Genomic DNA, 144,179 nt, shown 5'->3' with positions numbered 1-144,179 from the left:
CCGCACCTCCCCAGTTAAGGGATAAAAAGAAAAGCTCTCTTTTTCACTCTACTATTTGAAATGAAAGTACTTGAGAAAAAGTTATCTTCATACTAATTTAATTTCTTTTTCAAGCCTTAGAAAATAATTATCTAGTCATATGAACTTGCATTTAACTAAACTTACTAAACTTGCATTTTTTCCATTAGAAAAAATGTAAAGCGATATGTAAAATAAAATTTGGGAAAAGGGCGGTTTTATTTGGACCATTACGCCCATAAAAATTTTGTAACGTGACTATGATTCTCATATCTCTCAAGTTTTTCATGCACCATCCTATATTTGTGTGAATTTAACCATTTTTAGATAACCCTCATTTGGATCTTAACCACGTAAGCTGTAATTTTCTTTGCGTCTCGTTGTCCGTTGGATTCGAATAAAGCTTATTTACTAATTTTTAAAAAAGTTGCCTTATAATTCAGATGTGGACAGGACTGTTATAAAATATTGACATAAAACTTGATTCATGATTATATTATTTCCATAGACTGCACGAAATTTAAACAGCCTCATTTCATTTAACTCGTCCATGATGCCATCAAAATTGCTATAATATTACAATAAAATAGAGAAATCGTTTGTAAGGATGAAATGGAGAAAGAAAATGTGTAAATTAATGTTTTAGACTTTGGGAGGGGACATAAATTGTAAGAACAGACGCCTACTTTTGGGTACATCTCACAATGCACACCAAAAATGATTCTTTCTTGATCAACATTTATATTCGAAGAAAATATTGAAAATATTTGAAAAGAAACAGGAATTAAATTAAATTAAATTCATTATTAGATCATTAAATTAAATTCAATAGATCTAGATTTAGGTAAATTTCACTGTGACGTCACCGAAATTAATCGTTTCAAGAATGACTTTCCAATTTAAAGGAAACGTTGGAAAACTTCTAAAGATGAAATGAGAAAGTAATATATGCAAATTAAAAAATAGTTTGAGCCTTTTTGGCCCCACCGATTGAAAAATAGAAAAGTACCTATTTTTCTGCACACCTTTCCATGATGTTGAATTGAATCTTTTCATAAATACCAGCCAGATACTGAGAAAAATAGGAGAAAAAAATTGCCAGGTTGAAATGGGAGGTAAGCTAACACAAACCGATCATTTTAGACAATTTAGATTGATTAATTGATTTGGATTGATTAAAAGAAAACAAAACTCAATTGCTTCATTACATTTCGCAGTGAAGTCATCGAATTTTCTCATTTGAGATAATTATTTAAAATTCACCGATTATTAATTTTCGTCACGAGTTATTAATATTTATTATATTAATACTACAAAATTTGCTTGCAAATGATGGAGCCTAAGAAGAGTTGTTTTCGGTTCAACATTGTGAAAAGAATATTAAAATAAAAAAAATAAAATGAATAGTAGTAAAGATGTTAAAAGTGTAAAAAAGAATTTTTTCGTTACGTTCTAATTAATTGAATCTTTAATTAATTTTTGTTCTTTGAAAAGCTAACAATATGCTTTCTCATGTTTTATTTAAAAAGTGCGAAAATTCAGTCGAATTCTGTTTTGTTTATAAGGAGATGTGGAACATATTTACATACATAACCACAATATCACTTACTTATATAAAGATAGTAACTTTATTATGTATCAAAGTGTTCTATCTAGTTAAACTGATTAATTCCTATTCCCAAAATAAACGCTTCACAGGGCATTTCCAATGTATGGATTTTAATTATCAGTTATAAGAAGCTAGAGGCATAACTTCATCACAAAGAAAGTTAAAATTTTTCATGTACGATCATAATTCCTACATTTTATTTAGTAAAAATGATATGCATCAGAAATTTTTTACACTTTAATCTGTTGGCATAGTGTCGGGCACAGGGTTGAAGTAAACGAGCTTTAATGTTTCTTCTTCTTTTTTTTTAAATTTCATATTCTTTTGATAAGTAATATAAGATATTGAAAAAAATATGCAAATGATTTTATTTCAAGCGACAAATGTTGCTAAAGAATAAATTAGCGTGGAACTTAACTTGAACTATAGAGCTATAATAAAAATTCAAATTAAATAAAATTAGGTCTAAAAGTTAATAAGTTATTTTTTAAATTGAAAATGCCAGCAAGATTTTCTTTTTAACGTGCGAAACATTTAATAAAGAATGCCGAATTAATAAGTTAACAAAAAAGTGATTTTAATAAATAGCAAAATTATAATTATTATTGAAAATATAATTAAAAACTGACAAAAAATTTAAATTAAAAATTACTTTAAAAAATTCTAATCGAATAAGTGAGTCGATATAATGAACAATAAGCATATGATGTTTTGAGTACAACAATAATAAAAGAAGTGGTGCAATTGACAGACGAAAATTAATAAATTTTTAAATCCGATGTAAGATGAAAAATTTCTGTCAATCACGAATGACATGAACTCGTTTCTTCTCTTAATCAGAGTCACAATCGTACTTTTATGGGTCAAGAAACTCGGACATTCGCGAAACGAGTTCATGAGATGCTGAAGTTCAAGGCAAAGTCTTTGTTGTTTATACTGAAGAGAAGTTGTAAGCAAAATGCTAGAAATGGTTCAAAAACATTATTTTGAAATTTTTTAATGAAAATCTCAGGTAAGTGTTATCTTTGTTTTATTACACACTTTTAAATTGATTTGTTTTGTGAAGATAAAATTTTGAAATCTATTTTTTTGCTCACTTTTTGATGTACTAGACTTTTTAAATTCTGCTTATCTGTATGTTCTCGATGGCAATGCATTTTTTTTTATTTCCAGAATTTAATTAGCAGTTAATTGCTAAACTTAATTAAACTTCATTTTCTTAGTGTGACTTAACATGGCAATGAATGTGATAAAAAAAGTAACTGTTTTTTAGATTATATAATGTTTGTAATAATGAGCAGTTGATTGCAAAAAATAATAAAAGATTAAAAAGTAGAATATTAGAAAAAAAAAATATTTTTTAGAATCTTATAAAAGTGCGTTTTAGACAACCGTTTTTATTAAGTTTACTTTATTTCTACTACTGTCGATATTCCCATATGTTGTTGACTATTTTATTGTCCATATGTTCTGTCATCAAATTTCATCGAAAAAAGTGAATAATTACTTTTAATTGCATAGGCAGTTCATAGAATTCTTTTAGGGCAAATGGTATTTCCTAGGAGTAATGTATTATCTAAGATTCTTCGATTAAACTTTAGTTGCTTCATGCACGCATATATTTAACAAATACTTAAAATAAAAAATTCCACTAGCATATTAATAAAAATGTGCTTATAAAAACTATTTCGATTAAATTTGATGGAATATGGCATTTGCTTTAAAACTGCATTTCTCTCTTCACTGTTTCTCTAAGAACTGTTTTCAAGGACTTCTGTTATCACTGTTGTCACTGTTTCTCTAAGGCTTCTTTTATCGTTTCATGTTATAAAAAATTAGTTTTCTGCTTATTTTTTTATTATTAACATTTAATACGATTAGTTTAGTTAGATAATATAAGTTTTTATTTAATAAGATTCATGCAGTTTCTTTTTTAGTAATAATAATAATAATTATATATATATATATATAATTATTATTATTACTATATTATTATAGATGGATCGACGAAATTAAGTATTTCCATATAAAAAATGCTAAGGTGCGGGGCACAGAAATTTCTTTTATTACTTATCATTCATTGACAACAATCGAATGTAAATAAAAGTCACACGAAGGATTCAGATTCTTCATTGGACGCTTTTTTTTAAAGTTGCATTTAATTAAATTTAGCTTAGTTTATTAATATAGATACAGAATATTAGAAATTTCCAAGAGAGAACTCGCCATCACACAAAACTCTATTCTTACAAAGGAAAGAATACGTAAAAAAAAATCAAGATCATAGAAATAAGCGTCAAAATTTAGTCGAGTGCGAAAATAAATAAACTTTAGCCACATGAAAAATCACTGTGATTTGGCTATGGAAATTGATGTTCATATATTCCATAACTATTATAATACAAAAGTATTTTTTGCATTATCTTAAAATTAAAAAAAAAACTCTTTAATGATATCAATTTCATTACCGCACAATTTATTTTATTTTTAATAAATATTAACAAATTTATCAATTACTCGATCATATTTAATTATGATTATTAATAATTAATTAATTGAAACTAATTATTAATAAAATTAATGATTAATAAATCATGGAAGAGTTAATTTAAATTAAATTAACTTTTCTATGATCTATTAATCCTTAATTTCTGAATGGGAATCCTTAATTTTCAAATTCACGGGATGAAAACATTCAGTCCAGTTCAGAATGAAAACATTCAGTCAGTTTGCTAAGGTTAAATTTAATATTTAAAACAATGATTTTTTTGGATATTAACTTTGAAGTAAAATTTTTACTTCCATTTTTATTTTGTAGCATATAGACTTTTCAATTTGCTTCCACAATACACTGATTCAGTTAAAGTCACGTCTTTCAATTGTATCAAAGAAAAAAGTGAAATTAAAAAAAAAAAGTTGCATTCCATATTAATCGTTTAATAAAAAAAAGTCAAAAGTTCAAAAAAAAAAAAAAATCAATAAACTAGACAAATAAGCTAGTCTCCAAAGACAGCTAATGTAGATTATCATTGGAATGGTTTGTCAATCGAAATAGAAAATTTCTAAATTGTATTAATCTTTTTTTCCTTCTTACGAGCACTTCATATTGCGTTAATATAGACAAAAGTCACGTAGTGATAATTCTCGACGTTTTAATGTTGCTGTAAAATATTGGCTGGTTACTGTTACGCAGCGTTCACACGAGGCCAACAATTGCGCGCATTAGAAAGTCACGCCTACTTTAAGAAGATCGCGTGAATGCAATTGGACAATGACAAATAGTTGTCCCGATGAGACAACCATTTTCCATTGTGCCTTTGGGGGTCACGTGATGTTCCTGAGTCAGGCGTGACCTTCTATTGCACGCAATAGGTGGCCTCGTATGAACGCTGCTTTATGAGATACTGTAATCTACAATCCTTAACCTTATCCATTTTCTCATTGCAGCTTTCTGGGAGATGCTACTTCTGAAGATTCTAAGTGCTTTGCTGTTGGCTGTCGGATGCTGCCTCGCCGCCACTTTTCCACCCCCTAGGCACGACCTGATCCCTCCACCACATCAGCCCATCCCCCACAACACGATGCACGCCCTGTATTTCGACGCCACCAGGCAGGCCTACGTCCAGCACGCCTTCGCCGTCATGAAGGTGATGAGGGCAGAATGGCGGAAGGCCCTGCAGAAGATGGTCATGTTGCCTCTGACTCACGGATAGTGCGCTATCAGTTTCTACAAGTTGGTGGGCTGGTATCGAATTAGAGGTCCAACTTTCTTTAAAAACGCGGTCACGACGGCCCAAAATTGCTCACAAAACGTTTCTATATCAAAGCTTTTCAGAATCAGAGAAGCGAATTGAGCATTATTAGCATTTTTCTACTGACTGTTATTCCAAGCTATAAATTTGCTACAAGTTTGCTTAGGTGCTTCGAGGAATTGTTTTAAAAGTTTTGAAAGAAAGAACTTTTCTTTTTTAAAAATGCCACGAAGTCGTTTCAAAAAATGAAATATAGGACAACCGCAAATTTCTCAGAAAGATGATTGGTGTTCTGAGAGTGCTGGTCACAGCATTTGTCTTCTTTAAATATTTCCGTGAAAATTGACAATGCATCTGACATTGGTTTTCACCTAATAGCTGTCCAGATAAAAGAAATTTCTTTCACTTTCTCACAAAGAAGGATGATAAAGAAAAATAGATGAAAGTATTTGGACAGTTTACCTATAGGGTCGGAGTGAACGACCTCTGCTGATTCCTGAAAGTCGATGGTGTTGAGAGAGCGGGACAGTGATAACTATGAGAACAGCGTGCGAATTGTAAATAACTAATGGGCATGCTTAGTTGTTTACAAAATCAGGAAATATAAATAAAAGAATTACAGATATATTACCATTTGATCACTGACCCGGACAATTTAGCTCGAATTACAGTACCAAATGGCCAAGAAAATTAAGGGAAATCCTCTGAGTACTCGAAAGCTTCCAAATAGTCCTTATAAGGTTAAAGGCTTCAGATAAAATAATCCTATTTTAATTATAAAAGAATATTTCTTATAAAAGAACAAACAACAATATTAAAAAAATATCTAGAGAAATAAAAAAAAAAATGTCTATATTATTTCATTTCTGAGACTTGTTTGTTTCCCTGTTACAGTTGATCACATTTCTCTTCATAAAAGCAGATTCAACCAATACATTGTTGTTAACGAAACAACTTGACCTTTGAAACCACGCTATTAATATAGGAACATCTGTGTCTGCTCTGTAGAATGAGAGACAGCTAGAAGGTGACTTTCTTTGGTGATCCGTTTATTGTGCAACGGAACAGATAGTTACCTGCTTCCACGGGTGCAGTACCTGTGAAGCAGTTTCATTTGATTCGCGGCGATCACGCAAGAAATTGAGAACGATGTTGCAAATTGTTGTTCCTTATGACAGGAACTGGTGATCCAGTCTGAATGTCACCAAGTGAAACTTATTGGAATAGTCAGTTGTCTTCTGACTGATCACGGCGCAGCACCTGTGAAGCAGTTTTCGCACGAGATCGCAAAAGAAATTGTCCACATTGTTGCAAATTGTTGTTCATTATGACAGGAATTGATTATCCAATCTGAATGGCACCAAGTGAAACGTATTGGAACAGTCAATTGTCTCCTGATTCCAACGACCAAAGCTCTAGTGATTCATGTGCAATTTATAGATTAACTCATTATATTGTATTTATTATAAATAAATAGTTTAATTAATTGTGCTTATTGTAGGGATGAAATTTGAATTCAAGACCTTGCAAGGAAAGAAATTCAATATGATATTATGACAAAAATAAATAAATAAATAACACCTTACTTGGTTATTCGAGATTTCGAATCATCACATTAGAAGTAATTCTATCTCATATTTTATTGGTGATAGAACGTCTGATAAAATATAAATGGTTCAGTTCTATGAGAAAAGGTTCGATGCGATCATCGTACTCACTCCTGTGATTTCAAGTATGCCTGAATTCTAAAGAGTTAAGCAGCGTTCATATGGGGGGGGGGGCAACTATTGTGCGCCATGGAAGCTTCCACCTACTTCAGAGAAATCACGTAACCCCAATGGGACAATGGAGAAATCACGTGACCCCAATGGGACAATGACAGATGTTTCATATGGACAACTATTTGCTATTGTCTCATTATGGTCACGTGATCTTTCTGAGGTAGGCGTGGTCTTCTATTGAGCGCAATAGTTGGCCTCGTGTGAACTCTGCTTTACTCAAACATGCTTGCTCAGTAAAAATTATACAAATGATTCACAGAAAGTTTAAATCATTACATCTCTTAATTTTGAACTTTTTTTGTTCATTTAAAATATTTGTATAAATTAAAATAGTGTATAAACATTGAAAACATGCAAATGTAATTTCAGTTCTCTAGCATATTAGAACGGGAGTGAAAAATCGATTACAAAACTCCACCTTTACAACCACGAAATAAATGTGTAAAAAGAAATTTTTATTTTAAAAAAAGCGAGTCTATTCACGAATTCCAAAGTGTCTAATGGATGCACAATAATATTTCTGTGGTTTTTGTTTATTTGCTTTAGTTTAACGTACCTTTGAAATCATAAAACATCTTCAGAATGAATACAGGAATTCAACATTATAGTAAACACTGTTATTGAACTCATTAACTGCGTCATGTATGTTCTTAATCATAAACACACATTTTTAGCTCAGAAATAATTTAGAAATGAATTTACTTTAAGGATGTAATTGCTCTGTATCAGAACTAGATATTTGTGACAAATTTTGGACACATTTGTCCGAGGTTAGATTATTTGTCTGTCCATCAAAGTGAATATGAACAAAATAATTCAAAGATGCAATGTGGATGAAATTTGGACTACGTCTTCATCATCAGGATCATAGATATGTACTAAATTTTAGACCCATCACTCAAAAGGTTGCCTGCCCTTCGATCTGTCATTATAGAAATAACTTTTTCTTTTATCCTTGACTTTCGAAACCACTTTAATTGAATGACATTTTGAAATGCTTTTGAATTTTTTTCTATTAAAAGAAAAAGATTTATAGTATTAAAAATCATTGTGACTAAGTATGTATATTACGTATCTTCTCTGAAATAACTAGGCCAATTTCACCAAATTTTGGCGCATTTATTATTTACAGAAAAGAGAAAATATTGTTGATATTTCAAAGCTTAAAAATCAATTAAGTATTCAATAAAAATTTTTTAAAAATTCACCTTTTTTACATAGTAGATTCAAGGCATACACAGTAGATGCCCGGTAGTCTGCTACAGCGAAATACACTCCTCTATTTTGGGCTCAATAGTTAGTTTCTAAATCTTTACGAATAGAAACATTTCACCGAACGAAAAGATACTTGAAATGACGCTTTTACTTCTGAAAAAATTTACGGTCTATATTTTTATACAATTTCTCGACCTTATTAATCATATTTAACTAAATATTCTTGATACACTATTCTTGGATTAAAAAAAAAAAACCTGGCCAATTAGGAAGTTTGAATATCACTATTTTAGACGATTTTAAACAATTTCAAAATGATATCTTGAAAAAAAAAAAAAGATAATTTAATCAATGGACTTTGTTAATGGAATGTACAACTCTGCCATTGTTTGATTGCCGGTGATGAAATAGGATGCTTCATAATTCTGTCTGTGTTGATTGCAGAAAAGTGGAACTTTTTGAATTGCGATTATTGTGCAAGAATAATTTATTAAATACGACTGCTAGAAATTGCTTAAGGATTCACTCATCATAATTTCTCTGAATTATATTCATTGACTGAAGTAACATAAAGAATGATTCTTTGTGTCATTTAGAGAGGAAGGAATTCTCTGATTGGAAGTATATGCCAGTTTGTGATAGTTTAGAAATAGCTGTTCGACCGCTCTGAGAAAGGACATCTTGTGCCTTTTCCTTCTGTGTACTTGACTTTAAAATTTGTCCTATAAATTTAGAAGAATCTTACATATTTTCCGATTCTAATGTATATATTTTAACGTTGAGTTAAGTGTTATCCTGGTTTCTCTAAAATTAGTTTAAGGTGTTTTTATTACCGTTTCGCCTATTTTATAGATAATTTTTTTTAAATAATTCTTAGTATCTTATTCTTATTATTAGAAGTATTGAAATAATTAAAAAATTCGACCTCCGGATTTTGTCAAATTTCCACGTTTCAATCAGCCGCTGGTAAAAAAAAAAAAAAAAAAAAAAAGCAAAATAAATAAATAAATAATATAAAATAAACGTTTATACCAATTTCAGAATCAGATTACTAAAAAATTCTATGAATTAATAAGTTGAAATTCGTTGCATCAAAACTAGAAACTCCGAATAAATATGCTTTTTTGGTCCGTGTCCGTCCATTTTGTAAACTCAAAAATGCACTGAGATCAAAAATGCACATTTGGCATCCCTGAAATTGTGGATTTTTTTCAGTCTTTACTTCAAAATTGCAAAATTGTGAAGAAAATCTGTTCGATGGTGAATCTATTTGTCTGAAAATGCGAAAGCGATAGTAAGATAGAAGAATGGAACTTGAAAGATAGTTGTGGCGCCAAATTTATAGATATCAGACTTGTGAATCAATTCTCAAAGGACTGACTGTTTGAAGGAGACCCACCAATGAAGCATAACTCTTCCAGAAGGAGTCCAGAGATTGGCTTAAAATGATGAAATTCAAAGCTTCATAATACTTTCAGTTTTAATCGTAGAAAATCAGAGCTTTATTTTTCGCATAATATGTTGATGCATCGAAAATATACTATTAAAAATGACTAATAAGGCTGACTGTATAAAAATGTAAACCACAATTTTTCAGCGATAATTTTTTTTTATTGATTCAAACAACTTAAAAAATAATTATAGCATTTAGAGCACTTTTCCACTTGGAGATATTTGCTCTAAATGCTATAATTATTTTTTAAATGGTTTAAAATTAGTTATTGGGAAACGGATTAGAGTATCATCAATGTATTCTTCTCAACATACTCTCTGTATATCAATTAATATACACTGCGTAAAAAAAAAATAGAAGAACACTTGATTTTGTAACAATAACCAAAAAATATTTTATTTTTACTAAAATTTTTTATTAGAAACATTTAACAAATATTTCAAAAATACAATTTTAACATCAGAATTATGATGTTCAAACATAAAATATTAATGGCAAAAAAATAGTTTCTCTTTTTTGAAACTTTGTAAAAAAAGTAGAAGGACAGCATTATAATGAATGAAAAAATAGTGACTTTAATAAGGAATGGTCTTCCCATTGGCCTTTATAACTTCAAATATTCTGTTTGGAAGTGAATTGTATAGAGTTTGAATTTCTAATAACACTGTATTTTAATATGATAATAATGCAAAGAGAAATGGAATAAAGAGGTATTTTCATTAAAATTTTAAATTCTGATCAATGAAATCGAGAAAAAAGAGTATGAAATTGCGTTTTACGGAATGAATACCTAGATTACCTTTTCAATTTTTGAGGGTCGTTTCTGATGTGTAAAAATCAATGCAAATGTTGAACTACCTGATAGGGCAGGACTCAACAAAATGTGAAATGAGAAGGTTGCTTTTTAATAGAGTTTCTCTGTTAGGAATGACACGTACTTCCGCAATTTTTATTGATTTCGGAAGGGGTGTACTGCAGCGCCCATTTTCGAACGTGACCTTGCACACCATTTCTACCGCCCATGCATATTTTCAGCCAAGAATATGGAATTCAAGATGTCAGACAACGCCTGCTTTTGTCACGGAAGAGTTACTGTTTAACAATGGGACGAGTTGTGTGTTGCAAAGTCAAATGACGCAGATATCTCCATGCAGTCCAACTCTTTGTCTTATCATCAAAAGATGTTGTTTTCGTAAAAGTACAATGGAAGTTGAAAATGTCAAAAGTTAACCTAAAATTAGGTTTTTGTTTGTTTTAATCTTTTTTAACAAGCAAATTACCATCATTCACCGAGAAAAAGTACTATTTTATGCCTTTGGTATTTTGTTCAGTGTAAATGTCCTATATAGATATTGCTCGCTAATTGTATATCTCAAGAAATGAAGTTTTATGACATTATTCATATTTAGTAATATTTGATGTACATTCTGTATTTAGATACAAGTCTAAAACTCCTCTTCTTTACTTTATAACGACATACTGATACAATTTTGCATCAATAAGTAATTCATGTAAAATGTATTCTTGAACTGAGAGCTTTATATACTATTTCAAATGATGCAGATAACTATCATGCTGCTCAACAACTTACCAATTTAAAAAAAATCAAATTATTCTTGATTTGAAGAAAAATTCGTAATTTCAGTGACTTTAACAAGCAAAATATTATGTAGAACTATAATGTCTATTTAAAATACCTCGAAAAAGATTTGCATTGCATAATAATGAGCAGGCAACGATTTGAAATTTTACAATATTTAGCTAAATGTCTTTTTAAAAGAATGAGAGATGATTTTTGTTTAATTTCTTTTAACGCTAACATAAAATTATTATAAAAATTTCAGAACAATTGTTCAAAAATTGAGTCTTTGTGTCGAACCTTCAAAAAACTCGGAAGTAACAAATTTCATGAATGGAGTATGGGCTTTCTTTCTAAATATCATAATTTTTTTTTTGTGTGTGTGTGCAAAGGAAACGATAATTGCTTTGGATTTATAAAAAGTGAACGTCATTAGAAAATGTACATGTCAGTGCCATCATTTGTAACAGAATGCCCTATCATACCCCCGTATCCGTATCATTCTGGTCACTGAATTTTGTTAAATACCAAAATATCTACAGTAGGAAAAACAAAAATAACAGTGTACAGAATTTACAAATATATAAGAAATGATAATAAAATGAAACCGTTTACAAAGATTTTCCACTTTGAAAAATTACTTGGGAATAATAATATGCAGAAAGGTATTATGAATGAAAAACAATAACAACAACAACAAAAAAAACAAACAAACAAACATGAATTCTGTGTTTACTTGTTATCATGATCAAGAAGATGAGGGTGCAGTTATAAAAATATAATAAAAGTAATTCGGTTAATGGTAATAAAGGAAATATCTATTTGAAAGATATTTATGAATGCAAATGTATATGAAGAAACTGTGGTGCTCCCTCCCCCTTAGTCTTCGTGGGTGTGACACTTGATGTTGGAAGCTGTGGAGGCTGATAGCTGGAGGTTCAAAGCTAATAAAAGATCTCTATTTTCACTGATAAATTTAATTATCCTATGAATTATCCTATTAAAAGCACACCAATGGATTTTTGAAATTAGACTTGATTTTACAAAAATATGGTGGAAGGTATGCTCTTATTATAATTATTGCATAATGATATGACAGACCATAATTAAATGGAAACTCTGGAATAAAAATTCTTTTTGCTGCTCTTCTACTAAAATCAATCCACTTAAAGGTAATTTTAAGAAACTAAACATTTGCACTTTCAAAACAGTTGATTTTTTTTAAATATTAGTCTAATAAAATAGGGGACACTTCATTGATCATAGAAATGTATAATTTGAATAGTTTCAAGTATCGAAAGTTTATAAATTATGTTTTAACAGCAGATCCAACAGAAATTACTATGAAAAAAAGATAGTCCCCCCCCCTCTTTTATGGAACATATTTTCTACTAATGATACGCGTAGAAAAAACTCTCTTCATTACGATTATATAAAATATATAACAATATAACTTTATATAACAATATTTCTAAATATTATGCACCCGTTAAACCTATTTATATCTTTTTCCATACAATAGTATTAATTTATAGACACTTTTTATCGTGCAAAATATCATATATTTTTTTGGATTTTCAAGATACATGGCATTTATCAGTTCTTTTAGAATTTTTATTATTAGCTTATTTAAATGAAAATAAATTCACAGTAATTATCAAATCTGTGCTCATGCAGTAAGCTAGTTTTGGAGTGATTTCAGTTGAAATTATTATTTTTTTCTGGGATTTGAGTTTATGAACTAGAAAATTATTGCATATTCAAATTGCCATTAAAAACACATACTAAAAGGAACAAATATTTTTCAAGTGTTTTATAATTAAAATAAATCATTAGTTCTATATATCCTAAATTTACTGCCGAAGAGGTTCACTTTATTTAGAACTGAAGTTTCGACGATTTTCGTTGTCGAGTTTAATTTGGTTTAGTTATATCAGCACCCCTTTTTAAAGCAACACTAAGGCTTTTTTGGGAAGGATCTCGTCATTTTGAACCCTGGTCAGATGACAAGGAGGACATCTGAGCTGGCACCTTCTCTCCAAACTTCCACACAACATTAGTACGAGGACGTTTGGCCTCGTCGGATGCTCCTTTTGTCATTGGTTGTAGAAGATACTCTCAAATATAGTTACCTAGTATACAAAATAGAGTAGTAAGCAACGGCAACGTCGTGATGTTTCAGAGCTCCACGTTGTGACAATGTGGTCACGATCATATAATCTGGAATAGTAAATTGTAATTTGTAAGTTTAGCGAAAGATTCAAATGAATTGGAACTAGTTTAGACGAGCACATAAAGCTCTAACATCGTGAAATTTGGTATAATTGTTAAATTAATACTTTTATGATATAATTATTAATATAAAATAATATTTTGATTATTTATGGGGAAAGGGAACTTTAATGAAATGACATTGCAACTGCCTTTTACTTTGAGGACTGAATTGACTATTTTAATTAGTCATTTTTGAAAAAATCCAGACATTTCGCGTGTGTAGCTCATCGCAGCTATCCAAGGCCGAAACAGGAATAATTTTGACAGATTTTAATCTTCAGATTGATAACAGAGTTCGTAAATTCTCAGTATTTTTACAAACCTAAAATTAACGTAAGAATTGTCAGTTGCAGCTCTAGGTCTCTTTCTAGAGCTGGACACAGCAGGATCATAGCATTTGTAGTAATTCGTTACGGATTTGGGGTAATTTTTCGAAGAAATTAACAGGTGTTCTTTTAATAAATTTCGAGGTTTAATTTGTAGGTCATCATGAAGTATTTTCCTTCTTATGTACCAGGGTGCATTAACAATCTTCCTCAGATGTTTATTTTGGAAAACTTGCAACTTCTTAATGTTTTGGAAGTCCCCCTCCCCCCAAATTTGGGAGTTATACATCAACTCTGGTCTTAAAATAGCTTTGTAGAGCAGAAGTTTGAGCCTAATCGAGAGCTTACTCCATGGAGCAATTAAGCTGTTGAGTTTAACACACATAATCGTAGCTTTGGTAAGGGCCGCTTTAATATGACTATTAAAGCTTAATTTAGTGTCTAAAACCTCACCTAGGTATTTGTACTCATTTACAAAGGGGACGGGCTGGTCGAAAATAAAGTAGTAAGTTGCTCTTTAAAAATTGGAAAAGACGGGAGGGGGGGGGGGAGGTAGGAGAAAATCCCTTCCTCCGAATTGCGGACTGTATTTGGATTGATATTTAATGATTTCGGCGAAAAGTTCAAGTTACATGAGTTAGAATATAAAGCCACTGTGAAAACGTTGTTGCAGATTTTGACTGTATAAATGAAAGCGCCTTTTGAACTTGAAATAGAAATTCTGGAAATGAGGGCTGAGATTCTATTGGAAGTGAAACTGCTCGATAATGAAGAAATTTCATCACACCATAACTGATTTAGGCTCTTGAAATGTATTGACTATATACTCAATAAAGAATGAATCAAAGCATAGTACAGAAGAAATGCATTTATTCCTTTGCTAATAAGAGGTACGAATAATGCGAAACCTATTTTTTTTTCTATCAGAAAAGAATTCAGCGAATCGATATATTTCTTGCGACCGATACGTTTTGCTATGAAACCTGAACCATTAATATTTGCTATTTTGAATTTCTCGACTTCTATCGTGAAATAAATAGATTGTTTATTCAATAGAGTTGTTCCGCTCTTCTGATATCTGCCATTTTTATGCGTTGCATAACCAGAAATGACACGATCCCTCACCCCAGTCTTCAGGATGTCACATTCTACTGACCACAGCAAGAATCTTCTTTGGACTTGTTCTTTTGACATCCGACGCAGACCAGTGGGTGTCCCGCGATGCGCACCGGCCACTCTGTACTGGAAGTTGGGCGATATCGACTTCAAATTGAAGTATAAAAATCTTGGGGTCAATAACTGCAGCACGCGATTTCATTTCGCGCCATCTGGCTTTGCTGGAAGCTTTCTACAGGTGAGTAAAATGTCTTGTTTACTAACGCTGGGGCAGTGAGGACTGCAGAAACAGCCAATGCATTTTATTTAATCACTTTTTGTCTGAAACTCGCATGGATGTACTGATGTTATGAAATCTAACTACTGACGTCTTCGGCCCAGCTTTTATTTCAGAATGGAAACATCAAAATGCGATCTTTGAATCTCTAGTGTTTAATTATCATCATTTCGCAACAAGTGGATAACTTTCATGCTCTCGGAGCAGTTCCTCTATTTCAGTTTCAGATATGAGTATACCATGCTGCAAAGCATTTCTCTTTTACATCGATTTTAAAATAAGATCGAGCATTTTTTTTTCTAACTGCCCGTATGCTTAACAACAAAATACAGCCGAAATAATTATAACAGCATAGCATTATTTTTCTGCTTAAACAATGCAATTTTGATTTCTCTTAGAGACTCATTTCTAATGTACAAAAGCTTTGGAGAAACGATGCTAATTCGATTGTTTTTAAATCAAATTTCACCGCATCTCTTGGTTTTTTGAATCTTGTAATTTTTTGAAACTATTATTTTTAAAAATTTAAATTTAAATTATTTTATTAATTATGTATTAAGTATCAAAACTGATAAATATTAAAAATAAAGCTTTATTGTAGTTTTTTAATGTAAAAATTGTTATTTTTGCTTGATACATTTATTTTTAGGTTCAGATTAGATTGTTGAATAAATCGAATTTTCATTCTTGTTTTGTCAATTTCGAATGAACCAAATTCGGCTACACTCAAATTTTAAATCCTGAAATTTCATACATCCTGATGATAGATACATATTACTTGCACTTAAGAAACTAAAGATCACATTTGAAAATTATTCTCAAAGTTTGATTTGTAAAATATTGTCGTTGCACTTTTGAAAATTATTCTCAAAGTTTGATCTGTAAAATATTGTGGCTGCACAATGTGAAAAGTTGCCTCATTTATACTGTTGTGAATGTGGAATAATAAATTTCAGATAAATGTTTTGATATCTCACAGCAATGGCACATCAGTTTGTAAATATTTTGATAGTAATATTAACTTGTGCATTTTTTATAATCGCAGCGTGTATGATAGGTACATGTAAATTAATAATGCGATTTCTGCGGATCCACCTGCCAAATGATTAGGTCAATTGCACTATAATATAGATGACGAAACCCGGATTTGTATACATAGAAAACAACTCGGTCGAAAAATCAAATTTGGTTATATTTTGTTCATCAGATTTTTAAAAACAATCTTATGCTATTTTATGACCACCATGTACTTTTAGAAAAGCAGAAAATGTTGGAAATTGAAACATCAGCAATCTTATTTTTTTATTTATTTGGGATGATTTAATTAATCACAAATACAAATATAAAAATAGGAATTAAATATTTTAAAAAGAACACACTTTGATGTCTTTTATTTCATAACAGACGTTGAGTTCGTCTAGTCATGCTAACCGACAAGTTCTGTCAATTTTGTTCTTATTTTGTCCTTTTTCGAGGGATGCAGAAAAATATTTATAACCTTTCAAAAAATATTAGAAATACCTCCGTTAAATCTAAATTCATATACCAATAAAACAGTTGTTTTGCAAGTACATATTTTTGAAGATTATGTCAATGTAACAAATCCAAAGTTATGTGAATTTAGAATCGTAATAATAAATGAATAGGTAATTATAAAGCTTTTACAAAAGCAGTTTTAGAAAATAAATAGAAATTTAAAATTATAAATTAACTGGTATCATTTTTGATACCTATAAATTATTGCTTGAAATAAAGAAGTTAGCATTGCAGAAGTTTCTGCAGATTCATAACTCATTTATGTAAGACCTTTTGAAGCTATTTCTATATTCTTCAATTAAAAAGAGTCGTCGGATTGCAGGGATGAATAACAAAACGTAAAGCCAGCCAACTTTTCATGATTAATACTTCTATAAATTTTGTTCCAAATGATACCTCAGACTTATAGTTACTACTAACTAATCTTAAAATAGCTAAAAAATGAGTTTACACTTAATATATTTTTATATGCTTCATTTCCGCGATGATTGCAATGATGGAATTTTATCAAGAAATACTTGTGTCACATAATTTTATTTCAAACACTTTCATTTCATGAATAGCACATTATTCTCATAGATAATATACTATTTAACTTAATTGATAATTAAGTTAAATAGTAACATAAACATAGATAATGTACTAATAGTTAATCAATTAATTTAATCAAATTTTAGATTCACACGAGCTGGGTAAACCTGGAAGTGAATTTCTATAATATCTATAAAAATCAATCAAAAACTAAAAAAGAAAATAACTAAAATAAAATGAATTCTATATTTTAGCTCACTGATAAAAATCCGCTTTGACCGCATTTATCTAAAAGTACATTTTAACCATTTGCACTCGGATGGTGCCTCTCACTCACCATTCAAAATAGTGCATCATTTTGACGTTTTATTTATCCATTTTTCAATTTTGATTGTTAAAAACGACTACAGAATGGTAAGAAGATGTAGATTAATTTTTCAAAGAAATTCAACCTTAAACAAAAACATATTTTTATTTTTCGGAAAAATAATAAGCCTTTTTATTAGGCGAATAGTTATGCATCGTATTACTTTTCTGAGAGTAAAGGGTTAATTTTAGATATGCAATGCGGGGCAAAAATTAATGGATTCGCATTGGAAACGAAATGCTGTTTCATAACATTTTTTTTTTCAGATTTAGTTGGAGATACTTACCATGCCAGCTGTTTCTGGGATCTGCTTGGTGCTTTTTGTTTTTCTGGTGTCATGCACTGCGGTTGAGCTGCAACAGAGGCACGCGGACGCTGAGGCACCACGGAAGCTCGGTCTCGAAGAAGTTGTTCTCTTCCTCATAGGTATGGTTGGCTACGTTTCTCTGATTGCACAGAAATGGAGAGATTTGATAAAAAAAAAAAAAAAAAAAAAAAAAAAAATTGCAGAAATTGAAATTAGATCCCCTTACTCAGCTTTAACTGTCGTTTTTCTTTGTCCATAATTAATTATCTAATTTTCAAACGAACAAGGAATTTATAATTTATTTATTTTGAGTATCCAGCCTAATTTGGTGGAAGGGTTGGCTGGATAATAAAAAATCCAGATAGGCCGGAGTTCTATGAACTCATTTCTTAGCCTACCAATACCAGAAGACAAAGTTTTTATACCAAAATTCATTGTTATAATGCGTATTTTCTCACTTCTTATTGAGTACTGAGCCCTTCATTTATCTCAATGTGAGAGTAGCCACGGCCCTGTGAATCATAGAAGCAATTGCAGGCAACGTGTGGAGTTAAAATAGAAGTCTCTGCACTGGTAGTTTTTATTATGCACTACATGTTTCAAGAATTTATTAGAGAAAATGTAAATTAAAGGATATAAACTGTTCACATTTTAACATAAATTCTGTAATGCCTTACTTAAATGCAGGAAACATAAACAAAACGTGAACGTAAATCGTAGGTTTAATTTCAAGAAAATTGAATCAATCCGATTTTATTTTTTACAGATAAATTACAGATATGAAAAGGTAACCCTACATAAGCATAAGAGTTCCTTCTTCCATACTACCTTCCTGCATAAGAGTCAAAACTTATAGTTTTTTACTTTTGTGGCTGCTAAGTCCTTAATAGATCCTCAATGTTTCTGCATTTTAGCTTCCTGCATTTTAGTTCTTAGCAGATGCCCGCTTCCAACGCCTTTCTTTCTCATTTAATTATGATAAAAGAAAATTAGGCCGGATAGTACGGAAGCCAGATAGTCGCGAGTGTACTGTACATGTAATGATGTGGTGCCCATTTAAACTAGTTGATTTTAGACTGAATATTAAGGCTGATAATTTAGCATCAGTAAACCCTTGCGAGCATGTAATTGCTCCTACTTCTCTCTTCCGTCGAAGTTATTCTGCCTTTTTTTTCTGGAGGGGGAGGGAGGTTCTTAAAATCAAATTATCAGCGAGACCCATGCATTATACCATAGAAATAGTTTATTGATGTGAACGTGTTTATAGTGCATTTTAATGCGCATTGTTTGTAATCACGATAATTGATACAAAAATATCATTACATTTTAAGGGATTCTTGAAAAGATCACCTGTAAATAAATACAATTTCAAATAGAATAAATACAAATTTCTGTTTTGAATTTCGCCAACGTTTCAGCTCTTATTACTCAGCTGTAAATTCATGTATTTTTATGAAACTCATCTTAAAGGATTTTAACTGCTCTTTTAGAGTATGTGTTTACTTTGCGTAAGGATGTACCCCCCCCCCAATTTTTTTATTTGGAATTTTCATGATTTTGATAATGTTTCATGATACCCATGGGTACTTCTATCACCCTCTTTTGTTTGTTAGAATTGATCAAACTCACCCTGTAGAGTGTTTGGCATGTATAAACCAATTCTTTGAAATGGTTTCCCTGAAATTTATTGATTATCATTTTAAAGGTAATTTTCAAACTTTTTTTAACCTAATTTTTACACAAACAATGTGTTTCAACATAAACTGAGCATTCTTCCGCAGATGTCTATGACAAATCCCATTTATTGATACTTTATTCAATGTTGTAAGTCTTGCCTTATTTGAGAAAGAAATGTATAGGAGTCAGATGGTATCACATGTTTGACATGAAATCCAAATCAGGCTGCTGAATGGAGTAGACCATTTCTTTCTAATCATTGATTGAGGCAAGCTGTAACAATCATTTTCATTAATTTCTGCATAGAGACATTAAAAAGCTCGGAGCAATTTATCAAATTCAAGTTTCCTCAAAATTGACTTTGCTCTTTTGGAGTTAAAAGTCAAATTGGACTTTTGAAGTTTCACGGGCGGAGGAATATTTAACTGTTGTTTCTGAATAACATGTTAACAGAAAAAGCTAAAAAGAGGAAGAAACTAATGAAGGTGAGAACTCATTTTTTAAAATTCTCTCCAGGAGTAAGTTATATTGTGATTTTGTTGGGTATTTATTTGTGAAGATCTTTCAAAGAAAATATTTCGTAAAATAAAGACTTGGACATAAACTCCATTAGAAGAGCAGACGGAAATTTTATTAGCGCTTACCAAAATTAAAGCATTAAAAACAGAATCTCTTTCATCGAATTACTTTTCCCCCTAATTCTAACGAATTAGGACTTTAAACACACTTGATTCTTTTATCCAACACACGATAATGATGCTTGCATAAATTTCAAAGAACTTGCTTTTTAATTAACATTATCGATAGAATGGTCTTTGCAGTTGTTCTCATATTATTAAGTTTTTCAATTTATTTCATAAAATATTTCGATAGTCTCAGTATTATTTCTACTTTTAACTAGGGCTGGGTGTAGCGTCAGCATTGGGCTTAGCTCTCATGATTGGACCCATGTTTGCCATCTTCTACTCATCGATCAATGGACTGCCGTTCGACGGAATCAATGGCAACACGGTCACCACGACTGCTGGGGGCTCAAGAACTCTGGAGAAGCTGACTGAAGGCCTCAAATTATTGGATGAAGCTCTTCAAAAATATCTCCCACCTTGATGGCGCATGAGGTGATTGAAGATTTTTTCACCCTAATTCTCCGTTAATGAAAAGGTCTCGTAGATAGGAAATACAATAGATCTTCAAATCATAATCTCTTTCAATCGATAAATTGCCAATTCATAAAACTTAAAATGCAATAATCAAAAACGAAAATTGAGCTTTTCTAACCGACATTTCGTATTATTATTATTATTATTTTGCCGCTATCCAAGATGGCGTCCTTTTGGCGAGTATTTTAACAGTTGGCGAATGTTTCGCAATCTTTGGGACAAGATTGCGAATAATAATCGATTGAATAATTACTATCTCAATAAAATGATCGAAACTAAAGGGGTATTAAGTTCTCTATTATGTACCTTAGACCCTTTATATCTCATTAATAAATACTGATTTTAATTTAATACAGATTTGGGCTCAGATTAATTAATATGCGTAAAGATTTTGCTACAGATGCTCTTGTCTAGGTATTCCTCATTGATTTATCTGGACGGTATGTATTTTAGTAAATTAGATTTTCTTGACATACCCTATAAATGTTTCAAAGCGCGATTGCAAATATTGAAGTTCCTGGCATTAATTTAGCACAAAAATATTAATTTGACCTGATAAAATAAATTCTATCCTTTAAACACATCTTTATTCATAGTTCGGCACCATTATACAGAAGAAATCAAACAGTGCTAAAATCAGGCACTACAGGTTAAGCAAGAGCTTATAAGTGTTTTTTATATTAGATTTTATAAAAAAAATTTTTAAAACACGATATAAGTTTTCTAAAAAGTAAAAAATATATTTGAATTCATTTCTATTTTTTAACGATTAATCCCGTCTTTCCATAATATTTATAATGATATCCTTATAATATATATTATGGAATGTTGATATAATTCTTTCCCTCGAATTTACTGATATTTGGTACTTACGCGTGTGGAATCAAAATTTAATTATCTGAATCGATTACCTGATAATCAAATTCTGAAACTGCTAAAAAGGGCGTTGTTACTGAGAAAATATTAATGTCAAAGCTTGAAAACTCTCATTTGTTTTCGTAGAGTAACTGAAGTAACTAAAATAAATTGGCATGAAAGCTTAAGAATTATAGCTCTGAAGGAATAATTTGTAAGTAAAACTTTAGTTATAATTTTATTATGGGAAAATTAGTATTCTAGCAGTATTTTTTTTTTTTTTTGTATTTTATTGTAGTTTATCGACTAAGTTTTACTGAATATTCCGTTCCCACACTCTTCATGTTTCATCACATATATTTCGATTTAAAAAGATAGCAAGTAATTAGAATTGCACACTTTTTTTCTTTAACCTTGAAACTCACATGCATGATTACAACGATGCAAATGACACAAGACAATTCCTGCGTCGTCTAAATGCGGCTGGTAGACAAGAAACCTTGGGAAAAATCGCTACTTGAAAGTGAACTGTGAAATGGTGATCGCAGTTACGCATTCTCTCTGAGGATATGCTCCCAGCATGATATCTGAACATATTCAAAGAAATAATGACCGCAGGCTTCAGCGGCGGTATTGTAAAACGTAAATGTCCATTGCGCTTCTCAGCTGGGCGGGCGTGTTACTCAGTTTCAACATGTTCTGGAATTGTCCAGGCATTGCAATTAGCCTAACAAAGCAATTAGTAGTACTTTCTATCTCCGCATGCCGTTTTCACAAAAGAGACTTTTGTTTCTAACGGATGTTCCAGAACATGAAGTGCAGTCGGCAAAAGTATTCTGTTTTTTTTTTCTACCTTCTTCAGAGTAAAGTTGTTCTGTGTTTTTGCTTTTCCATGCGAACATTTCGTTGCTTTCGCAGATGTTTCACCACCAGGGAATCGTACAATGTAAACATCATATTACGACAGTGAAAATGAAAGGAGATATGCTTATGAGCTGAATTTGCAGACAGTAGGACTCAAGCAAAACTCGAAGTGATTACTTATTTTCTCCAACGGCCTGGATTAATCCTTGTTTAAGAATAGAAGAAATTCAAGAATAGCAAAATACAACAAATATAAATGCAATTCAAAAAAACGTTTTATCACTGTATTAAGATGTGATAAATAACTTTATCGCGTAGATGAACCGTGTGTTAACTAAAGTCAAAGATAATACTCGTTAATCTTAAATCGAGACTTTATTCAAGGAACTAAACCTTACATCTGTTTTTATCCACGAGACGAAATGACTCGAATCTTCCAGATTTAGAAATATACTGAAATTATAAGAACATTCTAGAACAAACGAGAAATAAAAGAAAGTAAATCAATAACAAAACAATCTTTAGGAAATTTGCCAGCAGTTAGATACCCAATTGCAAATTGTCGCTTCCAGTTCATAGCATTCTACCACTGAGCCATTCCACGCCAAGTTGAAACAAGTTTAGTTACAATATTTTATTTAAAAGTCAACGAAATTTGCATATCCATGGAAATCAAAATCAAAATTGCAAAAGCGTGAGGCGCATATATAAAAGGGTCATCTTAATGTTTGATGTATTCTTGCTTTTAATAAAAGTCGTCATTTGCTACTGAGGCCTGTTAACTGTTTTACACCATATACCCACTGCAGGTGAACCCCTTGACTTTATGGACTTAGTGGAGGAAGTTACAATATGTTAAATAATTTATTAATAATATACATAAGATATGATACAAAAAGTTGCTCTTAAAATAACGTACACATCAGAGCAGTGATTTGTAATCAACAGTGATATTATGTCATTTCTTAATCAGCATTCGAAAAACCGTATAAAACCTTAATTACTTTTAAGACAATTGTTTCAGTACACATCTCTTAATGTTGGCAGCAAAATTTAAAAATACCGCTCTGTCGAATCGCCAAGTCTCAGCCGGGAATCGAGTTCTCTTACGCTGAAGCTGCTATGCCTTCGCAAATAATTTTACCATGTTATAATTTTCATCCCTATTTTTAAAAATTATATGATATTTCATCTTTAAGAAAATAATCTCCTAATATTTTTTATCCTTAAGAATAGATATTCTAATTCATGCATCATATATCTTGTATTCTTCTAGAATGCGAAATATTTCTAGTTCACATTACTAATCTTTTTATCCTAAAAATAAATATTTCAATTTTTATTTTATTTTAATATAATTAGTTTCACACTTTTGTTTATTTTTCATTAAAAATATGGATGTAAAACGCAACCATAAAATCATAAGTTCCTTATAGAAATACTCTAAATAAATTTCTATTTCAAACACATTTATAATATAATTTAATTTCTGACGAATGTCCCGAATTTTTTTCCCATGTTATCTCGTGTCTTCATTTCTTAACATGTTCTTGGATTTCCCAGATTTTTTTTTTATTTTCTAGTTTTTATACTTTTTGATCTTTAATACATTTCATATTCAATTTCCTGTAAAATCTGTTTTTAACTATGTTAATATATATTGTTATATATATATATATAACTATGTTAATATATTAAGGGATAATTAACAGCTTCAAAATTATTAAAATGTTCTGTTGTTATTGGAAAGCAATAACCGTGCAGAATTTTAAGTTCTAATGTATGGAGAACAGAGTGAAAATCGATTACGAAATTCGATCCTCAGAAACATGAAACATGCGAAGTTCACTTAAAGCATTTAAGAATAAAAATGAAATTTGAACTTCAAAAATGAGCGCTAAAGAAGTCAGAAATTCTGCAGGTGGTCTCACCGATCGAAAGACATTTTCAGTTCTATAAGGCAATTTCATTTAGTAATGTGTTAGGTAGGTAGGTAGTAATGTGTTATGTTAGGTAGGTGTAATGTTAGGTAGTAATGTGTTAGTGAACAATTAGACAGGCATTACTAAAGGTAAGTTTGTGCAAGAAAATTGCTGCCTCATATAAGATGACAGAGCCAGCTCATTTGAATAAGTTTTGGTGTCTTTCATAATGAAAACGAGATAAAAAAAAGTTTTGTACTTCTTTATTTGATACTTCGAATAATTCTCTTTATATTAGACTGTGAATACTGAATTATCTTTTTTTTATTTTTCAGATCATTGCTGAATACAGTGGACATGTGTTCGATGGATTTTAATCATTTTCCAAATCATAGCAGTTTTCATGCTGTCCATAATTTACATTTCTGAATTTATTTATTTTCCTTGTATCATATAACAGTATTTCATATGCTAAAGAAGATAAAAAAAACTCATAAAGCATTTCATGAGTATTTTTTTTTCAAAATTGTAATGTTTCTTTTTATTTGGAATCATGACACCAGACTATGCTTACACATACATTATAAAAAAATTATTACCAGAACATTATTTTTTATAATTGACAAGGGACCATAGTAGGATTTTGTGTTTCTGTGGTGAACTAAAATCTTTTCAAAGTAATAACCAAAGAAAATCAGCCAGCCAATATCTGCTTTCCTCTTAGGATTTTGACACCCATCTCACTCCAAAAACTTTTTACAGATGGGAAAAATTGCGCCAAACTTTTCTCAAACTTCTCAACGGTTGATTTCTTTTGCGCCAATAAATCAACCGTTCTTATCATTCACCAAATATATCTATCTGGAACGACAATTTGTCATCAATACAATTTTATCTTCTTACTTTTATTCGAAGTATACAAGGAGAAAGTATGTACTATAAGCATCGAAAAATTCAAACTCTGAGGTCGCTATGAATATTGATACTACAAACATCTCTGAATCCGAAAAATCATTTATGGAATGATCGTTTGTGAATACGATGGCTCGAAAACCCCTTGAGTTAGACTGATAAAATTTGGCAGTTGGTTTTTATTCTAAATTCTTAGATTTTCACAGATCTATTTTCAGAGTCCATACACAACTAGTTTTTCTGTTTAGTTGACAGTGTACAAGTGAACATGATAAACTACACATAACATGATAAGATAAAATTTGGTACATTGATAGATAAAATTTGGTACATTGATATAATATTTTGAGTGCAAATCCATCAAACAGCTGACCGTCTGTGCTTTCGCAAGCATGCAATTTAAAAACTTTGAAAACTAAAAAATTAATTTCCATCATAATAAGCTTAGCAAGACATGATCAATACTTATAATTGAAAACCTCATAAAAATCATATATCAATTTTTTCTTCATATTTTAATGATTAATACCTTTAAATGGAAGCTTTAGAATGTGAAAATCTACAAAGAAAAATAAATAGATAAATAATACAATAAAAAAAAACGTGAATATGAATTTGGCTTTAAAAATGTTAAGAAATAGAAGCTTTAATCAGAGGCAGCTTAATAGCATTCAGAAATGAATGAATTGGGAGGTGAATATTTCTCCCGACTTAGAAAGTACTGAATGCGCACCGTTCAATTTTCATGTCAGCACCTATTTCACATTTAAAGATGACAGCATTTACAGTTCAATAATTTAAAAATAACATCATAATAATAAAATGCATAATGGTAAAATAACAGCCTTTACAGTTCAATCATTTAAACAATGTAGATCCAGCATTCAGTCAAAAAAAACGAGAGGGCTGATTTCCATTTACATGTACACTGTTACCCATTCCCCACGAACGCGTCACCTACAACTCGGGATTCATTCACCTCTGGTATCCCACAGCATCCCTCACCTTGAACTTCGCTCCTTCTCTTCATTTCGTCGACACCTCCTGAAAAGCAAATATCGCAGGCGAATTTATGGTTGTTTCAAAAAAGGAGAAAGATGTGGTTTAGGGGCTCAAATACGAAGTGTTGTTCAATGGTTAATAAATGAAAACAAAGCTCATGCAGCTTTAATTATAACTGCGCTTTTTTGAAAACGAATGAAGACTACTTTGGCTTTACCAAGTAGTTGATACTTATGCCTTTTCTATCTTGAAATCCTGATCACAAAAACGAAGTAAAACAGAAATAGTGAACGTTCAAAGTAATTCAAGAGTTTTATCATTCGCTATGAGCTATTTCATTACGAAGAAATTCATCGCCTATGCACTGCTCAAATAAAAACTATTAAATATAAATTTAATAAAAGCAGTTTTTTTATAATTTGATTTAAGAACTAAAGCATAAAAAATTTAAATTTCAATTACTTTTTATTTCCTAGTTGTTAATTAATAATTCATTTCTACATGCGAGTTTGTGCATATTGACACTCTACACATCAGACCATTTAACCTATAGTGATTAAACTCGGCACATATACACTTTGGAAGGATGTGCACCTCGAAACAATTTTTTGGATTAATTTTAATTCATTAGAAAGTAAGCAAACCTTTGGCGTTTCCCCGCGATTGCTTTCTGAAATACTAGAGCACAAAGATGATTTTTATTTCATCTTAAAATTAAGAAAGAAAAATCTTTTCTCTGTCACCAGTTTGTTTGCTTCCTAATTTTCTTCTACTCGTAATATATATATATCTAGATCTATATATTATATATATTTATAATATGTATTTATAATATCTATTATCTATATATATAATATACATATCTATATAACATATATAGATATGTCTTATAATATAATATCTGTATCTACATAATATATATCTACTTTAAAAATATTTTAAGCTTATTTTTAAACAATATATATTTTATTATTGGTCTCAGATCGTTTCCATTGTAGCTACTCATTTTCAATCTCGGCTTTTTCCCTCGTTGATGATAAAAATATCAAGATTTATCTTTTTTTCCTATATTGACCAGATTCCAGCATAAGGTAATTAATGTTTTCAACAAATTTTCAGAAACTGCGCTGTAATTAGAATTAAGATTTAATTACATCTACAGCAAACAATAGTGAAGTTCTCTAAAAAGTGCGTCTCTTTTTAATTACTGCTGCTCTTTCTTGAATTTCCTGTCATTTAATTAAATGTATAAAGATATAGCGAGAAAATGAGAGGAAAGGCCATGGTGTAATGAGGAGAAGCTTCTAAAACAATACAGTACACTCCCGAGTATCCGGCCTAATGTGGCGGAAGGGCAGACCGGATATCAAAAAAGCCAGATAGGCCGGAGTTCTTTGAACTCATTTCTTTGCCCACCAATAAACAGAAGACTAAGTTTTTCTATCAAAACTCATTGTTATAATACATATTTTCTCAGTTTTTATTGAGTACTGAGCCCTCCCTTCATTTCAAGCCACACAGAATGTGAACGCAGCCCAATGAATCATAAAAGCAGTTGCCGGTAACGTGTTCAGTAAAGATCGAAGACTTTGTACTGGTAGTTTATATATATTTATATACTACACAGCACATTTCAAGATGTTAATAGAGAAAAAGTAAGTTAAAGGATATAAACTGTTCACATTTTAATTTAAATTCTTTAATTTTTACTGTGGTATACTTAAAAAAGCATTAACACACCTCAAGAACAATTTACGAATATTTGACGTTCTATGTAACTATAATCAAGAACAGTGGTAACAACCGACACGTCGTCGTTACACACCGACGAAACAATGAACGACGAGCAGAACGCTGCTCTTTTCCTTTCACAACTTGTATTTTTCACACGATACGTAGGAGGATCGTAGCAAACGCCCACTTCCAATGCCTTGACAATACTGCCAAAGAAACGCCTTGCCTTCTTCATTTATTGCGATGAAAGAAAATTAGGTTGGATAGTCGCGAACCGGATACTCAAAAGTGTACTGTATCAAAATATAAAACTAAAAATATTTTGTTGATGTAGCCATTAAGGCATAGTTGCACAACATATTTAACTGAAATTTTCAGTAGCCATACATTTTGCTGGTTGTAGTTATAAATATTATTAAATAATTTTTTTATGAAATTTACTACTGTTCATAATCGCAACTTTATTAAATTAATTAGTTCAATGATAATTAACTTATGAAAACATTGTCAATAGAACGCAGTCATAGAAAGCACGGAAATATATTAAATGTCAGAATTTAAACTTTAAAATTAAATGTGAAAAAGAAAATATCTGACATTTCATCGATGGAATCCCAAGAAACATGAAAAAGTTGGGTTCATGAGCGAAATGACAATCTCTGTCGATACCGGCTTGGTAACAGCGACAAAATGCTAACCACAAATTCGATTTTCAGCAATTTTTTGCAGTTGAAAATTTTGGATTCATGTCGGATTATATTCTGTTTGTTATTAATGATGCTTATAAATCAGTTTTAGACTTTTTAATAAAGTATAAATAAAATAACTGAAATCTGAGTGCTGGAAAATTATCCTGAACTCGATTAATGATTAAAATTAGAAATTAGAGATTTATTAAATAACTGGTTTAAAGAATCAGGGCGAAAATTTTAGATGCAAATGAGTTCAATCCATTTTGAAAGTTGCTTAATTGATACAGATATATATTTATTATCATTCCTAGTAATATTAATATCGGAATATATTCTATTTTGCTTTAGTTTAACTGAGAAATGAGATAATATAAATCTGAAGCCATTTCTTTTGGAATCATCGACTGATAAATGTTATCCTTTTTATCCTTTATCCTTAAAAAAAGTACCTTTCTGCTTACTATAGTATTTACAATTCTATCAAATTTATTGTAACGATAGATTAAGTTGAAGCATTTAAAAGTGTTTTCTCATCAAAAATGACCCAAAATAAATAGAAAGTAATTAAGGTTAAAAATTAAAATGCGATAAAATAAATCAACTCATTGGTATTTTAGTTCTGAAAATGTTACGATAGCAATATCATCGAAAATAAACAAGTATACAATAATCCAAAATTCTAGCTTGTCAAAAAATAAGTGGAAAATTGATCAGGAATTTCATTTTTAAGAATTAAATGAAACCAAATAAAAATATTCGAAAATTTTTCCTGAGAAATGGAGCACTCACTCTTTTCGATTCTGCTAATTCAAGAGTACCCGAAAGAATCATTGACCGCAACAGTTTCAATTTTACTTGCCAAATGAGAAATAGAACATTTGCAGTGTCGGTTCTTCCCACTTTATTGATTCTTTTTTTTAATTCCAGGAGCTTTAGCGAACTTGTCGAGTGGCCATTCACTCGCTAGCCCGCATTCTCCCTTTCCCAACCTCCGGGTGGTCGCGCCGAAACTAGTTCGAAAACGCTGTTCTCCCAGCGAATCTGAACGTCTGTAACTAGTGCGTGTGCTAATGGTAAAAGCGAAATGTTTAAGACAATAATTCTTTTCTGTTCACTTTTGCACGGATGGCTGATAGACGAAGAAAAAGAAATTAAAAGTAAATCTTTATCAGGATACGTATACGACTAATTGTTTTCACCTTTTTTTTAAACCCTCTGAGCTGCCCACTGAGCCATCGGTTGAGCTTCTATACGGAGAACTCAGGTTGAGAATCTTCTCCCAACTTCAGCTTTCTTGTTTACTTTTTCATTTAATGCCCTCCACGGGCACTTATGGAAGTGCAATGAATTCTTCGTGCAGGATTCAAACTCACTCACTGGCAATAATATGTCTTAAAGTGGACTAGTTAATAGTTAGCCTAACGCTATAAAAATTGTGATTGATTTCGGATAGTAATCATTCTATACTAGGGGGCTTTGTTAAGAATTAACGGCAATTAAAAATTTTAATAAATATTTTAGGTAACTTAATAGCCAAATAAGGTAAAATATTTTTAAGCTTCAAATTTTGATAGCCATATAACTCATTTTATTTTAGAAGCCTTACACTATTCCATTCATTAAATTATGTATTTATCTAATTTTCTGTCATATCTCCTTAAATTGGAGATTTAATTTAAAACGGGTTATTAAACTTTTATTTACCGCAATTTTTTTACTGAAGCTAAATACTTATAAAAATATGAGTACTGAAAAGAGAATCGTTTAGCATTAAAGTTTTATGCGTATTAAAAAAATATATTTTTATATTTTATAAAATAAATCAAATGATTACTCTAAAAGTTTTTCTGAATTATAATAACATTCAGTTTTCGGTTTTAATTTCAAAAAGATTTAAGAGGTAAATAATAATATTTTATATTTGTTTCATTTCAATAAATTGAATTCTGATAAAATATATATATTGTAAAAAAAATTAGTTTTTTTAAAACTGAAAAATATACGGCAAAAACAATAGGTATTATTAAAATGATATTAATTTCAATTTCATGTTGTTATAAAAATCTTTTTTGCATTTTAATATTTTAAAAAATTATCATGGAAAAACGCAAAAATTTCATTAAATTTTTAATTAATTAAAATTTTAAAAAATCGCACCACAATATATATTTTTGTCTTTCAAAGTATATATACACCAAATCTGATAGCTACAGATCAAACGGTCTACCTATAGAATGCTAAAACTCAGATACTCACACGCATCCATCTTTATTATAAGTAATAATGAAGATTTCGAAACACTGGAGGCTCTTTGTCATTGTGTTAAATAAAAGAAAATATATTCCGGATAAAGTGTGCGCAACAGTTCAGATTTAATGAAATACCCGTTCACAATTGCAAAACAAATCACCTTAATGAATAGGATTGGGAGACACTCTATCAATTTAATACTTTGTATCAAGTACCCAGAACTGGTATAAGCTAAGAGTATCAGGTATTTGATATCAGGTTTTGGACTGCAGCAAATAATCTCACTCGTTTCGTTCAGCTGATACTATATCAATTTGATACTATTCAAAATATCAGGTCGATAATGTTCCCCGTCATGCCTCGGTGATGCTATCAGCATGCATGATGCCTTTTCTTCAACTATGTAAATTTCACCCCAACTACCTTTTTACCTTATGTAAAGCCCCGTTCCGGATATGAACGTACCTTTACGGATATGAACGTAAATCTGCCATCTGACCCACTATAGGACCACCCCATCTGCGGATGTCGATCAAGAGCTTCCCGCAAAGTCGTTAAGATTAACAGTCATCATAGAACCCCGGAAAACCACAAGAGAGGGGAAAGAGGGCAAAATGTATCTTTCTCAAGACGCGCATGGGACATCGGAACTCGACTTAACGGTGTATATGCCTCCAAACAATTGGCGCCATCTCCTATATTAACTCTATTAACAAAGCTTTTCCTTTTCACTACTGTTCTTCGGTGGAATCGAGTGAATTCACTCCAACTTGAAACTCGCCGATTCTCTTTATTTCTGAGATAGCAAACATAGATTTTTCTTATCTCTTAGGAGTAATTCATTTATTGGACAATTTAATTTATGCGTCCTTTAATTTCAGTTGGGATTTCTCTTTCTAGTAATCAGAAATTGGTCGGCTATAAGATGGCAGGAAAAATAAAACTCAGTTTTTCCTTCAATAAAACAACTTCTAAACAATATCTAAATTGCATGCTTTATATTTATCAAGGAATAGAGAGTATAAATGAGCATTATATGAAACAATGATTAATTTATAAATAAAAAATCTCTACTAATAACAATTGAATGTTATTCGATTCCTTATTATTAAAGATCTGTTGCGTTTTTATTTTTTTAAATTTTTTTACAGTAAATCTTTGGACTCGGAACTACTTAATTTGGCAATGCAAGGCTCGAGACAATTTTTTTTTTTTGAAATGTTGACTAAAAATTAAATGAAGTTATTTCTATTATACAATCTGGAAATATTTTGTCCCACAAAAAAGATCTTTGCACCATTTTAAAATTAAGAGATTTAATCCTTCCAATATTACCATTTAATCGTAATTTTTTCACGTGATTTTAATAAAGTCTTATTATTGGCCCAAATATTTTGTACATTGCGAATGATCGAAGATTTGGCATATCTGTATATTTCTTTTTTAATGCATGTTAGAGTGACAGTTAGAGACTAAGTGTTTAGAATTTTTTTTTTTTTTCGTTTCAGCGGATGGGAAAAAAGATTAAGCTATTTATTACATACATAGATATCAAAAATTTCAGACGGTTAAATAACAATAATTTATTAAATGATAGGAAGTGGTATTAAGTCTAAGAACGTGGTAATATTTTGTCCCAACAACAATGTCGTAATATTTGTCGTAACAACTGATATTTTTAAAAAATCTGCCCTCTGATCTACATACAAAATAATTTTTGCGTTAATTTTTTTTTTAAATAATCATTTGACACTGAATTGACGTCGATTATAGAAAAAATTAACAAAACCTACCGCAAGAAAGAAAGGGGGGGGGGACCATGCTGAAAGAGAAATCTGAAGATGGTGATTTTGATTCTTTTCATTAAGAAATGGAGGTTGTGGAGATGGACAAGATGGCAGATTTACAGAATGAAATGGATAAATTTATAGAATGATCAGAATGTGTATAGGGCCACTAAAATAACGCATATGAAATTTCCGTTATTTTGTTAGATAACCATGAATATCAAGTTATGTGTAAGAGATCTAATAAAAATACAACACAGACAGATACACACAGATACCTCTCGAACCAGTTGATCGTAAAGCAGCTAGTCAAGTAATCCTATCTTGTCAAGTAACCTCAATTCACAATCAAAAGATGATTGAACGGCGCATTCAGTTTGAACGACTACAACTCCGATGAATGATAGGTATTACCGTTGTTTTGTGCAATATTGACTCGAAAAGGGGAAAGGCAGAGTATTGGCCCACATCCCTCTATTGGCGAGGGACTCGTAATTTGTGTCACGACGTTAATGACCTAATTTCATATGCTAAGCAAATGAAGGATTGAATAGTTCGAAAAGACCTTTTGAGTGCAAAAATCGTTCAGTTCTAGGGACGGATCTTCGAGAGGTTGGAATGCAGGAAGAAGGCATCGGTCGTGAACTCATTGCACTCTTGAGACAATATCTCTCGTTGATGAGATGCCGCTTCCGTCGACCCACTGACATGTCGAAAGTGGTACGACGCCCGTAATTCCCTACACCGGCGGGTAGGGAATTTGCAGCGACGGAGAATTGAATGAAAACGCCCGATACAGTTGGGACTACTTGAGATGAAGAACGTTTTTTTTCCATATGTTTTGTTAATAAACGGTTAATTGTTCTGTCATTTACCACAAGGCCTCTCTAATGCTTTAGCATTTGCTACAAGTACTTGTAACGAAAGCTGCAGTTATCGCATAGCAAATCAATTAGGTGTTATCCAAATAGATTCTAGGAGATATCACACCGAAAGCAAAAAATCCCTGTCAGCAGCCTCACCCCCGCCACTTTTCACACATCAGATTCATTACCAAATAATAATTCTTCATAAAATAAAAATGATCAAAATAAAACCAAAGATGTTAAAGCGCCAATTAAAATGTCACCTATCCCATATTTTTTTTGTATATATATATATGTGTGTGTGTGTGTTTTATTTGTATACATTAAGTTTATGAAAACATTTACGAAAAAAATCTGAAGCTTATATGCAAATTACTAAAAATTCGTCATTTTTATTAAACGATCAATATATCAAGTGTCGCCTCTGCTTATCTACCCTCCATTTTAAGAGAAACAATTAAAAAAAAAACTACTACTTCACTGTACGTTATTTTTAGGGGAAAAAAATACTGCATTTCATGTTTTTTTCCAGAAACAAATTATCAACATGTTAGGATTTCTTAATGAAGACTTTCTATCTAAGGCATCTTAATATAAAAATTTGATGATCGCAGCATTCCCTATTAAAATGATATCTAAGGACGCATTTATATTAGTCAGCATTCAGAATTAATAAAAAATTACATTTTGATAATTAGTATCTTTAATAAATAATTAGTGTTATATTTTTAAAAAGAGTTATATTTCTACGATCAATACATATTTGTAGAAGCAATGTGTTATTCAACACAAAATATTTACTGAAAATAATGAATTTTATTAAAATTTTAAAACATGCCTTGAATTTTTGTATTAGGATTTAAATTATATTTCTTTATTTTCTTAATTTGAATAGACATGTATTTTATGCTTTCGAAAGAATTTATTTCTATTTTTTGCGAATTAATGGCAATAACATTAGGTTCAAAATTTGAAATAAAAAAGTTATCATTTCTCTTAAAGTATTTTTACTTTAAAGAAAAATGGTACAGATGTAATAGTTATCGAAACTTCAGGTTGTTTAATAAATGGTCTTTAACCCTGTCGACGTATCAAAATTTTTTAGCTGTAAATCAGAACGTTTTTTTGATTTTCTCTCCAGACTTATGTCCCTTTTTAAAATTTTAAGGGGTCGGTCGACTCTATTAAGCATTTTTGTGAATTATTTACTGAGAGTTATGAAATTTTTTTTTGCATATGCATTAAAATATAAATACGTCAAATTTCTTTAAAAAAACTTTTTAAAATGAATATTCTTAAAAAATTAAAATATATATAATTTTTTAAAATTACAAAATATTCCAGGCAACTCAATTTTTTATTTTTTTGCTATTCTTTTTCCTTATTACTAAATATAAATTTATTTGGATTATGATTTTGTAATTCCAACAAGTGGTAATTTTTTAAAAATAATTTTATGCCCACTTACTGAATTTTCATAAGAATTTTTTTGTTTTTCTAAACTAAAATTGACTTTTAACTAGCTAAAAAAAAAAAAAAAAAAAAAAAAAAAAAAAACTCGAACCATAAAATGCATAGTTTATTTTCTTTTAACGTTTGTCCGAAATCTTTATTATCTGTCCCATTTAATTTCTTAGAAAATTAAAACACCTAGAACATCTCAAAGGTATTTAAATCTAATTACAATATCATTTTGAGAAAAGTAATAAAAATGTGCTTTTTAAATTTTGGCCTTTAAAATATTTATTTTATAGAACAAAACATTTTGTAACACTATTTTAGTCGAATATAAAAAATATATTTTGGTGAGGAAATGATAAAAATAAAATTTTATGTTTCTGCCCATATTTGCTTATTTCAAAATCCACTGTCCCCTTAAAGGAACTGTTTATCTTCTTCTGTTGAGCATCGTAATACCTAAACATTATTTCTAGATTAATTATGTTTTCTTTTAAAATGAATTGCCTCTAAATTTGCTTACTTTATAGAGCGGTTTGTTTTTCCATAGAGAGCATGTCTCTAAAATAATAGTACGGAACAGCATTTGTGTGCTATAACTTGATCTCAACGAACACTTCCTTTTGCTGGTTATGGCTAATCAATCAGTCAGTGTGCTCTATGCTTACTGTGTAACTATGATTTAATTAAATAGAATTGAAATGACATTTTCGTTTGCAGTGTGGGTGTTAAAAGTTAGTTCACACTAAACTGATACTACTGATAGGGTGGACGATCCACTGGCCGCTAAAGACGAATAAGCTAAAAGCGTAAACATAATTTCCATTCGTTTTTACTTCTTGTACAGGAAGAATAGAGAAAGTATTGTAATTGGCAAAAAATTCGAAATCCAGATTTTGACGAATCTCCATATTTTACACTTCCCTGAGTTCGAAAAATATATTTTTTGAAAATGTTTGTCTGTTCATCTATGGCAAAGATAACTAAAAATCTGAGCTAAATGAATCAAATTTGGTAAATGGTTTTTACGCTAAATTTATGAATTTACATCAAATTTTGAACGAAATCCATTTAGTGGAAGTATATCTGCTCAACTGTCCGAACATAAGTTATTACGACAATTACAAAACAAAGAAAGCTAAAAGGATAAAATTTAGGACCTAGATATAATAACTAAAGAGTCAATACTTATCGAATGAGGAACCAAATCCGTCAATAAATGGATGGTTTTTGCCAGTTTGTACTTTCATAAGCATGTAAGTTTGATAAAACTCAAAAAGGCAATGATTTCTTTAGATTAATTGTAATATATGAATTTGTGAATACAATTGTAGCAATATGTCAATCGGTTGAAATAAACGCATCTAAAACAGAAATTAGGATTTTGGACACTGCTAACCGCATGCCAGGAATGAATCGTTAAAAAGAATTCTCCATGTATCACACGATAAATACTGTAAAAGTGTTAAATTCACACCAAAGATGAACATTACGCAACCACCAAGGTTATGGAAGGCATTCTCGGCCTCCCCCAATATTTTATGCAGGGGAGAGGGACACCACTTTTTAAAAGAATATGAGAGAAAGTTTTGGGGAATCCTTTTCGCTGATTTTTTATCTAATGAAAGGGTTTTGTGTCGAATCATTCAATTTTTCTTCAAAGATGTCATAGTCACTTAAACCAAATACTTTCATATTTCATAATGTAAGATCCCTTAAATTATTGAGAATAATATCGCAATATTTTTTCTAAATCAGTGTAAAAATTCTAAATGAAGTAAACTATAATTGACAATTAAATATTTAAGTGAAAATCCCTTCATTACTTTTTGCTTGGTTTGAAAGTTGAAGGAAATCCACGCTAAGTTGCAATTCAAGTGAAGAGGGGGCACCTCAAGAATTTTTTGAGCAATAGTATAGTTTCACAACCATTCTTATTTATTGCGAATGATGCCATTAAAAACTGATATACAGGTTTACCCATTAAAAGTAAGAAAAGTGATATTTTAGTATTTTGATGTTCTTCAATATCTATTTCTATATTTGTAAACTTTTAAACACATTTTTTTCACTCCTTTTATTACCACAATAAAGTATCATTAAACGTTATTAAATATGTCATTTTTCCTATCTATAAAATGCAATTTAATTTTATTTATTATTTAGCATTATTATTTCTATCATTGTAATCTCGCCAAATGTCACTGAATAGTTGTTGTTATATAGCATCTTGCAAAAATGTTTATTTCATTTTACTTTCAACTAACAGAAATTATGTTAGAATATATAAAGAAGATACCATTCAGTTCTGGAGTTTTATAATTCAAAAACAATGTGAAAATTTCTCTTAATAGCCCACTGATTATAATAAAATTAAAAATGCCTCACTAAAATGCTTCATTAAAAATGCTTTGAAATTTTGTGATGTATGAACTCAATTTTATTTCCTCATAATATTGTTTTCTCAATATCGAAAAAGTTAGTTACATTGACGACGTCCCGTTTAAAAGCAACACTCGGGCTATTTTAGGATGGACTTCGTCATTTTGATCAGCGGTGAGATGTCGAGGACGACACCTGAGTTGGCAACCCCCTCTCCCCATCTTTCGCACCACAGCAGCTGGAGCACATTTGGCCCCGACGGATCTAACATGCACCAGATCCGCTTACAGATCCGTTCTTCGGTGGCATCGGGTCTCGAACCTGAAACCCTCCGGTTCCGAAGCTGAGATCTTACCACCAGGCCACAGCAGCTCACTTCACCTAATGTGCCGATTTTCATCAAATCCGTGTAAAGAAAATCTATCCGAGACAAATGGATAGAATAAATATAAAGCTACAAGGATAAGATTTTATAAAAACCGTCTGGGGGGGGGGGTTGGCCATTTATCGGTCTATACTTTCCCACACGCACAAGCATGACTAAAAAAAATAATGAATTAATAATGAAATGAAATTTAGTACCCAATTTTAGTATCAAAAGATATTATTAAATTTTAAAACAAATCCATGAAAAAGTTGATTGTCTGTTGGTCTGTACTTAGGAAAACATGCAAACGCGATAACTCAAAAGCGCAAAGATAAATAAATTTTGGCATATGATCTAGTTATTAACACTACAATTTTGTGCCAAATTGTAATTCAAAACAATAGAAAAAAGTAGTCAAAATGCAAATTTGTTTCCTTTTCTCTACTATGAAACAATCTACCATACTTGGCGCAGCATGGCCAAATCTGGCCCTTGCGCCAAAAAATTCCAAACTAACTAACAACTATGAAACAAAAGAATACTCATGTGCGAGTCTCTGAAAACATGGAGGTTAAGTGAAAAACGCAAAGAAATTTGCATACAAATCGCCGTTGGACTCATTCAGAGTTGAAAGAATAACAAAAACTGAGTGTAGCTGGAGAGAACGTCAGTTTTTATGCTAAAAATAGCAATACAGATTTATTCATAAACTTAGCATCATCAATAAATAATTTATAATTAATGAATAAATAATAATTGAGTTTAATGAATATGAAATATGAGTTATTATTACTTTCAACTCTGATAATCCTAAAAATAATGCCGGTATATAAAAAAAATGTTAACTAAGAAACATTATGGCACATCGGATACGAAAACAGTACAATAAAGTTTTCAAAATAAACAGATCAATTCATATCTAAATACATTCAAAACATTTTAAAATAAGAAACTCTTTTAAGTAATTTCCTGTACCGTACAGCGTTAAAGATTTCGAGTAAAATACGAGAATTCACTGAGGATACAAGATGCGGAAATATTTAACAAACGAAAAATACCAACATAATGATTTAGAAATACTAATATTTTTTTTCAATAATTTGCAGTTCTGAATTGAAATAAGTTCGAAATTTAGATTAACGTATTAAATAGAACCATTGCTACCATGGATCATCTGATAATAATTAAATACGAAAGCCCATCATTTAATTTCCTGCTTGAAATTTTAGCTTCGTGAGGAAATTGTGTAAATGAATTCTCTGGAATTTAGAGAAAAATTTAATTGCATATTTAGCTATATAAAGCAAACACAAAACAAAATACAATTCAGAAGCTTCTGGGGCGCTTCCATTGCACTAGCAGCAGCGTAAGCACTCCCTTACTTCAGTGCCTAATGATTAAGAACCACATGTATTCTCTCTCTTGCAGGCTGAACAGTTGAATCGGCCTAAATTCTATCAATGTATGCAGCTCGACTCATTCGTTTAGATGGAAAATGAATCATGTTTATATATAATATTTCTTCTAAGAAGCGATAATCACCAAAGACTGTACATTCTTTTTGCCTTTCATAGTTTATTTTTCTAATTTAGTTCTGAGTTCAGTCTTGTATATCAGCAATCTATTACATCCTGAAAGGTTTCAAATACATTCATATCAAATTTTATGAAATTTTATTAAATTGATTTTGAGATATCATGTTTTCCGTGAACCAATCACAGTGAAATATTCATTTTTCAAAGAACGCATTTCGATATTGTATTTGTAAATTAGCTCATTCAAATGTATCAGAAACAAATCAAGTTTTCACGCCTCTTTAACAGAAATGCCAGCAGTAAGCAAACTATGGTTGAGTAGATACAGAGTTAATATAAGCATATCAAATATTATTTAGGAGACTTTTACGATAAAAATGAAATAAATCAACTCATTTCCGGTTAAAAAATACCACTGTTTCAGATTTCATTTTTTTTTTTTGTTATGTGTAACTGAAATTACCGTGTTTATAGTTCCATCTTACATATATTAAAAACAAAGTCTGTTTCAGAACCTACGAAGTTTGGACTTTATTTTCAGATCATAAAAAAAAAAAAAAAAAAAAAAAGTAAAAATTTTATAGAAAAAGCAATTTTACAATCTAATCGGATATCTTAATAAAAGACGTTAAATACGTCCATGGCGAGCCGGATATATTAGTTTTTTTTTAACAAAAATTCTGTTCTGCTACACTTTTTTGAAAGGCATTCACGAACGAGCTATTCTTTTAATTAATTGAACCCATCTGATCGCGCTTGTGCCGAAAGAGATTCGGCTCGTTTTTACCTTTCCATTCGAAAATCCCCACCTGTTGCTGACCTATATTTCGGGTTTCACTCCCTCTCGGCAAGAGCGAGCATCCGCCTCCTTCTTCGGGGCGAGGAGGCATTTCTACCCAAAAATTCATCCGGGTGAACTCGCGGTTCAGGGGTCAAGTGTGTCAGCCGGAATTTGGGGCCACACCACCCTTCTGTCTTGCGTAGGGTAATTAGCCGCGGATATATAACCGGCGAGGCAATGGAGGAAAGCATTACTTTCCACGGCCTCGGCTCTCTCTCGATTTGGGAACTCGCTCCTCGTCTCAGGTGAGAACTCTTCATTTGCTTACTTGTGAAAAATATTTGTTCATTCGCTTATTTTTGGATTCCATCTGCGTATCATAAACACGCATGTTTTAACAGGTTATTCAATAAGATTGCCTTCATTGAATTTTAGAAGATATTCATTACAGGGCTCTTCGCATTTTTCACGTGATCTTAAATTTTAGGATTGCATGGGGAGATACGAATAGGGCGTCACTTAAGGAGATAGTGGACTCTATGAGAGCATATGTATTCAAATTTTTTATGCGTATGTATTCAAATATAAACACATCAAATTTCTTAAAAAAATATTTTAAAACGAAATATATTATTTTTTAAATATTTAAAAGATGTATAAATTTTAAAAATTTCAAAATACTCCAGGCGACTTCATTTTTAATTTTTTGTGTTATTTTTTTTCTTCTTATTACCCAATGCAAATTTATTTGAAACAAAACTATATATGATTTTGTAATTCCAATAAAATACTAATTTTTTAGAAATATTTTTATGCGCACTGACTGAATTTTCAAAGGAATTTTATGTTTTCCTGAACTAAAGTTGAGTTTTTACTAGCTAAAAATACTCGAAACAAAATGTATACACTATTTTCTTTTAATATTTGACCAAAATCTTTATTATCAATTGAATTTAATTTTTTTAAAACTTAAGACACCTGGGACATTTTAAAGCTATTTAAATCTAATTACAATATCATTTTGGGAAAAGTCATTAAGATGTACTTTTTTCCCTCTTAATTCTTCGAATATTTGCTTTATTGAACAATACATTTTATAATATTATTTTAGTTGAATATAAACATATATTTTGGTGAAACATATATTTATAATGAAACGATAAATTGCACGTTTTCATTCATTTTTGCTTATTTTGCCATTTAACTTTTTTTTCCGGCAAATTATTGGATGAAAGTTATAAAAACCTGAATTTAAGGATTTATAACTCAAAATATAATTTACAAACTCTTTTAAACTAAATATAATTTTTAAATTAAAAAACTTAAAATAATTTAAAAGAGCTTAATTTTATATTTTTAAGAATTTTGTGTTCTTTAAAACTGATATTGCCTCTTAACAATAGGAAATAAAATCTATAATGGTTGCATAGATTTATTTTAGTATATAATAAAAATCCTAATTTTGAAAGAATGCATAAAATTTATTTTCCTAAATCATGATGCTTAAAGTTATTCAAGCACATTTAAATCTGAAAAAATCTATCGATTTATTCAAAGATATTAAATTTGGAGAAAGCCCTTTAGAGATGGAGATGCCCTTTATTTAGGGATAATAAATTCAGTAAAATTTAAAGAATCAGATCTTTAACTCTTTCTCTAGAAATAAAGTTACTATGATCATTTTTTAATCGTCATATTGGAAAAACCGAATTTAATCGTAAGAGTTTCGATCAAAATTTAAATCCATTTTAAAGAAATATGCTCATAATTTATTTTTGGAAATTATATTTTCTATTTGAAATGGTAATACTCCGATTAAAGAGACAATTCTGAAAATAATAAAGCATTTTAGGTATAAGTGAGAATAATTTGATATTTTACTTTTCTAAAAACCATACATTTAGTAAATAAACAACTGTCAAAATTTTAATTAGATATTTAGAAAAGATATGATTGATTGATTAGAGCAGTATTTAAGTCTCATCAAAAGAGGCAGGAATTTCGTATATACCCAAAGAGTATGTCTCCATCTTCAGAACAAGTCATTTGCATTGATGAAGATGAAGTTACCCTCAAGCATAATTTATTTACATTGAAAATTAATTAGATAGTCATTTATTCTAGGCGATTAAATCAGGGATTTTTAAAACGAATATTCAATAGATAATTCAATAGAATTTGAACTTACATATGTAATAACATTTCATTCTTCACTGAAGTGTAAGGAGTGAATTTAATATTTATAACTTTTACTCTCTTCAATGCTTTAAATTAAGAAGTTTATGTAGTTTAGTTAAAAGCTTATGGAACACCTCGATTTTAATTTTTGTCTTTTGATAAGATACTAATAACAATGATGAATCAAATAATGTCTTTATTGATTACTACGCCTTTAGAAACATCTGCATTGCTGGGGAAATTGGTTATGTTTAATTACAGTTAAATATATTTTCATGCTCATTAATTCACCGTGAAACATTATAGCCATGATATTTTAATTGTACTGCATATGTTTTCGTTACTGTCTGCAGGATCCTTTCTACTGGAAATGTGTCACATGACGTCATAGCACTATTAGAAACACAAATGTATTATTTATGTGCTTCTAAATTTCGCTGATTTGTAATTAAATTTTTTCTCTCTCTTTAAATTATATATATATTAAATAGAATTCATGTTCTTTAGTCTTCAGCAATGATAGAAAAATACATGACAAAATATTTGAAGAAACAATGAAAAAAACTTGAATTTCAGGGCAAAAATGTAATCTATTTTTGGGGAAAAAAAGTAAAGTAGTTAAAATTCGGAGAAATTCACACGATTAAAATTCAAAATATTGTTCAATATACTTATTATTTCATTTAGATATGAATTTAAAGACAGCCCTTCAAAGTCCGACATATCAGTAAATTGGATATAAGATAGTTTTAACATTCGACTTTTAATCACAAATATTTTTTACAGGAAAAAAATCGTATTTTTTAATGAAAAAAATTTAATATATTTTCATTTAAAATTGTACAATATTATAAATTATAAGAACATTAGTTCATTTCCACTGTATTTAATTATTTAGCAATTTATCTGAAAAATTTCGTTTTTAATTCAAAAAATACGAAAAATCTTGTCATTAAAAATAAAATAAAGTAAATTTAATAAATACGGTTTATGAAATATGAAAAACAAATTTTCGGCAATGCGATAAAAAAAATCCTTTATTCTTGTTGTTTGCTACTTTTTATTATTCACTATTATTAATATCATCGAGTCATGTGATCAATTATTTTATTAATTCACTACCAGGTGGCGCCGCTCTCTTGGAGGCAAACTTTGAAAATTGATTGAATAACCGATAATTAAGTTTAGAAAGCATTAACACAGTGTACTGTCATCAGGAGTGTTTGCTAAGGAAAAATTAATAAAAAAATTCAATTTTTTCAAGCAAGATTGATAAAAAAAAGTGGATAAAAATTAATTTTTGTTTGGCTCAATAATATAGACAATACTCAAAGGCGGTTCGTTAACTGATAAAGAAACAATGCTACAAAAAGTATAAAAAAATGTTAAGATTCATTATCAAGCTTCTTGTATTTTAGAAATTTTAAATCAGTGACTTTTAGTACCTCACTTTATCTTTCTGTTCTGAGTTGACGCAGGAGCATTTATTTAAAAACATCTCAAAAGAAATCTTTTTATTGAGAAATTTCCCCTTATTTTAATAATATAGTAAAAATAAAGAAAACAATGCGTAGTGAGAAGAAATGTTTTAAGAAAATAGACAAAAATTATTTCGCAGAATGGAAAAAGAAAAAAAAGTTTCTTTAAGTTTAAAGTTAGATTGTTCAGCTTTGCACTCATAATCTCGCAACCACCACATTTTTTTTCGATTTCTACAAGCTTACGGCAAATTTTCCGCGGCATTCAGAGATGCACTTGAGAAATCGTTCTAAGTGCTGTATTGACAGAGCTTAGATCTCTGTATTACTGTAACTATAATAACTATAACAAGTTTTCCAAGCAAAACTCTGAATACATAATATGACAAAAAAGTTATTTTTATCTATAATTCTACAAAATAATTAAAATTTCTGTAAAGAAGCGTGGATAAATGTTACCTCGCCGTATTTCACCCTACTATAAAATAAATACATTTAAAAAATAGTTTCAGGTTGTATTGCATTCCCAATGGAGCAGCCGCCACTACTGCAATTTAATTCCTCAACTTTAGAGGCCTTCCATTTATATAAGCACAAAATAATAAATTATTCGTTCTGTATACAAATCTAAACTTCTGAAAAGATTTTCAACACATTTTAATTACAAATGCTAAATTTTATTAATCATTAAAAACTATGCTACCATATATTCAGAAGATCGGTATCAATAATTTTTCCATTTTTTGTTGCAGATTAACCTTTCACCATGAGAAGTTTCCTCTGCCTAGCCACTGTGCTCGTCGTCGTTGCCTATGCCAGCGCATCGCCGCAACCAGCAGATTCGATGAGGACCGAAGTGAGCGGCCGTCACAACGATGTCGCTGCAGCTCGGCTTAATTTTGGGACGGCCATCAGCCTTATCGTCCCCATCGCTCTGGGAGTGGCTCTCGTCGCTGCGGTTGCGCCCCTCTTCACCAGCCTGTTCGCCGCCCCCATTCCCTTCGGGGCTACCGTCGGCTATGCCCGAAAGAGCAAATCTCTCTTCTCAGGGATCACCCAAGAGAACGTAATGAATGTCCTGGACGGCGTCACCAAGGCTATCGAAGCGTATGCCTCGCTCGACGCAGACACTGCAAAACCTAAACTCTGAGGGAACTGTGTTTATTTAAATTTCATCCATTTACTTGTTTATTACATTTCACTCGTTTGAGCGAGCTGGCTTCGCTCAAACATTTCAAGAAAACCTCATTCTGAAAGCAAATCTAACATCTAGTAGTGTGTCTTCTCTTGTCACGTTTCTTTAAAATCCTATGTGTTGCTTCGTGATATCTTATGTGTTTGTTTTGTTTAATTTATTTCTAAATAAACTTCTTCCATCCTATTTATAAAAATTGGTTTTTGATATTTCATAGCAATATTTTTACATATTCAAAAAGAAAAAAACTTATTATAGGAAATTTATTCGCAAATGTTTCGTTTTCTCCACTATCTAATTAATTATCCGATCTCTAATTGTTCTCTCTATTATTTCTTTACAGAGCAGATGTCATTTTTGTACTGAATTATAATGTCTATGAGTGATTTAATTTTATAACTTAAAAAATGCTATAATTTGCCGCAATAACCAGACTCATGCACCAAACTATAATTAAAATATTACTATGATATATCCGACTAAATAATTTTAAAGAGGGTATTTACATAATTTTAGAATGATTTCGATAAGTTATTTTAAAAAGCAATTGTTATGCAATAAAAATTCTTGGCAAAATCTTATTATTTGAAATGACAATATTATTTGTTACTTTTAAATTTATTCTTCTTTCAAATGTACACAAGATGTGAATTGAAGGATGGGATATTTTGCACTTTCCGAAAAGAAATATTATTATTATATAAGTACAAAAAAAAACTATAAAATAAATGTTAGTAATATTTATGAGTGGAAAATGAGCAAGTTCCCAGTCAGAAAGGGATAAATCGAAATTTAGTACTTGAAAAGATGAAACCAAATTGTAAAAATAAGAAAATTGAATATCCTTTCTTCCACTGGAAATTTACAAAATAAATAAAATAAAGTAAAAGTAAACGATCGGTGAGAAAATGGAAAAACACTTCACTGATGAAGGTCTTTATTCGTCCATAAATTATTAAAATTAATTTGATCTTAAATATAATTAAGAAGGATTATTTAGAATTTAATCACTTGCACAGAATTAAGAAAATGTAGATCTTAATAATTTTATATCATTTATTACAATTCTTTGTGTTTTATCTAATTGTATCTAGGTAATGGACAATCAAGATATTTGGGCGCATATTATTGAAGATTGCACTTAACGCATATTGTAATGCCCAAGAAGTAAATAGGAAAAATTTCTTCTTAGATACTGGAAAAGAAAATTTTGTAATAATATTTAGCTTTGTTTAACCCTTTAAAGGGCCATTTTTTTCTAGTCATATTATGTTAAAATATTTTTAGGCTTGAAATTAGAATAAGAAAAGGGATTCAATTAGCTTGTTAGATAAATTTAATTTGATTAATTAATTAATTTGGTTAATAATTAAGTAACAAATTAAGACACATCATTTTGTCTGAGATAAAGAACTGAAGTTTCTAAGTTTCTGATTTACTAAAAAAATTTGTCAGAACTTATGCTAACCTACATAATTTCATACAAAGATTGATAAATTTGGTGGGAAGCATACTTCCCATGGCCCTAGAAAGGGTTAAAAAACTATTTTGAAAAAAAAAAAATATTGATGCAAGATATCAGACTAGGTTCGGAAGCGAATTTTACAAAAACTGATACATAAACCTTTTTTTTATTGTACCAGATAGCTAAAACATACTTGAAAGGACACTGTTAGAAGAAAAAAATACACTTTTCGTTTTTGTAAAAACTGCTTATTTAATGAAAATTTAAAGTAAATTAAAAAATAATGGAAACATTAAATTTTTATTTCACCTATATATAGCTGAAACTACATAAAGTGTGACAAGTCCTAAGATAAAAATTATTTTAAGAAATAAAATTTTTTAGGAGCATTTGAAGTTACCGTTAATGATTTTTTTGTCAAAATTTGTCTTTGTTCTGAACTTAAAGTGTCTGTAAAGCATGTATAAATGAAACTACCTTAAAATTCGCCGTCTATCACACCCTCAAAGGTATTGGATACCAAACTTCTTAAAATTTTATTAAATTAATTTCGAGATATGTTTTCTGTGAATCAGTCGCAGTTAAATATTCATTCCTCAGAAATGCGTTTAGATATTGCACTTTAAAATTGGTTTCTAAAAAGCGCGGGAAACAGATATAATTTTCTCGCTTTTTTAACAGAAATGCCAAAAATAAGCAAATTATGGGTGAGTAGGTAGAGAGTTAATATAAAAACATATCGAATATTATTTTGGAGAATTTCATAGTAAAACTAAAATAAATCACACATTTTCGGTTACAAATACCACTGTTTCCGATTTCATTTTTATTTATTGGGTAGTATTGAAATTACTATATATATATATAGTTCTATCTTACGTATATTTTTTTAAAAAAAGGTCTGTTTTAGAATCTAAGAAGTTTAAATTTTATTTTCAGATCATAAAAAAATTTTAAATTTTTTTGGAAGAAGCATTTTTACAACCTAGTCGGATATCTTAAGTTTCCCATTTGTTTTAACTTTTAAAGCTTTGGATATCAATTCGATAAATAGTTTCTTTCAAGAATAAACAACTAAAATGAACTCACTAGCAATTTAAAACTTTCTATGTATTGTCTAAACCGACCAAGAATTTTATGCGAAAGTATTTTAAGAAATTTTAAAAGAATGGAAAAAAACTGAATTCATTTCGATCGAGACTTTTAAGGGAGTACACATTATTTGTGCGCAGAATAAAATCCAACAACAACAAAAGAAGAAAAAAAAATTGAATATGCCAGGAAAATGTTACTCATGTGCAAGACAGGAAAAATATGCTTGGAGGCAATGTCCAAATGCCTCGTTTCACTTTAAGAGTAGTGCCACTAGACAGTATCGGACCTCTGGCAAATGTTTGCAGTGAGTTAGATAGGCTATAGCATACAACACTAAGACTAATTATAAAAATAATTCAACTTTTCAAACGCTTAATACTCGATATTATACAGTGAGTTGATTTTAAAGAATCTAATAATTTGAAAGAAGCACAAGCATAATTCAATATGTGTTTGAATTTTTATTTGACATCATTTAAAACTGTGGGGTAGTGATATTTTAATTGCTTTTTAATATAGTAAAAATATTTTATAATCAATTTGGAATTGTTTGTTTCGAGTATTTATTTTTACAGAAGTTTTGTATATGATATCGAAATCCCATGTTCTTGTGATAGAGCATTGGTAGATAGAGTATCCTCTCTTGCTCCATGGAATTTCTCATAAAGTCTTTTGTAAATTTTAACCAGTTAACCATTCCAACCTCTTCGGAAAATGCGTATCCAAATTGTCATAAGCACACACACACACACACACACACACACACACACACACACACACACACACACACACACACACACACACACACACACACACACACACACACACACACACACACACACACACACACACACACACACACACACACACACACACACACACACACACACACACAATTTATTATAAATATAATAATTAAACAATTATTAAATAAATATAATAATTATAATATAATAACTCTTCATGACTTATGCGTCATAACCCGTGCGTCAAACATGATAAACGCGTCATAATACATTTATAACGAGTATACTCTTCAAAAAACCGTTAACTGGTCAATTTTGAAAATAGGCACTTGATATTGCCTTGATAAGTGAAATTGTTAGTAGAATTAAAGCAATAAACTCTTCAGGACACAAATTAGTTTTTATAGTTAATAGATCTACAATACCCAAGAAGCCCAATCTATAACACCCAAATTCCATACCCAAGAATCTTTCTTTATAAATAAGCTATAATACCTTGGATTGGAGCTTCCTTAATCCATGGGCACTGGCGCCCTATCACTTTGTAGTTACGTGACTGATTTTTATCGTAACTGTAACAATATATTTATTACAACATAATATATTTATTACATATATATATTTATCGCAACATAATAGATTTATTACCACATAATATATTTATCACATAGATTTATTACCACATAATATATTTATTACGTAGATTTATAACTATATAATATATTTATTACATGGATTTATTTCTACATAATATATTTATTACACAGATATATTTATTGCAACATATCTTATTTAATATAAATTTATTATAACATTGAAAAGCAGAGCGATACATTGCATTTACAAATAATTTTGATGAATGTCTCCCCACCCCCTACCCCGCATATACATACAAAACACACTTTTAGTAGAATCACTGGAAAGATAGCTCTTTGGACAAGTCCGCGTAAATTTCGTTTCTTTGAGAATATTTTTATCTAAATTTCAGTTGAAAAAAAGTTCTGATAAATTATTAATCAATAACAAATTTTGTGAAAATTTCAGCAAATGTTGTTAACTGCAGCCTTCGTCGATATATTTATATATCGAAACTCAGTTATAATATAAATATAATATATTTCTATTATAATCAAACCTAATAAGGTAGCTAATAGAATGCCAAAAAACATTCTTGTTGTTGAATATTTAGAGAAGTTGAATGTTGAATTATAATTTTAGAAAGAGAATTTTAACTAATTTAATATTTATAATTTTGTTTCCTCTTACACCATCGATATTACTTAAACAACTTACTTATTGATATTATTTAAGTTCAAACAAGGCATTTGTAAACTAGGATTCTTCAATTGAAAATTAATGGTGATGTAGCAATCGAACTAACACCGAATAAAGTTTTAAAATCTCATTTTTATTAGTATATTTATTAGTGGAATATTTTAATTATTTTCTGTCTTATATTTTAAATTTAAAATTCGTTGTATAAAAATTATAGAATTTGAAATCAATTTTTCTTAAATTTTCTTACTTATAGGGGGCATCACTCGGCTTAAATGAAAATTTAATTAAATTTATAAAATATTAAATAGTATATTATCATCAAGAGTACATGATGCAGAAAATTCCACAATTCTAGACATGAGTGGATGAAAAATCGATTATATAATTCTTTCTTTGATTACATGAATTAAGCCGACTGAAATAGAAATTGAGTAAATATTGCGCAGGTTGGTTAATGTCTTTTTTATTAGACGTGTGCCTTCACTGGGCATAGTTTTTTAGTTTGATTACAGCATATGAAACTTCAGATACAATTATTCGAACAGTTTTTAATTATTTAAACTTTTTTAAACTCAGAGAAACAAATATATACACCAGGAAAATATTTTTGCATTTTTTTTACAATCTGCTTTAAAAGCTGTTATTGTTTCTCTCGAGAAGCAGAAAATAAATACTTAATCATTATATTTGCTTATTATGAAGATTGGTGTTTTTATTTTTAATGAATTAAAAAATATTTTAATTATATTTTCCAATAGTTTTGTTTCACAAAAAAAAAAAAAAAAAAAAAGCACGAGCTTAACGATGCTCATATAAAGAGCACGCGCATGAGAAAAATTGGCTCTTATCAACGTGTTGCCATCAAATTGATAGAAGCTCAAATTAAAAGATTAAGTTCATTCTTGCTACAGAATAAACTTAGAAGTACACTTTTCAACACGTGTCTGAATGAAATGAAATAAATAAGAAAAGTGATATTTTCTAAAGGAATAAATACAAGAAAAGGTTTTCTGTGATCATTTAAAATATTTGTATAATTAATTTAGTCATTCGTTTTTATTTGAGGCCAACAATTTAATATATATAAAATATATCCGCTCTCATCAGGCTCCAACAGCCTATTTCTGAAACTTCAGTAATAGGTACATACATTTAATTCAAAAATAGCTTAAAATGACTGTTTGCGTTGGAAATGGCATTTTTCGGACGCATAGTACAATTAAATAAATAACTCTTTTAATTCAAGATATTTTTCTTCCCAAACCAGTTTTTATTTTCATTTTATGTCATCTAGGAGCTGAGATATAACTAATAAAAAAATTGCTGTTTGCTTCCTATGACCAGAAATTTCTGCATAATGCAGCTTTCAGCATATTTTTTCTTTACCATTTTTACTTTCTGGCGTACTCAGTATAGAGAAAATATAGTAATAGTCAAAAATTTCAAAACTCGAGATTTTGACTAATTTCCATGTTTTAGACTTCCTTGAAAAAAACAGAACATTTTTTGGGAAATATCTGTCTGTTTGTCTATGACAAAGACAACTCAAAAACGATTTGAGCTAGATGACTGAAATTTGGTTTTCGGTCTTCACACCAAATTTAGAGATTTCTATCAAATTTTGAGTAAAATCTGTTCAGAGGAACTCCGTCTATCCGTCTGTTCGTACATGATAACTACGAAACGAAGAGAGCTAGACAGATAGGATTCGATAATATACAAATTTAACATCTATAGTTAGACACCTTCCAAATTTTGAGCCAAATCCAACTACTGGTTGATAGTCTTTCGGTCTGTACTTTCAGAAATAAGTAAACGCGATAATTCCAAAACGCAATGACTTAAGCATGTCAAATTTGGCATGAGAATGTGTGACTACAAGTGTAGTTTTGTGTCCAATTTTTATTTCAATCGGTTGAGATAAACGTGTCTAAAGCCCAAATTCGACTTTTGGATATTATTAACGGATGCCAGGGACTAATCACCCAAATAATTCGCCAAGTATCACACGATAGATTCAATAAAAATGCTAAATTCACGTCAAAAGTTAATATTTCGTAACTCTTGTATTCCAGTGCCGTATAAGGTATTCCCTAGAATAACAAATGTATCAGAAAGTATGCGAGAAAGTTTAGGGGAGACCGGGTTTTGAGGTTCTAACTTAAGACCGCTGGTTCTTAAGTTAGTTCAGTTATAAATAATACTTTTATGACGTTACTAGTGTCCACCAAAACTTTTTGAACTACTTTCTTAGTTTCTGTATATTAATATGCAACATATTTACTTTTTCACGCATATGTTCACATTATAATTTTTATTTAGATTTTATGTAAATTTTCTTTCGAAAATTAGAAAAATGTCAAAAAAGGGACTAGGAGAAGGAAAGGGATCTTATTAGATAATTTCTTCGACTATTTACAAAACTAATAAAAAAACTGAAATTCGTTGCAATCCTGATGGCTTTAAAAGTGTACAATCTGAAGCCATTGCGGTGTTTTGTCACTGAACTAGACATTTTTTGCATGGGAAATGTCCCACAGCAGCCAAAAGCTGGTGAACATATTAACAAAGAAAGGCACAAAGTAAAACTTTATATGGAAAAGGACTTGACTTCTCAAAATTTCTTAAAGCCAATATACATGAAACTTTGCGATCAAAATTTGCTAAAAAATTTCCAACATAAAATGACATAAGATACCAATTATTTAGCTATATTTGCGTTGAACTTTAAAGCAACGTTAATCTTTATTGGGATGGACGTTATAATTTTGAACTGTGGTCAGATGACAAAAGTGATATCTGAGCTGGCACCCCATTTTCCAAACTACCTCACCCCACAAAAATTTGGCTATAACGATTTAGCGCATGTAGACCCACTTGCATGGCAATTCTTCAGTGGGACCGGGTATCGAATCTAAAATCCTCCGTTCATGAAACTGATATCTAAATAGAACTTCCCCGCAGAACGTCACTGAAAGCTTTAAGGTTTTTTTACTCTGAAATATATTTTCAAAACAACATTTCGTTGAACTTTTTTTACGTTCAATGGAGGTGAGGTTGGTATATGGTGCATACTAAATAATTTGCTAACGAATATTGGCAGTAATAGACAGGACAAGCCATTTTTTTAAAAATTAGAAACGTATACGCAGTTTAAAAAGACACTCATTTCTTTCTACAAATGTTCACATGACAAAAATACGAGCTCAGTTAAAGAAAAAAATGCTCGATATATGAAGAAAAAGTGGTTTAACTTATAAGTGAGAAGAATTTTAGACAACTTTTTAAGGAGGAAATACTTTTTTATAATAACTGCAAACTTTAAATGCATTTTTTTCAAAATTATTTTTTTGAAATACGTGATCAGCCTTTAACATAATATTTTTAATAACAATTAAATACTAATTAAACGTTTGTATTGAAATTTTCAGGAAATATTATACTATTTTTAATAAAATGAATTAAATATTTCAATACACATATTTATATTAGAAAATAGTTGGGAAATCTAAAAAAACCCCTCTATATTGTGACTTACAAACCTGCATAATATATTTGTTTTTCAGTCAATCTTAGTCCATTTTGAAAATAACTATGTTATTTGACTAATGTGTAAAGGAAATTATAATTACCCCATTAGAATTTTGTACAGAATGTTAACTATTTTGGTAAAATTTTGTTAAAATTTACTTCAGATTAGCCAATTAAAAAAAATAGGATATTTTCAGAAATTTATTTTTTAGATTTATCTTTTTCCTTGTACTATTTAATTAGAAAATATCAATCAAAACTTTTAAGAAGGCTATCCTTAAATCGTAATCTTAAATGAAATAAATAATTATATTTTATGTAGTTTGAATCAATAAATGTTCTGATGAATTAAGCATTTTAAAATTTTATATGAATCCCCAGTTTGTGTGTCATATTTAATAAAATATTCTTAAGGCCTTAGTATTTTAAATAAAAAAAATTTCACTTTTTTGCAACCAAAACCGATTGAATTACGAAGCTTGAATATTCTATAAAAACGTGCGATTTTAGATATCTCCGTCGACTGTCTTGAAGAAAATAGGCCAATGAATGCCTGGACTTTCCCCAAAGCTGATTTGATTAAAGCTGAAATTGTTAATTGTCAAATAATGATATTCAAAACTTTATAACTCGGTCAGGTTTGATCGCAGAAGGCTGAAATATTAAATTGTCAAGAATATTTTACTACATATCATAGGATCGAAGTAATGTGTAAAATGTAGTTTTCATAATTATCTTCAAAAGTACATTCATTGTCTGAAATAAAATATTATTTACTTCATTTAAATCTTTTTGAAAAGAAAATTGAAAACTGAATTATGTGATGAATCAGATAATTTTTTTTATTGAATGCTTCTTTGAGATATTATGAAGAAACATTTTGTAGTACACATAACACTTCAATGCGGAGGGATTCGATTTTCTATAGTGATATAATTAAAAAACTATATTTGGCTTCAGTAAAAAAAAAAAAAAAAAAGGCTTTTGTATTTGTGAAGTTTTTCATTTCCGCTTAAATCTCATGTCCAAATTCAAATTTTAAGGGAGTTGACGGAAAATTATGGAGATACATAATGCAACGAACATAATATCGTAAGGCTTCTATAGTACTAGTTATATGTAGGTTTCTATAGTACGACTATCAAAATTTCAGACTTTAAAATATGTTGCTGAAGAAACTATTAAGATACAAAGTTAATAAAACATTTAAAGTATTTAATTGAAAATTTTAGCGAACATTTATCCAGCTAGTCGCAATCGGCGGCTATTGAAAATAAAGTAAAGAACAGAATCACAAAACAGTCATAAAATATTTATTTTAAATAAATGGTATGTCATTAAAAAAAAACTGACGCTATTAATAAGACGAATTTTGCATATTTTGAGGTATGAGAATTCCCGTCTTCATTCTGATTCAACGAATTCCAAAACGGTTTTTGCACTCAATTTTGAATACAATAAAACAAAAATGTTTTTTTAGACAAATGAATAGTTTCTCTTCTCTCTTTTCAGACTTTAATATAAGCAATAGAATAGATCAAAAATTAAAAGTTGCACCGTGTAATCACACTAGGTGTTAAAAGTTACTTATTAACAAGCATATCGTTGCTAAATCTTTTTCAAAATTTTTGCATTTTATTCCCGCAAAAGATTCAAATTTTCATTTATTATAAAAAAAACTTTTAAAAGAAGTTTTATCTTCAGAGTTTCAGCTTCTATTGTTTCTATTTATTTTGGTTTTTAAAGAGTGGAAATGAACTAAAATGTGTTGCGTCGATTACAAAGTTTCGCACTCGCACTTTTTAGTTGAATGCTTCTCAGCAGTTTGATGTCTGTTTGATGAGCTTTCAATTAAAGGAATCCATTTTTATGCCTTTCATCTAATTTTAAAGAGTTTTATTGTCTTTAAATTTATAAAATTTGTATTTATTCACTTATTGATCAGTTTTAGTTTAATTATATTAACGTCCCGTTTTAAAGCAATATTATTCTTATGGATTAGATAAATTTATTTAGAGATCGGAATTACAGTTCAAACTAGATACTAAAGTTAAATTTTTTATTAATGGTAATCTAAACAAACTCAAAATTATGAGCTTAAGAAGATCCTGTCCATAATCAGAGAAAGACTGAGAATGTGTTTTAGGCTCTTAGTACATGTGTCCTGGCTCTTCCTGAATCAGCACAGAGCATTAAAACTGCGTTATTAGATTTCACTGACTAAAACAATCTCATATAAACTTGGAGCAATGGCACTGATATTAATGTAGGACATTTTTGTCTACTTTATGTCTTTCTGAAAAGGAGATTGCCAGACGCGTGCAGGTTCGTCAGCTTGATTCGGTCGGAATTTTCTCAAATGCATTTTATAGGAGCATACTAAATAACTGGTTTTCGAGGATGCCAGAAGGCAAATTACTAAATAACTGCGAATATGTACCAAAAAAACGAATTTTCCTATAAATTTTAAGAATCTTTCCTTGTATTAAAAAATGTCTAAGATAATTTTAGTATCTATCAAAATACTTGTGCGATTTTTCTATGGCTGTTATTTTAGAACACTGCTCACAAATCTTGATAACAAAACTCCTTGGAAAATTACCAGATGTATCACGACTTCTTCTTGTGTACAGTTGAACATCCCGCCACCACTGAAGGAAGCAGTGTCGACAAAAGTTATTGCGGCCGACTGCTGCCTTTAGCATAGCCTTATCACCGGCCGCATCCTCTTCGAGGTAGTTAGCCCTCAGCCGCAAAGTGGTCAATCACTGACCTTCTTCCTCGTCTTCCCGTATACCTGTCTCCCTGTTAAACAAGGAGCAGGCCATCACTTTAAGAAAATCTCCTCGAAATTCTCAATATTCCACCGAATTCTCGCTCCGCAATAATAGAAGTCCAAACACTTTAAAACTTTCAAAGAGTTGGTAAAAAAAACACGACAACTTTTAACATCATGTCCATCAGTGGTTTTAGATTTTCTGGTACCATCAGTACTGTACTTAAGTCATTATTTTCAACTTTCAGATTATTTCTTCATTCCGAGATTTCTGTGAATTACTTTAAGTTCTGGTAAACAGTACCTATTCCTTCACAGATGCGTTTATTTTCCTTCATTCTTCCAAATCTTTGGAAATATGCGGGAAATCTCCCATGTCTGTCTGTCACATATGTGGGAAATCTCCAATGGAAATAATTATTAAGAAATCTGTCTTAATATTTATATGTTCCTCATATCTAATTCATGATTAATTTCCACAACAATTAAAAAACTAAATCTCTTTAAACAGCATGTATTGCTTTATTCTCTTTTATTCCATTATTTTGATCCATTATATTATTAATCCTTTGCACTCGAATAGTGACTCTCAGGCACCATTCAAGACAAGTTTTGATGCTTTATTTATTTATTTTTCAATTTTGATTGTTAAAAATACCTACCGAATGGTAAAATGACTAAGTGAATAATTATGCTTATAAGATTAATAACTTAATAAGAGACTATTAAGTGAATAATTATGCATCGAATTACTTTTCCGAGTGCATTCTTATTTCATTATTTTATTTACGATATAATATTCTGGAATTAAATATTAAATTAATTTAATGAAAAGGATAAACATATTCTACCGTTTGGCGTAATGGCTTCTTGAATTTACTACCAAGAGTTTTTGAAAATTTCCTTCAATCAAACCATATCCATTTCGAGATCCCAGACCAAGTCTCCATTCGTCATGGCAATATGCAATACCTTTGATCCCAGGCGCTTGCTAAATCATTTAGCTGAAAACCTGCAGTCATCTCTATGATACTTGTTAAACTTAGCAGATTCCATGTCATCATTAAAATATGCTACAAACTGTTTCCTGCAGTAGGAAGAAGTCTGCATTCATGAGGATGGGTTCAAAAAATGAAGTGACGGTCATTATTCTAAATAATCTTGACTGAAACTGTGCACAGTTAGACTGTGCAATGGCAGGAGTAAGGCACTGAGTGTTTTTTGAAACTTTTTTTATTTTTCTCTGAAAGAATTAAAGGCATATGCAAAATTTTCCCTATAATTAAATTTCTATAAAATAACTTAAAATTTTTTTTTTATTATGAGTTCAGTAAGAGAATGCTAATATAAATGCATTCGGTGCTGAAAAAATAAAATACATTCGATGCTGAAAATCAGATATTTTTTTAAAGCGTAAAATTATGAGATTAATTAAGGGTAAGATTATATTTGAAACGAAAAATACCAGCAAACAAATTTTCTCCTGCTGGACAAGATTTTCTGCTATTACATTTTGTACTTTCACTGATTTCTCACAGCCATTGTAAGCTTCCATTGATATTTGTCATTGTTTTAAAATTACTTCTGATAATAATGCTATAACCATTTTCTTTAATTTCATTTTCATATTTGAAAGGTAAACTGTTTTTATTAATATTCAAACGAATATGCTCAGCTAACTTAGAGTCACTCATTTGTAAAAAGAAAGACGAATCATTCGAGTAAGGGAAGTCGCTAAATAAATTCACACTCAGCCACAGATTAGTTTATGACTGCCATCTTGTGGAAAAGATAGAGACTTCTGGCAGATACAATATATGATAAAGAAATAGCATAAACATTGAAATCGTAAATAAAGACGAAGTTTCAGTATATTTGTTGCCAGTTTAGCCAACTAAAATGATTACAGTTTAGGTTTTGAATAACAACAATGTGGTTCTGATAATACGTCCGAGAACTCTTCCAATTTTTTTTAAATAACTAATTAGTTTTCAATTGAAAAGTACGAGTAACAACATCACATTGAAATTTCACTACCCCCCAAAATAATTTTAAATTTAAAATAAAATGGTTTTGCCATTAATAACAAATGCTTGCAATTTTTAAATTTCTAATATACTTAATAGAGCCTTTTTTAGATTGATTATATTTAATTGTTAACGTGTTTTCAGTATTTTTAAGATTTAATATATTTTGCTTATAAATTTCTGACCCATTAAAAAATTTTCATTAAGATTTAGATTTTGAAACTCTAAAATGCCGGCGTCCTGGCATAGAGGTAGCGCGTCTTCCCCGTGATTTGGGCGTCCTGGATTCGAGTCCCGGTATGGGCATGGTTGTTCTTCCGTTGTTCTATCTGTGAGGTGTGTGAATGTGCCCTCCTGTAAAAAGGGGTTGTGCAAGCGAATGTGATGCGTGAGTAGCAAAGTCGTACTCTTGGCCCTAGTTGGCGCTACTAAAAAAACAAGAGAAGCTCCCCCACCGGCTTAAATCGCTGTCTTCGTAAAAGCGGGCTTGTCCATGGCAAGTGCCATAAGAAACAACAACAACAAAACTCTAAAATTTTAAATTTTCTTTCACGTGTTAAAATTGACTATACATAAATTTTTGATATATTTTAAATGCTTTTAATTCCCTACTTTTAGCTTTTATAATTTGTGTAATTAACCTTCATTTTATAATGTACTCTGTCACTAGAATTTTTTCTGTAATTTCTTGCGTGCATTCTCTTTTAAATAAATACATGTTAATTATTAACCAAAATGTGAATTTAAGAATACATTGCATTTATCTTTAAAATAATCAAATTAGTTTACTCTTTTCCTCAATTTAAAAATTAAATTCTCGAATTCCAAATTCTAATGCTGAGGCACCAGGGAAGACTTCCACTTCGTAGAATGCCATAAAATAAATGCTGTTGCCATTGCCGGTGTGGATTATAAAATTCTCCCACAATTGGCGATCAACCACAGGAACGTTGCTAATCGACCGGACTGAATGAAGCTTTATAGGGGGTTCTTAAACAGGTCTTAATCCCCCTTTTCCCTCCCCAGCTCCCGAAACGATATCTTTTATTTCAATAAGCAGCTTTAAATATCTAATTTTTTCGAACTGAAATAGAAAATTGTTAATTATTGGTCACTTTCAAGAGAGTTGGTTTGCGTGCTTCGTATATTATATATATATATATATATAAATCAACATTAAAACTTTAAATAATTTTAGGCAAGATGGTGAAAACAATACAATGCTTTATTTTTTAAAAATGTAGTACTATTTAATTATGATATTATTATTTTTAAATTTTAAAGAAAAGTATTTTAGGTTTATAAAAAATGCGAGACTTGCATACAGCAATAAATTATAAATGTTATTAGAAAACCATTATTAAAAAACAAATTATAAATGTTAATATTATTAAACATTTGATTTTACTTTGAGTTTGAGTGCATGGTTATTGAAATTAAATGAAAGGCTCAAAATTTAAATTACATTAAAAATGCAGCAGAAAGAAAATCGGGGCATTGAGGATTACGCAAATTTTAGTCAAGGGTTTAGTTTATTTATTAAATAATTCAGCCCTCCTGACTGCCTAGCTTCGTCACTGAATTACCTTTCAGAATCTGTGTGCTATTTTAGCACTATCATACTGATTTTAAATTAATCGTTTTTTGACGATTCATTTGAAAATTTCGCTTTTCAAGGGCGTATAATACCTTCTAAGGCTTTCCAAAAGCAACGAACGCTAAACAGTGCGTACCAGTCCCGCCCATCTCACGAAGGATTGCCATTTTTTAAAGAAACCTGATAAATCTGCTTTTCTACATTTTCTTTTAAATACGGACTGTTACAAAGGCCCGCAGCACGCAAATTGTAACAAGATCCGCGCTCTACTGACTGGCCGACGATTAACAAAGCAGTGACAGTTGTTGCGGACAGTTGTTTCGAGACCTTTATCACTTTTGATTATATAATAATCTTCCACTTTTCGGCTGTTCTTTTTGGAATCGCTGTCTTTTGTTTGAGCTCTAAACAGAAAACAAAGTCATCGGGAGCACTTTTTCGGACCACTCAGCGGTCATCTGGGTCAGGAAAGGGATGAAAAATGAAAATTCGTTTCTAAGTTTCGTTTTTACATTGTGAATATACAAGGATGTCCACGTTTTGTCCCAACAAAAATCAAAGCAATTAGATCGTTTAGCGATTTCTTTTCAGTCATTTTAATATTTCACGCTTTCTTTGCTTTTCGAGAGATAGTGTAGAATGAAAAGGAAAATATGGAACAATGTGCTTTGATTTTTTGGTATATAAAGGCTCGGAGGTTCACTGCTGAGCATGAGTTTGCATTTGCAGCAGAAAGCAGCCACAACTCTTTTTGGATATTCCAGTAAAGACATTCAGGTATGAAAAATTTAGGATCATTCTCAGCTGTAATGAAAATACCGTTAAAGTGATTTTCATATCTTATAATGCGATAAAACTTCCGTCTAGCTGATGCAAGCAAGTATTAGCGTAAGATTCATGTAGAACTTTTCGCAGCTATCATATATTTTTATTTTAATAATTGACTTTGAAAGTTACAATTTTTCCCTATCCTGAATCTGTTTGAAAGAGAATGACTAATTAATTCTGTGTTTACAGTCATAGTTAAATTTAGCTAATCTTTTTTGTATTTTTATTGCCGCAAAAAGCGTAAGCGTAATTATCTAAGACCATGCTTCTTGGCTCAGTGTAAAGGGGAGGTCTGACAGCAACTATTGGGCCAAACCTAGTTCTTTCTTGTTTCTCCCTAAGGTAAAAAAAAAAATTGATTCCAATTTTAATATGTGAGCGTAGTTGGTCTCTCAAGGGGGCTGATCCACATTTGCTCTTTACTCCCAATTTTGAGAAAATTTCCCACAGTTTAACCGCAGGGAGCGGATACGTTGCTGCAGCTGTCGATATTGATATACCAGTTTTTGAATAGTGCTAATTCAGAGAGCAAACTGATGGTAGAACTTTTAACTGTCATAGATTTTTATTATTAGACTACAATATTTTCTATGAAATAATGTAATAATATAATGTAACGACATCAGCATTAAAAAAAAGTTGCTCTAATCGTATACCTCAAGAAACATTATGAATGAATCAAATAGCTTGTTAACATCAAAATTTCAGATATAATCAGATTTATTGTAAAATAAATTCAAAAACGCTGAAAAAATATAAAGAAAGCAGTAAAAACTTATATTTTTGAGGCGTGTCCAGAGGGCGGATGGTTTCCCCCCCTTATTTCAGTAGACCAGTTGAAACAATATGACTCACACAATAGTACATCCCCCCCCCTTCTCTTTAGAAGCGCTGTTTTTTTGGCGCTTTATTTAAAATATTGGCCGTGATACGACTTGAACAACCTTTTCCTAAATGCATCGAACAATAAATTGACATTCATTGAAATTCAACAGCAATTTCATTCGGTGCGATGACAATCTCGTAAATAGTTCTTAGACGCCTGGACAGTGTATTGCAGACGTTCACTGAGAAATAATAAGAGAAAATATTTGAATAAGCAACGAATTTGAAATAATTTATCATAAAATAGAAAAAAAAACGTAAGTTGTAAAGAAATCAAAACAACGCAATACACATGCGTTTAAACAGTTACATTCGCAAATAAAGATGAAAAATTTAAATGGTAATTTAGAAAAAAATCTGCAATTTCCTTAATAATTATAAAGTTAATCATAAGAATATTTATAATGTTTTATCATTTTAAAAAGAAACCCATACATAATGAAAATCAGCATGTGTTTGGAAAATCAAATAAATTGCTGACGTTTTTCAATGGATATCAAAATAATTGTCTATCATTTAGAGCACAAAACAATGATAATTCAAATATGCATAGGGATTGCGCACAAGGTCTATACATATTCTCATTTCTTCATGTGCATATAATTTAATCAAATTCACTTCTATCTGTTCGAGTATTCAATATAATGTATAATTTTTAAAAATGTTTCGTTTCTTTATAACTTTTATTTAATTTATTTCATGTTTGAAGGAAATTGAATTTTGCAGTCGATTTTTCTCCTTACTTTTCGATAGTTTTAAAATTTTTTATATTTGTGTGTTCCAGATAAAAAACACACTAGTAAATATACAGAAATTGATCCTTTCATTTAATTAGATTTTAATTGTTTTTCAACGGTGCACCTGCAAGTCAATTTGAGAAAAAAATTATTACAAGAATGCATAATATTTATAATAATGAATTATAAAATTTATTAAATGTTGAAACACAGAAAATAATTTATATAAAATCCTTTTTACTTATACTTTTGCTAATATATTAAACAATATTAAATATTTTTAATAACAAAATCTAAGGGTCAAAGAAAGGACAAAAACTCCAGGAGACAGTTTAATTTAATTATATTAACGTTCCATTTTAAAGCAAAGCTAGGGCTATTTTAGGATGGACCTCGTACTTTGACGAGGACGACACTTGAGCTGGCATCCCTCTCTCCAGGCTTCCACACCATTCCAGTGGGAGAATATTTTGCCCCGACGTATTTAACGTGCATCAGACTCGCTTACACTTCGGTGGAATCGGGTCCCGAATCTGAAGCCTTTCGATCCCGAAGATAAGACCGTACCACCAACCCACCGCGGTGTCTCGAGAGAACAGAAACAAGGACGTAAAATTATAGTGAATATCACAAGAAAGAAAATTCGTAAACATTTATTTTAAATTTTAATGTGTATATTTGTATTAAATATTACTATATGATTGAAATTAAGCTTCTTAGAAGTATTTCTTTCTGTGGTACATATTTTTAATGTACAATTTTTTATGAAAATTTATTAACATATATTTTTTAATGAAAAAATATGTTTCTCTTTTATGCGCACTAACAAAAATGCAGTTTTAAAATCTTTTTAATAATTATTATTGGTGATATATTGCTTAAATGTTATTGTTATGACTTTCAGTGATACATCATGAACAAGCAAATCTTCTGCCTTATCTTGGCGGTTGTCGCCTCTTTGGCTGCTGCACAGAAGGCCAACAGCACTGCAAAGACAGCCGCCTCAGAGAAAGTGACAGCCAAGTCAGCTAGAAGTGAATACCACCACGGTCACCACGGTTTAGAGCATCATTTCCCTCATTACCATGGAGGCCATCACATCGGCGGATTTGGTCACTACAAAGAATTCGACCACTATCTCATCCCTCTGCTCGTCGTCCTCGGTCTCGGCGTGCTGGTCATGCCTCTCCTCAGTGTCTTCATGACAACTTTGGTGGGCAACGTCCCCGTGACCACCCTCGTCTCTGGGAGGAAGAAGAGGGAAGTGCCAGGTGCATTTAACGCCGAAGAGAAAATCACGGAATTGTTTAAAACATTTGGCAAAGCTCTCGAAGCGTTTAATGCAGAAGACAAATAAAGTCCAATTGAGCGTGTTTCTTCACGTTTTACGAACATCCTATGGCAGACAATCTTTTCTAATTATTTGGAGACAATGTCACGCTTTTTCTTTTAATTCTATTCAAACTCATGCACGCCAAAAAAAAAAAAAGCACTATTGACATAAATTTGCTTGCATTTACTAAGCATCGAAAATTTTTGAAATATTTGATGGACTCATTATTTATAGATCTCGAACAGCACAAAGATTCTGAGAGAGGTGATTTTTAAGAAATTTTTTTCTATGACGAATTAGTATTTTAGTTTTTATGTGCGATTCATTTTTTCCAAAATATGTGGAGAGAGTGTTAATTATATTGACTGATATCAAATTAAGGTGTTTTTTTCGCACATTTTCTGTTTTTTCTTTTGCAGTTTGATATTATTATGTTGATCAAATAATATAAAATGTATTTATAATTTTGTAAGCAACATGTATTACTAATTTTCGTCATTTTATCTTAAGACTTCACTTTCAATTGTTTTAATTTCGTTGATCGAAATAGATAATATCTTCATATTTACATCACAAGGAAAATATTAAAAATTCATATACAGTAAATAAATATTTCTTACATAATTTATTGCAAAACATTTCATTTTATTATTTATTAAAAATAACCAATACTTCATAAATCAATCTATTTCGAAATCGGGGGATTTTAGGGCTCACTCAAATAAAATAAATTAAATTCTCGTATGCGCATATAACGATGTTTGAATAGAAGCTTTCAAATATTTCGTCATAAACAAGAATTGTTTTCTATTATCACCTTTACCACAATTATATAATAAGCAACAAGTAATTTTTGCCCAGCAGATTTTATTTTTAAAATCTATCTTCTTCATTTAAAAGGAAATTGTAAAACTTCCAAATGCTTTCAAAATCTTTATAATTTGTGATCGTTTTGTTACCTCTATAAATATATAATTTCAGGTATTAATCGTATAATTTTAATAACGTTTCATCAAACAATTAGATTTTAAAGCGTCGGCTTTAGTCTGCAAGCAATTAATTTGTTTTATTTTTATTATATAACTTAACATCAATGACATCTCTGAGCTGGTCTTGGGGATATAGATGCAGTGTCCTTACAATTTAATGAAAGCGCTGGCGCTACTGAAATCTACTCAACTTTTAGATAAGCTGAGATGTAAATTTCAAATTTTTTAGCATACATTTTCTAGGAATTAATTACGTATTAATTTTGAAAAAAATTTTCATATTTAAATTAACTTTCGGATGCTGGACATCAGAAATAATTTTGCAACAAAATTTAGATATCAGTATAAATTATTTCAAATGATTTAAAATCATGGCTGTATTCTTGATAATGAATTCTCTATTTCAAGTGGAAAAAAAGAGAGAGGCGAGAGATTTTTACTCTCAATGTTTTGAAGATTTGCGTTGTTTTTATGTATTCAATTGTATTATCAATAAAAAGAATTTTATCTGTAAACGAAATGTCTTTCTTTTATCACATCTTTATTGATTTCGCTATCCTTTCGTCAAATGACGAATTTCCCGCTAAGCAATCTAGATAGCTACCTAGGTCTGCTCGGTGAAGGTGGAAAGAAGCGGACAGGACAATAAAAAACATCATTAGACTAGTTGTCGAATGTAATTCTAATAAATATAAATTCATTAAATTAAAAATTATTAGGACTACGAATATTTACACCGAATTATTGTAATCACCTTTGGAGCATTAAGTATTTATGTTACTAGTTATGCTGTATTTAAATAATAAAACAAGGATTTTTAAATATATGTAAAACATTCTTTGAAATTCTTCTACAATTTTTATTCTTTAGAATTTAATAAGACAGTCTAGTTAGTAACTGTTACATCTTTTTTTAAAAGCCATGACGAGTACGGTGCAGAAAGCAGGGGGAATAAGAGTTAATGAGAAAATATTTTAAACTTTCTTAATAAATCTTGGAAAGAAATTTCCCGACACAGCATTCTGATTTTGTGGGAAAATAGTCGCCCAAGTAACTCAGAAGTTAAAGTTACAGGGAAGTCAGTGTTTCAGCAATTCTGAAATTATTTTTAGAATGTAGATTAATTAGAAATCATTACATACATAAGACAAATAATATAAAATTTTTAGTTTTCTGTTTGTTTGAAGTTTATTACTTTTTTTTATAATCTATTAAAATATTTAAATGCTTTTATTAATAAATAAATGATTAAGAATCAATTTTATTTTTCAAGAATATTAATACTTTGGTTATTTTATGTAATTATTTACATAAAAAAATAATTTTTATGTACACTTAAAAAATAATTTCGTAATTATTCGAAATCTGGCTTCTCTGTAACTTTAACTTCCGAGTTATGCGTGCTATTATTTTCCAACAGAACCAAAACTCTTTGTCAGCAAATTTCTTAAAATAATTATATAAGTTCAAAACGCTTTCTTACATCTTTTTTTCCAGTTTTCTGAACTCCCCTTCGGTTCTCTGTATGATATTCGACACAACTTTAAAAAAAGAAATCTTGATAACAAATGAAAATTGGACTCTTTTGTTAAATCATGAAGAATAAAATTAATTAATAAATAATATTAAATTAATTAATATATAATTTGTTAATAAATAATTATTAAATAATAAATAAATCATTATATATGTATGTGTGTACGTATGTAGTGATATTTCCGAGGTAATGATATTAGGATTATTTTTATTCAAATTCTAATTAATTTCCTAACTTTCATCTTAAATTGGGCTATGTTACTTTATTCCAAAATTTTCTTTTATTGCTTGATCCAAATATCACTTTTTCATTAATTTATTTTTAATACGTGCTTGAAAAAATTGTTGACACTTTAGATTTCTACACCAAGGGTGAAGGGATAAAAATTCCAAACTCGTATGTATTTCTATCAAAGATACCTAAGATTCCCTTTCCTAAGGCAACATGTGTCCAAGAAATCCCTATCAAAAACTATAGGTAAAATAACCCAGGAAAAAAAAATATTTTCACTTTGCTCTTGTGTTGACGTGCGAACAGATATTTTTCCTTTTTCGTTCCCCAAAACAAATTATTGCATAAGTTGAAACTTAATCCAAAAATGTCATCTTCTCGGCCACGGATCTACCAGAATTACGTTACATACATTATATATATATATACTCACAGTTCTAAAATAAGTTCTCAACATGCTGATCAAGCTGAAAACCTGTTGAGACGTGAAACTAAATTGGCTAGTTATTAGAACAGGAACTTTATAATAAGTAATGTCTAGAGCAGCAATATACCTAAATACATCGCTACTGATTTCTGTTAAATATAAAGCAACTAAAATTCTTTTGAAGAATTTAGTTTTATTTTGTTTGGTAAATCGTATTTTAATTCTTTAAATTACTTTCTCGTATACGAATATTCTTGTAATACTTTCCCGTATTACAAAGAGGAATTCCCATGTTTCATGAAAAAATAATTTGGGAATCATACCTATCTATATAGAACACGATGGTTCAAAAATGCTTTGAGTTAGCAAATGAAATTTTGTACATAGTCTGTAGGTTAAATTTGTTAACGAATTTGGCACGGAATACACTCAGAAAAAGTCTGTCTGCCCAAGTGTACATGGATGTGATGATTACAAAACACTAGGATCTGTATCTATAAAATTTAGTTCACAATTTTAGAATCTAATGTATAGATCCGTATTAAATTTGGAACCTAATTCAATAAGAGGATTGGCCGTCTGCAGGTCTTTAATTTTGCATGCACTTGAACGTGATAGCTCAAAAACGTACAACTTGAATAATTGAAATTTGATGCACTGTTTTGCAATCTAAAGTTTAGATTTGAATCAGATTTTAGGCACATTCATTAAAGGGCTAATCATTTGTCATTCTGTATATTCTCATGCAGATAAACACGCAGCGATTTAGATAAATGAAATTTGGTATGGAACTTTGCTACTAACATGGTAGTTGTGTGTCAAACTTTGGTTACTTTCGGTCTAAAAAAATGCAGCCTTGGTTTTTCTCACTATTTTATGAAAAGGACTCATATGCATGATTCTGAAAATAAAATTCTGAGCACTCATGGCATTCGTGACTTTAACCATGGCTTTTTTTTTGTTGGGAGAGATTATACCTTTATTGAAGAATATAGGAAAAAGTTTCAGGAAAACCATTCCTACTGGTTTTTGAATTCCTACCAGCTTGAGCTCAAAGCTCGAACTTATTTGACTGATATCGCAGAGACGGGAATTTATTTAATCCAATGTCACGCATTTCCTTCCATCAATATTTCTTTATTAAGGAGAAAATCAATCAATCAAAGCTGAGCTCAACAACTTCGAAAGCTGTGCATGGGAAGAGTCATAAAGTTCATATTTCGCAAATGAATTAAGTTATTATTCATAACTGCATTATGTAGCGGTTACATAACCCTACTACTTTCTCTTTTGGTGCAACAGATGACTTTACTTCATTAACATCAAGGTATATCTCCCCTGATCCTTCTTGGGGGTCATTTTTAGATTGTTTTCTAAGTATGTGTCGCGTGTTTTTGTGTTCATGTTTGTTTTGTCTTGTGAAATGCGGAACTTAGAAAATAATTAAATAATTATTCCTGAAACTCGTCTATTATTTTCCTCTACCTCATAATAAAATTATAAATAATCTCGTTCCTCTACAATCGTAGATTAAATTATTATCATAATTCGAGATTTTATTTGCTATTTCATATCAACGAAAAAGTGACGAATTCTGTTACTTGCATTTAGTTTTACTTTTCAGTATATGAGGTAGAAAAAAATAATTATAATCGGCAAGTTATTTGGCGATTCGTCATGTTTATATATTTCGTAAATTCGAGAGAAAAAAAAATTGATATTAGGTTTGTTAGTGGATAAAGAAACTCTAAAAAGTAAAATCTAAACAGATAAAATTTGATATCACCAGGACTGAATATCATCTAACCTGCCAAATGGTTCATTTCACCGATTATCTCTATCTATCCAGATATATATGAAACAGATGACCCAAGTAACTAAGTAGATGAATTTTAAATACGGATTTATCACTAGTAGATTTTGTCAAATTGTGAATCAAAAGTTGACTGTCTATCGGCTCACATGGATGTGAAAGCAAAATGAAATCTGATAAGCAATCAAAACCTTAGATTTGTACCAAATTTTGATCATCTCGGCTAACTGAGAGTGATGCGAAATAAGTAACGCAAAATGATAAGATAAAAAAAACAACATAGACATTTTTAGGTATATGCACGGAGGACAATTAAATGGACAATTCTGCATTTTTTTTTTATCCTATTCATAAATTTTAAAAAATAATTGGTATAAAATCAATATTATCAGAGTTAAACGATGACGAGTTATATCAGAGTTGAAAGCATTTTTACACACTTGTTAATATAACTAAAAAAATATTGTTTTAAGAGGCGAGTTTACTGATGTTACACATTTGGAGTATATTTGGCACAAAAACTTAGATATAAAATATTATTAGAGATAAAGCCCATATGAGTTGGAACAATCACAAAGGCTCAATTTTTCTAATGGGAATTAGGTGACCCACATTGTCCAGATTTTTATTTTATGATAAACAATTTACAAAAGGAAAATATAAACGAAATTTTTGGCTAAAAAACACATTTCTAGACAATTCTTTCTTGTATAAAATTTGATCATTCTTTAGGAATAGCAGCAATGAACCTGCCAAATGAAAATGCATATTTTTGATTCCAACTCTACTTGTCGAACTTGTTGCTTTTGAGGTCTTAATAAGTAAAATTTTCAAAAACATCAAGGAATAAAATTCTAAAATAAGATGCGTCATAGTAGATATGAATGATAGTATGGTATGTTACGTGTCTAACATCAAATTCAAATCTCAGAATGCTGATGAAGAGGGCTGCCTTTCCTTTTCTTGTTATAGATGGCAATGACTTTTTACAACAGTATTCACATCTTCTCACTGTGTATGCAAGTTAATCACAAAATTTTTTCGTACCACTAAATAAACCTGTTCGAGAAACGGAAAAATAAAATCGAATGTGCAGACATATTTCGTCATTGGGAAGCATAAAGACACGCTGAATTTCATTTTTGAAATGCCAGATACATTAAATAATACATGGGCAACTGTCAAAGCCGTATTTTATCAAACCTCTTTGTTCTAAATTTTGAAATAAAAATCACAAATCAGAAAACGAAAGTTAGATGGAGCAATAGACGATGAATATAAAATATATTATCTAAGGATCTGAAATTTCTTCCTACTCTTTTTGTCCTTAAATAAATCAGAAAACGAAAGTTAGATGAAGCAATTGACGATGAATATAAAATATATTATTTAAGGATCTGCATTTCTTCCTACTCTTTTTGTCCCTAAATAAATCAGTGTCTTTGAATTAATTAATTATTTCCTTATCTTTTTGGGGGGGATTTTAATTACTCGCCCTCCCCTTCCCAAAATCAACGGGTGCCCCGTATAATGCGTCCTCACTTCATAAGCACATTCTTGTCCTTCATGACGACTGGGTTCATTGGCACAAATTTTTGTATCCGAATAAGGCGAGAAGACCCTCTAGGCGACAAATTGTTCCTGCAAAGCAGAGACTTTGAACTTGACTTCTAGAGCTTTAGGGGGAGGGGAGATGGTGGAATTCGACCTTGATAAAAGATATTTGAACTGAATCTGAGCTGAAAACTGGGTTGGAGTCATCAACCCAACGCGCTGGTTTCTTGAAAGATGGAGTCCCCTGCGAAGCAACCTAATGGTGCTGAAATCTAATGAGGATATATTTCTCCATCTTCAGTTCCGTGTTATAAAAGAGAGGGGTCACTTGCGCTCTAGGTCAGCGTGTCACAGAACCTAAGGAATCAGGAGCGTTCGTTTTCAACGGTTTCAGATTGTTGTCGAGGCAAGTGTTTCACTTTCTGACCGGATTCTGAGACGCGCTTATCCGTGGGAGGGAATTTTATAGTTGAAAGTAACTTTCTCTTTTAAAGGGGGGATTACAGACATCTCTTGCTTGAAATCATCGTGAAGATAATCTTACTTCAGGTAAGCTTTCAGTCAATGTCTATGAATGTAAAAAACGATGTTTTATTGTTCATTCCTGTGTTCATTGTGTTTGGTTCGTTTAGATTTTGTTTCTGCTCGGGATGCTGCGTGGTAACAGTTATTTCTAAGGAGCGAAACCCGATTTTCCAACGTGTTACATCTACTAGTAATAAAACAGTCAAGTTAATGAAATTTTTCACATTTTATTTGCATTAGCTTTCGTAATTTTCAATATGCATATCCTATGAATTATTTGCTGAAAAGAATTGATTTCTTCTGATTTTAAAAATTCATTGGAGTTTTTATTAAAGTAAAGATAAATTTAATTGCTAAGTCAGTGTTCCATTTAGTCCTTTTGCCTTGTTAATTCTTATCTCAGCTTATCCCATGAGTGTAAACGTAACGCAAAAAGAAAAGTCGAAATTTAAATAAAAGATTATAAATTGTCTTCCTACGTTACAATACTGCTTTCGTATTTCGTATCTGCAAGAATTTTTTTTTTTTTTTTTTTTTCACTTTGGCAAGACTTATTTAAAAAAAAATGCATAGTACATATTCAGACTTCAAAATTCATTTTAGAAGGAAAAAGCTTTTAAATAGTCAAGAAGTATTTTATTTGTGTATTAAAATTGTTCTGGTGGCAAAAAACAATTTTATTTCTGATAATTTTAACATTTATGTATTTAAATGTAATTAGATGGAAAAAAAGGGAGGGGGGAGAAGAAATAAACGTAAAATTTTCTTTGAGTTTTTATTTAGGTTTCTTTGAGTTTTTATTACTTTATTCTTACTTTTAGCCCACAAGCCAAACCAGTCTGTATAGAGCACCTTATTAATTGAGCATTTACTTTTATAATCATTACAGCGATGTAGCTATAATAGTTTGTAATTTTTTTGCGTTTCATTTACATGCAATAAATGAAGTAGAGAAAGAGAAAATATAAATAAATTTGTATTTATTCTCTTAAAAAAACACTTTGCTACTTTATAATTATTTCTATTACTTCTATGGTATACTATTTCCTTTTCAATCAATGACCATGTTTTAACTCTCTGTTAGATTTTTACGAACTCCTATGTAGCTTAGTTATATTTTGACCCCTTGACAATCCCTGAAATCTACTCTTGATAACCCCTGATTGTCAATCTTTTCGTGGGTTGTTTTTCTACTGTCTTTATTTTTTCCTTAGAGTCCTTATAGACTTTCGAGTAGTAGAATAAATAAAGTTTCACTTTATTTATTCATGCCAGAGTCACAAACCATGATTCCATCTGCTAGATCACTATGCCAAAAATTGCACTTTTTTTTTTCTCATATTTTAATTTGCACACTATTGCAATTTTTTTCTTTCTTTTCAATATTTTTTGCCTTTCTTAATTATTGTCTAAAATCAGCTTGATTTTTCTTCTAATATTTCTTTCTTGTTTCATAGAGCCCTCTAAAAAAACAAACTTTCTAATGAGACTGGTTTAAATGAAATCTTTGGGATCTTTCGCAAGATTGAAGAAATAATATAATGCATGCAAAACTTTTTTTTTACAAATTTAACAGTAAAAATTAAAGATTAAGATATTGGAAAGAAAAGAAACACGCGTTGCAAAAAATCGACTCCTTTAACATAAGGTCACGAATAACAAAATGCTAAAAAATACTTTTATATTTTTTGCTATATTTTTATATTTAATTTAAATTTGTTCTGTTTCAGAAATGGTAGAGCTTAAAAAGGCAGCATGGGCTTTCATTTTCAGCTTCGCTCTCATCGGGCAATGCTTAACAAAGCCACCAGCTTTCGTGCCAGCACCCCAGCTGATGGAGCAGTTGATTTCAGAAGCTGGAACAGAGCTCATGACCATGCGTCAAAGTCCATTGGCTCCATCACAATTTGCTTTGGCAGCAACTCGTTTCATCGTTATGTTACCGTTCCTTCCTCTGATGATGGCCATTCCTGGAGTCACGGCTGTGGTCATGCCCCTATTTATGGCTCTCCAAGACAGACTGACAACTCTCATTCCCAACATGCCCAACCTTTTTCGACCAGGGAATACCGGAAATAATCAGCAGCAAGGTGGCAGTGTCACAAACTTACTTAACATTTTCGGTGGCGCTGGAGGCGGCAATCAAAACCAGAATGCCGAAAATACTGGAAATGCAGACGCGACAAGCGAGACACCGACCATTTTCAGGTTTAAGCGATCCCTTTTCAAGCTTCCCGCACCGGCCAAGGCACTTAATGAAGGGTTTCGAGAAGTATTCGATTTCTTGGCAAAGACAGATGATGTCCTCAATCACTTGACGAGTGCGCAAGCCGACTGCAGAAGACAAGCAGTTTGTAGAATGTCTTCCATTGACCCCGCCATTGGAATGTTTATTGGAAATATGCTCCAAGTATTGAAGTAAGTGAAAAATTTGCCCCTCAAAAATGATTTCAGAAGATTTAATACACATCGAGTCTATGGAAAGACTTTAGATGCAATTAAAATTAAATATTAAAAAAGGGTTATTAAGATTACTTTTAGTTGTCGAAATCGAGTCTCTAAAATATAAGGTGAAAATGTTGAGAACAGATAGAAGAGCTCAAAATAAATAATTTTTGTAGCCGAAAATGTAAACGAAAACGGCTCGTGTAAGTATTAGCTCGCAAGGAAAAAATGAACAAATGAATGAAAAAGACAGGTAAGGTTCCAAAGGAACAAACATTTTTATAATTAAAATTTATACCATCAGCTCACAAAGGATCGACTTTGAACATTATTTTAAAATTCTTTGCGGCAACGCATGGATCAACGGTCAATAGTACCGATATCATACAGGGCATTCAGGTTTCCAAAATCACCTGATAATCTGTCCACTAGATCTTCATCGTACCCAGTCAGATTTTAGTAGATTAAGCTCTTAATGTCAACCTGGAAGGTATTTGTGAGCGTGAAAACAATCGATCTTTAGACGGATTCACTCCGTTTGATCCATGTGGTATATATGTAACGTTCAAATACTGTCTAGCCTTCCGCCTGGAGTGAATTGGTTAAACATTCGTGTGCTAACAGCTGGAGAAAACAAAGATATTCTGGCATGATATATTATAGAAAGATGCTTAACGAGTTTTGCGAATGACTGAATAGACTAGCCACAGCGTCCTATTCACAGTAGGTAGCGACTATGCTGGGTCACATTAGTAGTTGTACATAACAACCCAAACGTTAATGATGAATCTTTCCTGTCGCATATCGACGAATTCCAAATTTGCGCAACGATGCCTCCTGTTCGAAATCTGCACCGGGAATAGCGATTAACAATAGCGGACATCTTGCATCTTCGATGTAAATAGTGCAATCTGTGGCCTCAATGCTGATATTATGTAAGCGGTTTCTATTAAAAATCTTTTTTTTTTTTTTTTCAATCTTCTCTTCCAGGTTTTATTTTTATTTTTATCTGATACTTTAACAATGCTACTCAGTATAAAAACTCAATCATTGAAATGGTACCTCAGGAAGCCTTAACATGCACATATAGAATGCAGCGCAATTTCTGTATGATTGCTGTGATGAAAATCAAAAATATTTTTGGAAATCTTTTGGCCGTTTGGATTCAAAATTCGATACCGACTTATAATTTTGATGTAAGAAATTGATTTTAAATTTCTTTTATCCAAATCACTGCGTTTGAAGGCTATAATGTCCACATTCCCGAGAATGGACAGCCGACAGACAACCCATTGAAACCCCAATATTTAATGAAGATAAGCAATCCGGATTATAAAACCATATGCCAAATTCTTTCTAAATGATTTGAGTCATTGTCTTGACATACATATTAGTAACAGACAGGTTTCTCTTTTTTTGACTTATTTTGTACAACAGATAGATATGACCCCAAAAATAGATTTTTCAAGCACAAGAATAAAAAAAATTTGTATATTCATTAAAATTTAGAGATGTAAGTTTTTGGCGATTTCTATATTTTTCTTGTTACATTTCATATAACAGAAAGTACAGACATTTGCTTTCTTTCACAATCCTAAATTTCAATGACTGGATGAGATACTCGCGAAAGTATATTGTAATTAGCATTATAATTCGTCATCCACTTTTGTATAAGATTAGGGATTTACAATGATAAAGGAACTTGGGTATTTGATTCAAGATTCTTCTGTGCTATAGACTCTATATACAGTGTTATTAGTTACCTATCCCAAGTAAGATTTCTCTTCATATTTAAAAGTTAAGTACAGAATATTTCACTGCCGAGTACTCTCTGAACATACGCTGGGGTCAGAGATTTTATCAAAATCAGTATGAGGCATTCAGTGTCACGCTACCAGTTCTCAGAAAATTTGGGAAAATGTTGGAACTCCTCACATATATTCAATGTGTGACAAACCCCGTTTTTCTTCTCAACATCTCTGCCCACCTTTACACTGCAGAGCGCCTTGAAAATATCCTGTAAAGCCATCATCATACTTTCCCGACTTGTGGGAACTTTCGCAGCAAATTTTCGTTTTAGACTCTTCAGCATCGTATTTTTGTGATTCATTAATTTTCACTTCGATGATTCTCCCCTTTTATTTTATCAAAATAATTCTCCATTTGTCTTCAGATATCGATTTTTCCTTCCTTTCTATCCATCTTTCTAAAAATGTCGTGATTATAGCAATGAAATAGTGTTATTGAACTTAAACATAACCGATTTTAAGCAAACTTACATGCTAATTATAATTTTTTTGCTAGTCAGTGTAATAGAATTTCAAATATTTTACAATAACTTATTTTACATAAATAATATAATTATAATATATATTTCATAAAAAATAACAATAATAAATATAGTGGATTCCCAACTATGTATGGCGAAGACGACAAAACTGCCGAAATTCTATGATTTCCTATTCCAACGGTAACATTAAAAAATACCAATTTTTTTATGAGAAGTAAAATGAATGTTTTTGACCGTTTAGTAGAAGGTAATAACTTAAAATGTCTCCAATGTCGCAGCATGTACATGGCACCTAGAAGGGTTGTAGCAGATGTCATTTGCAAAGCCTTGGTAATGTATATTCATCATCATTTTTTTTTTTTTACGGAGATAATTATTTTTTTCAAAAACCTGGCAATTGAGTCTCTGCTGTGATTTCCAATTAAATTTTGAGCTACTGACTTTCTCAAAATTCGTTGAATTTGACATTAATTTTAAAACAGGAAAAAAGCGTCACACTGTTCAGTTGAAATTTTAAGTTCATTTTAAATAAAAATTATGCGCGAAAACATATGTTCTCTCAAATGTCTGGATTCTAAAATCGAATAAATCCAAATGATAAAGTTTTGAAATGAATAAAATATCGGATAAACTGCTTTATAGCCAGCCTAATTGCAGTTTGCAACCTTGTAATATCTCAGACAATTTTTTTTTAATGAAATAGTATGTATATACCTTTCTAGATTTTCTTTGAAGTTCACGAATTTTTAACTCTTTTTAAATATGCTAAATGAAAAATTATTTGGATATTAAGATGAAAAGATAAAAAATTAGCATCGGTAAAATTAATTTCGTTTTCAATATTTGCGATAAAGTTGCTTTTTCTTAAACTCTTTACACCTCTCGCTACAATTCCATTTCGCATATTTAGCTCTAACAGTGGTAAATATGAAAGGCATAGAATGTTTTTTCTTTATCTTTTCAGTACATTTTTCTTATTTTTTCACACAAAATTTCATGACGTTTGCTTGCCATTTGAGCGTGCTTACTATATTCACGATTTTGGAAATTCATTGATTTCCCTTGTCAGAAGAAAGAATTTAAAGCGAAGAAAGAGTAGTAAAATGCACAGTTTCACTGAAATATTGTTCGAAATTTTTTTATTTTATTTTATACACGTATATTATTTACTAACTTCAACAGAGCCCGATTGGGGCCAGGGGAAAAACTTCTTTGGACCCTCCCTCTGCTTCACTACTTCAGGAATGAAGAATCAAACTTTATGGCGGTATTTAAATTTTTCATTTCATTAAAGATATTGTTACGGATTCCACCACTACTAACTACTTCTAAGTCCGTAAATTCACCGGGTTCGTTTGTAGTGGGTGTATGGTGTGAAAACAATCAGCTGGTCTCAGTAGAAAACAACAACGACGTTTATTTAACACGAATACACGAATACACAGAGACGATAATTTTTATCCCCATATAAAAGCTTCTTAAAATGAAGTTCACAATGACGAATTAACTTGTTTAAGAAAATGGCGTTCCTATCTTTTTAACTACAAAAATATATTTTAAGCACGACTCTTAAGAACACTGAGCGTATCAGAAAGCCACAGAGAATCAGAATAAAATACAAGCAAAGCGGCAGAAAATGAAAACGTTCTTCGTCGCAGTTTCATTTGCTTCACAGATGCTTAATAAGAAATGATAATAATACAGTTAACATCAAAAAATTGGAAAATAAGAATTATACAGTAAAACAATGAATTAAAAAGAGTTTTTCAATTTTATTGTAGCCACTCCGCTAGAAACATGTAATAAATTAATATCATTTGATTGCTATGAGTGCACATTAAATGGCGCGCATACTTCGAAATAAAGCGAAAATAAAAATTTCTACTTGTTGAAAGAAAATGAAATTTTTTTTTTGAAAAATTAAGAATAGCAAAAGCAGTGAAACGCAAAATTTGATAAAGCAACAAAACTCGTTTGAATTTAATTACAACAACAGATTAAGCATCGATATAAATTTAATTAAATAAAATTATGAAAATGTTGTTAAAATGTTATCTTAAATTTTTAAAAATTAAAGAAAACTTTTATTTTAATCATATTTTTATCATTTAAAACATTAAACTATGATCTTGAAAATCATTTAAAAGATTACAAAGATCCTTTAAAAGATTGTTTACTTTTCAAATGTAAGGCCTAATTTTGTACTTCATTGAGCATATCAAGAAATTAACAATGGCGAAATGACCTTGAAACAGATTCCAAAATAGCAGTACTGTTTACTGCTTCAGAGAAATTTTAGTGAGTAGATAAATAGACCCCTTTTCATATTGTAGATGGTATTAGTATAATAATTAATGAATAGGTGCGAATAAAATTGGCGGAAATACTTCTTTAGAATGAAGATACATAACAATTAATTTTATTTGTGAATAATTAATTTTATTTTAATGTCGATATTTGTAGAATGGAACGCTGATCCACTAAAAATAGACCATCTAACAATGAGATCAATGCCATTTTTGGATCTGATATCCCGGGTACATATTTAATTTGCAAATACCTTTAAAGCCACACTTCGAATGAAAATGCAGACTTTGGTCTCGGGGAAAAATAGTTGTCCAGATGATCAAGAGAGGGCGCTAGGAGAAGTTGGAACTTGAGAATGGCTGCAAATATTTGTTTCTCATTTTTACTCATTTGAATTTTTTACCTCACCTTTATCGGAACACACTATGAGGATTGCAGACTTTCAGTGTGCTTAAAACTAAAAGAATCCATCTATATTCCTCCCCTCTTATCTTAATAAAACATTGAATAGCGTACTCGTTTGAATGAGCAATAGCAGTTAGCACTATAAGTACCTACTGTCGAAAATTTTACACAAATAGTTGATTTTAATATATGAAGCATAATATTTTATTTTATCTCATATTCTCTAATAAATTTTCTCGCATATTCTGTAATAAATTTGTGTTTTAAACTCATTTTTCCCACACCAACTGAAACCAATATTTGACAAAGAATTACAATTGCAGTCACAAAATCAGATACCAAATTTGTTATATTTAAATTTTTGTGTTTTTGTGAGATCACGTTTATATGCTTCTAAAAGAACAGAACAACAGACATCCAATCTCTTGTTGGATTTGACTCAAAATGTAATCGGTGCACCGAATTTTATCCATCTAGCTCTCTTCGTTTTATAGTTATCGTGTGAACTTATATCCAACAGTCGGACAGACATACTTCTTCTGAACGGATTTTGCTCAAAATTTGAAAGAAATCTATAAATTTCATCTGTCTAGCTCAAAGCCTTGGTGAATTATCTTTGTCCCAGGCAGATAACAGAGATTTGTCACAGACATATCTTCCAGAAATGTTGCTTTTTGAAGTCAGGGAAGTCTAAAACATGGAGTTTTAGTTTAGTTTAGTTATATTAACGTCACGTTATAAAGCAACACTAGGGCTATTTTGGGACGGACCTCGTCATTTTGAACTGCGGTCAGATGACGAGGATGACACCAGAGCTGGCACCCCCCTCTCCACACCACACCACACCAGCGGGAGGACGTTTGGCAGGACAGATTTAACGTAAAACAAACCCCCTTACACGACGGTTCTTCGGTGGAATCGGGTCTCGAACCTGAAACCCTACGGCTCACAAGCCGAGACCTTACCACCAGGCCACCGCGGCCCTAAAACATGGAGATTCTTGAATATCTACAGTTTGAATTTTTTGAAGATTCCAATATTTCATATTTTGTGTACGAGAAAGTAAAAATGTAAAAAACCATGTGTTGTTGTTGTTTATAATGGCACTTTCCATGGACAAGCTCGATGACGAAGTCAGCGATTTTAAGCCAAGGGAGCGTTTCTTGTTTTAGTAGAGGCAACTAGGGCCAAAAGTACGTCTTAGCTATTCACGCATCACATTCGCTTGCACAACCCCTTTTTACGGGGGGGGGACATTCATACATCTCACAGATAGAACAGATGAAGAACAAATCAATCGGGACTCAAATCCTGGACGCTTAGTTCACGCGGAAGATGCGCTATCCCTATGCCAGGACGCCGGCAATTTAGCATATGATTTTGTCATCAAAAAGGGTTGATGTCTGATTTTCGATCCAATTGGTCTGAGGAATGAGTATTTACTGGTCTGTGCGTTCACTCGTATAAATGCCAACTGAATACTCAAAACCGTAGCGACAAAAAGAAATGAATTTAATGTGTGCTTTGATCATCCAATTCTGTATCAAATTTTGAACCTAATCGGCGAAAGGAAATTTTTCTAATGCATACTCAGTTTTTTTATTATTATATTACGAAATTAAAAATTTGTTGCATTTCGTTAATATACGATAAAGGGAAAAACGCTTCATTTGTTAACATATACATTCGTCTTTTTTGAACTGTTACTTATAGTCTATTGAACTTCGAGGGTAAGATGTCTCTTTTTGAAATTTGACTCGCACACAATACCAGACAAACAAGTTCTTTATCGTTAAATCTAAATAATTTGTTTTCAGAACTCTCTTTGAATAATGTGGAATTTTTTTATTATTATGTTTTACATTTCCGTCATTTTTTAAATTTCATTTTTACGCCTCATTTATCTTCTAGATACTTATAAAAATATAAAAGAAAAAAAACCCGATCTTGAAAACTTTTTTCAAAATTAATCAGCTCTGATTTGAACTAAGACATTATAAACAAACGAATGATACTCAACCATCGTTATCTAAGCGAGGAGGTTTTACGTAGCAAATTTGAGAATGGTTGCTATGCAACCGCCGAGGGTGTAGCGAGTAGCGAGCTGCTCATTCAGATAATATGAATAATTTTGTGGAAAGAAGTAATTGAAATCAATCTTATTTTAAAAAAATACCTTTTAATGCTAAAAGGGTTATTTTAATTTTTTGATTTAAATCAATGAACAAAATGAAGTGCTCCCTATTGCAATATTATTAGAATAGTTTTTTTTTCCTAGTTAAAGCTACTATCTGGGTTCTGATTTATTGCATTTAAAGTACAAAACTGAAATTTTCTTATTACTGAATTTCTTTACTCACTAATAACTGCCAATCCATCACTCGGTGCTTTTTTTCATGGTTACAAAACTGAACTCCTGTTTCAATAGTATTCCTAAGGGAATGAACTGGAGGTATGCATAAGTCCGGCATCTTATAATTGTTTCCGATTATGAAATTTAACCAAATTTAATTCCTGCATTATAAATCTACAGCTTAAACAGAAAAATACAGAAATGATAAAAGAAAAACCATTATTTATTCTGAAATGAATATAACTATTGAATTATAACTATTAAAATTATTATAACAGCAGATTTCCAGGGAAAATTATGAATTGATTTTTGTTAATAATATGGAATATTCCGACTTCCGAATTGAAAGCTGCGAATAGCCATCGACTTTCACAAGAGGTTCTGTTAACACATTGGGTACGGATCACGATATTTCTCGTTTTTAACAGACCGAAAGATGGGGTCGGCTCACGAGATATCTCGTTTCCATGTTTTTTCGGACAAATCGATGCCCAACAAACCAGAGGCAAATATTTAATACATTATGGATCGCAAAGAAATCGGTAAGGCATACGCTTGGGATAGCACATTTTTGGGCAAACTTGTACGTTCTAAAATCATCATAACTTTGTTATTTATAAAGCAATAACAGACGGGACACGCAACACAAGAAAATTCGTGAGTGGTCCGTAACACGTGGGACGCGAAACACGAGGAAATTCGTGAGCTGCCCTTAATGTCTTAAAACAAGATAGGGCTGCAAATCGTGCCTAACACCATTGCACAAGGGATTATGATTTACCAAATATCACACTCTAAAGCATTATTCGACTATGTGATATAAATAATGATTAAAATGCAAAAAAATCTAATATAATAAATACATGTATAAAATATATATAGTAATATTTAATAATACTTTATGTAAATGAATACCAAATGCAAATTAAAAATGTGCATATATGCATGCTTCTAGAGCGTTCAAAAATGTGGGAGCCCTGGAAGCGCGGTGAGTGCGCAGAGAGCCATACGCAATGTGTTAACTTAGCATAAGTGTAACAAGTCATTTTCTCTGAATGAAAGGATGATTTCTACATTAATATCCAATTTCTTCTTTTTATTAAAAATATCTTTCAAACAGATTTAAAAATAATATATTTGCTTAAATTAAAGCAAGAAGAAAAAAATCACATTCATTTAATATTCTTCAGTTAAGAAAAAAAAAAGTGATTATTTTTAAATAATAATCACTTATTTTCTCTTAAGATAAGTGAGAAAATAAGTGATTGATAAGTGATAACTGATTTATTCTTATTTAATATTCCTCTTATATATTAGTTTTTCTTAATCCACCTGAATCCATATTCGCGCCCTCGTTGCTTAAAATCCCAATGGTGGAGCTGAGCAGCAAGTCGAATCACCTCCGCGTTAAGTAAATTAACGAACGCCTCGAATGGCATCAGAAGACCTTGAACTTCAACGACGATCTTCAGCATAAATTAATGGACACATCCCACTTATTCAGAGCTCCGCATACCTTACGAGGTCATCTCCTGACCTTGTAATTAGATGCTAACTGATGAACTATCGTAATGGTCTCTTCCCATGCAAAGAGGAATAACCGGTGTTGACCAGTGGTAACTAACACGCAACCAACCATTCGATGCCCGTGGTCGGAAGATGATAACGGAGTTAAAATTCTGGTCACGTTTTTTGGGTCTAACGGTAGCTGCGGCTTCTCAACTCAACATCCAGGAATTCTCAGATTTATCTTCTCAGCATTTCTGAAACACATCAACGATTCGGGCCACTTTCTCTTATGTTTACATTTTGAACCGCTCCTATTGACCGTTTGGCTTCAGAGTTTACGGTTATGATGTCAAGACACGCCTTGAAATTCACCTGTCTTGCTAATTGTTCTTTGGAATTGTTGTCTTTATATACACATGAGCAATTAATCCATCCGTATAATTTTAGCATTATGATCATATACTAAAATTCACTATTTTACCTTTTATTGTTATAAATTATCGAATTCAATTATGAACAATAGAAAACAGACGAGCATTCCTTTATTTGATAAATCTAATCTTAAGTTTTTATATATCTAGAGTTTGATTAAAAACTATCAGATATTGAATCTCGTCTATTTAGCTAGTTGCATTTATGATTATCGGACTTACATCCATTCTGACAGACAGATGGACATACTTCTTTTGAAAATTTCGGCCACAATTGGCTGGGAATCTAAAACTATCATTTAAATACCATATATAAAATGAACTTCGTCTACTTTGTATCATTTCTGCATTCAAAAATCGATACTCTTGAAAGAAGAGAATGGGCTTTGGTCGATTTAGTATCGTTTTAAAACAATATTAGGGCTATTTTGGAGCGGACCTCGTCATTTTGAATCACGGTCAGATGACGAGGACGACACCTGAAGTGGCATACCCCCTCTCTCCAAACTTGCACACTGCACCTAGGTGGTTGGCTGGAAGGTTAATGAGGTCAACCTCTATTCCAACAAATTTTTTTTTTTACACACAAGAAGGTTGTTTTTAAATTCTATAAAAGCTTTTTAATCGAATTAAACAATTGACATTGAATTGAAAAACTGTATTTAAACGCGTGCATCGACAAAACAATTTCATAAGTACTTGGGAATCAATATTCACGTCCTCGAGTAATACAGAAACCCCTCTAAAATAGATTCATTTCCCCTCTTATATGTTTTATACAAATCGTTGAGAAAGGAAAACATTCTAGTGCGACGTGCAAAACTGGAAGCATTTCATTCATTCGAATGTTAAGCGAAATAAATGAAGTCAAAAGAAACAAAGTAAGTTAGAATAAAGGGAAAAATGTGTTTTTCTATAGTTATCTATATACAGGGTGTTTATAAAGTCCCGGACCCATTTTGATGTTTAATAACTCGTAAAATAATAAAGATCTAAACAAACTTATGGCATTTATTGATGGAATAACTCATATATTTTCCTTATCAGGTTTGAATATTTTTACTTTTGTAAATATCGTCTGCACGTGTGGTTATTTTCAGATAATTTCATTTTCCAGTCTAAATATCTGTACTTTTCTAAATATTGTCTGCTTATTAATTGCATTTTTCTCTCTTTTGTTTTTGGCAACTATTGCAATGTTATGTTTACTTTTGATGTGTTTGTTCTATGTAGTACTTTTGTATGTGATGTTTTATTCGAGCGGATATTAAGGAGAATGCATACACCACAAGAGAAAGCACAGATTTTATGGTGGTTCATAGAAATGAAATCGATAGTGCAAGCACAGAGAAATTTCAGAAGAATTTACCAAAAAGATCCTCCATCCAAAAACAGCATCTTGCGGTGGAAAAAGAATTTTCTAGAAATTGGAAGTATCGAAGATAAGAAACGTTCCAGACGTCCTTGCACAAGTGATTTTGATGTTCAGCGTGTCAGAAAGACATTTTTACACAATCCTAGAATATCTGTGAGATCAGCGGCAACATAATTGGATATGCCAATTTCGACGGTGTACAAGGTTATTAAGAAAAAATTAAGACTGCATGCATACAAAGTTCAAATTGTTCAAGTTTTGGAACCGAACGATAGGCCTAGGAGGATGGCCTTTGCAACAGATATGCTAAGGAGGATAGAAGATGCTGCTGATTTTCTGAAGAGCATAATGTTCTCCGATGAAGCATCCTTTCATGTTTCTGGCATTGTTAATCGCCATAATGTGCGCAAATGGCTCTGTGGATGCCGACATGCTTGTCGCTACCTGGCGTGAAATTGACTATCGACTTGATATTCTCCGTGCGACGAAGGGGGCACACGTGGAAGTTCATTGACAAGGGTCATGAAACTTTTTGAGTCTATTTAACCATTTATGTTATTAATTTTAATCTATCTTTATTATTTTATGAGTTATTAAACATCAAAATGGGTCCGGGACTTTATAAACACCCTGTATATTAACGATGACAATGTATAGTTTTTCTATATTTAAGGATAGACTAGAGCCAAAGCAGCCAGTGAAGACATCTCCCCCACCCCCTCTCATTTTCTTTCTGTTTCGCGATTCCATGCTTTTAATTTCCACGAAATTTTACACATCTTAATTCCTATTGCAGAAAGCGTTTAACCCTTTCAATACCAGTTTTTTTTCTTTTCCAAAATTAAGATAATTTAGGGTTCTAATGTTTCAAATGAAGTATAAATAGCTATATTCTGCTAAAATAAAAACAAAATTTAACTATAGGTGTAATTTTTGAGGTGGGTCATATGTGTCCCAGTGGTCTTTTTAAATGGGATACATGTGTCCTATAGGGGTTGGGGTGACCATATAAAATACAGTGAAAATTTCAGTCTCTAGTTTAATATTTTAGAACAATTTCATTGCCTTTTACCATTTACATATCTAACAATATTCATGGCATTTCTATGTATGATACATTGCAAAACAGTTTTTGCAAAGTGCAACTTTACTTATGGCACATACAGTTTTCATTCGGTTTTCTTGATTACTAAGATGTAGTGAAAAATTACACTAACATATGAATGTCATCACAGAAAACCATTGGGAATATACACTTCAATAAATTCCCCACTTACTTATTCCTTTGGGTGATTTAAAAATATCAGCGGGAATCACGATTCATTAAATCATTTTTAAATGAATTTCTAATGTCGATTTTATCCATTATTCTTTCAGACTTGAAAGCAAGATTGAGGAGATGGACGCATCTGATTTGACAAAATCAATTCTGAAGGACATCCTGAACGCAGCAAGTGCAGGTCTTCTCCAGAAGAACTGTGGCTCCGTCTACTCTCACTGCACCTTGTAGGCAGTAACTGTCGAATTTGACAGCCTTTTAATGGAACTATGTCAATGAGACTGCAATCAACTTTTGCAGAAGTTGCGGCAATTTTATATCGTTACATACTGACTCTTTATATACCAAGTATGTGAATTTCAGTCGTGCTTTCTTCTTCTTGTGTACAGCCGACCACCATGCCATCACTGAAAGAAGCAGTATCTACAGGATTTGTTGTAGCCGACTGCTGTCTTTAACATAATCCCTCCATATTACAGACAAATCTTCCGAACTGGCATCCTCTTCTAGGCAATAGGTCCTATGTCACAAGTGGTCAATCTTTGACCTGCCTCCTCATCTTGCCCTACATTTATCATCCTGTTTTACGAGCAGTAGGTCAACACTTTGAGAAAACCTTCTCAGAATTCTCTGTGTTCCTCCAAATGTACGTCCCACAACAGAAAAAAAGGCAAACACTTTTAAACTTTAAATTTTTGGCAAAAAAACTGTAAAATTTCACCATCATGTTTTTTAGTATTTTAAGATTTTCTGGCGCCATCAGTACTGAGCTTAAGTCATTACTTTCTGCTTTCAGATTATTTCTTCATTCCGAGATTTCTATGCATTCCTTTAAATAGTGGTAAACAGTACCGATTCCTCCACAAATGCATTTATTTTCCTGCATTCTTCCAAATGTTTGAAAATATGCGGGAAATCTCCCGTGTGCTGATATACTTTTAATTATCAGTGCATGGTATTTTCTTATTTTTATTTCTGAGTCAGAAATAATTTCAGTGTGCTGTGATCAAATCACCGTCAATTGCTGCATTTCCCAGTTACTTTTGTCTTGTACAGTCGCATCATTATAGGGTGGCAAGACTCCTAAAGTGCCAATGACCCATGCTTTCTTTAGGCTGTGTCCGAGATCTTATAACTATATGGATACTGTCCTATAGTTACTTTCCTATCTTCCAAGATTGAAAAATGGGTTATCTCTAAAAATACTTGCTGTCATACCGACTAATTGCGCCACTGGTAATATTCCAGATAGAATTGCTCTTAAGGGAATGAATCTCTATCATATGCATATTTCTATGGGTTTTTTTTTTGAGTTTTTACGACATGGTTTATTAGGCGATAGAAAATCCTTAAACAACAAAAATTTATCAGGTAAAAATAGTCAAAATTTTCACATTTGTACTATTTTTATGAACACGAACATATCAATAGTTAAAAGTTAAGTTTCAAAGATTGGTAAAATATATGACTTTTGACCTGCACTTTTTTAAATTCTGCAATTTTTTAAATTAATATGAACACATGTATGAAATTTTGAAATATGCTAAAATATTTCATGATGAAAGACAATTGTTTCTAAAAATAATTAGCATTTCTTCTTTTTCTAAAATTATAGATGAAATCATTTCGTATTTTATATTTTTTAAAAAGAAATGTTATTCATTTGACAGAGAAAATCACTAGGAAACTGCACCACATAATGTGTTATTTTAAATCATTTTTATAAAAAATAAATTTTGGGAAATACAAGTAATTTCATCATTATTTCTCATTATTACTTACAAGAAAAAAAAGAAAGTCATTGAAAGAAAGATTTCATTGTAAAGATACAGTGATTAAATGATTGGCAGTTGAATGCTTTCTCATAAAAATAATGGCGACTTAATTGCTCAACTGAAAAGTATTTTGCAAGCATCATTTTATGTTCACAAACGATTCAATAGGCATTTTTAGTAAAAGCCAAGTGAGTTGATTGCTTTACAACTTTTCAGAGACATAGATTTGCATAATTCTGTTGATTGGGAAAAATTCTATGTATTATTTTCATCTTGTATATAATTGTTAATCACATGAGCTGGTTTCAGTGTTTTCAGTGCATTTTTGATGTATATTTGTTTTTGTAAGAAAATATCAATAAATGTAAGTAAAATTCCATAATGTCTTTGTAATTAATTTATTGGAAATACATTTGTGGTCTAAAGATAAGTCAAAGAAATACCGTTACAAACTCTTATAAAGTTGAGCTGCTCTTCTATCGGTCATTTAAATAATATTTCTAGCATTTACACAATTTTATTTATTACTAATAACCTAAATCAACCGGGTGATTTTAGATAAAACGTGTCTTATAACTTGATGTTCATGATTCTGCCAAATTGTCTAGCATTAAAACCGCGTTATTTTACTTGTCTTAGTTCTGTTTTATGATCCTTTTTGATAAAGAGACAGTTTCAGTAGCGGTATTAAAAACTAAATAATACCCAATTCATCTGACTTCTAAATTTCGTGATATTGTAGCTTCACTTTTTTATTTTAACCTTGTAAAAACTGCACAGATATTAGTGAGAAACCTTCAACTATGGAAAAGAAGCGATAAATTTCATGAAACAATGAAGATGGCTTGAATTTCAGAACAATAATATAATCTATTGTTTGAAATTAAGTAAACATTTTTTTAAAAATTACAAAAAAAATGATAATAATAAAATTCGTGCGAGTATTAAATTGGTATTATTAAAAAGACAATTGTTTAAATTTTGGTTAGGCGTAAAGGTTTCGTGTGATAATATTTTTCGAAATTAACGTGGGAAAATGCCAACATTCCGCTTAATTTTTAATTAATTAAAATTAGGATTAAAATTTCAATAAGATAATCGTTCTGAAGTGAATATTTTCACCCTCTAAAGAATACATGTGCCAAATTTAATAATTGTCGGTGAAATGACCTGTACAGCGCCAACGTAGACATATTCATTTTTATTATAGCAGAGGTAGAGGTAAAGTTAAAATTGATGGTATTAGTGGAAAGAAATTTGATACCAAGAAGAGGTCATTGAACCCAGAGGTCATACAGAACCCAGGCATATGCAAAATGTATAAATAGTTTAAAATTCAAGAAGGTGGGGCGAGTGATGATATCTGGACACTTTTGAAGTGTCAGAAATTAATTCTGGTTTAGAAAAGGCTGAATCGTCTACAACGGAAAATAGCGTAGTTATATATAGGAAAAATATTAGATTAATAGCAATAACTGATTGATTACCTTGTTTTTATGAGAACTCAAAACATGTTGCTTCAGAGACCACTTCATTCTAATAAACTGACCAATGTTATAAGCTAAAATATCTATGGATCTTTCAGTATGCTTGCGATTATTTTCATAGAATTTCAGCATTGAAAAGAAAATGATTTTCACTGATTTTCAATTGTTTGCTGTCAAGACGATTGATAGATTTGAATGGACATTCAAAAGATTTGAATCTGAAGAACTTATTGAATTATTGGTGGTTATTATCTATTGCAAGAAAAAAAAAGAAAAAGCATCTAAAATGAATAATGGATGTAGTATTGAATCCACCATCAAAGCATATTTTCGTTTGAATTTAATTGCAGAAGGAAATACAGATAATTTAAACATTAATATTTCCGCTTAATCTTTTCTAGTACCAAATTTAGAATAAGATCAAGGAGAGACCATTTGATACCTCACAATTCGCGATGTTCTTGCACATGATACTACATTACTGATTATATCATACTATTATATGATACATTATTGATTATATCATACTATTATATGATACATTATTGATTATATCATACTATTATATGATACATTATTGATTATATCATACTATTATATGATACATTATTGATTATATCATACTATTATATGATACATTATTGATTATATCATACTATTATATGATACATTATTGATTATATCATACTATTATATGATACATTATTGATTATATCATACTCTTATATGATACATTACTGATTATATCATACTCTTATATGATACATTACTGATTATATGATACATTACTGATTATATGATACATTACTGATTATATGATACATTTCTCATTATATGATACATTTCTCATTATATGATACATTTCTCATTATATGATACATTTCTCATTATATGATACTATATTACTTATTCATGATTATTACACGTCTCGAATCGTATGGAATAGAATTTATAGTTTGAAAAAGAAACGCCATTGTAAAGCCATGAGCGAAACTATTGTTTGTAATGTTGTGGGGCAATTTGATGTTTCATTTATAATCGTTCGTAAGGAAATAGAAAATTGAACTCTTCAGCAAATATGATTATCTGTCTTTAATTCGTAAATTATGAAAATTAGTCTGCTGGTATAAATTTTGTATTGAAAGAGGGAATAGCCTAAAATCCCAATGCATTGTTCTGTTATGGATCATAAAAATGTTACTCGAAAATTTCCACGAATCATTCGCTGACCCACAGCAGTGCACAGTTAAATTTAGGCCCATTAATATTTTTAATAACCTTCAAATTGCCATTTGTTGTACTTTATGAACAATAGCTGTGCGTTATTCAGGGTTCAATCGTCTTCCGGTCATTAGGTCTAATTGCATCCCAGATTCTTTGCAGAATGCCGTTCAAATGAGTAGGGCAAACGACCGAACTCGGGCAAGCGCATTTACAAGGTTGCTTGCAAAAAACAAACACACGAGACGGTGATCACGTGGTTGCTGACTAAAAAGGGTCAGAGCGCTTCGTGAAATAAACGGCATCACAGTCGGAGCTTCCTTTTTTTTTCTTTTTGTCGAATCTACCTTCGGAATCGCCTGCCGAACAGCGGCATCCTTTTCTGAAGACAGAGAAGGATTTCGTTCGCTCGCCTGTCTTCACTTGACACTTGAGGATCGACGCGAGGAGCTCCACTGGCGTTCGGCACTCTCTTGTTTTTTCGGGTGAGTGTTGTATTCCTTATTTAAATATAGTGTTGACAGCTATGAATAAGAGCAAAAACAGTCATTATAGTGGGACTAATTGTCTTGACAGTTGAACTACTTGTTCACGTTTTTTATTTTCAATTCAAAACCAGATAATTTTTATTTATTTTAAAATTTTCTTGAGGCTAAATTTCTTTTGGAATCGATGAGAACTCCAGAGATTTCACAGCTCATGTCAAATAGTGGAGATTGTCTAGTTTAAAGTTCATTTACAAGAACTAAAAAAATGAAGTTAAAATTATTGACAGCTTGAAGAGTAAAAAGTAACTTAAAATATGATGTAAAATATGATTTAAATAGAACAAATCACAATAAAAATTCGAATGATTTAAAATATATTTTACACAAAGCAAAGTTTATAAATGAGAAAGCAGAGATAAATAATTTAGCCAAAAATGACCGCGAAGATTAAATAATAATATTTATTAATTTTAATTAGTAAATAAGCAGTGACAATTATAAAATAAAAGTCACCAGCCTTAATAAATAAATAAATAAATTGTACTAACTCAATAATATGCAGCATTTTGATAGTCAAAAAAGCGTAATAAAACTTTTGCGTAGATGTGAAAACTTATTCAGCCTTCCGAAAAAATATTCGGAAATGAAAACAATTTTAAAAAAAATCGAATTAACAAAAAAAATTTAGATGAAATTTCAACACGACGTTAGTAAGAAATGTAGTAAACCAGAAAAAAAATAGAATTAAAAGTCTAAGAATAATTCCATAATATTAAAATTATTTTAGATTATGAGCACTTTCTTCGTTTAATAAGTAAGAACAAGAGGTGTAGAATCAATATTTTCAGCGGCTTCTTTCATGCATCTGCGAAAACAAGTTCACTTATTTTTTTTCCCTGAATGGACAGCTGAGGAATCGCAGAACTCTACAAAGTGATCAGATGCACTAAAAATTCAAATATTTTGAAACAATTGAAATTGATTTCGCAAAGCCATAATTTTTTTTTAATGTGAAGCAAAAATGATTTATGTCCTAACTTGACGAACACTATTATTCCATTCATTTCACATCCCTAATCAATCATTTATTTATTACCTTATTTCATAACCTCATTCAATCGTTACTTTAGCACTGCAGAGCCGGCAACAACTCTGAAAATCATATTTATATGTTGAGCACGACAAAACAATTTAAATAAGGAAAAATGGTGTTCATAGAATTGAATCCTGTCTATAAATAAAGAGAAAAAAAATCGATTCTCTTCTCTTTCTTCTTTGTCGTATAAACAGTATGGAGAAAATACTGCCATCCTCAAAAAATTCGAACTCGAAATTTTGACGAAATCCTATGTTTCAGACCTCCCTAAGTTCGAAAAATACGTTTTTGGGAAAATGTACGTCTGTCTTTCTATGACACAGATAACTCGCATGCTTTGAGGTAGACGATGAAAATTGGTGTGTGATTCTTTACACCAAATTTGTAGATTTCTATTCAATTTTGAGCAAACTCTATTCTGAGGAAATTTAATCTGATCTGATCAGATCAGTTATTCTGATGAAATCTGATCTGTCCAACTGATCACACAAAAGTTAATACGATAAGTACAAAAAGAAGAGAGATACAAAGATAAAATTGGGTACGCAGATGTCTACAATACAGATATTAAATCCATCAAATTTTGAGACAAATCCTAAGACAGGTTGAACGGCTGACTGTCTGCAATTTCAGAAGCATGTAAATGCGATAGCTCAAAAACGCAGTGACTTAAATATATCAAATTTGGTAAGTGATTTTGTGACTGCAATTGTAATTCTGTGTCATTTTGGTATCAATCAATTGGGAAAAATGCGCCTAACGCACAATTTCGAATACCGCTAACCGCATGCCATTCATTAATCGCCCAAAACTCGCCAAGGATCAGACAAATCCTAAGTAATCAGTAAAAATACTAAATCCATGTCACAGGTTAATATTTTTTAACTACTGTACGCCAATGCGATGTAAGGTATTGTCTGCCTTGGCCAAGGTCCAGAATTGTTTGTGGGGTGGGGATAATACTATTATTAGAGAGTAATGGAGAAAATTCTGTGGAGATCACTCCGATTGGTTGGAAATGTTTTGTGAGCCCGTTCAGCGGCCTAGGCCGCTGCAATTTAGTCCATGCCTCAACACTGAAACTTCAAATTCCCATCAAAACTGGCACAATATGCATCCGCAGCAAATCTGCGCCTCTATCGATCGTATGCACGTGGTCTCAATAACTTAAAAATCAATAATGATAATGTGGATGAAATTTAGGCCATCATTTTATAATCAAAACTGCAGATTTGTAACAATTATTGGACAAAATCTGACAAGGATTTGATAGCTGTCGATTTAAGCATTATTTTAAAATCCAGTTCCTAAGCCTTAAAGAATCTTTAGGTTTCAAACCTTTCTAAGGTCATTTTGAAACTTGTCTGTGAATCTGATTATTTAAAAATTCAATAAACTGGGTGCATACATTTTAAAACAAAATTAAATTTCAGTCTCATCAGATTGTCAGCGAAAAGTTTTCTCCTCTAATAAATGCAAAGGAGAAGATGTTGAGGCTGGAATAAGCGGCTTTGCTCTGTCGTTGAATGTGTGACAGATCAACCAACATGTTCGTTCAATCACCATAAAAGTAAATTCAGGATGTCAGATTTGTTGTTGTTGTTATTATTAAGAACTACTACTTTTGGTAAGGAAATATATCGTCTTGATTATCACCACTATCTGGGTTCAATGTAAATGTGTAAAATGTAGCTTTAAAGCATGCTTTATGTAAAAATTCTATTCGGGCGTTAACCCCAAATAACGCTTCACGCCCTTTTTTTCCCTGGAGGCACATTGTTGTGCTTTGCAGAAAGTAAATGCTACTCAGGATGACGATACAAGATAGATGAGAGGTTTACCTGAAACGCTATATTTCGATTTAAAGCACGTCATCCGATTCAGTTTATTATATGTAATCTTTATATAAAAATGCAGTTCATTTTGGAGCAGTTATGCCGATAGAAAGAATACAATTTTTTTGAAATTATTAGAATTTTTTTCCCATGGGAGGGTATAATTTCTACATGGGAATACTTGTGTTCGCGGTAGAACACAAGAATGAAATTGTAAGAAGTTGTTTCCCCCTTAGTACTCTTACTGAGAGATTCTTATAGGGATTTCTTTGATACGTGTCGATTTATGAAAATGAATCTTAGGTACTTTTGGAAGGAATGGTGTGGTATTAGGGATTTATACCCCTATTCTGAAATTTTTAAGTGTTCTGTTTGTCATCCATTTTTGAGGGCGCGTGTTGGAAAAAATTAAATGAAAAGCGGGATTTGGATCAGAAAAGAGAAGAAAATTTTAGAATAAGTTAATAGGGACTAATTTAAGATTAAAAAAATAGGAAATAAATTAGAATTTAAACTAGATTCAGAGATATGTATAATTTCTTAGATTAGCTTAGTCCTGGAAATACATTTCCTGTTGTCAAAATGTCAAAATTGCCAGTAATTGTAATATTTATTATTATTTAATTATCAGTAAAATTTCAAAATAATTATTTTCTTCGAATAAGGAAGTGTTTATTTTACTTTCTATTTCGAGGGCCGAGGCACAGAAACCTCTCGGAAAATGAGACAGCATCAATTAAATAATTGTTGTACATTTTTTTAAATGTTGTTTTTTATAGTGTTTAAATTATACTTCTTTAAATTTTCTCCAAGGTAATATAGTATATTGCGGCGGAGTAACCTGGGGCTTTTATACCATAATATTTTTCCAAATTACAGTCTCTTCTCCAGTACCATAGCTCAAAAACTGATATTGTTATCAAAACCAAGCTAAAGGAATAAAATGTGGTTGACATTTTTTTTATTATTAGAATTGTAGATTTGTATGAAATATTAGATTCAATCCAAGTGTAGTGGTCGCACAAACAGGCAAACAACAATTTCTGTCTGTCTGCCTGTTTGTGGGACCACTACACTTGGATTGAATGTCATTCGGCTTGTGATCTTGACACTAAAAATGTAAATCAAATTTTTGTTCCTCTTCGAATAAAAGACTTCTGAAATATACATTCAGTTTCTTCACTACATCAAGAAGCATAAAGTGCATCATTTTGTGTGTGCGTGCAAAGAAAAGGCAGAGGAAGAATTTTCTTTATTTGTGCAGTTTATGCTTATCTGGAGATTTTTTTATACTTGTGATCTTTAAAAATCATCTGTAAATCTCGAGTAATTGATGTTCCATGATTCAAGATTGTATGTTTGTTGGTGAACAGTTTAGAAAAATCAATTTGAAATAAATTAATAAGTTGAAAATAATTAATTTTTTTGTTGTTACTATTAGATTGACAGAGAAATTTCAATGAAAAGAAATGTTTTTAGATGACACGAAGACATTTATAAATTCCCCTTTTCCGTTAAAATGTGAAGGTTAGGACGGCTGATGAGATATTCTGTCTTTAAATGTTACGCCCTGCTCTGTGCTATTTTAAACAAACTATCTCCACCTAAAATGTCCTTAATTTTAATACTTGTCAAGGACATTTTCCTTAAATATTAGTAAAATGCAAAACAGGGAGAAAAAATAAAAACATTCGCTTACTTGTTTTGGATGTTAAAACTTAAAGCAAAGAAAATGTTTTCAAATTAACTTTAACACCTCAATTATTTTGTTTTCTCTACAATCCTTTTTTTAAATGATACCCCCCCTCCCCGCCGATGAATGTTGTTTCACTCATTCAGTTAAGAATTCTTAAAATGATGTATTCCTAAATTTTACACCAAACAAATGAAAATTTTAGCTTATGAGTTTCATGATGGATAATTTGATGTGCGGACAAAACGGCTAAAAGCATTAATGACGATTGTAATTTGTTTAATAATCAGAAAAGAAAAAAAAAAATCAGATGCAAGCCATCACAAAAAGAAAAGTAAATAATTTTTTTTCTTGCAGCACAAGCATTTGTTTTATTTTTGAAGATAATTGTGTGAATAATATTTAATATGGCAATGCTGATATGAGTGCAATGTGCAACCGATTAATATATAAATAATATATAGTGAGCAACTTACTTTCAATGAATCTGAATTTGTATTTATCAAGTGATTTGGAGTAAATCTTGTTGCAGCCATTCTAAGTAACGAAAATGATTTCTTTTTTGCACACTGTTACTTCATTTCTCTTGTTTCATGCTTTCGTAGCTTCATTGCCATGAAATAGATTGATTAAATTTAATGTTAAATCTTCACCGGTGAAGCTGTTTGGTAGTGCAAAATAAAAATAATTAAATGTTATAAATTAAAGACTAGAAAAAGGAAATGCTTTCTTCGAATAATAAGAAAAGGGAATAAAAATAATTTCTTCTTTCTCTAATACAATTGTGTTTTTTAAAACTGTTTTTATTTATATTATTTTGCACATAAATTAGTCAAACGGATTCAGAAAAATGTTCTCATAAAAGAAAAATAATCGTATTTCAATGCATCTTCGGGAAAACCTGCTTATTTAGAAAATTAAAATCAAACAAAAGATAAAAATTGGCATTTAATGTAAAAATTACTTATTAAAAAGATAATTTTATTTATTTGAAACATTATTTTTTATTTAAACAAATTTTACAGTATCGGGTCATCGGAAAGGTGAGAGGGCCTAGTAACTTATTTAAAAAAAAAAAAAAAAAAAAAAAACAAGAGACAAAGTATTTGAACTCGAAATTTTGACGAATCTCCATCATTTAGACCTTTCCGAGTTCGAAAAACACATTTTTGCTCTTATGTCGTCGGTCTGTGATAAATATAACTGAAAAAGTCTTTGAGCTAGATGGATGAAATATACACGTAGATTGTAGATTTCTATCACATTTTGAGCAAACAACCATGCAGAGGAAATCTGTCAGTGTGGGTATCCGAATGTAAGTTAACAGAATAACTACAAAACGAAAAGAGATGGATAGATAATATTCAGTACATAGATTTGATATCGATTATGTAGACATCTTTCCTATTTTGAGACAAATCTAACTAGGGATTGATCGTCTGTCGGTCTGTATAGAGATGTTTTTATCGACGATTGTACATTTAGGTATATACTAGACTTTAACATTTACAAACAGTATTTTAATACTTTCAGAACTTAGTTTCATTAAATTTTCAATCTCTATGCTTCGTGCCACACGGCAGTGAAAACTGATTTCAAAATCGGATAATAAATTATAGACAAACAATTGAAAATTAAAAAAAAATGCTTTTAATGTGCAAAGAAGCGTATATGCTTTTATTAAACTTATTAGAAATTCAAAGTACGAAACAAGATAGCTCTTTTTCTAACTTATTTTTCATTCCGGATTATTTGGTTCGATTCTAGTTCCGTAACTTCCAACCGAAATGAAAATGAATCGAAATGAAATAAAAATAAGCCTTTCAAGTGTGCATAAGAATTGAATCAAAACAATGAATTATTTCTAAACCAGAATATGTCGTATGATTACTTAATTCAGTTGTTAATGTGAAAAGTGCAAATAAAATCTCTTGAAATAATTAAAAATCGAAATTAAATAGCTATGTATGGACTGCTGGGGTAGTTAATTAAGGATTAGTATATGAAACCTGATTTAGGTTAGTATAAGGACCTGCTGGTCTAAGCAATTTTGAGAATTTCTCTAATTTCAAACTGTTCATGATTTCGAATAGTCATTCTATTCATCCGAAAATACAAATTAATAAAGAGAATGTAAAAATTAGTACAATAATGATTCTTAAACAGTTTTTTTTAAATTTACAATTTAACTTACTTTTAGTATGAAATACATGAAAAATAGTGAATAATATTCTTTCCATCTTAAAAAAACTGCTTATTTCCTAATTTCAGAAAACTCAGTTTTTTTTGCGCATGCATCAAAAGGTTCCCCCCCCCTCAAAAAATTGCGGGAGGAAAGATAAAAGAAGATGTTTACATATATCAACAGAGTGGATTCAGGTTATTCGCGGAATTTCGAAAGCGTAATAACTGCTCATCTTTCCTGATCATGATAGCGAAGTACAAACGCCGATAAATGCAAATCTCGGGATCTTGAAACGAACAGTATGGTACATGGTTTAAAGTAAGTTGAAGCAAGCAAACATCTTAATAATCTTGCAACATATTTGAGACAATTTTTGAAAAGATTTTAACTAGCCTACTTCTTTTTGAGAAATCGGAAAGCTTTTATTGCAATAAACTTTGTTTAAACTTTGTTAAACAATAACACTTTGTTTAAAATAAAGTAACACCAGTCATACCCAAAAATCAAGAATTAGAATGAAATTATGATTATGTACAAAAAATACATCAAAGCAATAATTTACAGTGCATTCATTGATATACTGAAAAGTTATTGCAAAAGAAGAACGATCAAAAATTGAAATATTGTGCTATTAATAAGGTTGCTGTTGAAATTGAAGTAAATCAGCAACTATGACTTATTTCCAGGACCCTGGATCTTATTTCCACTAAAATAGTTTCATCTTCTGAATTTTATGAGCATATATTGACAACTATTAGCTGGTTCGCTAGGAATATTAGTTAACTAGCTTTAAGACAAATCATGTCTATGATTCCGCCAAATTGTTTGTTAGTAAAGTCATTTTAAAAATCATAATTATGTTTTCTTTATAGCATACACGGACTTTCTTAATGAAGACATTCCCATAACATCATAGCGCTATTAAAAACGCAAGTGACCAGTTCATCTTTCTTCCAACTTTCGCGCTACTGTAACTATTTTTTTAATCGCCTTGTAAACTAGACAGATATTAAACAAAATCCTTCTTCTTTAGCTTTCAATAATGGACAATAATAATTGAATATTTGATTAAATAATGAAAAAAGATTTTATTTTAAGGTAACAATATTGTCTATTGGGAATAAATATATAAATAAAAATAAATAAAGGAAATATTAAAAACTATTTTTTAAAGAATTACCAAAATTCAGCATAAATTCTCACGATTATTAGATTGATATCATTAGTATGAAAAGTTTTTATGTTTGAAACAGTGTAAAATTAATTTTTGAGCATGGATATTTTCGGAGGTTATTGCTAAAAAATGCCAAATTTTCAGCTTAATATCAATTAAAATTTTAATTAAATTTTTAAAAAATTGCTTCAAGGCGCACATTTTCCTCTACCCCGTGATATATATATGTTCTAAGTTTGTTAGCTGTAGGTAAGGGTCACACACTTTCTTCATTATTATTAGTAAAGATAAACTTAATGTACTTTAACTGAAATTGCAATTTCTTCTAAATGTGTAGGATAAATTCGAACAAAATTAATTATAAAATGAATACCATATTTTCGGACAGAGGGAGTTATAAATAAATACGGGATGCCGCCCCCCCCCAAAAAAAAGGAACAAGCATTAATTTTCTTATCTGCAGCAATTAAAAATATAATTGTAAAGTTTCATCTAATAAGATGCCCAATATATGGAAATACTGTGACTTCTGTAGAGGTAAAATTAAAAAGTAGCAAAAATAAAGTTCTTATATAGCTTCTATAGCGAAAAAGTGTCAATGAATGAAATATTTTTTTTACACTCATCTATAAGGGCATAGAGTTTCATGCATTGTCTCTTTAAAATTTTATGAGATATTAAAAAGAAAATTTATCGACTTAAACATTATTTTCATACTTCTGATCGGAGGTTGAATGAGTCTTTCACAGTAATTTTCAGGGGTTATACACACATTATTAAAGGTTATTTAAAGGGCTGAATCAAAATAAATAAAAAAATAACGCATTCTTCGATATTTGTACAAAATTACATTCTTTAAACACCACTTGCGCTTGTCATAAGGATTGATTTATGAATTTGTCTGAAAAGATCAACAGAGCGCGTAATGCGAAAGTTAATTCACTCGTTTGTAAAATATAACTAAATCAAAACCAATCAATAAATCAGTAAACATTTAGTATTTTATTGTACCAAATGGAAACACCCAACAAGATTGTAAAAATGCAAACCAAATATTTATAGAAAATTGCAACTGATGAAGAACGAATTTTTACCGTTCCAAAAGCGATTGGTTTGAAAATTAACTTCTCTTTCTTCATTAAAGATTTACAAATTTTTTAGAAAGTGCACAGTTGCAAGAAAAAAATTTTATTTTCCTGTTGAGCAATGCATGTACTTTTCTGGGATATCTTAAATATTCAGTTTCTCAAGCTTCTCTTCGCTTTCTTATGAAGTCAAAGTTGCAATTGACGATCAAAGTAAACAACATTGAGCGCGGTTAGCAAATTTCTATCGAGGCAAAATTCCCATCCCTTTATAAATTCCTATACAAAATTTCCTAACTTTCTGACCAATAATTTTATCAGAAGACAACTTTTAAACAGGATGGACACCCCCGCATATTTTAATGTAACAAATGTACTACAAAGTTTCAAAATAAACAATACAATTATAATAAAACGTACTTAAAATCTTTTTTTAAAAGAAAACATTTGCATTTTACATAAGGTGACAATATTGAAATAGCAAGAATAATTAAAAAATAGAAACAATTTTTAGCTTGGATTACAACTTAAAAAAATCTGTTAATTAACAAAATTTTACTATTATATTAAAAAAAGAATCACATGTTCGGATAAATAATAGGAATTACTCACCAATTTGACTAAAACTCTCCGATTGTAAAATAATTGCCGATAATCTAATTTACATGATTAATAATTTTTAAAGCATTATTATGAGATTTTGAATGACAATTTTTAATTAAAAAAATAATTTGAAAAACAGGTAGTTGATTAAAACTGGTGATATTGTTATATTCTTAAAATAAATAATCCTTTATGAACATATTCCATTTTTTTCTTCCAGAAATGGAGTTTATCAAATGCACACATTATTGGTTTATTCTTCTCGGTTTGGTGGCGTCATCTATCGGTCAAAGTCTCAACTACCCAGGCGATGTATGGGCTGGCAAACAGCTGGAGGGTCCGAATCTTGTAGAGATGATCATGCTGGGACTGGCCGGCATCCCTGTCTACCGGGCAGTCGGAATGCTGCTTCCCCTGCTGATGGGGAAGCGACTTCAACCGAATTCGAAGGACTCTGGCCGGGTTCTGAATCGCCATCGGACAAGGAGGGACTTGGCCTACGCGCAGCAGTTGCTGGATCTGCTGATATCCGTTGAAACAGCTTTGGAAAAATACGGCGTGACGGAGCCGCAATGCCAACTCAAAGCAACGTGCGAGATACATAAAAGGAATGCCAACGCCATCAGTACGAATCCTTCGCAAGCAAATTTTATCAAGCTTGTGAGGTAAGGAGATGCAGACTTATTCCCAGATTATTCTTTCAATCCTTTGCACTGCGATCTCTCTCCTCAGATACCATTCAAGATGGTGCATCATTTCGACGTTTTAATTTCTTTTGTTGAAAATACTTACGGAATAATAAAAAGACGAATCTCTTCGAAAAATTAATCTGCAACTTAAGATAATTATATATTTTTGTTCTTTTGAGCAAAAAACAAACGAATACTTATGCATCGAATAATTTTTCGGTGTACAAATGGTTAATTTGATTGCATTACAGTAAAAACTTGCTTTCATATCTACGATAATTATACAGTACATTTCCGAGTATCCGGTTCGATACTATCCGGCCTAATTTTCTTTTATCGTAATTAAATGAGGAAGGCAATTCATTACTATGGCAATATTGCCAAGGCATTGGTAATAGACGTCTGCTACGATCCTATTACGTGTTGTGCGCAAAATACAAGATGTGACACGAAAAGAGCAGCATTCTGCTCGTTGTTCATTGTTTTGTCAGTGTGTAACTGAAGTCTATTAAGAACTTGTCTTATCTAAGAGTTACCGTTTCATATCTGTGTTTACCACTGAAAAAAAAACCCAGTTTGAACCAATTTTTTTTAAGAATTAGGTCTATGATTTATGTTGATGATTTGTTTACGTTTCTGCATGGAAGTTTGGCATTACAGAATTTATGTTAAAATGTGAATAGTGTGTATCTTAACTTACTTTTTCTCTAATAAATTCTTGGAACATTCAGTACAGTATTTAAACATATATAAACTATCAGTATACAGCCTTCTATTTTAACACGACACGGTACCGGCAACTGCTTCTATGATTCGCCAGGCCGCGGCCGCGTTCACATTCTACATGGCTTCAGATAAATGGAGGACATAGAAATGAGGAAATACATATTATAATAGTGAATTTTGGAATAAAAATCGTGTCTTCTGATATTGGTTGGAAAGAAAGTTCATTAAATTCCGGCCTATCCAACCATTTGTTATCCGGTATGCCCTTCCATAACATTAAGCCGGATACTGTACTAGCGGGAGTGTACTGTATGTTGCATTTTTAAAAAATATATAGGGGCGACCCCTATAAAGACTGTAAAATTGTTCTCTCACCCACCCCTCCGCGCATCTACCGCCTAAACTTTTTAAGTATATAGATTTAATCTTTAATTTGGTTTATTTTGGCACAATAATTTATTTCGTCAACAATATATATTAGCACTTATGGTAAACACAAAGGGAAATGATATGCCTACAGATAAGTGAAACTTTTGGTAAAAAAGGCTAAATCTTTCACTCAATCCCAATAACGTTTTGTTTTGCATACAATTTTTTTCAAATTTTTATTTTGGGAAAAGATTTCAAATGTGAAAAAAGGTTTGAATTTTAAAATCGTTGATAATTTAAAATTTTAGCCCCCCCCCCTTTCCTTTGCTGCTGCTGATTCTGAGATTATTCATTCGTTTTCACTTGATTCATTAGGGCACTTCGAAAGAATACGAAAACACGAAATTTCCATTTCATAACTTCCAGGAAAAGAAAGACATTATAAAAAATTTTTATGAACACTGAAAAGTTTAATTACAGAAATGAAAAGTACCATTACAAACTATACAACAAAAAAGTAGAAATTAAAAAAGGAAAAAATAAATTTAAAACGTAAAAAATGTCATAATCCAAGAAAGCATTTCACATTAACTCAGTTGGTATCCTTAAAAAGATGATTCAGATGATGTAAACATCTTTGTTATAAAATTTCTAGAATTTATCAATTAAGAAAGCTCAAATTTTTAATTACTTAAAATTGCAATTCAAAAAATTCTTTCAGATTAACAAATTTTTATCATCCTATTTAACACAAATTTAAAAAAATGTTAAGTCTAATATTTTACCACGCAGAGTGGTTTCAATAGGTACACATATGCATTCGATTTTATTATTGAGTTAGCGCTAACCTTTCGGGAACTGCGGTTTGATGGGCTTCATTTCCGTGTTCTAAAATAAACAGATGATTTCTCTGTAGAGTTTCACTTTTTCCAGAACAAAACAACACACACACACACACACACACACACACAAAATGACTCAAAATTATATTTTACTTTCATTAATATATTGTTATTATAAAATTTACTACGTTAATTACTTTTTTTTCAAAATTAAATATATCCTTTCTCTATTTCAGCGAAATGCGCAGAGAAATTCGAAATCCAAGAGTCGTTCCCCTGGCAAAGTACGTGTTCGAATATTACGAAGAAGCCGCCGAGAGAGGGGAGCAGCAGAATGATTGCGGAGAGATGTACCCCAAGTGTGAGGACTCGATGGACAGCATTTTCCGGAGGACCAAAGGCAAAAAATCCAGAAAATTAAAATAACATATACATAATTCTTTTTCTACAGAAAGAGAGAGATGTTAAAAATCTGTTATAAATCTCGGGGGCAACAAATATATTCAGGAATTCTAGGATGAGGCGAGTGAAAGGATAATCAACATCAAAATAAGTGATGGTGCATCCTATTAATTCAAATATCTTCTTTAAATAAAGGATTTTACATACGTAAGCAACGAAAAATATTCCTCCATCCAACTTTATTTATCTGATTTTGAAATTAAGAATAGCACAGAGAAGCATTTGCGAAATTTCGGATTGGACAATCAATATTTTTCTAATTTAAAATGGCACATCCAATTTTGGTTCTCAAATAAGCGAGTATAAATTATTGCAACGTGCAAAGAATGCGGGGAAAAATATCCCATTTGTCAAAATATAGATTGGAAAGAAATAGTTGCCAGCAATACTTTTGTGATGCCACTTGCATATTTATTTGCTAGGTTTAGCATGCATTATAAGTCTGGCATGTCCAAAGTAGATTTCTATTTTGGAAAAAAAGTGGCAAATTGGATGGAGGAATGCATGAAATTCAAAAAATTTATGGCCAAAACTGTCTTGTAAAAAGAATGTATTAAGAACCTATTTTTATAATTTTCTTTAAACTAGAAAATACTGATAAAAGGAAGGAAGTGACTGAAAAAAAAATAGATCGGTGTTATTTATATTCATTTCACTATCATTCTTAAAATCACACTACCTTATTTTTGTCTTCTGTTTTATATGTTGAAACTTTTTTGTGTGGTATTTCGCTAAATGGAATATTTAATACAATTACAATTTATCCTTTTTTAGAAAAAAATTGAGAAATTATAATTAGATTTCTTGATGTGAACAATATAGAAGAAGTACGTAAAACCTTATGAATTATGAAAAGCACTTGATAAACTTGAAATAGCCGTTTATGTTTTTCGTAAAAAGTATCCTGTTTAGAAAAGTAAATTTTTTTTTCTACACCCAAATATTAATTCATCCAGCTCACTTTTTTCATTTCCTTTAACCTTTTCACCGCCGTCATCTGCGCATGATTCATGATCAAATTATCATATTTTTGAACTCGCGTCAAATGTGTGATCTTATCAATTGTGTGATTCTAAATAAGAATATGAATATTTCTTCCTTCAAACAAATGTTTCTCACTGTGCTTTTGTAAGTCATCAGTTTAGTTTCATATGATCTTATTATGGTATTTTTTTTTATCATTATGCTTTTATTTTGTGTAACCTTATTTATTAACTTATTTATTGTTTCATTGAATTTCAACTTTGTAAATAAAATGTTTTTCAAGTCAATGTAGTTTGTAGCTTTTTTTATTTTACATTTCTATTAAAACTTTGTAAAGATAAAATTTTGCAATCGGTTTTCCATTCATTTCCTACAATTTATATGTTTATATACACTTCATAACAATACGCTATTAAAATAATCCAGTCATTTTATTAAATTTTAATTTTGTTCTGGTGGTGCAACCTGGCTTGGTTTGTTTATATTAACGTCCCGTTTTAAAGCAACCCTAGGGCTATTTTGGGATGGATCTCATAATTTTGAACCGCGGTCAAATGACGACGACGACACCAAGGCAACTTGGCAATAAATTCATAAAATTGATTTAATTATGTTTACAAGAATGAATTATTCATAAATATAAAACTAATTAAGAAAAATCAGGACAACAAAATTTTGAATCTCTATATTTCATTTAATTCGTATTTTTTTCTTAAAGTGATTGCAGGTTATTGCTTAGTTTAACACTTAAATACTCGTTCAATGCAACTCTTAATCTAAATCTTACGTCATCACGTAGCATCGCCTACTTAATGTCGTTCTAAGTAAGAAACAATTAGATTTGCAGAAAAACTTAGCAGCTAACGTATGATCACTTACACCTTTCAACGAAGAAATCAAAGATAAAAACTGAATTTATCAAAAAGGTTATTTATACAATTCTATCCTTTTCCAATCCTAGTAAAAAGAGAAAGATAGTTGCTGTGGATAGACCAAAATCAAATAAAGTTTCGAAGCTGAGGAATTAAAATAGCTTTTATCAAAATTTCCAGATATAAAAGAAATTTCTCAACAGCCACCAAATAGTCAAGGAAGGAACATCTACCTGAAATCGGAACCAAAAGAATCTGTGAAATAAGGAGGTCACAAGAATTCGATGTCCTATTTTTTAAAAATTGTTTTCGACTAAAATGTTATCAACTGATGTAAAAATGAGATAAACAAATTTTCAGCTGAAGAAGCAGGTTTAAATCTAACGTTAAAACCAGCGAGACTGTCTAACACTCTAGTACACACGGTCGCAATCACTCTAGTAATATAGGTGTAGTATCATGCATGGCATTGGCGAAAAATAGTAACGAAATATTAGCCTTTGACGTGAATTTAGCGTTTTTACTGAATCGTATGAACCTTGGCGATTAATATCCCGAAAATCGAAATTTAGGCGCGTTTTTTCAAATTGATTGAAACAAAAAAAATTTCACAGAACTACACTTTAGCCACAAAATTTTATATATTTAAATCATTGTGTTTTTGAGTTATCGCGTTTACATGTTTCGGAAAATACAGACCGACAGAAGATCCATCCCTTGTTGAATTCAGCTCAAAATTTGATAGGTGTCTACATTATAGATATCGAATCTATGCACTACATTTGATCCATCTAGTTCTCTTCGATTCATAATTATCGGGTTAATCGTCATGCATGGCACTGGTGTACAATAGTAACGAAATATTATTTTTTGACGTGAATTGAGCGTTTTCGGATTCGAACAGTCGGATAGGCAGATTTCCTTTCAATAGATTTTGCATAAAACTTGATAGAAATTTACAAAATTTGGTATAAAGGCCATATATCAAATTTCATCCGTTTACCTGAAAGTATTTTTGAGTTATCTTTGTCACAAACAAACACAGACAGATATACATACATTATGCCAAAAATGTTTTTCGAAATCAGAGATCTGAAATTGGAGATTCGTCAAGCTCTCGAGTTCGAATTCTTTTCACGATTACACTTTCTCTATACTTCGTATACGAGAAGTTAAGAAAGGGTAAAAATAATATTAACAATAAATAATATTTTTACGTAAAAGAAATAAACTGTATAGAACAGATGATTTTTTTTTATTTTGCTAAATTGGACATAATCTTCAAATCATTCAGAGATATTTTGTAGCTATAAGTAGTGTACATTATGAGATTTCCTTTTTAATAAGATGGCCATACTGCAGCACATTTTTAACACGCTGAAGATTTGCTTTAGTTTAACATTCCATTAACTTTGTGAATATGTATCTACTTTCGTTTATTTATGGCTCTACACTGTTTGGCATCCGTATTTATGCACAATATTATCGGGAAAACAGTCGTTTAAAACTATTCTAACAAGAAATTGAACATAATGAAACATTAGGAAATTGAACAATTATAGCTGATAAGATATTACTATTATCCCAGTATTTTAACCATTCATAGAATTTGCATTTTTTACAAGCTAGATTATTTCGCAATTAAGAAAATATAATTTTTTAACTCATACGCTTGTGGCCCCAGGCAGCTAGCTGCCTGATCTGCCAAGTTGGAAATTTACCTCTAAACTCATTGGAAACTGAATAATTTATACAGTATATAAATACACCTGAAGAAGAATTAAAAGAGAATAATTTGACGAAATCAAATAAGTTAAGGGCTGACTTGAGGGCTTAAAATATTTGCTTAAAATTAATTTAATCGAATTAATTTAATTTGCTTAAGGGCTTACTATATTTGCGACTTGAATCAAGCTCCTAGGAAGAAAGCTGCATCAAGCGTAATCTACATAAAAGTTTTGGAAGTACACTTATTAGCCAGGAAATTTTACCGACATTACTCGTTTCTTTGACAATTAGCTAAAAAAGTTTATCTAAATTAAAATTTTTTAAAGAATTATTTGGGTTTAACCCTGTCACAGAATGTTAAGCTAGATTTTCAATAAACTCAATTCAGCGATAAGTCACATTTTCTCGATGCCTTTTTGGAACTTTCATCATCAGAAACTGTATAGAAACCTTCCTGCCAAGCTACCTTCATAAAAAAATCTACATTCGTGCATTACGTAATTAATTTTAATCGAAATATCTGTAACTCATTGGTTATAGCATGTTTTTCATTTTCTATAATTATATATATTTGTATTATTTTTAATAAAATTGCTTGGCATGTAAAAATTTTGGAAATATTTCATCTTTACCAATTAGAAATAAATATATTAGTTCACAAGATTTTTAGTAAATGTTTTTTGTTATTCTTCGTCATAAAATTTAACCTAATTTTATTAATTGTTTCAACATTCGTTTCTTAAGTAATAGTTATTCTTATATTGTTTCATAAACAGTTTTGACTAAAGACTAAATAGCTTACGCTCATTGATCAAACATTATTCGATGAGTGGCACCTTAATTATGTTACCTTCAATCTTTATGCTTTTGTATTGCTCATTTTTATTTGATGGAGTAGATAATATATCAGAAGAGGGTGGTCGCTCTATAAAGATGCATGCATCTGGTGTGAAGATTTCCCCCCAAAAAACGCCTTTTCCAAAAGAAGAGTATAATTAATATTTTTAATCTTCAAGCTAATGAAATATTTGAAACTAAAATTCATCAAAATTCAGATATAAAATCAACTGAAATAAACTTTCACACTGAAATAAAATAAAATCTTCTTAAAATTTCATTACTGATATTTGTCAGTAAAATGGATGCTTCAGTAATTTTAGAAATCAGTTATGGACAGAGACAATTTATAACAATTGATAAAATATTACAAACAATCTATTAAAGGCTGTCTTCCGTTTAGAAGCTTGATTTAACAAAACAACTGGTGATGCATTGAATCGTTGCTTTCGACACTCGAAGAAAGTTCCGAAGCAAGCGAAATGTTTTGCTAAAAATTACTGAATTTGAACGTTTCAGATAACTTTAATTGTAATTTAAAAGCTTTAAAAATTTTTAAATTAGAATACAGTAACTTAACACATTAAATTGTAGTAAACATAATATAAGAAAAATTGCACAAAAATATGATAATTCCTATGTGTTATCGCAAAATCGGAAAGGAATTCTTTGTTCAAATCAACTTTTGTAAACTTTACATTCAAAAGCAATGGTAATAGATAAGTTTGGGAACAGCTTGTTTAATCCCATTAGAAATTTCAAAGTATCTAAATATATAAGTCAAAGCACTTACCTGTAAATTCAAGTAAAAGCAAGCATAATAACATTAAGGTATGCATCTTATACAACATTAAACCATTTGAAAGACTTAGAAGTTGCGTAGATTTTCTGAATTTTCAAGCTGCACATTCCTAATTGATTTTAATGGTACAAAAGCCAAAAATGGCCATCCTGCCCAGCGCATTCCTAAGAGCACTACTTACATAAAAAGTGTTTAAAGTTTCATAATTCACCGTGTAAATAAACTTTCCTTCGTCTAATAATTCAACCAGCGGTAATGGTAACCCCAAAACTTTCTCGCATACTCTTTAAAAAATGAGTTATCCTATTGTATGGAATTGCCGTACAAACAACTTTTGACGTAGATTTATCACTTTTATTGAATCTATCGTACGGCGTGTTTTTGGCGCGTTTTTTGTCGATTAATCCCTGTCATGGATAAAAAAATATTTGAATATCAAATTTTTATTTTAGATGCGTTTTTCCTAACCGATTGAAGCAAAAAGTTAGCACTTCTTGCCACAAAACTACAAACCAAATTTGGTGTATTTAAACCATTGCGTTTTTGAATTATCGCGTTTACATGTTTCAAAAAGTAGAGACGGACAGGTAGGTCATCCCTTGTTCGATTTGGCTCAAAATTTGAAAGGTATCTGCATTCATTCTTCGAAATTTAAAAGATGACTACCCGAATAACTACAGAGGCTAAATCTGTGAACCGAATTTTATTCATCTTGCTTTCCTTGTTTTGTAGACATCTTTTTAACTTCTATGCGAAAAGCCGAAACAACAGACATTCTCAGAATGGAGTTTCTTCAAAGCTTAATAGAAATCTACAAATTTGCTATAAAGACCATGCGCCAGATTTCATCCATATAGTTCAAGTTCTTTTTTACTTATCCTTGTCACAGACAGACAGATATTTTCCGAAAATGTGTTTTTCAAAATCAGGGAGGTCTAAAGCTGGGAGGTTCGTCAAAATCTCGATTTCGAATTTTTTTTTTGACAATTACAATACTTTTTCTGTATTTAGTTTACGAGTAAGCAATGAAATGTAACTTAGTTTAGTTATATTAATGTCCCTTTTAAATAAGAACTAGGTCTATTTTGGAATAGACCTTGTAATCTTGAGCCCCGATCAGATGACGACACATGAGCTGACAACCCCTCTCCAAATTTCCACATCACAATTTGGAAATGGATTTTGGCCACTAACGTTTGTGCCCGACGGATTTCATGTGTACCAGAATCACTTACACCACGATTCTTAAGTGGAATCGAGTCTCGAACCTGAAATCCTCCTGTTCTGAAGCCGAGACCTTACCACCAGGTTACCGCGTTCCTCGAAGAAGCAATGAATTCAGACCCACCAGGAGGGTTTCTAAAGTATCTACGTCACGTTTTAAGGCTGGAGTAGCCTTCCTCAAATATTCCAAACTAAATTGTAATAATTTTCTTTGTAATGTCGATTGATGATTCAATTAGGCAATGACGATTCATTCAGTTAAAAAATAAATCACTTGTTGAATAGCAGAAGACCGATTAAGTTCTCATTCAAAACTATATTATCTAGAAATATATGATATGAAATTAATGATTACTTTTGATTTTGTCAGAAATATTTCATATTAATTCGATAACTAATATTTGCCAATAGATTTGATATACCATAATAAATTTCTGTTCCTAATCCCACCTTTCCAGTTACCTATAAAATTTTACGCGTTATTTAAATGTAAATTTTTTTGATGAATAAAAAGGGAAAATGTCGGTTATTTTATAATTTAGCTTTATTACAAAATAACGTGTTCTGATATCTAGAAATAAGAAACAATTAAGGATAATCTTTCTGTTGCCTTTCCAGATTAATTTTTTTTTAAATCTAAAAAATTCTTAACATTTTTTCTTTGAATTAAAATTTTTTCCTTCATACATAGCCGAAATCTTCGAAAAACAGAATGAAGAACATTTTTGTTTCACGTCTCATCCATAAGACATCCGTCAACTGATTAGGGTGTGATATTTAAAAACGAAACTCATCATTATTTCTAATTATTACATTTTAGAATGAACGTTCTATCTAATTATAATTCAGATAGAACATGTGCCCTTGTTTATTCCTACCATCCAGCAGCTAAGTCCATTACTAGATTTCGTGTTCAGAAAAACTTGGTCACCACTTAATAAAATGGTTGAAGAGAGAAATAGCACATTTATTCGAGCCAAAGGACAAATGTTAGATAAATTGAATGAAATGTATCTCTTGGGGACTTTCATTCTTCTTTTTCGTCATTAAATTCTTTTTAAATGAAGAATATAATTTCTGCTGTATGAAGAATATCATTAAGAAAAAAAGAAGCGCCTGCCAAGGAAGTGTACATAATAAACGACTTTATCTTATTAGATCAGATTCGGTTCATGGTCTGGTTCATTTTGATTCATGAAATGTCACAGCAGAGACAAACGTTTCTGTGAGGATGAGAGAACAATTTATTCGTTATGCCGTAAAAACTTATTTAATTCGTAATGTATCGGAAAGCTTTAAAAAAGAACCGGGGATGAAATCATTAGATTTCTTTTTCATGAATTAATATCTAAAATTTAAGTAGTTAAAGATTCATTTTAATTTGATACTTGGTTATTTAATAAGATTCTCTGCAATTCTCTCGACTTAAAAGCATGTGAAAAAAAAATAGGAGCATTGCTGATTCTTTCACTGTTATCTTTTATATCCATCCTAGAACATGTTTCATAGAATAGCTAAGAAAATCCTACCAATATTTAGAATCTTTTCCAGTGGAGTCTAAAATTTTGAATATGTCTTCCATTTTAATGTTTTGACAGTTTCTTTAAAATTGTCATAAGAGCTGATTTAATGCCGATTAAAAATTGTCATTTGTATTAGATGAAAACTTGTTTTATTATGAACTTTAATTCGAATAGTTTCATTTTTACTTAAATATAATATTATCATCAATTTCTTCTTCGCTTCCTAGTATTTAAGTTTTGTATGTTATGAATAACAATATACTATTTTCATAATTTAGGCTCATTTGTGTATTCAATTTAATTTTGATTCCAAGAGAGTGTTGCCATATCTAAATGAATCTAAGAGAATGCTGTTTCTAAGTGCTCGTGATATTTACAAAATAAATTATAAATTAAATATTGCAATGTAAAACAAAAATGGAAATAAAAGAATCTATTTTTCAACAAAGCGATACAAATATGATTTAAAAAATTGTTTCTACTTTCTTGCTTACGAAATATACAAAGGAAAAACATTGTAATCGTCAAAAAATTCGGACACCCGATTTTGGCTTATTTACATACTTCAGACCTCTTTCAACCCAAAAACCACATTTTTAGAATTGGTGTTTTTCTGTCTGTCCGTCCGGTTGTGTGAACGTGATTACTCAAAAATGCTTTAGGCTAAATGAAATCTGATATAGGGCCTATATATACACAACTATAAAAAAATATATACGAAAAAAAAAAGGATTCACACAAAACACACACAAATAGAAGAGTATTCACAGAAAAATAAAAGACAGAATACTCCAATTATTTGTCAAAAACAGTTGAAAAATTTAAACTTAAAAATGATTATATACATATAGAAAATATCGATGTTAATAAAACATTTATAAAAGTGTCAGCATCCTTGAGCTAAAAAAATAAATTTAAAATAGTTTTTTTGTCTCTCAAAAGTTCTACTCATATAGCAGAATAAATACAATTGAGTATTTCACAGTTATCCATCATGCTATTAACCATTTAATAGAAAGCGGCCTGTACTGAATACCTGAAAGATATTCCATACTATGAAAACGCAGGTAAGTACGAGAACAAGAAAAAAAATAGGGCCAGTCCTATAAAACAAGCAACGCAAGAATTTATTTCGAATTTTCTCAAGAATTCTACAACTATTTTCACATTACGGCTATTAAATACAGCTACTATTATTTTAGATTTGAGAAGACAATGCAAAACTTTGAAACTGTATAGCTTATTCAATGACAAGCTAATTGTGTTTAGTATATAAAATGCAAGACATTTATACGAATTGAAAATAATGCGATTGTTCTATTATTAGAAAATAAGTTTTGCATTTGAAATAGCATCTGAGACTAGTCCGAGCGAGTTAAAACAGCTATTGATTTATCATGAAGTAAATTAGAGGCTGGAATTTCTGAGAATAGCTAAAAATATTTAATTTCCCAGCCTCCAGAAGTAATTTATTTTCTTTACACTAATGGTAATTTCAGCATAAAAAATGGATTTCATTTTTAACTAAATGAGTAAATGATATTGTTATAATCCGTAAAGCATAAATTTTGGAAGAAACAAAAACATTTTTAGTTACTAGAATCATCTTAGTTTACATCAGAACAGATCTAATAAAAAACAGCTTTCACATGGAATAGCACCTTTCACAAAAGTAGTTTTAATTTAATTAATAACAAAAGTAGTTAAGTTTTCTTTCCAATGCACTTTTCTTAGTGTAATTTTAAAATCCGATTAACCTCCCCATTTTAAGCATTTATTTTAATATTTATATTATTATAATAAATAATAAAATAAAAATTTATTATTTATAAATTTTGCGAAATAAATTTTTTCTGGAATTGAATATCAAATGTATTATGCACATAAAATAAATATTTAATTATTTAATTAAAATAATATATTAATTATTAAATTAGTTATGAAAATATTAAAATAATATATTATCAAAGAACACAAGCATTCAACATTTAATTTCTGCGTGTTCTTTTGGAAAACTAAATGACAATTCTTTAACCAGTTATCTATCCTTAACGAGTATACTCGTCATGGAAAAATTACAAAATTTTGCATTGTGGCGAGTTTATTCATCAGGAGTAATAAGTAGTGACAATTTGCAGTTGGATTTACAATTTTAATAAAAGCTCAAACATATTCGTAAATTTCAAGATGCTTAAAATATTTTGAGGCCAATTCGAAATCAAAGGAGTGAATAAAAGAATATTATGGATTGTATCATACTTTGCTCAATACCAATCTCTAACAGCAAATTAAAATTTAAAAAAAAAATTATGTTTCTTTTCGTTTGTGTGCAAAAAAATGTATGTTAGTTTAATAGAAAGAAAATAGTTTAAGTAAATAAATAAATGTGAAAAAAATAGTTTAAGTAAATAAATAAATGTGATTATAGAAATAAAAAAATAAAAGTTATTTCATTACACTATAATTTCAGATTACACATATTCTGTGTTTCACGAGTATACTCGTGATCGCTCAATTTTTGCGACAGAATTTAGATACTCATTTTCCGGAGAGATCGAAACAGTCAACTGGTTAAAAAGCGCATAGTGTAATGAGATCGGAAAACATTTAAAAAAATCTATATGAAAATATTTCTGTATTCATGAAAATATATCCAAAGCTCGGAAATTCGATTGAAAGCAGATGCCACTGAAAATGCTATATTTTCTTTTTTTATTATTACGATGGTCTCAAATTTTTCTGGGCTTGAAATTCCAATCATCTAGGAACATTTTCGTCTTTATAAGGAACAATTTTAGCTCAATTCTCTTGGAATATCTGGAAACTGTTCAAACAAGCGAGAAGTTTCAAGTACTTCCGATCGTCAGAAAAAGAACGCCACTTCCGCCGATATTTTGTTCTTAATATTCTCCAAAGCATCTCTTACGAGCTGCCTCCAAAGAAATCTGAAAATGTGCTCGCCCGAGTGTGGAGATAATCTTTGTAAAACGGTCCCGAAAAAAAAGTTATGAGTTCTTTACCTTGAATCGCACGCTTGACCTATGCGAAGTGTAATGGCGGGGTTCTCTTTGTCGCAGGTGGTTTAGTGACCTCAGCGTCTCCACCCTGTAGATTGAATTTTTGTATAAAAGAGAAGAGAATTTCAGAGAGCAGCACATTCGAGTTTCCATCCAGCTTCACCACAGGAGGCAACATTTGAATGAGAAGGTGCGTATGTTTCATGCACATCTTGTGTGCACATCCTGTGCAGTAGCATTTCAGCTCTTTCTGTAGATATTGGTTACCGGTAGACAGATTTCTTTAGATAGGCTCACCGATGCCAATCAAAGTCTTTTCTTACTTCAGTACAATGACATAATTATAGAATGGCAAGATTGCATTAATGGTAGATATATTAAGAGATAATTTAATAAAAAATAATTTAAATAAATTATTAAATAATGATCATTTAAATAAAAAAATAATTTTTATAACACCTTTTTAAAACGGACTGAAGAGCAGAGCTGTGCCGATTTTCGATTTATCAAAAAAAATCGATTTTTTTTTTTTTTTTTTTTTTTTGCCAGTTTTTGAAAAGTATTGATCTATCGAAATCGTGATCATGAATAACAGTTCACGATGAATCGCGATACAATAAATCAATATTCACAATTAATTTGCGTTATCGATTTTGTTTTGGTTACCGGTTAATTTTTGTTGCTCTTTATTCTTATTGACCTCCATACAGAATTTTTGTTAATATTTCTATAAATATTGTCATATTCTAATATATAAAAATGTTTCTTTTAAACGCATTGTTATAAATTGCAACATGCAGATATTCCTTGGCATTGATAAGCTTTATTAAAGGGGTTTAAAAATTATTTTCTAACTATTAACTATTCAAAAGATAATGAATATTTTTATTATAAAAATTGAAACTTCCTTTTATTTGAAGACGTTCTTATCAGTCAATATATTAAGAGATGCTATTTATAACTTATGATAACTATAGATATATATTGATGTCATGATATATCGAAAAATATCGATAAGTCTTGGATGATATATCGCGATGAGGAAGTTCCGTCATCTCCCAGTCCTGCTGAAGAGTATAAAATAATTTCTCCTAACGCCATACAGATTGGCCTGAAAGTAAGTGATTATGAATGTTAAAAATTCACAATCGTGATTTAAATACTTAGTACATCAAAAAAAATTATTTAATCAATTTTTTTCCGATTTTTAGTCTTGTGTGCTTGCCATCGATTTTAAGCCTGATAAGATACACACTAAGACAAAATTTGCACCTCATAAGAAAGCGAGTTAATATTACATTGTTCTGTGTTTAAAGTTTTAAATCTGTAGCTTAGTGGGTAGTTAGTATAAAATGGATAGCAACATTTTTTTCGATCATACAAACAAATAAAAAGAAAGAGTGTTGATTAAGATGTCTTAATAAATGGAATTTTAATTGGCTGAAATCGAAACTGGAATTTAACTGTAGAACAATTGAACAATAATAACAAAAATTGTAAATAACCGTGCTTACAATTAACTGTGCTAGGGTGCTTCCCCTTCTGAATTACAAATGTCCTTAAAAGCAAACTACTACAAAGAGTGCGCTTTCATACAGTGCTTTATAATTAGAAATGAATTTGATTTTCTAAAGATTCTGGTCTGTAGGTTTACCGATATCCAATTTAGTCACAGCATCATTGACATTTTCTTGAATTTCAACAGACAGAGGTTTTTATCCCATTCCTTTGTTTGATTTGGAATCAACCGTTTTAAATGTGTGTTCTCAAGCTTTTCATTTTCACAGACGTTTTGTTAAGTCTAAAGTTGCCAAATGACATGCAGTGAGCGGAACAATGCAGATTTTTGACTCCAGCCATTTTTTCCCTTGGATTAAATCATCTTGTCTGACGATTTTCTTTTCTTTTCAGTGACATTAAAAATTGCATAATTTAATAGATAGAAAAATTTAATTAAACAGAAGGATTCTGTTTACCCCTAGAAATTTTTTTTATGAAGAATACAAGTTTTCACTATAATCCGAAGAAGAAGTTGAGTTTCCTCCTTTGTTTATTTTAATATATATTTGTGATTTAGGATACGAACAAAGTTATTTCAACTCAAATGCGATGATGACAATCGATAGAAATGATAAATCGTTCATTCCTTTCACTGAGATATTTTTTGAATTTTTTCGCGCTTGTAAAAATAGAGTTTTGTAATTCATTCTTCTAACATTTCGTAATTTACTTGAATTTTGAAATTTAAAAAATTTTTCAAACCGCACAGTGCTACTACTGATCAAAAATACCAAACGAAATGAAAAAAAAACAACTCTTTGTTCGAAAAGGATTATGTATTCCCAATGACAATAAATTTCTGTTCCAATACTATTTCCAGGATCAGTATACTAAATACTATTTCCAGGATTTAATCCACAATTAATCAATTATTTTAATTAAATTTTAGGCTCATATGCAGTGTCAAGTCTACACGGAAATTGCGAAAAAGCGATTTCGATATTCCATAATATTTACAATAATGAATTATAAATTAAAAAAAAAAAAACGATAGTTACATTGAAAAATTTAGTACTTTTTGATCCTCTAATAAAAAAGGTATTTAAAAGAACTCTTTATATATATATATATATATAGTATACTTTCAGTTTCGGAATTTAATTTTCCTATGTAGAATCGAGTGATCTAAACGATCCCCACTTTCACAATTTTTTTCAAACTTTTGAAAAAAATTGTTTCAATGTATTTATAAAACAAAGTCATCTAGACTTATAAGGTTCTGGAAAAGTGTCTATATCATCTTTTCTAGATAAATATTTAAAAGCTAATAAGCGACATTTGTGGCGAATTTACGATGAGCGAGGATAGAACCTGGGACCTTGTAGTTCGCATCCCAGTAACATGACCATGATACAAAAGCAATTGCTCTTGCAGCGTAGCTGTTAGCTGACTTATAAGCTTTCACCACACATTAAACCAGAGCAAAAACGATTTGTTTCTTTTTTCGTGAGAATAATTTTTGATATATAAATCCTTAAGAAAAATAAATAGAATTGGAACTACCATTTGTTACCTGAAGGGCCGCGGTGGCCTTGTGGTAAGGTCTTGGCTTCGGAACTAGAGGACTTCAGATTCGAGGTTCGATTCTACCGAAGAATCGTCGTGTAGGAGTGTCTGGTGCTCGTTAAATCAGTCGGGGCGAAACGTCCTCCCACTGGTGTTGCGTGGAAGTTTAAAGAGGGAGGTACCTATTCCGATGCCATCCTCGTCATCTGACAGCGGATCAAAATTTCGAGGTCCATCCCAAAATAGCCTTAGTGTTGCTTTAAAAAGGGACGCTAATAAAACTAAACCATTAGTTGCCTTCATTAGCAAATCTATCTATTAGTACAAAGATGCTACATTCATTAATGTTATTGAAAAATTTATTCTGGTTGGTAGATCATCAAAAAATACCATGTAGATTAAAATAAAAGTTCTTACTTTATTTCAAAGAAAATCCTTACCACTGAAAAAAATTTGAATATTGGTATTTCAGTTTTTTTTTTTTTTTTTTTTTTTTCATTTCTTCGAATATTTAACCATTTACTTACATGAAAACTCTAATATCTGTTAGTTCAATGTGATTAAATGTTCCGAATTAGTTATAGTATTACTGTTTTCACTGTTTGTTTCTTTAATGACATCTTCTTTAATCTTTCAAATTTCTCTTTGCATTTCAACTCGCTTTGCTGTTTGGTAATGAGTTAACATCAGTGGAGAGAGGATAAGTGGAGGCAGAGGTTTAGGATTGTGATCCTATCTTATTCATACGCATCTGAATTTTAAAACAAACTCCTTAGAGGGCCGAAAGACGGAAATAAAGTTGTAATGGTTTTGCAGCAGCCTATATATGCTATATAGTACATTCTTGAGTATCTGGCCTAATGTGGTGGAAGAATAGGCCGGATAACAAAGCAGACGTGTGGGTCGAAGCTTAAGGAGCCATTTCTTTGCCTACCAATACCAGAAGATAAAGTTTTTATACCAAAACTCACTGTTACAATACGTATTTTCTCACTTTTTATTGGAAACTAAATCTTCCATTTATCGCAAGTCATGTAAAATGTGAACGCAGCCTCGGCCCGCTGAATCATAGAAGTTGACGGTAATATGTAGAGTTAAAATAGTAGGCTTTGTACTGATAGTTTATATACTGCACAACACGTTTCAAGAATTTATTCGAGAAAAAGTAAGTTAAAGGATGCGAATTGTTCGGATTTTACCATGAATTCTGTAATGTCCTACTTAAATGCCGGAAACAAAAACAAATAAATGATTTCACAGATGTGAAAAGGTAACCCAAGATAAGAGTCAAAACTTAAAGTTTTTAGTTAGTTGTCTGATAATGCCGCTATGCTAACACCTTGTCATCCTCATTTAACTGCGATAAAAGAAAGCTAGGCCGGATAGTACGGAAGCCTGATAGTGGCGAACAGGATACTCGGGAGTGTACGGTATTTGATTTACCCATGAAAAATTTCTATTTTCTTTTTCTTAAAACTTCTTCGTTCAGAATCCACTCTATGGTTGACGTACATTTTTTTTTCTTCTTTATATTCCTAGCTTATACTAATATTTCACTTCCACCTCCTCGAAGATTCCAATAATGTCAAGTCACAAGAACACCATCGCCCATCTGGTGACTGTCCTCATCTTGATGCTTGGATCACCGATTCACTCCGGCTTCACAGATCCCCTTAACACTCAGAACGTGGATCACATGATCACTTCGCTTCAGACACCGGAAATACTGGATAACACTACCATAGCGGTGAATAAAGGGAGTCGGCAGTCTATCTTCCCTGGGGCTTTTCCGCCAGCCCTTGCTAGCCTGGGCAGTTTCGGTTCTCTGGGCGGCCTGAGGACCGTCATGATGGGCGGCATGCTGTATGGCCTGTCCCTCATTCCGGCCATCATGCTCTCACTAAGCGGGAATGGCGTTGCTCTGGGCGGACTTCTCAGCTCCATGGGACTCAGCAAGAGGACCTTTCCTGAAACCAGCTCTGCCAAGATGCCCCTACTGACCGAATCTCAGACCAAAAGGTTGCTCCAGATGTTGCAGTCAGCTTTCAAACAGTGGAATGTTGCTGACGAACACTGCAAACAGTTATTTGTTTGCCAAATGTACAGACAAGTGTCCAATAATGGAGTGACACCTGATCTGGAGCTGTTCAAGGAAGCTTTGCTTCATATATTAGAGTAAGTAAAAAACATACTAAGATCTTTTAGCTGAAGGCGATATCATACGTTGCTTACCTAGTTTTCCAGAGAAGCCTCAGTCAATTTCTCATTGCATTGCATTGAATTTAATGTCGAAACAATAATAAACGAAATACTCGGCCAGTAGGCAGCGCATGCGTAGAGAGGGACTGATTTATGTTTGCCACAATTTTATAAGATAGATTCAGGCATTCATAAGATAGATTGGCTATAAATTGCCGTTTTGGAGTCCCTGAATTTTTCTTTTTACTGCGCATCGTAATGAAATGATGGATATTTACACAAAGAAACATGGTAGAATAAAAAAATAAAAAGGTCAACATGCCTGAATTTGGAAAACTATAGAAAAGAAATGGCAAATAAAATTTTAAAAAAATACAACCTCGCATCAGATAGAACAAACAGCAAAAAATGTCAGAATTAATCTATGATAAGTAAACAATTTTTTCATGCCAAATTCTACAAGCCCATGAGCAATAAGAAATAAATACAATACAACGGCATGTTGTTGTTCCGTCGGGACAATTACTTACCATCGACCGGACAATATTTTTAAGCCTTTCTACGCATGCGCTGTCCACTGGCCATCTTATAACTGGTTGAGTGTAAACCCGGCATAAGATGTGATTGAATATCAATTGCACAAAAAACAGAATTATTTGCTTAAAGGCAAGTGTATATCGCAATCACGCAATACATAAAACGTTTTTGAGGATAATACAATACTATCTAATACGGCCGCATGGCGCCAATTTAAATTTTTACTGAAAAAGGGCTTTTCCCTTTGTTCATTCCAGAATGGCACTCGTATTTTGGTCTCATAAGGTTACTGATTTCTTTGTGTAGTCATTGAGTTAAAGAATTATAATGTATTGTTAAATATATTTTAGGATTTAAAATGATATTCAATAGCACTGATAGAAATATTTCTGATTTTAAATATAAATTACAGAAGATTTCATAAATATAACGGTGGATAAATGGCCTGAAGCATTGCTTTAAAAGCATTAGTGGCTCTTATACCTATAATCTGTTATTCCTTCAAAATCGAAGAATTTTTTTTTTTTGTTAAAGACCTTTTTTTCTATAATTCGTTATTTTATCCTAAGCTGTGGCTTTACACTCTGATTATTTGAATTTTTGACAGCAATTAAGAAAGTTTCTGATTGGTTTTCTCAAGTATATAAAGCGAAGTGCTGAACTAAGTGTAGCTGCAAAAACGCTGTATAAATCAATCTGCTGAAACTTTTGAACTCTGATATATTTACATTTCATTGCTGCCATTCCGCAATAAGTAATAAGAGCGATTTCTGTGCCACGCACGTTAGCATTTTATATACATAGATACTCCATATCTTTTGCGTATTAAATTTAGTTGCAAGAAGTAATTATTTTATGACTCGAAATTTTTATTCAATTTTTAAGCTTTCTCCTGCCATCCTCATGTCTCTCTTCAAATCGGTTATGTCAATTTATATTTAATTCCAATTGCAAGAACCTTTCTATTTAATTCATTTTAATCTGTCATAATGATGATTCGAAATTTTTGTAGACGGGGCGGACAACGACGGGCTGGAAAAGCCGCAGAGCACCTGTTGGCAGAATATGAGCACTACTTTGCAGCCGCTCGAATGGGTTTGAAACAAGAGAACTGCGAAGGCCATTACACCAAGTGCTCTCTCAGTCTCTACCCTTCCAACGATGGATTCAAAAGTGAAAGGAACACCGCCTTGACAAAGAAGAAGGTACAGGAGTTGCCTAAAATTGACAGTCTGGATAACCCGATCAGAAAAATATCCAACTAAATCTCTGCAAATGTAATCTTGAAAACAGTGTAATAGGATCTGGCGTTTTTTTTCAAACGACAATTTTTCATTGAAAGGATGCATTTTGAAGTGGGAATATTGGTAATACGGTAATTTCTCTTTTTCTTGAACCAACTTCATAAATCATCTAATGTGCTATTTTTACAAAACTGAAGAATGTTTGACTCCAAATCAAATGACTCAAAGATTTGATTCATTATCATTTAAAATCTTGGAATTATTTTCTTCATCAAACTTTGTTTCCAAGGACTTAAAGAAGAGTGGAAATATTTCTGGTGCTATCTAATTTTTTGCAGATTAAAAAAAAATGATATTTATTTGAAAAATCTTGTTTTAGATTCGAAATGCATAATAATTTTACGTTAAAAGGAATAACATCATTTCTCAAGAAGGTGGGAGATCATGGGAAGCTTCTGGGTTACATTTTACTTTTTTTTTATTTTGTAATAAATTATTTTTCAAAAAAATTTCTTATCTGTTTATTTCTTCAAAATATAAAAGAACAATATATACATAATTTGTTTACATAAATAACTACTCGGAATTAATCAGTTATTGTTGAAATACATGATTAAGCTTATAACCAAAATGATGATCTAAACCGATCACGTTTTAACGGAAAATGAATTTCGTTTGGTTTTATGGCGCAAGAGCCATCTTTGGCCATACTGCGCCATCGGAAAATGAAGAAATTCTAATCCAAAAATACACAGAATTTCTGTAGACTTAAGAATATAAAAATGAAAATTGCAGGAATAGTGAAATAACAGCAAAATTATGCATTTAAAAAGTTAATTTAAGTTATTTAACCTCGATAGAAAGTAACTGAAATTGCATTATCAATGAATGAACGCATAAATAAATATTATAAAATATCACGCACACAATTTTCTCTTCTGCTATCAGGTGGGAAGGTAAACAAATACAACAATTAACCCTTTGCACTCGGGAAAGTAATTAGATGCATTATTATTCAATTAATACAAGGACTTGTTCATTACTCCAAAAAAATACATACATACAATTGTATTAAGCTGAATTTCCCTGAAAAATGAATCTACATTTTATTACCATTCTGTAGGTCTTTTCAACAATTAAAATTAAAAAATAAATCCATAAAATGTCAAAATGATGCACCGTCTTGAACGGTGATTGAGAGGAGACATTTAATGTAAAGGGTTAAAATTTATATAATGTTTGCATCAAAATATCAAGGATAGCTTGAAACATTTGGAAAAGTGTTCTTATTTTCAGTATTTCAGGAAAATATTTCAGTATTTCAGGCAATGTTTCACTTTATTAAAAGTATCAATTCCGATTGAGGTATTTGAAACTGAAAAACAAAATGGCATCATTCATTAAACTCGAAAGTATTTTAGACATCTCAAAACACACGCGGACCTTGTCCCGTCTATGTTTGATTTAGAGAAACTTGAAACGTCGTAAAATGTAAATGAAACATGCAATATATTTATTCACTAAATCAATTATGCAATACTTTTTCTGCAAAAAAAGGAATGAAAAAACTCTACAATATAGTTTTCAAAATTTATTTAATATCAAACATTATTTTTACAAAAAATCATTCAAATCATTTTCAATTTACTTTGAAAAAGAGAGCAATAGCAGTTGTGCTATATCCAAGTGAGTTGTGTTATTTACAATATTTCATTGAGTAAAATATTTAAAAGCGTGCCTCATAAAGGAAGTATCCTAAAACGTCTATAAAATCATCTTTGAAGATAAACTAAGTCACCAGAGTAAAAAAGAAATCACACCAAAGGATAACTGGCTTGAGTAGCAATTCCGCATTGGTTGTTCTTGTTCCTGGACATCTTGATGTATCCGTTCTCACCCCAAGAAGTTCCCCAACTGCAAGAAAAGGAAATGTCAGTATTCATTGCGAGACGTATTAAGAGCGCAATGCTTTTGTCGTTTATGGCACTTGTCATTTCAAGCCGTTTTGTTTCAGTAGCGGCATTTAGGGCCAACAGGGCGTCTTGGCTACCATGTACACGGAGAGTCTTCGGCAGGCGGAATCGAACTCACAACCTCAGGAATGCGACTACAATCTCCTACTAACCACGTCATCCCGGCCTTGCAATGCTTTTTATGAACTTAATGTACTTTTGGAAGTACCAGCGATTCCCCAAACGTTCTAATCCAAATACAGCTATAAGCAAATACAGCTATAAGCAAATGCAGCTATAAGACAACTTTCAAAAAAAGGCCATACTCTCTAATGCCATTTTCTATTATAGAATATGGCCTTTTGCTTCTTGAAACACCTCAAAGCAAATTTCATGCAACGAACCCGCTCAAAAATTAGTCCATCTTGTTGGAGCAGCGACTCTCGGCTAATCCCAGCATTATTAATTAGAATTCATCGATAATTTGAATAATTCCTTTGCTCATTTGAATTTCCTGTTAATATAATACTAAAATATTATCTATGATTCTTAATTAAATAAGTGCGTCTATTAATACGTCTATTGACCTCAGTAATTTCAAATGAAAAGTATTTAAGGGCGTGCGTTCTTTCATGAGCTGCTCAGTGTATTTAATCAAAGCTACAATAAAAATTCTTTTTTTCTGTTGGGGGGGATGAACATGTAAGATAGAATTTCCACTGTTTCTTTTCAAATTTTGCCATTCTATTCTTGTTTTCGGAATGTTGTGTATTGTTTGTTTACAAAAATAAAAATAAAAACTATTTATTTAATGAATTTTTTATTAAAGTTACTAAATTTTTATTTATAATTTACTTTTATGTACTATATTTTTAAGTTGTCAAATATTAAAAATAAATTTTTAATGCCATTTTTTGATTCAAAATTATTCAGGTTTGCTGGCTCTTCTTAGAACTTGTCTGGTCAGCTGAGAATGGGCAACTTTCTTTCTATCGATGAATATATTTTTTTTTAAAAAATCAACCCTTTATATAAAAGCTGTTTTTTTTAAAGATATTTCGTTTTTTATTGTTTTTATGTCTTTGAGAATTCGATGCTCTTTACTTACTTTTTCATTCTGAGAATTTGTAAATGAACGGAAATGGAAGAAAAGCAATAAAATCAAGAAGTAAGACAAAAAGGAATCATTTAAAAAGAAAATAAAAATTTTATGTTTCGAGTATTAAAAAAATGGAAGAAGCAACTGCACTTTTCATGGTCATCATTTATTTACTGTAAAAATTTTTAAAAGAAATTATTATTTCAAAGAGACGTAATTCTTTTTCAAAATGGATTAAAGTAAATTTGAAAACAAAATTTGTAATTGATTCATTACTACATCTACAGTTTCGGAAAAATAGAATAATATTTATAATTTTATAAAAATTAAAGAAGAAGGAAAATTATCGGGGGAAATTAAACCCCGAATTATATTAATAATAATATCCATTAGTTTAAATTTACTAAATTTAATCAATCAAGGTTAAATATAAATTGGACATCACAAAATATGCACTTAACAATTTCTTTCAACTTAAAATTGTAGAAATATGCTTACCTGTTTTTAACGAGCCAGTAGTCAGCGCCATCTTCTGTACCATAACCAACAGCTAGCACACCGTGGTCCAGATTTTGGCTGTCACAGCTTGGTTCATCATATATTCCGCCCCTAAAGAAAAATTGTTTAATAAACTTTTTACTCCAGCGTATAAATTTTCATTGTAAAGCAACCTTTACGTTATCAATGTATTCGTATAGCAATAATGACATTAACATTTTCGTTGTCTTATTCTGCCCTATCAAATGAAGGGTGCTTTTTTCAAATAATATGTGTACTTCACAATGGAAAACGACACATTGAACATTTATAGTGAGATACTTTTAGATACTTTTTCTAAAGTAAAGCATTGTTAAGACTACTGCAGAACCATACGGTGCGAAATTTTAAAATGTGCTTCCCTTAAGCTCCGGTCTCCAGAGAAAAAAAGCTCGAGTTTTCGAATCCTTCTGGGCCGCAGGGTGTAAGGTCTCGGCTTCGGAACCGGAGGGTTTCAGGTTCGAGATCCGATTCCACCGAAGAATTGTCGTGTAAGCAGGTCTGGTGCACGTTAAACGTCCTCCCGCTGGTGTGGAGAGGGGGTTGCCAGCTCAGGTGTCCTCCTCGTCATCTGATCGAGGTTCAAAATGACGAGGTCCGTCCCAAAATAGCCCTAGTGTTGCTTTAAAATGGGGTGTTAATATAACTAAACTAAAACTTCGATTGTCTCTTTTCTGTTCGAAGTTAGCTTTTTAAAGTAACATCGCATTTCTGAAATAATTTATTTTTATGTTTTAAATAGAATTTTTTCCCTTGTAACAATGCTCATGACCTCGAATTCGGGAAAATTCAAACAGATCATTATCTGTAAAACTGCTTTTCGAGAAAAAGTTAATGTTAAAATTAAAAGGGAAAAAAATGCCGTAATAAAGGCCAGTTCGTAGAGGGGCCAAACAGCTGAAAGGGGGAAGGGGAGACATGAGGAGTTGAAATCTTTATCCCCGTATTATAACTGAAGATAGAAATATAATCGCGATAAAGAGAGAAATAACGAGTATATTGCCACCACGTGAAAATGAACAACTTTCGCAACGATAATCTTTTTATAGATGCGATATCATAGAATCTAAAGGCAGAGAAGTGAATTTCATCCCCCTCCCCAATTTCGATTGCTTCTTAACCTAAACTTGTTAGAAAGAATCTAAATTGTAAGTATTTTCTCAAAAGTTCACATCACTTTCAGTTTTCTCACTTTTTTTTCACTTTCACTCTTTCAGAATTAGAGGGGGGAAAAAAAAAAAAAAAAAAAAAAAAAAAAACGGAATCCTTTTTGGGGAAAAAAGAAATCTGCCACCTTCTGCTTTACTAGGAAATTTTTTTCAAATTAGGTTAAATGAAAATTGTTGTTCACAATTTATATCTGACAAGAAGAACTGTGCCCACTTTATGTTGAATGTTAGATTTTATTTATCGACTACTTACTGGTTTTATATTTACTACACCACTTTACCTTTTCTTATACACCAATGCATTCTTAATATAAGCTTTAGAGAGATAAGTAACAATTCAGAAATCTATTTAAGCAAACATCCGTCATTGGAGGAAAAATTAGATTCTAGAATGTTAAGATTTTGTCAGTTAGCTGCATAACTCGCATTTAGTCATGAATCTAATGAATACGAACTACACAACGGTCTTTAACATATAATATTTCTTAAATGCAAAATAAGGCAATTAAAAAATTTTAACAAAAAAAATTGAAAGTTTCTCAATTGAAATTTAATGTTTGCTGCTACGCAAATTGGCAGCCATTTTACGATATTATGAAGCATGGTTGACTAACGAAGAGCTAAATTGCAGATTACATAAATTATATTTCAGCTCTAGTCATTTAAAAATTGATAAATTTGGTGATAAGTACTTCTTCTTGTTGTATACAGCCGACCACCCCTCCACCACTGAAGGAAGCAGTATCGACAGGATTTGTTTTGCCCGACTTCTATCTTTAGCATTTTCCGTCCATAACACTGACTGATTCACCAAACTGACATCCTCTTCGAGGCAGTTGGTCCCTATCACGCCATCATAAAATGTCAGTCTATCAAAGGCCTCTAGGGGGACGATTGCAACTGATTTCGTTATACATTAACTTTTCTACAAATTATACAATATAGAACCACTTTGTACTCATTCTTTTCATCAAATTTTCTTTAATGGAAGCATCAGAATGAAAATGAATAGAATCACTGCTCCTTGAATAGCTACAGCTGGTGATTGTGGTGCGGACACACATTTTGGAATGAAAAATATACGGAAAAGACAATCAATTCACTTACGAATAAAGCTGGAAGCTGAACTGGCTGGCATCGATGGCGACAGAAACGGGGCCAACGGTGGCGACGGCCTGTTGGAGAGCCTTCTCGTCCCCAGTGGGAATATCCACGTAACCTTTGCAAGTGGCTCCCACGCTGCCTTTTTTGAAATGGCAGGTTCCGTCCTGCAGAAGAAGATTCACCATGTATTCTTGCTTAGACAATGTATTCAGAAATCAATTCTCAGTTCACTGATGTAATCAAAGATTTTTTTATCGCCGTCTTTAAGTGAATTTGAAGGGAAAATATATTTAAAGATACCATATTAATTTAATTTTAAATTGATTGCAGAGAAGTATGAAATAATAAAAATAAAATCATTTTTTATCGAATGACAGATGTGCAGTTTTAAAAATAGCTTTTACACGTTTACTTCTTTCCGCTTAGAGGTTATTTGACACAAATAATTTATTTTCTATTTTCAGGATGAATATGTCTGAAAGAAAAAAGTGAAAATGTTTCTAAAATCTTGCCTCAGCAGTGTAGGGATAGGACTGCTCGGTGTCGATGCCGCCGTTCTTCTTGATGTACTCGAAAGCCTGATCCATCAAACCACCTTCACATCCCATGTTTCCTAAAAGAATTTACGATTATTAGATTTTTTTTACGTTCTAAAATTAATAAAAAATATTGAAATGAAACATTCTTATTTTAAACAACCATACAACACTGAAACCTTGTTTCTTCTTTACTCAAAATAATTCTTTTATTTCAGTGAAACTTCATGCAACGATTTCAGAGCAAGTGTTTACTGTCGGTGAGAACAACCCGGTCATTGCAGATGCCGATTTTTTAACTAAAGGAAAATAGTCTAAATAGGTGAACTCCAAATTCTTTTCCTATTAAATACCGGTTTTTTGTATCTGTATAGCCTGGTTCCATGGCAACAATATTATTTAGTATCGTTTGTTGGCAAAATGATGTACATAAAATTTAATATGATAGTGTTTCAAGAAATCAACTGTTTATTCGAAGCTATGGCATAAATATAATCTCACATGACGCTCGAGTACTTGGGGTTCTCGGACCTAATGTCTTACAGTTTAAAAGATATTTCTAATGCTCTATTTTCTGGAGCAGAAAAATGAATGAATGTATTTATAAAACATAAATTTTAAAAAGTGTGAGACAGCATTAGTGGCAAGTTTTATTTTTTGAGAGTTCCTTTTTATTTTTTAGCGTTTTCTTGGATACCCTTACTGTCTAGTTATGTAACTAAGTCGGCCTATAGTATTTAAATACTTTGTTCAAATTTAAGCAATTTTTCAAGTGCTTAGAAATTATTATCACTGATGAGATTCGTAAAGGAAACTGATTTCTATTTCGATTATAGTTTATGGCTTGCAATTGATTTCACATTCTGAAAATTGCCTGATATGATGATCATTTCACATTCTGAAAGTAACAATTTCTAGCAGATTTTAACCCAAATCTTTCTGCGGGAGATCTGTCTGCTTGATCTGGTTCGACTGTATGCGAACAAGGTCGCAATAAATCACATATAAAATTTGGCACATGGTTATATATCGAAAATCCTAAGCCCCTAAACAATTTTGGACAAAAGACACGAAGCTGTTGATTGTTTTATTGGTCTGTTTTTCCGTGTATTATATAGATGTGATAATTTCAGAAACGTCGCCAATTAAATAAGGAGTTTTAGCACTTTTTTAACATCAAAATTATGGATTTTTGTCAAATTTCGAGCGTTATTGGTTCATATTTATTCTAAAGTTTGCATAACCAACCATGCTATGAAACAAACCAAAAGCTCATATAATATGAATATGTATTTGTGCGCTAAAAATCTATGGAATAAAGGACTGTGCAAATAATTAAGCGAATTCCATATATTTATCAGCATTTCATATAAGAATGCTTGAAGAACACCCAGGAGAAAAATACATTGCAGCCCTGATAGGTGTAGAATCCAAAGGCCTTTTCATCCAAAAGAATTCAAATATTGAACTGAAATGAATAATGAACGGAGAGAGTACTTATCATGCACTAAATGAAGAAGAAATCATTTCCCGTGAACCAACTAGCGGAAATGTCTTCCCTCGATTTTTCCATATACAGTATATTCCCGAGTATCCGGCCTAATGTGGCAGAAAGACAAGCCGGATAATAAAGAAGCCGGATAAACCGGAGTTTTGTGGTGTAGTGATCACATATTTTAAAAAAATTGAGTTTTTCTGAGTGAGGAAGGAGTCGCAGCTTTTTGAAGATTGCTATGTCTGCTTTTCCTTCACTTAAAATATGAAAATTTCAAAATGAACGTGTTATTTTTACCTTCAGGGCCGGAGCAGTCGACCAGGTTCTGCTCGCTGAGGGACACGAGCTTTCCAGTCTTCAGGGCGTGCTGTCCCTCCAGGGAGCCGGTGGTGGAGAAGGCCCAGCAGGATCCGCATTGTTGCTGTAGTGAGAAAGCTACAATATGTTAGCTGCACAGAGAGACGAATGGTGGATGAATGTGAAAATAAACCTTCGATAAAATGTGATGTTGGTGTTAAGGAAGGTTTGCAAGACACGTGATTATTTTTCTAAGCTTTGACGATACCATTTCTGTTATCACACGCATACGAAAAAATATACAGATTTGTTCTGAATATTGATAAGAATATAACGGTTTCTTTTTTTCTTATCTTTCTTTTTATATAGTTTATATTTTATTCTTTTAAATATTACGTTATTGCAATTTGTCAATATTTTTTATAAGAAGATATGAACACTTTTATTTTCCACAATATCTACATTTCTGCTAGGTAATTTTAATACCAATCTACCGTTTTGCAAACGGATATTTAATTTAGATGTAAAAGATATAAAAATGGTGCCGTTTCTTGAATTATTTTGTATTTTCGAGCTATTAAATTCTTTAAAAAGTGATGGATATATTGTTTAAATATATTTTTGAAATTGTGTGGGAATTTTTGAAAATAAGAAGTATCAGAATTAAAAATTAAATTTCAACACTGGAAACAACAACACTGGAAATTTCAGCATTTTATTACGCTTGAAAAAACTGCAATTAGTTCATGCATATTTTTCATCTTGTTCATAATACAAATATTTCTAGCATCGTCGGATAATTGATTGGTTTCCCGATAATCAAAATATTGCGCATTTCATTTAATAAGAGTATTCATTAGACATTATTATTATTGGAAACGAATCACATGTAGGAGATATCGAAAGGAAGTATGTGGTAGCTTTCATCATCTATATTCATCGTTCTACGATGAATGTAGAATGGACGATGAAGATGAAGTAGATGATTCTACGATGATTGTTTCATCATCTACATTAACATTCTACGATCATCATCTACATTTATAGTTCTACTATAAATGTAGATGATGAATGATGAAGATGATATAGATGATGATTCCCCATTCTACGATGAATGTCTCCTAATCTACATTCGCATTTCACGATCATCGTCTACATTCATCGTGTCCAGTCAATGGAATAGAATAACCTGTCAAGCATCACTTTTATGACAGGTGACGTCAGCATAATATTGCTGGAAAAGACGCCAAGAGAGGCATACAATCCATTTTTGGCTCAAATTTAGTCAATGTTTCTTCTGGCACATATGGTGAATTGTTTTCAAGAAAAAGTATTTCAGACACATTAAATGATTCTTGCTTCTGACTAACAAGTGATTAGACAAGAAATGAATCCCGAAGCATGCCTTTAAATGAATCAAAACTGCCTTTCACCTGATTCTTGATGGGAGTGACAATTCCCTTCTGCCTCCAGTCGACAGTATCTGGCAACACAACATTTGAAGGAGCGCTGAAGACATCGGCACTTCTTTCTAGAACAGCTCGGAATCCGTTCATCTGTCTTACAAACTCATCGTGTTCCTGGAAGAAATCAATAAGAAATACCTATCAAGAACAGACACTATCATTATAAGCATTGACGTCAAAAAATATTAACAACGTGGCCCTGTTAGAAAATTATCTATATTCTTGTTTAAGTCCTTCTTTATTCATGTGCCTTAAGATTTTTATAAATTTTTAATAGACAAAATTTTTTCCAAAATTGCTAATCTAAAAGTAATGGATGATGCTTTGATGTTACGGCGTAAACACGTTAACATTCTATTTTCATTTTTTTTTAAATTAAACTTCTAACTCTAGTTTTAAAATGTCAGTTCTTAGTGGACCCCTAATACCTAAGAAGTAACTTACAAAATTTCATGCTCCGAATTTCAACGGTTTATGCTACGCATTATTCATTCAACCAGGGCAAACCTTTATATATAAAGAGAGATTCATGGGGGAAAATTTTTTGTGAGTAATAAAAAAAAAAAGAAAAAAAAATCCTTATAAAATGATAAAATCTAAATTCAGAAGAATAATAGATTTTAAAAACTTTCTTTTATTTCTTTAAAAAATTTAAGTATTGAAACTAGCAGTTTTTTCCCTTTGGTGAAAACTGAAATTTAGCGAAATTGTTTCCATTAATAATAATTTTAAAATAGATGAAGACTTAAAACATGCAGCATGAAAGAAATCGCGATAATTGAAAATTTACGGCTTTAGGTTAAAATCTCATCCTACTAGATTTTACGCGATCGACTAAGATAAATACATACCGCAATTGATTATAATTTAGTATAGTACATTAAAATATCTCTAATAAGTCGTTCAAGGGATTGCTCCAAAACAACATATTAAAGAGAATGATGATCGAATGTGTAACAGGGTTGCCACTCAAAACTGGAAAAAAAATTCCTTGTGTTTTTCCTGTACGTATATTCAAGATACGAGAAAATGTGCGAATAGCACTCATGTGCTAGTTACAATGGAATATGATATTAAGGAGTGGAAAAGGCAAGGAAAAAGAAGCAACAATTTAACATTATTCGAAATAATAGCATGTTAAAAGAAGGCTTATATTTACATACAAAAAAAATTCTCTTTATTTATTATCAGGAATTTAGAAAGAAAAAATTTATATATTAAGGAGGGGGGGGGGGATATATTACCTCTCATGCTCTTTAACTGTAAGTCATACAAAATAAAGAATTCGTGCGAAATAAAACATAAAAATTTTTTGTTACGATAGAAATCATTTAATGATTACTTAACAACAACAACAACAAAACAAAAAACATTGCAAAGCAAGATTTTTTATTTATTTATTCCTTTTTGCCAATTCATATATTTGGGCATCAATTTCTACAACTTCTGCAGATTTTTCAACGAACAATTTCATAGAGCTAATCCTTAGCAAATAAATTAAGGTATAATTCAATGATATTACGGAAAAGCTTTTTTCTATTTATTTTAAGGAGCTGTTCAAAATTCTTTTATATAATGATAGCTTCTGAAGTTATGGTGGAAAAAATTACTTCGGAAAGAGAAAAAACGTAAGTTCTCTTACATCCCTTTAAAGAGGCGTAGAAATTTCTAAACAGTGCAATGAATTTACTGTGCTAAGAAGCACCTTCGTTTAAATCCGTCAATGAGTGTAGAATTGCATAAATTTCAGAAAACGGACAATCTCGATGATGTAAATGGTGAAAGCAAATTTTCAAAGGGCCACTTTTAGATTATCTAAAAAAAATAATAAATGGACATGGAATAGGAATCAATATTTGATTTAACAGCTTTCATTAATGATAGCACTGCATAATTATATATATTATCTGTGTAATTGGTAACAATATTTTGTTTTTAAATGCGCGTACAACAAAAAGAAGAATTTTAAATAAATAAATCAAGCAAACTATTGTTCCCTACTCGGCGTGTTTCTTAAATAGAAAAAAAAATGCTTTCAGGACTTATGTATTCAAATAGTAATTAGGGAGAATTAATTATATATCAAAAAGGCTGCTGCAAACAGTTTCTGCTAATATCTTTGAAGATAACATCAAAGATTACACACACACACATCAACGCAATAAAAATTCGGAAAATTTAGTCATTTTTTCGAAAGTAAAATAAATACCAGATCAGCAAACTGGTTGAGTCCTTTTCTGTATTTGTGAACTCCAAGATCATATTCTAAGTTGTGTCGGACGATTTCCTTAACACTCTCTTCAAAAACTAATCGTCTTTTCACTTCTTCATCTCCTTTGTAAGTTTTACCGAATGTCCTCTGAAAAGAAAAATCATTTTTTTAAAATTTGCTAAACGAACTAAATAAAAGTAATTAGTGTATATTGTAAGTATGAATAATAAATATTTCAAAGTAAAAACATTCAGTTTGCAACACGAAGGTAAAAGTCTAATTAGTGTATATTATAAGTATGAATATTCCACTTATAAGTAAAACTTAAAAATAATTCTCTTAGAGTTTCTTTGCTTAAATGATATGAAAACCGCGATGCCAAAGAAAGTAGGACATCAGACACCTTATCATTTCCTTTGTCAGGAGAGTTCTCCCTAATCTTATGTCCTTGTCAAAATGTCGTTTCTAAAGCGCAGCCAAAGACAGTTCGTACGAAGCATGCAACCATATGCAATCGACTAAATAGCTTATTCTTTGCAATAGAACATTAAAATAATTTTCTTATGATTATTGATACATCGAGCTGAAGAAAAGTAAATTTATACAGAGTGTATTATTAAAAAGTGAAAAATTTCAGAATAAAAGAAAGAAAGAAAATAATAAAGATTTCAAAGTAAAAACATTCAGTTTGCAACACGAAGGTAAAAGTCTAAAATATTTCATCTTTCTAAGAAATAAACGATTGCTGAAATCGCAAAAACAGCTAAAGATACCAGCATAATGCAATTCTTCCAAAACTTTTCAACTTAATACATAATTCGGAAGCAGTGCGTGAGAGTCATAAGCTTAAAAGTTTCGGTGCGGACCCATTTTATATAGAAAACAATAAAAGTATACTCACATGAAGGTTTACTCCTTTGTACGTGAAAAGTAATTCGATGCATAATTATTCACTTAATACATGGACTTGTTTATTACACAAAAAATAAATATATACAATTGTTTTAAGTTGAGTTTCCCTGAAAAATGAATCTACATCTTTTTACATTTTGTAGGTGTTTTTAGCAATTAAAATTAAAAATTTAGTAAATAAAATGTCAAAATGATGCCTCATCTCGAATGGTGCTTTTGAGAAGACATTCCAGTGCAAAGGGTTTATAATTTAATTCTCAGTGTCAGTAAAAATTATACTTTTCCTATCAACAATAATGAATTAATTATTTTTTAATATGGGTAGGTTGAGATTCACAATAAGACAATAAATGCGTAAGAAATAAAAATTTAGTGCAACTTTATATATTTTAAGAAGCAGGTTGAATTGGTTTCATCGCACCTTGAAATTTTCCCAGTGAACTTCAAGATCAGGATCAAAAGGAACGGCTGCATAAACAGCTTGCAAAATAAGGAGCACCAATACGGCGACACGAAGAGACATCTGGAAAAAAAGTTTTAAAAATTAATAAAAAATGGTTCTTAAAAGAACTTTTAGTAACTGAAAAATAGATGTGATTTCGATTATTTTCTTCTTCATAATCGAATATTATATATATATATATATATATATATATATAATTTTGCAGAATCTTAATATCAGTTCATTGTGGTAACATCATATGCATGGAATAAAAAGATTCGTGACTATACGAATCGTTCATTAAATTACATTTCATATTGTCAGCACCTTGGTAAGCGAAGGAAAAATTAGAGCTAAAATTTTGTCTTTACGAACATGAAACAAATTAAGCAAAATTGTAATAAGCAATAAATAATGTCATTACGCTGAAAGGTTTAGCTTGTTTCCCGAAATAATCGCTTCACTGCAATGAGTTAAACACATTTTCGTATTACTTCATAGTTTTGGTTTAGGAGGTTTTATTTGCAGTTTATGCAGATATTTTTAATAACTCTTAGAAATTTTGCTTTTACAAACATGAAGCAAATTAAACAAAAGTTTGCGAAAATAAATAATGTCATTACGCTGAATGGTTTAGCTTATTTCTCAAAACAATCGCCTCACTGCAATAAATTAAACACATTTTCATATTACTTCACAATTAATCTTTTGCTTTATGAAGTTTTATTTGCACTTCTTTTTTTAACTCTTAGAAATTTCAAAAGGGTGACAAAATCTCAATCGTTTTTAACTTCACTTCTATTTATTTTTCATTTCATTCGTTCAAATTTTCACTCTGCACTTCTTATCAACTTTTTCCTTCTTACAATATAGCAACGTAAGCAATGACTTCAGAAGTGTACGCATGAGGCCAACTATTGCGCGCAATAGAAAGTCATACTTCAAGGGGATCACGTGACTGTAATGGGACAATGGTCAATAGTTGTCCCAATTAGACAACCATCTGCCATTGTCCCATTCGGGTAACGTGATGTTCCTGAGGTAGGTGTGACTTTTTATTGCACGCAATAGTTGCCCACGTGTGAACACTGTTTTATTGTCAAACAATATTATCTTAAGTACTTTATTTTTGCGGATAGTGCAGTTTGATATGAAACGAAGATATGATACTCTTCTCATTTTCCCATTATATACATTTAAAAAGATCCAACTTTAAATATTGAAATGCAACTATCAATAAAAAAAATATTAAAGCTCCTAAAATAAAATATTCCTTTTATCAACCTTTTTTTAGAACTTGTGAAAAGCCAATAAGATAAATAATAAAAATGAAAAACTGATTATGCTATTTAAATATTCTTTTCGATCTGTAGATAATGAGTGATAATAAAATTATTAATGGGGTATTAATATGGGACATTCCATTTAAAAAAATATTTTCATTAAATATAAATGCGCTCTTTGAACAAATCAAACTAAATGAAATAAAATAATACTTGAATAAATGAAATTAAATAACACTTGATGAAATAATGGGAATAACAAAAATTCATGCTGTTAGTTTTAAATATAAAGCATAAAGACTTATCTCTCTTAAATTTTTTAAACAATTTTTTTTAAATATTGCTTGGATTTTTTTATATTAAATATATTTATTACTCAACAACAGTGAACTTGAGGAAAATAATTTTTAGTAGGATTTTTTATTAACCAGGAGACAGAGAATTCATTAATATTTCTATTTTATTTCTGATTAATATAACGATCTTCTGAACTGCAAACCAACGTGTTTATTTGAATGACCGGAACTTTCAGTACCTTTTTGTATCTTACGAAACGCACTTCACTATTATTACTGTTTTTCATGCTCATGTAAAAATTATGTTATGAGCATTTCTTTTACTTTTTATTACACGAAAAGTATTGTAACTGTCAAGATATTCGAACTCAAAATGTTGACAATCGTCACATTTAAGACTCTTTGTGAGTTTGTAGAACACACTTCTGGTATTACGTCTGACTATCTATGGATAAATAACTCAAAAACGCTGTGAGCTAAACAGATGAAATTTGGTATATTGACATAAAATCAAATTTGTAGATTTTTGTCATATTTGAACGAAATCCATTCAGGTGAAATGTATCTGTCAGATTTCTCGAGTGAGATAAAAATGTAATATACAAATTTATCAAAGGTTTGACCGGTTGTCGGTTTGAAATTTCGGTTATATCTATGAACGCTATAGCTCATAAATGCAAAGATTTAAAACAACGAAATTTGGTATTATGTCATCAATACAACTGCAATCCCGTCTCAATTTTATATATATAAGCCGCCACTCATTAGAGAATGAAAATGCTGTAGGATTGAAAATGTGCGACTTTTAAACCAGTGTTGGATGTTCGATAAATTCAAAAAGACATTGGGCTTCGAAAAAAAATGTAAACATCGAATGGAAATGATGAAAAATATGGTATTTTTATTTTCGTTTATTTGTATATATGTATATATCCATATTTCTTTCAAAAATTCTAATTTTCGTGTTTCTGTCAATGTCTCGTCTTTTAAGTTTTTGTTTTTGCATTCAAATTTATGGGGGAAATTATTTTTTTCACACTATTTATTAACTGAATTTTAATTTAATTACTATATGGACGTACAAATCTATATAAACAGATTCTATATAAAAAAAGACAATTATAATTTCAAAAACCATATTTGTATGTATGGTGTTCTTTTCGTTTACTAACAAACGTTTAAATGGGGCCATATAAATTTTAACTTTAAGCAAAACTTTTAATATTTCTGCTTTCACTGCAATTAGCAAGACTGTTTCTTTTACAACAAATTTTCAAAATAAAACATGTTCTTTTAAAAGACTATTTGAAGTACATCCATTTCATATATAAAAAAAACACCAATAATAATTATTCTCAATAAAAAAATTTAATTTTTTTAAAAACACTACCTGTACATTGAACTCACATTATTTGCATATTATTTAAAATATAAACTCAGCTGTTGAAAAGCAGAAAAGAGAAATTCTATTACCTTTAGGGAAAATTCTATGTCAAGCCACAGAATAAGTTTTCCGATTCTTCTACACTACCTCGAATAAGTGGCGTTGATGATGCGTTTACTTTTATATGGCTTCAATCTATGCACAAAAGATCTAATTTACTCGTGATTTTTTTGCATGAAACAGCTGACTGTTATCTCAGCTCCTAATTGATACCGAAACAAAGGATTATCACCCTTCCGATATCAAGCGACAATTTGTGATCAAAATATTGATGATAAACTGCTCTTTTTTGAGCATCGTTCGAAAAATAAAACGCAAAACATAATAGCTTGATGCTATTCAACTTTTATCTTTTGATTTGAACGCAAAACATTTATTTTCAGTTATGATAACAGCAGAAGTTAATATACAGATTGGAAGGAGTGACTTTGGATTTGAAAAAATAAATGTAATAACAACAAAAGAAACTATTTTAAATATTTACAATCAAGTTGAAACTGTCATAAATTATGCTTCCACAATTATAGCTAAAATCCTTTTAACCCCTGGACTTGCGAATTCATTTAACATTCTAATTAGATGACACATCCTATCTGGACCATTTATTATTTTTTAAATTCCTATAAGGGCATTTGAGATATTGAAGCGATTTTTTAAGTGATTCATTTTAATTCGTAACTGGAGACAAGAGTCAGAATGACTTTGCTTGCTCATTAACTCTAATTATCATTTTTTTGGGGGGGGGGGTCCTTAAATACAGTCATCCTCAGTACCTTCAAGTTGTTCTTTTAACAGTATGTTGGCAAAAGTCTAAGTATGAACACGTGCGTATAACTGAGATATTCATTTTTCAAAGTTTGTGTTGTTATTTATAGAGTCATTGATTTTATGTCACTGAAACTGAGATTGAAAAAAAGGAATTTCGCATTGCAATTCGCTTCCTTTGTCTGAAATAACATGTTGTTGTTTAAAAAGAAATGAATAATACTCAATCGGGACCTTCCACGGAAAAAAGTCGTCCATGTGATCCAGATTTTAGTAAAATTGTAACGCAGTGATTTGAAGAATGCGAAATGTCGGAAGATGATTCTGATTATAGCGATGCAGAAATGATTATAAGTAGGGATTGCAATACCGGTATACGGTATTTTGAGCCATTTGTACAATTTTGTAATACCGGTATTTGCAAGTTTAAATACCGGTTTTTCGGTATTTACTAGAAATTTTTATAATTGTTCTCCACTATATGTTCAAGAATCGCCAACATAGCAAAATAGTATACGTTTTTCTTTTTATGTCACCCTAATGGGCGCAATTAATTAGCTAATTAATGCCTTAATTAATTGCTTAAATCTAAATTTGCTAAACATGGATTATCCCTGAAAGAAGATATTGTATCCATAACGACCGATGGAGCAACAGTTATGGAAAAAAGTTGGAAAGTTGATTGTTACAAATCAGCAATGGTGCTATGCTCATGGAATTCAATTAGAAGTAATAGATGTATTATACCAAAAAAATAAAGAACAGAAGAATCCAAATACTGTGGATATAGAAACTTCGGATTTCAGCTATGAAGAGAGTAAGAGTGAGAGTGGCATTGACAATGAAGATAATGACAATGTAATTGTTGAAGAAAATATATTGCTAATGAGGATAAAATATTAACCCATCAAGAATTGCTTCCTATAATTTATAAAATTCGAAAAATTGTTAAGATATTTAAACGTTCCGCTATAAAAAATGACATATTACTAAAATATATGCTAACTGAAAATAAAACAGAATATATGTTAATATTAGATTCTAAAACACGTTGGAATGTTTACTCCTAATAATGGAACGATTTTTGAAACTGAGAAATCCAATCCAAAAAGCAATAATCGACTTAAATCTGTAAATTAATTTTTCAGATAGTGAATTCGACTTCATATCCAGAACTGCATCAGCTCTACTTCCAATAAAACTGACTATTGAGGTATTATGTCGGAGAGATTCTAATTTATTAACAGCTAATGCAAGAATAAATTTCATGTTGCAGTCACTGAAAGAACAGCACACATCACAATCTGAAGAATTATATATTTCATTGAAAAATCGCACAGAATAAAAGCATGCCGAAATAGTCAATGTCTTATGGTATTTACATAATTATAATGATTTTAAAAATGAAAATGAAAAAGAAGAAAAGAAAATAACCAATTTAAATCTGATTAAGTTTATAGTAAATTTTCTTAAAATTGTTTACCCATAAACCTATCTAAATTCAGAAGAAATCGGTTCAGTTATCGAAGCTTATGATGACCCTAATGTTGATAGTGAAAAGGAATTGTCTCTTGAACAAAAATTATAATTAGCGATATATTAAAAAAATTCAAATAACCGAAATGCAATACAGAAATCCGCTATATCCAAAACCATCGCACGAGAAATCGATTTATTTGAAGATGAGGGATTTAGAGGTAAATACTTGGAAAAAGTATATCGCGCATTGCTGACAGCACCACCAACTCGCGTAGATGCCGAAAGAGCGTTTTCGACAGCTGGTCATTTTTGGTAAAAAATTACTTTTCAGACTTAATGACAGTACAATTGATACATCATGTTTTTTAAGATGACATTTCAAAAATTCGTAATAGTACTACAGACTGAATGGAGATATTTATACTTTTTTGTGATTTAAATAAATCTGATGTTTCTTTACTTTTTTGTGATTCTTTATATACTGTTATAATTTATAAGTTACAACTTACTTTTTGTGATATTTACACTCTCTAATAAAACTGGCTAAGGAAGCAAAGAAACACCTGTTTTCTTTCTTTTTCTAAAATTTCTAATACCGGTACCCCGGTATTAAGATCTAAAAAATACCGAATACCGGTATTGAAATTTTGGTCCGGTATTGCAATCCCTAATTATAAGCTATCATGAAGAAAAAATGAACAAGAAAGTGAAGAAAATTCGGTCAGAAGAAGAGGAAGACGACCCCGAATTATTTCTATGAGTTAGGAAAAAATGGATTGAAATGGTCCAAGAAGCTGTTAGCGAGTTCATTCCCGGGCACCTCAGCACTACATTGTTTTGAACCTGCCCAGAATTCGTCCTAATTTTCAAAGGCTATATCTGACGGAAAATAAATCCTGTGCCTACATTTTCTCCACCAACTTGTTGCTTATGGTTGTAAAATATACAAATCTTAAATTTACTGCAATTAGGCAAAAATAATTTGAGCAAGAGAGGTCAGATTTGCGTGATTTGGATATAGTAGAATTGCGCGGCTTGATGGGTCTACTAATTTTGCATTGCTGCTTTTAAATTTGAATAATGCAAAAAGAATAAAGAAATAATCTTAATATAATATTTTAAAATACTGAATTATTTATTTTTGCTTAATAAATTCTAACAGTTATTAACAATAGTGTAATTCGGTAATATCTAAACGAAGTAAATATTCATTAAAAGATTGTTTAGGTTTCTCTTATAACATCTTTCCAACATTTGATATTATGACATTTAATACTTTTCAGTATTAATTTTTTTAATACTTTTGGTAGCTACACAATTTTCAGAATGTTTTGTGTTTCCAAAATAAATTCAAATGCTGTTTACAAAAGATAAAAAACAAAAATAACAATGGAGTCATTTTGACTCCATGTTTCTTTCCACCAAAGGAAATTCATGTCTCCAATTACTGGTTAAAACTACTTAATATTTTCATTTAACTGCAGAGTACCCAATATATTCCAATCACTATTTTTAGTTTTTCCAAAGAAATTTAGCTCTAAATATTTTTGATGGCCTCTCTTTTGTAACATCTCTCAGCTTCTCATATTTGAATTGAAAATTAATTTCGTCTCCCAAATAATTTATTTGTTTTTAATTCTTCTTTAAGTTTTCTGTAAGATACACGCACTGCTTGCACTCATGAATTTGGATTTTTCGTCTTTAAAAAGATTTCTGCAATCCTCTGGTTTACCGTTATCATTTGACAATGATGTATGGATTCTTTACTTTCAAGTGTTGCTTCAAGTGCGTAGCAAAGAGAACACATTTTTCAAAATTCAACTGTGCAAAAATGGCGGAAGTTACGATCTTCTAGCCTCCCGAAAATTCTAACCTGATGCATGAAAATTCTGGTAATAGGATTTGAGGAAAGCGAATATTAGATTTACGACTCTCATTCAAATTAACACTTGCATTTTTAATAACATTAAAACATTAATACATCATAAGTCGGGTTTTTTCGATGATATTGTGGTGAAAAGCTTATAAGCCAGTTAACAGCTACGCTACACGAGCAATTGCTTTTGTATTGTGGTCACGTTCCTGGGCTGCGAACCACAAGATCCTAGGTTCCATCCTCGCTCATAACAATTCACCATATTGGTGAACGGTCAATGACCCTTCAACCTTCGTACAGCCGTTGTGGCGCCATCTACCCACAGCAAAACCAAAGTCATCAGACTCACTTGACGGAGCAACACACACACACAAAAAGGCTGCAGCAACTCAAAGTCGTCAGACTCACTTGACACAGAGCACACGTTCGCTGTAAAGCTTGGTGCTTCTCAAATGCTCAGATGGGTACAGGCGCATTAGAATCAACAGCAAGTACATCACCACCCAACAGCCATATCGTTCGTCTCACCTCCGATTCACTGGTGAAAAGCCTATAAAACCGTTAACAGCTACGCTATACGAGGAATTGCTTTTGTATCGTGGTCATGATACTGGGCTGCGAAGCACAAGATACCAGGTTCTATCCTCGCTCATCCCAATCCTGTACAACATCATTTATTTCTTCGTTATCTAGCTGAATAATTTCGAAATTTTCGGGAGTTCCAATTTCACGATATCCCACCGTTATTTTATCCAGTTTGACCTGAAGTTTCTCAATTTTTTTTCAGGCTGTATTTCTGTTTCATTTACATCGGTATCCTTTGACTCTTTCTCCTCCGAGAAAATATATCTATCCCGATCAAAGTTTCTTTTGTCGACCTTTTCACGGGATTCAATTTTTCTTCATTATAACGAAGAAAAATTGTATCCTGTGAAACGCAGCTACGGCTGTGGTGCACTTACGCTTAATTTTACTTTCGGATTTTTCATCCATTTCTCCTCCGATTTCCAGGACCAATGCGTCGTCGTATTAAGTGGATAATATATATGGGATGAAAATTAAATCTACAACTTCAACCTTTTTATTTGTCTTTTCTTGCGCTAGCTTGTATCTGGGTGCATGTCTCGAATGACTCTTTTTTTTTTTACAAACTTTCTACAGATGGCGCTGCAGTACGCTTTTTCTATATTTGATGTAACAGAGACAATTTGCTTTTGTACAGAGATAATTTGCAGGATATTTTCTCGAGTCTAGCATTCCTTAAATTTCAACGACATAATCCATATTTCTCGATGATAAAAGTAGCAAGGATTTAAATGAATAGAAATATTGTGTAGATTAATTTAATATGGCGTGATATAGTACCAAAAGTTGATAGTTTTTTTTTTTCATTATAAGTAAAAGAACTTTAATAAAAAAATTGTAAATAAATATTTGGGAGGCAATTTTCAAATTCATAGCCAGCATCCTCCAAAGCATAAAAGTTAAAAAAAAATAATAAGTTATCCAGAATTTTTTTAACAGTCTACACAGTTTTTGAGCTATCATCTAATCACGATGTTTTATTTGAAAAATTCGGATTATATTCGTTTAAAAGGCAGTTAGGGCGACATCACATCTAGATGTACCAAAAGAATGCATGTTTTGCTTTCTTATGACTTATGATCGAAATAAGATGAAATTAATATAGTATAAATAAATTGATGTTCTGTTTAAAAGTTCAGACTAAGTTTTATTTAGTATGCATTTGTTAAAGTTAATGAGATTAATCGATTGTTATTAATGATAACCGGAGATGATGATGATGTCGTTTCCGCGGTACCACGGAAAGAAGGTGCCGTAGCTTCTGAGGGTAAAGACCCCTGAGAACCCGAGGGCAGAAGTCTGACTTCTAGCTCATATGAAGGTGAAAGTCACACATTCGTTTGCACAACCCCTTTTTTACAGGGGGGGAACATTCATACACCTCACAGATAGAACACAGATGAAGAACAACCATGCCCGAACCGGGATTCAAACCCGGGACGCCCACATCACGGGGAAGATGCGCTACCCCTATGCAAGGACGCCGGCAATGATGACTGTTAAAAGTGATTAATAGATTTGTCTCACTGATTGGCTGTTATTAAATGTTGGCTATTGTTAAAATTAACCGTGTTTACTAATAATGATAACAGCTGTTAGGATTACTAAAAACAGATGAATCACATTACCAAAATCCGTATATACATCATCAATTTTATTCTATGAAGCTATTTTGATATTTTACATGGATTTTTTCGGTTGTATATGGAAATTTTATTTCATTTCAAAGAGGAAAAATCATTAGCATCTGAATTCTGTCTATTTTAAATACATGTATAAAAATGAAACGATTATTGTAAATGTTTGAAAGGACATAATTCAATGAAAACTATAAGAACGCTGTTTTGCTTGTATTGTGATGCAAGTTTTGATTGGAGTCATTTTAATATTATGAATCTTAGATATGAAACTATTATTTAAGAAAATTAATTAAGAAAGCTCTTTTAAACGCGAATCAATTGATCCTTCCATATAATTAATTTTTTTAACATAAGAATTTAAACGTCTCATACATTTAATTTAATCTAAAATATACAGGTATTCAGTTTGAAACAAAATTTTGAATAAATTTTCAAAATGCATGATTTTTTTAAATTTTAGTTCTGTAAGAGTTAGTCAGTGTTAGTTTAGTTTGTTAGTTAGTGTTAGTTTAAATAGCTGTCATCAACGTTTCTTTGAGTTCTAACTCATAAAACAAGAATCTGATCTAATTTCCCATTCTATATTTTAATACATGAATTCAATTTGCCTTTTGCTGTATTTGCATACCGTGCTATTAAAAGTTTTCACTGACATCTTAATAGGAGTTCCTGACCTTCTCAGAATACCGCACATGATCTTTAGAGTAATAACTGCTCACTTTGATAGAAAACCTGTATATCTTTGCGACTAGCTAAAGAGCCCTGAAAACAATTGTTATAAATATGAGTGTTTAATTCAGATTCTAATATATCAGAAAGTATT

The 144,179-nt window shown here is 30.9% G+C and overlaps 5 protein-coding genes across 6 annotated transcripts; 4 read left to right on the top strand and 1 right to left on the bottom strand.

Moving 5' to 3' along the window:
* The first annotated feature begins 40,614 nt into the window (after positions 1–40,614).
* Positions 40,615–45,321, top strand: LOC129972451 (uncharacterized). The gene is made up of 2 exons (XM_056086593.1): positions 40,615–40,690; positions 44,794–45,321. The coding sequence occupies exon 2, from the start codon at positions 44,808–44,810 to the stop codon at positions 45,189–45,191; it is 384 nt and encodes a 127-aa protein (XP_055942568.1). The 5' UTR covers positions 40,615–40,690; positions 44,794–44,807; the 3' UTR covers positions 45,192–45,321.
* Positions 45,322–60,446: 15,125 nt separating this feature from the next.
* On the top strand, positions 60,447–63,664 carry LOC129971161 (uncharacterized). The gene is made up of 2 exons (XM_056084675.1): positions 60,447–60,528; positions 63,106–63,664. The coding sequence occupies exon 2, from the start codon at positions 63,115–63,117 to the stop codon at positions 63,556–63,558; it is 444 nt and encodes a 147-aa protein (XP_055940650.1). The 5' UTR covers positions 60,447–60,528; positions 63,106–63,114; the 3' UTR covers positions 63,559–63,664.
* A 6,736-nt stretch (positions 63,665–70,400) lies between these two features.
* Positions 70,401–100,269, top strand: LOC129972192 (uncharacterized). Of its 2 annotated transcripts, none has more exons than XM_056086223.1 (3): positions 70,401–70,634; positions 72,341–73,028; positions 99,867–100,269. In XM_056086223.1, the coding sequence occupies exons 2-3, from the start codon at positions 72,343–72,345 to the stop codon at positions 100,180–100,182; spliced, it is 1,002 nt and encodes a 333-aa protein (XP_055942198.1). In that variant the 5' UTR covers positions 70,401–70,634; positions 72,341–72,342; the 3' UTR covers positions 100,183–100,269. The 2 variants fall into 2 exon arrangements, with proteins under 2 accessions (XP_055942198.1, XP_055942199.1); XM_056086224.1 differs by lacking the exon at positions 99,867–100,269 and adding an exon at positions 85,103–87,091 and having other exon boundaries at positions 70,402–70,634.
* Positions 100,270–113,872: 13,603 nt separating this feature from the next.
* On the top strand, positions 113,873–121,219 carry LOC129972598 (uncharacterized). Its single transcript, XM_056086794.1, has 3 exons — positions 113,873–113,911; positions 118,361–118,962; positions 120,536–121,219. The coding sequence occupies exons 2-3, from the start codon at positions 118,370–118,372 to the stop codon at positions 120,786–120,788; spliced, it is 846 nt and encodes a 281-aa protein (XP_055942769.1). The 5' UTR covers positions 113,873–113,911; positions 118,361–118,369; the 3' UTR covers positions 120,789–121,219.
* Positions 121,220–122,345: 1,126 nt separating this feature from the next.
* LOC129971215 (procathepsin L-like) lies at positions 122,346–137,186 on the bottom strand. Its single transcript, XM_056084796.1, has 9 exons — positions 137,041–137,186; positions 133,968–134,069; positions 132,632–132,781; positions 130,390–130,536; positions 128,957–129,080; positions 127,141–127,241; positions 126,632–126,792; positions 124,317–124,427; positions 122,346–122,681 (listed from the first exon to the last, which is right to left on the bottom strand). The coding sequence occupies exons 2-9, from the start codon at positions 134,067–134,069 to the stop codon at positions 122,582–122,584; spliced, it is 996 nt and encodes a 331-aa protein (XP_055940771.1). The 5' UTR covers positions 137,041–137,186; the 3' UTR covers positions 122,346–122,581.
* Positions 137,187–144,179: the final 6,993 nt, after the last annotated feature.

The sequence above is a fragment of the Argiope bruennichi genome, chromosome 6 (genome assembly GCF_947563725.1).
Source record: "Argiope bruennichi chromosome 6, qqArgBrue1.1, whole genome shotgun sequence".
Lineage (NCBI taxonomy): Eukaryota > Metazoa > Arthropoda > Arachnida > Araneae > Araneidae > Argiope > Argiope bruennichi.
This window is presented reverse-complemented; position numbering and strand designations above follow the sequence as displayed.

Excerpts from the sequence above, each read along its gene's own strand:
- LOC129972192 (XM_056086223.1), top strand. The coding sequence starts at position 72,343 with ATGGTAGAGCTTAAAAAGGCAGCATGGGCTTTCATTTTCAGCTTCGCT. Across the intron at positions 73,029-99,866 it reads AATATGCTCCAAGTATTGAA|AAATGGAGTTTATCAAATGC; the intron begins GTAAGTGAAAAA and ends TTTTTCTTCCAG.
- LOC129972598 (XM_056086794.1), top strand. The coding sequence starts at position 118,370 with ATGTCAAGTCACAAGAACACCATCGCCCATCTGGTGACTGTCCTCATC. Across the intron at positions 118,963-120,535 it reads GCTTTGCTTCATATATTAGA|ACGGGGCGGACAACGACGGG; the intron begins GTAAGTAAAAAA and ends AAATTTTTGTAG.
- LOC129971215 (XM_056084796.1), bottom strand. The coding sequence starts at position 134,069 with ATGTCTCTTCGTGTCGCCGTATTGGTGCTCCTTATTTTGCAAGCTGTT. Across the intron at positions 127,242-128,956 it reads CGACTGCTCCGGCCCTGAAG|GAAACATGGGATGTGAAGGT; the intron begins GTAAAAATAACA and ends AAATTCTTTTAG. Across the intron at positions 124,428-126,631 it reads TTCAGCTTCCAGCTTTATTC|GGGCGGAATATATGATGAAC; the intron begins GTAAGTGAATTG and ends ATTTTTCTTTAG.
- LOC129971161 (XM_056084675.1), top strand. The coding sequence starts at position 63,115 with ATGAACAAGCAAATCTTCTGCCTTATCTTGGCGGTTGTCGCCTCTTTG.
- LOC129972451 (XM_056086593.1), top strand. The coding sequence starts at position 44,808 with ATGAGAAGTTTCCTCTGCCTAGCCACTGTGCTCGTCGTCGTTGCCTAT.